This window comes from Epinephelus fuscoguttatus, linkage group LG19, assembly GCF_011397635.1.
Source record: "Epinephelus fuscoguttatus linkage group LG19, E.fuscoguttatus.final_Chr_v1".
Taxonomy (NCBI): domain Eukaryota; kingdom Metazoa; phylum Chordata; class Actinopteri; order Perciformes; family Serranidae; genus Epinephelus; species Epinephelus fuscoguttatus.
Window position 1 is genome coordinate 27,151,003 of NC_064770.1, and position 125,389 is coordinate 27,276,391.

Sequence of the window (125,389 nt, forward strand, 5' to 3'; positions counted from 1 at the left end):
AGAAAATGATCACCAAGGGCCCAAAGTAAGAATGAAACCAAGGTAAAAGTCATACAAACTATAATATAAAGATGAGCATTAAAATACGATTTTTAAAGATGGCACGTGTTTAGGTTAAAGTCATATTAAGTCAGATTTTGAGCATATTTGAACATTAAGGTAAGGTAAGACTTTAATGTCCCAGAGGGGCAATTTGGGACATAGACAGTAGCCATAAGTAAAACAAAACCGACAGCACAATACATAACACACAGAATCCAGTATCGCACCCTGTCAGGGAGAAATCATGGACAATTAGTGGTCACCAATGGTTAAGATAAGCAATAGCAGACGGGACAAAGGACAATGTGTAATGCTTAGTGCTACATTTAGGCAGGCAAAACCTCCGGCCTGATGGAAGCATGTGAAACTCAACATGGTGAGACTGAGCTTTAGATTCATGAACATATTTCTAAAATGTTCCAGTTTTATCAGGAAATCAATATTGAGTGTAAAGTGCATTGTAGGTTGTTCCACGAGTCCGGAGCACAGAACCTAAAAGCATCATAGATTATAATTTCACTGTACACATCATCTTTCACTGTGAATAAAAATCCAACATGCTGCATATACAGTACACATGCACTGCACACACTCATACAGCCTATATTTATCCACTCAGTATTTATTTCTTTGCAATATTTGTACTTTTATGTAGACATTTTATTTTATTCTATTGTTGGTCATTGCTAATGTTAATTCATATTTATGTTATATTTATATAAACACATATTCTTTCTCATACTTGTGAACATAATTGTCTTGTCTATTCTTTTCCTTTATTTTCCAGCTTTGTTTGGAGCTGTTATGTCTGTTTCTGTGTAAGTACATCGAGGGCAATGCAAAACAAATACATAAAAACTGAGTCAAGTTCCTTGTATGTGTACACAAACTTGGGCGAAAGAGTCGATTGTTATTTTAAAGCTGTTGCTCTGAATCACACTTTCAGTAAAAGGCTGATGATTTGACCTTACATAATAGTGCGTCCATGCCGAAATAGTGTCTGTTGAAGTCATTACCTCATCAGTTCTGAATCATTACTGTGACGTTGTTGTGAAGTGCTCTTGTCTCTTGTTTTGGGGAAACTTTAAGCTGCTTTTTTATGTTGAGAGAGACTTAAACTGGGGCAGAAGTGCAAGGTTACACTAATCTAAGCAAAAAGAGATGAAGCAAGGTTGATTTTTCCAGATCACTCAAAGCTAGAGACTATTTTAAAATGGAAATCATCTCTATGGGTGTGAGCGTAGGTGTAGATTCTCAGACATCCTCCTCAGTATTTGGAACATATGCGTTTGTCCCCACAAAAAACAAAAAGTAGTAGACTTTAACAAAACTTTTACAAAAAGACATTAACACCATAAATTGATGCAGAAAAAAGGCACACATTGGTGCATAAATTCACCAGATTGCAGCAAATTAAGTGTTTAATGCAATTGTTTCTGTTAGTTGACCGCCAACCCCCTCTTTCATATGTTTCCTCATTCAAAGTTGAAACGAAACCTACGCCCTTGGGCATGAGTCAACAGATGTAGTTCAAAGTGTAAATTTAAGTGCACCAGTTAGCATGACCTTAACGTCCGAGTCATAGCAGGGGAAAGCCGTCTCCCCTGCGTTTTACTGACAAATATTTATAAATCATCAATGATGCATCAGTAGTGACAGAAATCACCCACTTGTAGTGAACATCACATGCATTACTGTCTTTGCAACTTTAGATTTGGGTTCAACTGTTGTATTATGAGAGGTGTTTGTGTCCGAGCTTGGTTTGATCTGCACCTGTCAAGCAAAGGACCCCCTCCACCCACCCCCCACCTCCCACCTATACACACTCCCCTTCCCCACAGAGAGACAGTAACACGAGCTTCAGAGAGGGGCTATTAGAGGCTTTATGACTTCCCCTTCTTCCCCTGAAGCCTTTGGGTGTGTGTGTGTGTGTCTGAGCGGCAAAGTCCCGCACAGACAACCACGCCCCTGTGTGAGAGCGGACGTCACACATTCCACACACACATACACACTTATGTGTCTCCTAGCAACACATACACTCAGGCTTAGTGAAATGACTATGCCAGTAAGACACATGACCGCGACACATCGTTTATCTTCGGATGGGATAATGTTTTGTTTATGGACCTCAGTTTCTATGTTGTCTTCAGAGGGGATTTACAACTTACAGAACAGCCGGAGTTGAATGAAGTATAATAACTTTTTGATTGTTAGTTTGCAAGGATTACATGTGGCGAGAGTGAACTTGGCTATGATGGAGTGGAGCAGAGCTTCATAAATTTCCAACTCTTCCTCCTTGTCTTTTTTCTCTTTATGTCTATATGTGTGTCTGTATCACTGCATGACCACTGACTATCTGTTCATATCATGTAAAAGGTCAATGTGAGACTCAATAGTTGAAAAGTCTTCAGACAGAGTTAAGTGGGTCGCCTGTGATAAATTCGTCTCTGGTTAAAAAAAAAAAAAGTTTCCATCTCCATTCTGTGGTCTAAACCTCGATGCGTGTCATGCGCACTCCTCTCTTATTTTGCCTCACAGAGGTGACAATTAGTATCACCGCACGCAACACCAGTACTGTAATGACTGAGATACAGTTCTGAAAGAAAGATGCTCTCAGATGATACTCATCACAAGAAATCCAGAGACAACTTTCAGTTCCGACCAATACCAGATCTTTCAGCCTGGGCGAAATATGATCCAAATAAACTCGGTATGAAAGGAGGCCATATCTTGCTATTTTTCCACCGATGCCAGTTTATTGAGGGCAAACTCTGGTGCGCAATGTTCTGCAATCATTCCTGCTGGCAGTGCGGGTAGTGGTATTTGGAAAATGGTGCTGAAAGGGAGTTCTGTGCTTCTTGTTGCCCCGAGGCCATACTCTCGTCTTTATGGTTCTATAAAACATCATCAGCTCTATGGAAAGTGTAGTGATATGTCACAGAAGGAGAATGAGAGTAGAACGGACACTGGACTGTTTGCCATTGTCATTTGACAAGTACAACACAAAATGGCCATTATTGTTAGTTGCTACAGTGACAACACATGGCAGCAGGGCTGTAAAGTGTGTGACACTCACTTCTTTAAGAACTCATTTTTGGTCTGTTCTTACCCCTGTTTTTTCTTTTAAAGCTTAATTGGCTTATTTCATCGTAAAACACTTCATTCAAACTCAAGAAAACCAAAATAACACTCACCAACACTCTCATGCTGTTCACACTATAACAGCATGGCCAGCTACATTATCGCTGAGTCGCTCTTGAAGTGTTGCTTAAGCGCTTGTTAATGTACTTTTGTTGTCACAGGCTAGTGTGTGTCTGCTACTTGCCACAAAGCGCCCCATTTGAACATCATCTAAAGTTTGTAGGCCAATTTGGTCAAAAAATATCAGTGCTTTTAATCAATGTCTGAGTCCAATGTCAACATCATATTTGACACCCCTTTGCATCCCCGTGTGCACCGCAATGCACATAAAGCTAGCATAGCATCAGCTAACTAAAATAAATAACACAGTAGAACAGCTAGAAACAAAAATATAGACCCTTTTACTGTTGGTAAACAGTATGATGTTTGGGTGGGCAGGGCTTAGCTGGAGGCAAAACAATTCTCCACAGACGTTAGCTAGCACTAATTAACAAGTTCTCTTGGCATGTTTTATGCTTGGCATGTAGCAGCAGAGCACCAAGCAGAGTGAATGTGTGATTAACTTCACCATTTGTCAATTCATGTATAATGTTTCTTTGACCAACAGGTCTCTCCTTTTAGTGTAGAGCATCAGGCTGACTTAATGAATGCACCATGTCAGGTCACTCACTCTCCGGGACTGTGAGTTTTACGTGAAAAAGTAAACACTGACCAACAGGGCCGGACTGGCCGACCCGTATGCTCTCACTCAGTGGTTGGATGATGTCACAGGAAGCTTTGTGGCTGATTACTATGCCAATTTTGCAAAGGAGGAAGACACTAAAACGGTTTCCTCCAGTTTGTTTTGCTATCAAAGCTAATGTTAGCTAATGCGCTAAAAAGTTAGCGTTACAGAGAAATCCAATATTCCTCCTAATACCTCCCCAATTTCTGATTATGTGGACATGATAACCCTTAATACACACGTTATTCATCCCTACAACGGGAAATACCTTTTCCCTAACCTGATATGAAGTGTGCACTGCAGCTTTTTTGATGATCGCTTCCGTCCAGTCCTTTCATCTTATCACATTTAACCACAGTTGCCTTTGTTTTTGTTGACAGGCAGTGGCAGCTGGTATGTGATAAAATTTAGGTTTTGAGCCATGACTCCTTCTATTCTGGCTCCCAGTAACACAACAAGACGACATTTTAAGACTCCTATGTAGCCTACAGCCCTGTGAGTCGTATTTTGCCTCCAGCTAATAAAACTATGTCATCATGAAGTTGGCCCTAAAAGGGTCCGTATAATTTGGTTGATGCTTCACCCCGTCATTCGAGTGTTGAACACAGTTGAGGCCAGCTCAACTTTGATTTGTAGCGTGTTGCGCCTGTCTGTAGTGACAGACGACAGTTTGTAGTTTCATGCCACCAACTTCCATTGAAAATGACTTGTTTTGCTCATAGTGTGAACAGCATTAATTAGTCTTATTAGTCATCTAGTTAGTTAGTGACTGATCCAGCACTCACCAACTCTGGTTTGGTCGAAACAAACCCTTAATTCACAGAGTTAAATGCAGATTACAATAATCTGGAAAGTGGACTTTTTTGTCCATCTGCCACTGTGGCTGGTGGATTCCAAAATCTACCAGCCACTGAACAGATTACCACTGCTTTTGTGGCTGGTGAGTGAAGCAAATCTAGCAGCCACTTGCATATTTTACCAGCATTTGGGGGCTGGTGCTAATTTCTAGCTGCTGTTTATCCTTTAGTCTCTGCCTGTCTGCTGTACTCTGAGGAGCAGCTCTCGCTCGTTTGATGTTTCAACATACATGCAATAAATTGCAGCAAAAGAAACAGGAAAATATTTTAACGGATTTCTAATTTTCAACTTGCCACAAGTCTGTTTGTTTATACAGTAGTTAGCCTGCTACAATGGTTTCAATGGCACACATACAATGAAAATGGCTGCCGATGTAACCATCCAGAGTCAGTCTGACTCTCATTCTATGTCCGTGTGACATGTAAGCATGGTTGTAAATGTTCCCACCCTGTGTGTGTGCCTGTGTTTCAACTGATGTGCCCATTTTCAAAAGATAAGGGGCAGGTGTATCCATAGCAATATGTGTGTAGTTGTGTGTACAGTATGCATCTGTGAAATACACAAGTCATTCATTGCAACACTGTGAACTGTAGATCGTGAACCACAGGGGGTGAATTTGTGAAGTCATGGTTGAATTGTGTCATCGTTAGTTAATGGTTCATTGAGAAATATGCTCCATAGTATGTTCTGCTCTGGTGAGGTCAAAGAACAGACCTGCAGTGTATGTCTGTGTGTGTGTGTGTGTGTGTGTGTGTGTCTGTATGTACTAATGCATACGTGTTTCGAAACATGTATGTACTGTGCCTGTATTTCAGTACATATGTATGTCTGTACTGTGTACATGTGGAGATGTGTGTGCGTCAGTGGGTCACACAGGACATTTGACTGAGTGACCATCATAGACAGTGAGTCAGTCAACAGTAAGCGACTCTAATCTGGGCCACTGGGTTTGGGCCTAAAAAAAAAGAAAAATCAACTTCCATTTGGTTGTCATGGTGAGTCAGATCCAATTATGCAACAAGCAGTGGAAAATGGTTTGGAGAGAGAAAGAAATGCGGGAGAATGAGAGAAAAGGCTGCAATCTGTGCCAGCTGATCTGTGAGGTATCAACATTAAACTTATTTAACCAGACACTATTGGCTATAAGAATGCATTTTATTAACAGCAAAGGCTTCTTTAGGGAGAGGGAGAGCTGCAGCCACACATTCACACGGAAAAGTTTGCTCCTGATCACTGCAAAGCCCCGCAAATACCTCGCCCAAGGACACTTTGACAAAAAGTTCTTACAGGCAAGCAGAGCGGGACATGTTCATGTCTTCAACCCCTGCAATTTTTTACAAATTTAAATCACTACCCAACACAATCCAGTCCACTTACACCACATGCAGATAATAGGATAAGTCCAAATATTGACCTACTTTTTGAATCTAGCTAAAAAATAGAAAACAAAAACTACAGGCTTTCTGCCTATTGGACAAAGATACTTTCTCTTTAGTGGTATGTATGTGTGTATATAATATTTACTAAGCGTGGATTGTCTCATTTTATACCAGTATTTGTATTTATTTTTTTAGGCAACTCAATAGAAGACATACAAAGTCTTGACATCACCTCCGAGCTAGCCTCTGTTCCACTAGCTTCCCCAACTTGTAGCGTGTTCCCAGGGTTTGCTTTCCATATTCTACAATGAAACAGTATTACAGCACTTGCTATAAGAAGTTTAAACCTTTGTGAAGTTAAAAGATGATTCATTTGTTAGCATACGAAACAACTGCAGGTCATAAAAATTTGCCAGTGTGGCAATGTCCATACTTAGTTATCTATCACTGCTACTTTCCATAGATGTGTTCCAAATTTTTGCCTGTAATCTTCTGTCTAAAAACATCTACACCATTAAGTTTTCTCTGTCCAGCTGTTATTACAGACCTGGCTGAATTAGTCACGACCCGTCTCCTTGCCCATGGACTTGCCTCTTTTGTTGAGCTGTGATGTTTAACCCATGATGGTGCTGGGCTCATGGGCAATGGTGTTCATTAGAGGCAGCTAAAAACAGTTGTTTTAAACAATAATACAATCCTTATCTAGACATACAGAGTATACTGCATGACAAACTGTTGAGAAAGGCAATGTTCTACAGTTGGGTTTTATGCTATTTGTGTAATGATAGATCTGATCTGGTAGCCTGGCTACCCGAAGAAAATATTGGCATTGGACGTTTCTACAAACCATTAATACGTCACATTTCATATGTATCATATCCATGCTCCTAAAGTGACATATTGTATAATAAGTAGTGTATAAGCTTTGTCAGTGGGAGGAAGCAGCGATGGTAGATGGCTTGTCATCTGTGTGAGTTGCCTGCTGAGCTGCAGATCACTACAGATTACGGTTTAAGACCAACAAAACCGGCTTCCCACCCAACGTGGATGTTTTGTGGCCGTTCCCTGCTGTGTTTCCAGCGGCTTTTCATCCATCAAATGTTGTTTCTCAGCATCCCATTGCTGTATTTCTACCAGGAACAGTGCTATGAAAAACGGTTGTTTTTTTACCGAGACACTGCTGTATTTCCCACCTGGCACCTGGACAGTGCTACCAAAATCAGGTATTTCAAGCCAAACACATTATCTTTTCCCAAACATAACCAAGTGGGTTGTGTCCTAAACCTAACCACACGTTAACCACAGTGTTGAAACGTAAAGAAATGTTTCAAACCATCTGTTGCATCATATCCAGTGGTGTGGTGGTAGGTAATGAGGTCAGTGTGCTACTTGTTAGATGGTGCATGCTTTTCATTTACATCAGAAAACAACATAAAATACCTAAAGGCTGCTGTGTGGTGGGATGAACTACCAACATGGTAAAAAAAAACAACGCTCCATATCTAAGCTGCCAAACCAAAAAACTGAGCTTTTAAGCAATTAGATGTAGGCATCAACGAGACAGTGTGGGACCACCATGGGATCCTGACACTCTCTATACGTGCAGTAAGCATATTGCTAATTTGGCCAGGCGAATCATAGAGGCTGAAGCTAACGAAGCTGTGTAAAGCCTGGTTTTGATCTTGGTTAGGTAATTGATGATCATACCTGGTGATTCGATGAAATAGTTGTAAGTATCAAAGAATTTTTACTTGTGGACATTCAGTGAGTTTGTCAATGTAATGTTTCCTCTCTTGTAGACATACAGTGCTAGAATAATCCTGAAATCTTATGTTTTCAGATAGCTACAGGCATTTTGTTAGCGTTTCAGCCTTCTGTTGCAGATTGTGGCGCCGGCTTTTTTCCCCTCCAGTGGCATGGTTTCAGGGTGTGACTCACTGTGCTCTCTCTCTGTCCTGGTGTGCCCTGGAGCTTTGATTTTTTTCTTTTTGTTTGCTGTGGTTTACCCTGCACCAGCTGGCACCAGGGAGGGAAGCACTACTGTTTGGGGTATCCTCAGGTTTTGGGATTTTGAATACTTCTGGATCAGAACCGAGAAGCTCGGTTTCACTTTGTTTCTCTACAGGAAGACTCAACAGATGGGTTTCTCAGACTAGATAGTAGCTACATTTATTTTATGGATGTTTAGCTTACTGTAAGACATAATGACGCAATGCATTTTGGGGGATTTGGTAATCTCCGGTTTTACTTCTGCAACTGTATATAAATAGTTTCTGAGTATCTTGAGCAGGGGTATTGATGCTGGTAGCAGTATTGTGTAGGGTTTCTGGAGAGGACTGAACCAGATGGCCTCCCGACTCAACCTGTCAATCCTTCATCCCTCTCCTCCTCCTCCTCCTCCTCAGCTCCACCCTGAATTAACAGCCTCGGGCACTTTCCCCCTCATTCCCGGCCTCTTTTTCCCCCCATCCACCCTTGACCCACTCCTGGGACATTTGAGGTCATAACTCTTCTACATCATCCATGCTGGACCATGTCACTGGAAACCAGTCCAGAACTCGGTCATTAAGTCCAGCACATCTAAACCGAGCTCAAACCGGCCAGCAAGGAGGCTCCGAAAGGATCCACTTGACTCTGACTGGTCTTCTTTTATTTTCTCTTTCCTATGCTGTCTCTCTCTCTCTCCCCTACCTCTCTGGTATTTATGTGTTGGCAGTTGCCGTGGCGACAAGACACACAAACACTGTGGCGGTAGACAGGAAGTGCTGCGGAACCACAATGGCGTCACTGCGGCTCTTGCGCTTGCTCTCCCCTCTTTCTCTCTCTGTGTCTGCCCCAGCCAGCGTGCATGCTATTATCCTTAGCAAGCTATATGGAGACCACACTGCTCTCTCCTTCTCTCTGTTCTCTCTCATTTCCCTCATTATTATTAGCATTGCTTTTTCAGCTGTGTGTCTCTCGCTCGCTTCAACTTTGTACCACATTAGCTGGAAAATCTCTGTCTGATTTGTGGTGTCTGGAATGCCTAGTTGATGTGCTGAAAAGCTGTTGGGCACCGGCCGCTTTTAATGTTCGACCTGTCTGCAGGGCGTTCACTGTCGAGAAGCTGCTCCCCTGCTTCAAAACTGGGTCAAGAATGTGTGCGTACTGTATGTTTTGAGAGGCTTCGAAGGGCGAAAAACACCAGCGTCAGTTGGTTTTATGATGAATAAATATGTATGAGGGAGTGAGGTGATATGCATACTGTATGTGTACTTTGTATAGGGTCGGGTGAGTCAACAGGTGAACGAGTAAGAGGCAGATATAGCGAGGGCCGTGCCACAGAGAGAATAAAAGGAATGTGTGTGGTCCTATTGCACACTCTTACATCAGACTGACATTAGTGTACAGTGCACATCCCTCCTGTTCTCCCCTCTCTGTCTTTTTTACACATCCCAGCTCTAAATATACTCCTCTGGAAAAACCCCTTGAGAAGATACCGCCCTCTCCCACTCTATGCTAAAAATATCCAGCCAAGACCACCTTTACAACCCCCTCCTCACTCGCTTTTCTTTCTGTCCTCACTCCCTTCATTCGCTGGACTGCTGCCCCTCTCACTTGTCCATGTCCAGCTCTCAACGCCACTTCATTATCTTGCACGACTCCTAAATCTTCCACATGATGCGACTCCTTAACTTTTGTTTTTTCCTGCTACTTCAACTCCCTTCTCTGCACACACCTCCTCCCTGTATCGCTCCCCTCTCTGATAGCGGCATCTCCTTCCAGTCCCTCAAGGCTGCTTGGCATTTCTGCTGACATAGACATCCATCCATCCATCCATCCATCCATCCATCCATCCATCCTTCCATCATGCCAGCCAATCAGACATCCAGCCAACCAGTCTGTTGACTAACCAGCTGACCACCCAGCCGGCCAGCTGGCCAGATGAAGCGTGGTCCAGCTATCAGGGTCTTGGCTGGTGGTGAAACCCGGTGAACAGATGAGTTCTCAGGACACAAACACAGAGGAAACAGAGGTGGATTTTTGTGAAGTCGGCTCACAGCATGGCTGCGAGTGAGTGAGTGAGGGAGCAAATCAAGAAGAGAGATGGAAAGATTAAAAACACATGTGCCAGAGTATCATCACAGCTCCTTCTATTTACAGGGTTCCTACAGTTGGTTACTTTAATAAAAATAACTGTCATATTTGCTGAAACTGTCACTATGTTTACGCAGCACTAAATGAGACAGATAATCTGTGGAAAAAAATCATATTCCTCTGTCCCCTTGAATTGCTTCTCAAGGCCTTGCTGCACATGAATGAAAGCAACCAATCAGAGGCGAGGAGTCTCTAAAGCAGCTGTCAGTCATATCAGTCACAGCTGATTAAATATGAATCATCGCTCTGTCACTGCATTGCCTTTTACTCACCTCCGATGTTCTCAGAAACATATTTCAGTGGACTGTTTAGCTGTAAAATGAGAAAGCAGGTCTGGCTCGTGCTTTGTACTTCAGGCGACTGTTTTCAACATGGTGGCTGGTTTACAAACTTTCTCATTTGACTTGTATAATTGTTGTTTTGTAGACACACAGTACTTCTGCTTCCATGTTTTGTCTTAATTTTGTTTCTGGGTGAAAAAGATCAACACACGGGTTGGATTGTGGATGTTGGATGATAAATATATAGAGAATTAATAACATGAGAATAAAAATTTTTTAAAACTCTTTAATTTGGTTCTTCAAGTAGGTACATTACTAATAGGCACATCAACTGTGGAGATATGCAAAAAATTGTGTTTCCTGAATGACCTTCATTTCAAAATATATTCCTGTAGTTTCACATGCATGAAATGTCCTGACATGACCACTCTGCCCACCAATTTATTTGAACAGTATATGGTAATTACAGGATTTGCGGTTTAGGGTCAAGCTGCAGATCTTGTGTCGACAACTTGGGTCGGGTTGCCGAATGAATTGGTCGTGTGTGGGTGGTGAGTTGGTTGCAGATTTACACATGGCTGTGCCGGATCAGAAGTGAGCCTTCCAAATCAGACCCATGTATGACGCTGATTGGAGATGGGATTGGAGGCATGGCAGAGACAAGGGCAGGACAGAACCAGGAAATATCTGGTGTTTGTTGGTGGGTTTTCTCGCTGATTTTGTGTTTCTTACTCTGCACGTGGGTTTCCATTGTTCGTTTGATAAACTTTTTTTTTTTGCATAAAATACATCGAGCTTTGAATGTATTGCCTTGTAGCAGGTTCAGCAATGCTGCTAAATCTTGGTTTAATTGCCAGTTTTCATTGAATTTGCAATTCTCCATTTTATGAATGGTACAGCAGAGCTATCAGACAGTGGGTTCTCTGCTTTGAGCATCCCGTCCAGAAACAAAATGGTGTTGATTTTGCCATCCTGATGCAGTGACGTTAATGCAGAGGCATTCAGTCAATTAGTTTTTAAAAAATTATTAACAATTATTTTAATATTTCAGGAGGCAAAGTCACAAAAACCCCACATCTTAGCATTTTTAAGACCTTTGAAATATTGATTTAAGGCATTTTAACACCAATTAAGGCCTTATTTTTAGATTTATGAATTCAATGCCTTTTAACACTTCTTAAGGATCTGTATTTATGAGCTTTCTGTGTTGGTGTGAGAATAAAGATTGAAACAGCAACCGCAGTAATAACTGTGAATTAAATGGTGGTAGCAAAGATGCTAATGGCACTGCGGCTGTAAAAAGAGAATCACAAAGAAGAAGTGTTTGTCAGTAAAAAATAATTTAGAATGAAATGTAGTTGTGCAACTGACGAGTGGTTACATTCGACTTTTTGCGTTTGAGGAAGTGATTAAAAGTAGTACACTGTACACGTAAGACAGCAATTTTCTTTGTTTGTGGTGGTCAACGAGAGAGGAAGCCTATCTGTGGCCATATGGTGTTTCTGTTCCTCTGTTCAACCGCTGACATCATGTGGAGTGACACACGGCCGGGTGACTTCCTCCATCTCATTAATCACTTGTGTGTTAACAGGCGCACACACTCTCCCCAATTCCTGTACCCTTTACAGCTCCACACCACATTCCGCCCTCCCTCGTTAGCTTCCCGGCTCCAACATCAGCCTCCAACGCTCTTTCCCAGCTGGCCTGCCCACTTAGCAGTGACCTTTCACCCTTCCTCATTCTCCCCTCCCCATAAAACCTCCAACCTCTGTGCCACTGCTTTCTCCACCTGCTGCTCACCTGCTGTGTGGGGGATGATCCCAGATGAAGGAGGATCTGTCTTTAAACACGCCTAGGGGGGGAAAAAAACAGACTGATTTTTATCAAGAAAGGCATCTTGTTTTTTATCTGGAGCTTTGTTCAGAGTTGCAGTGTGTACTTTGGCTCTCCTGCACGTGTTGTTCAACTCCAAGTGAAAAAAAGAAGGAAAAAAAAAATGAAACAACCCACAGCCGTTAGAGGACAGGTGATACTTTTAGTGTGTTATCTCTACGCAGATAAACCTGACAAGAGGGATCATCAACACTGGCCTCTGATTGGCTGTTTTCAGCTGAACTTTTGAACATTGGAGAGTTAAACAGAGAGACTGAAAGTAGGGTAAAGTTGCACACAAAGAAAGTGAGACATATTTCATTTGTTTCAGATTTTAAAGGAGTCTATGTTATACTGTAGATATTGGCGATTATGTATATTACTGTACTTTATAAATATTACTCTATGCAGTGTTTGCAAATAATAATGCACCTTAATGAAGTCATTATTTACTGTTGCAGTACCAAAGCCATATCTTCCCATAGGAGATAAAGGGGGATTAAGTAGGATGAGGATTGCAGATTGCAACCAGCTGAAACTTCTCCTGGTTAGAATTCCCTCAGTGTTCATTGTTTAAGAGGTTTTTACTAGACGCCAAATTATCCGCAGAGGTCTCCTCCTCCCCAAATCAAACAGACCAGGGGTCTCACTAATAAACATTGCACAAAATTAGGCCTGAAAGAGGTGTAGGCCACTTCCCATGGAATAGTTGTGATCTATAAAAACACTAGATGGGAGAAACTTTAAACCATGCTTAGAAACATTTCAGAGACAGGAAATTGGTGACGCAGATGGTGAGGTGGAAGCCTGATTGTAGGAATTGTCGAATATTTTTTTGGCGCACGCCATTTTTGGCTTTTGTCTGTACTTCAGTTTTTGGTATGGATCCTACACGCTGTTTTTTAAATGAGACCCAGGTGTTTAAGCCAGCAAAAACACTGATTAAAGCAGTTTCACATAACAAATCACATTTCTCCTCACTTGCCACATGCTAATTTGTGCAGGTTTTCACAGGGAGCCAAATTATCCGCAAAGGTCCCTTTCTCTCCAGAACAAACAGACTAGATGATTTAAATCAGCTAAAACGCTGAATAAAGCAGTTTTACAAAAAACAATCAATCAAACAAATCAACGTTTTTCCTACGCTGTTTGGCTTGTCGGTGATGGACGGCTGGCTCCACATGCTAATGTGAGCTCACCTTTTTTCTCTGATATCTCAAGATCCATACATACAGGAGGTTTTCACAGGGAGCCAAGTTATCCGCAAAGGTCTCCTCCTCTTCAAAGCAAAATATCCTGGTAATTTAAACCAGTAAAAACACTAAATAAAGCAGTTTCATGTTACATATCTGTTTTTTTCTGATGCTGCTTAGCTAACTACGGTGGCTGACGCGAAATGTTAAAAAACGAAAATGCAAATGAACCTATCTGGAGCTAGTGTTAGGTTTGTCTGTGCTGGGCTACTGTAGAAACATGGTGGTGAACATGGTGATCTCCATAAATAATTATACAGCAGTAATATGTGTAACAAAGTCAAATGTACATTTGTAATATCAGGTATTATAATTACACAAAATTAGTTTCAGTTGCTATTACCTGACATGCTTAGGCCTCCATAGTCAATATGTGGAACATTTGCTACTTTGGGGGTACCTCACCTATGAAGGCGTGTCTCCCGCCTCTACCTCTCCTTTTTTTACTCCATGGGAGAGGTGAACGACATTGCTCTCGTAGTAACGTCGGTGTTTTAGCGCTGTTAAGCTATGTTTACAAGTTCATTTTTCAGCCTAAACGTATTGTGTAATATGTAACATGGCCGCCCTTTTGCTGTTGTACTCCATGGGAGAGGGGCTTGAGTTATATGGTCGTAACTGGTGGATTTTGCCTCTTGCTGTCAGCTGTCAGGAATAAACTGAGATCGCCTCCAAAGATATCCACGGTCTGGGCCTCTTCATATCAACACAACACAGACAATACTAGAATGGTTACACCTATACAGATGTAAACTGCTCATTCTAAGGTAAGGAGACACAGCAGTTCGTAATTTCAGGTGATTTTACGCCAGAGAAAACATACTTATCATATTATATTCCATTTCTGCCAGTATATCCCTAAACCCTACACACTGGAGCTTTAAAGCTCACGAAATGGAACTGACTGCAGAAGACAAGAAAAAAAAGATGGAAAGAGAAAGAGTCATAAAGCCGCTGAGTGGAAGTTAGTAGTCAGCTCTGTGAAGTGGAGCAGTGAGAATGTGCAGTATATCAACTTTTATGATTCTGTAAAAAAAAAAAAACACCCCAGATCCATCTCAGCAGGGAGATTAAGGGGTCCGCACGGTGGTCTATTTTCTGCCACTCTGTCAGGGTCAACAGAAGCCAAGACACATAGTCAGCGTGGGATGAGCCATGGTCTGTAACTGTGAGTAAATCACGGCCTACCCACACATAAATCTGCAGACTCCTCAGTGTAAATAAAGTTAGTCATCCCCACCACCTAAAGGACTTCTCCACTGAAACTACAGGTCATGGGAAAATAAACCCGTCAGTCATAAGGGACAGAAATGACGAACATAAGAACAATCAAATTATTTATTTTCTCAAAACATTATGTGACCAGCTCTGTCGTCAAAAAAAAAAAACTTTCCGCTTTCTTCTGTTTGTCACCAAAAAAGACTCAATGTTGTGCTCAACCAGGTGGCCTTCCTAAATGTGTAGGCGTCAGACAATAAATGGGTGGTTTAGCAAGTTAAGCCAAGGTGTGCACAAACTGGGTGTGTCTGTGTGTGTGTTTCCGCTCCCCCCACCCATGTGAAGGGTGCTCTTGGGAGAGGGTATGTGCCCGCACTCGTGCCCCTCTGGTGCTTCGGCTTCCCTCCATTTTGGCGTGTGCACGCCCCTGTCCCAGCTCTTTGTCTTTGCTCCTTTCATCTTTCTTACTTGCAACTTTACTTTTTGTTTCTTGATTTTGTCGGGGTGAGCACCAAACGCCCAACTCGTTCCCCCTCTCTTTTCTTTTTTCTGCCCTCGCGCTCTCCCTCTCCGTGCATGTTGGTGTAGCTGTCCTTATTTGGCTTCCCTTTGAGTGAGTGGGAGTGTGAGTATGAATGTGACTGTGTGTGTGTGTTTCCTCCTGACTGTGAGTCACTGCTTGTCTGACTCACGAGCGCTAACAAAAACACACAGTTGCCATGGGGACACACTCACCCCCCCCCTCCCCTCCTTCCTCTCCCATCTCTCTCTGTCTCCCCCTCCCTGTCAATCTCTGGTTTCTCTCTTCTTGTGGGCACCGCTGCATCCCAGGCAGCCCTGGCACTGTTACAAGGGTGGCACTCTAACTTGGGTGGGATGGTGGTGGTGGTGGCGAGGTGGAAAAACACAGAAAAAAAAAAAACCCAGAATAAATGGAAAGGTGAAAACTAAAAAAAAAAATTGTTGATACTGAAAACTTAAATTAAAGTCCAGAAAGCTGCAGGGGGACACAAACCCAGGGTGCGAGACAAGCAATCATCTATCATCAGTAGTAAGTAGAAATGCCTGCATTGGCTGCGACAGGCTAAACAGAAAGTGCCCACCTGTGGCTCTATTCTCTGCTTCTGTTCTGCTTTTTACTGCTCTGAAATCGCAGACTGCTTTGAACTGGGCCTGTCCTTTGATGTGCTGGCGTCACCACTCGGCCTTGCCATAACCTCCAGGGAGCTTGATAATGTGCCCACGTGTGGCATTACATTTCCACAAAGATCAGGTAGGGCACTGGATGTACCCACAGCCTCGAGCTGCTGGGGTTTGGCTTAGCCTACTTCCTGGATGTTAAATGCTGGCTGTGCACCACCTAGTGGGCATACAGTAGGTTTTTGTTTCTTCATAACTGACAGATAATGTTGCACTGGTCCATTTTTGGATTATAGTGTCATAATGACAATAATGGTTTGACTTACCAACGGATCACTGACATGTCTCAGATGTCTAGTTGTTAACGGTTCCACCCAAAAGATATCTCTAAACTTTCTACACTTCTCATATTAATTTCATTTTAATAACTGTTTAAGGCCCAAAGAGGCAAAACTACCTAACATTTCTTTTTAAATACAGCTAAGATTAGAGAGAAGTACAAAACACAAAAGTAGATCTGTGTTGCAGAACCCCTCAGTGTTCAATCATTCAATAATTTTTTTAAATATATATTTTCATGGAAAAGTAGATGAAGAACTGTGTTTGATGGTCGTCATAAGTGTGACCAATGGCTTAATGTGTTGTATCTACCATTTACTGACCAAATTAACATAATCTCCTATGCAGCCATCAAAACACTTACATATCCCAGCTCAGTTATTAAAACATCTAAAACTCTGTCACAGGCAGTCCTGAGCATTGCCACTAGAATCATCATCATATCCTAGGGTTACTACTTTACATATCAAAAACCCTTACCCTTACATACATGCTTTGTCAGTGGCCTTTTACATTCACATATGATGTGCTAAGTACTCATCTCCGTCTGCTGTTGATGTTCCAGGACACGCAACCAATACCGTGACATCAACAGAAGCATGTGGATAGGTTTAAAAAAAAAACACATCTTGGTTTGGCATTTGGGAAGGGAACACTCAGCTCCTTGGTGAAAGTCCAGGGTTTGTTGGACACATCCAGCCCCCCCCACCCCCTCCTTTGCACCCCATATGGGCTTTACTGCTCTTGATATTATGTCATTATCAGCAGCATTTCAACCTGACCACACCCTGCAGTGTATCATACCGCCATGATAGGTACCGTTCGGCCAACCAGTGGCATATCATAATAACGCTAAAGGTTATGTCATTGTCATTGCATAAGTTCAGCATTAGAATTCAACAGCCTGGCTGGCAAATAGCCTGTCTCCCCTCATAGCCTATATCTGACCCATTTCTGTCACAATCACTGAAGACAGCATCTTTGTATTTTTAGACAACTGTAAGGTCGTATGCCTTGTCTGGGCCGTCACCTAGATCCCACATATCCAAAACTTTACTCAAAGTGAACCTAAAGAAAGAAGAGTTAAAGGTTAGGTAGAACAAGAACTATGTATGTGTGTAAGTACGTGTACATTTAGATGCACAGTTTTATCCCACTGGTCACTATTGTTGCCATCAACATGTTCAATAATTCTGTGACCCCACTGAACAGAGTTGAGTAACAAATGCACATGTCAATACTTGACACTTTAAAGATAATGTGTACAAACATTTCTGCCATATCCTTATGTTAACAGACTTTACCATCCTTTTGTTTTGGAGCTTTGATGCAGCCATCCTCGCCTGGTGCAACCAGGAAGTAAACAGCTCTGGTCATGTGACAATTTACAGTAAACACGTGACACTGCACATAGTTCATTCATATATTTGCTGGAAATATGTTGATAAATCATTCGGTAATATTTTTAGAGCCTTATATCTGAAAACTTTTTTCATGGTCATGGGATTAAATGGGTTAAGGATCATGCTATCATGTGTTGTGATCATCATTATTGTACCTGGCATATTTTTTTCTGTAAAAAAAAAAAGGTCATTAAATCTGTCTTTATTCCACTGATTTAATGCTCCACTCAGCAAGCGCGCTTAGTGACCCAAATTACATCCACATAACATGTCACCAACAGGTGCACGCTGAGTCGAGCTAACATGCTAAATACTAAAAAGCTCACGATGGATCCACCAGCTGTCATTTCTACGTTCACTTTTACCTTCAGTGAGGTGTGTGAGGCCTTTCTGCTGTTTGTGAACACTTTGAGGAGTGCAGAGTCTGAATGGACTGGTTACACTGGGACTGAGAGACTAGGCGGACTGGTTATATCATACTCTGAGAATGAACGAGCGGAGAAGTTGAACCCGGAGCATACATAATATGACACACACAGTGAACTCACTGTACAAATGAGGATGTCAACAACCACTGCGTTGCCTAGCAATGTAGTTTTGTGCGCGCACGATGTGGTGTGCAAAAACTGTGCAGTTTCTCTTTTGACGTAAAATGTGTGTTTGTGGCTTCAGTTGCTGTGCAGTTTAAACTGTTGATAACTCTCTGTGTTGGCTGCCTTGGTGATGATTTATTCTGCTGTTGATTCTGTAAGAAGTGGCAGGTTATTTAACGTTAGTCCAACAGTGCTCAGTGCACTCACCCTAGTGTACATACATGTTTTTTCCTGTCGTCCCTTTTTGTGTCATTCTCTGAGTTTTGTCTCTTAAATCCATAATCCGTTAAGTGCACAGGCTGCCGTCTATAGAGGTAGAATCCATCCATCCATTTTCATCTGCTCTTCTGAGGCCAGGTTGTGGTGGCAGCAGGCCAAGCAAAGCACCCCAGACGTCCCTCTCCCCAGCAATGCTTTCCAGCTCCTCCTGGGGGACCCCAAGGCGTTCCCAGGCCAGATGAGATATGTAATCCCTCCAGCGTGCTCTGAGAATTGCCACCTTAATGTGGTGGAGGGGTTTGCGTGTCCCTTTTAACGTGGGAGCTGTGTTGTCCTGGGCTTATAGCCCCTGGTAGAGTCTCCCGAGGCAAAGCGGTTCCAGGGGTCAGAGTAAGAGCGATTCAAGAAGACCTTGATGAAACGGACCACTCGGACTTTGAGCACTTTGCCCAATAAGGGACGCTGGGGCCTCCTTGTCGAGCCAGACCTGAGGGGGAGCTCGCCAGCTAGTATCTGGTGGCCAGGCCTTGCGCAATGGGGCCGGGTCAGGTTCAGCCCAAATACATAGCACACATATAGTACTCTTTCTACACTGTAATGGTTAAAACTAGCTTCACCTCAATCAGCTACACCAGTAAAATGCTGCTTACACATTAATGCATCATTAACTCTATTATACATTAGTAAAGGGACAATTTTCCTGCCTGACCACTTATTTTAATTTTAGTAATTTATGTATATTTAGCTGATAAAATTCCTGGACTTCAACTCAGACAGGATTCAAAGTTTTAAATGAGGGACTTCTACTTGTAATGGAGTATTTTAACATTGTTCTACCTGTACTTTGGTAAACAGACACTTCTTTCACCACTGTTTTGTCGAAGACCAAATACACAAAGACTGGATAAAGATGCAGACAAAAAACACCCACACCCAAGTGCTGAACACCTCAACCCTGACGCACATGAAAACCTCCGTCACCCCCACCACACAGACAGACATGTTCACACGAATACACTTTTGACCTCTGTTTAACCTCTGCGTGGCCTGAAAGCTCACAGCAGCTGGCTGGTGGTGAATTGTGAGAACAGGCTGAAAGTGAAACTGTACGCCGGCATAATCCTCAGCAAGAGAGATGGAGAGAGCGCGGGGGCTGAGAGGGAAAGAAAGAGTGGAAACAGCAGCGAATGAGAGACATTGTAATAACAGAGAGACCAATAAAAAAGGAGGAATGTGAGAGGGCGAAATAGTTTCGGTTTGCACAGAGAGGTTCAAAACAAAGTTGTGGAAAACAAAATGTTAAGCATTCAAGAGACGACAGAGACAATTTAAAATATTCCAAAACGCCATTGTCACACTTTATTGAAAAAAATGCAACCTGCCATATATACTGTATGCTTTACTGTATATACATCAGCCATGGTAACATAGAGTTTTTGCTGTGACTGTTAGAACAAACAGAGTGAGCCCTACTCCACACACAGACGGATGTACGAGGATGAATCTAGACACTACCGTTAGAGTAGTGTGTGTGCTCTGTAAAGGGTGTGAATGGATACAAAACAAAGACAACATGTCCACATAGATGACTCTCCACTTGTTGTAATGCATTGTGTCAACACTGCGTGGATTGCGGCATGTATACCTTCTCCAGTCCACACATACACAGATCATGCTCCAAATGTGTGTAAGACAGCTGTCCCTGTGTGTGTGTAGTAATCCTCTGTACGCTCCATGGCTCCCACAGTCTCTTTCACTAGATCCTTCAGAGCATCTCTGACCTCACTGTGTAGCTTCTCCTGCTCTCTCTCCGCCCCACGACCTGCTCACACTCATGTTGCACTTCTGAGCCTCTTTCCTCACCCTGTTCTTATTTAAGGAATAATATGACTTTCCTGGGAAATACTCTTGCTTTCTGTTGGAAAGTTAGACAAGAAGATCTGTAATGCTCTTATGTCTGCATGTTCAATATGAAGCTAACGCAAGCAGCCAGTTAGCTTAGCTTAGCACAAAGAGTAGAAACAGGGGAAACAGCTAGCCTGGCACCCCGTAAGTTCACTAATTAGCCTGTTATGTCTTGTTTGTCTACAAGTATAAAAACTACAATATGCAGTTTTGTACCAGACTGTTTCTTGGCCTTGAGCTGTTGCCAGGCAACCAGTGAATACTCCAGGAAGTTATGGCTCCTAACTAAGGCCTTGTGTAAACGTATGCAAATATTTGTGTCTACTTTTTTTTTTTGCCTCATCTCCACGCAATCAGAGTTGTAGGTCTCTGAAAGGTTTTCTAAAAGTTCAGTTACTGTTTATCTGTGTGGGCGTGTAAAACAGAACGTGTGGTAAATGATCTCCTTAATTTGTGCATGCCCAACCCAGTCTCACTTAAAGTCAGACACTAACAAAAAAACAAAACAAAACTGTCCTTTAATGTTGGCAAGATAAATGGCCAGTCGCCATTTTGGTTTAACAGTGCTCAGGGGGAAATGAGCAGGACGAGAATGGAAATAAGATGGCGAAAGTGCGAGTAGGGCAGGCGAGAGGGGTGGTGGATGGGTCCAACAAACACTGACGTTCACCTGGGAGAGTGGTGTTTGCGTCCCCTGAGATTATAAAGCCAAACCCATTATTTTTTCCTAAAGGAAAAAAGCGTCAATTTGCATTGTTGCACTGACATAGTGCGTTTATTTTGAAAGAGACTGTATGTAAATGTTAAATTTTCTGGGAAAATGGAAGTGTATTTTGAAAGAAGACAATGCATGTAACTGGCAGAACTTGACAGTGTCCCAGAATGTCAACAACCATCGCACCCAGGATACCTTGCATGTAATATGTGGACATGGAAAGTCCATGACCAAATGTCAATATGTAAAGAGGTCAGAGTGAGACTGTATTGGCATGCCTACTTTGCAGACCAACAGAGTTGTCAGCTGCACCCAGGACCCCAGGAACCCTCGGGATTTTTTTCAAGTGGCCCCTTGCAGTATTGCAGCGAAAAAAATACCCTGCAACATCTGTCAAACTATTGACGAGACACCTCAAACTGCACACAAGGTCAATTATGACTTTATATGATGCGTTTTTGAGCCATGGAGATTTTATATATGAAAACTCAAGCTAGTAAATGTGATTTAAAATCCATGACATCATCACAATGTGAAGTCTCTAAGTTGAGCAGGACCTTGTGGGTGGAGCGACTGGAGAAACACTACATGCTGAAGTAAACCTGGAAGCTTTAACACTTCTTGGCGTATTTCCTTTAGAACAAATAGGCGCCATCTTGGGGTCCTGTATTCTGTTATCTTTAAATATATGGCTGCATCCAATGGTTTTGCTCCAGCTCAGCACCTGCAGTTTAGAGTCCTCCAGAAACAACAGTTTTGGATCAGACTTGGTTGAACAAGCAGATAGTGGGACACTTTCTGGAGCGGGATTTCAGCATGTCCAGAGCATCACTCGTATCAGAATTATCTTATAAAACAGAGGGGAAAATATAAGCTTTCAAAAATATCTGTATATGTGTAAACAAGGCCTGAGAAACAGTCCGACACAACCCCCATTAAAAAAGCCAGGATAAACATTTAGTCTGTTTAGTTTAAGTGTCAAGAGGAGCCTGTATTTGTGGTGTCAGGTTGCCCTCTGCTGCACACATCAAGCACCCTCTAATGATTCACTCATTCATCATGCCCTGAGAAAACCTTCCTTTCTAAGACGTTCCAGTTTCCATTGTTTACTTTATCAATAAATTTAATGTTAGTGGTGCTTCCCTTGGTTATGCACGTCCACTGGAGCACTTTGGGAAAAGAGGTTAGTGGTGATACATTAGTAAGACTGAGTGCTAATATAACAAGTAAAGCCGAGCTGATCTGACGACCAGTTAATTAACTCTATGTAAAAATACAAATACATGTAGGAGATGTTACACAAAGCCATCCTTTTCTTTGTCAGTGATTGTGATCAAACATCTGCGTGGGCTCGAGGTGGAGGGTCTCAACTCTTTCACAGTGATCTTCTGCCAACTTTGGGCCAAAACTCCCACAATGTCCACAATCATTAATGTCACAGTGTCCATAAAACTCTTTAAAATGCAGTCCGTGATGATGGGATGCTGTTTTTTTAATAGGTGTTTATACTTTTTAAATATAAAAATAACTATCTCCCTTATTTGAGTCTCTATGAGCGGGGATAATGGGGTGATCAAAGTGGAGAAAAGGTGATGAGGATTTAGGCAAATTTGTGAAAACTTGATTGCAAGACTCCCATCTAATAGAAGTACACGTATCTGGAGCTTTTCAAAATGCTCTTCCTTCTGAACAGTGTGATTGTAGCAAAGTATACACAGTTTTTGCAGTCAGCACTTTGTTTTGAAGAGGGTAACATAGCTGGTAAAGAGTCTCCATAGTGGCTTAAAAGAGAATCCGTCGTACAACCTTTTCCTTTCGTCACATTGAATTCCAGGAACAAAATATCTTCGGTTGTATGAGGGAGCGAGCTGCAGAGAGCTCAGATCTGTGGTGTTTACAGAGTCCACGGAGGGGAAAGTCTCAGAAGTTGCTGAACAGCTCGTATTTCTTCATCCAGTCCATCTGCGGCGCCTTCTTCTTTTCTTTGGCGTGGACCTTCATCTTCTCTTCTGCTGCCGTAGCGCTCAGACTCAGGCCCATCTCGGCAAAAGGGTCCATCCGGCCACCGTCATCATCCGCCAGCTAGACGGGGGTATTATTGAAGGTGGAGAGACAGACAGTGAGTTTCATGTGAGGGACAAATGACCGAACACAGCACCATACCTGAACCTACACCCACCTGTGTGCTGTTGCCCTGGCTGCTGAGGTCGGAGTGTGTGGACCTGATGGACTGTGTGGTGGAGCTGCCGTTGATCTGAGGGTTGGGGGAGCCGTTGGATATGGACGGACCATCGTAGTCTGTGGAAACAAACAATGCGCACAGAGGGCATCGGGTGAAGAACAGAAAAGCACAGAGATTGTTGTTTTACACTCCAGTACAGACTTGATAATCTTTAGGCCTGGGCAATGTATCGTTATTGTCCTATGAGTATGGATATTGCCTTCAATTTTGGATAGCGTAATATCAAACCTACCAGACTGTTCAATTATTTGATGATGACGATACCCAACAATATCATTGCAATATCAATATTGAGGTATCTTTATGCATAGTTCATATTCAAAGGGACAGGATCTCAGTCAACAAGTTGTAGTCTTAAGAGTTTTGTCGTATTATATTTTAACATCTGACAATGTTTCATGAGTTGAGAACGACACTTTTCTCTGACTTTGCGCAGTGAGCATAAACACATTTTGGTAACGATTAAAAGAGCGCTGCAGGAGTGAGTCCTAAAACGCGGATATGAGGTAGCATTTTAGCACGCGGTTCCCTCATCTCATAGTCAATAGGTTAGATGCCTGAGATAAGGTCTGTGGTTAGCACAAGCCTAAGAGACTGTTATGTTTTGTTCTACGACAAAATATGTCAGTAAATACCCCACTCAAGAAGCTTTAACGTGTCTTAAGCAAGTTGTTGTAACAAATTAGCTCTTTACTTCTGGCCATTGCATTCAGGCTTCAGAAATCATAGAAGTGATGTTCATTTGTGAAGATTATCTTGCTCAACAAAACTTGTAAGCATCATACACTTTTGTTTGCCAAAGATTTTATTCTTTGCAAATATCCAAAATCCAATGGAAAAATCCCAGTGACTTTTTGACAAGGGGACCACGGACGATGCTAACTTCTGGGTCGGCCAACAAACAAATGTCATCCCTGCAGTACTCTATTTCACAGGTGTGTAACTTCCTAACCATTTCCTTGTAAGTTTTCTACAAAGGATGATGTAATTTGATAAACAAATATAGGAAAACTGAGACAGTGTTCAAGTGGTTTAATTTCAATTAATTGTAACCTTTAATATTTTACTCAATGCACAGCAGGTCAGCTGAGAATGTAACAAAGTGAAATTTGTGGGGAATAAGAAGTAAGTTAATAAGAAGAAAACATTTTCAGAAATAACTGAATGATGAATAATTGGGTTTTAATGTACCCTTTCTTTCAAAGAAATTTATTTGTAAATCAACAACTGCTTATAAATGCAACACAATTAACTACACTGTAAAATAAGTGAGACAGCAGAACTTCCTCTCTTTTAGTACCAAATTAAGTTGTTCTTTCCAGAAAATGTTCTAAACGAAATGATCGACCTTTACAATAAAGTGTTAAAATGTTCTGTGTAATTTCCCAGAGCCCAAGGTGAAGTCTTCAAATTGTATTAAAGATAAAGAAAAGCATAACATTCTCACATTTAAGACGCTTGAAACCAACAAATATTTGGTCTTTTTGCTTAGAAAATTCCTAAAACGATTGTTGAGTTATCAAATAGTTGCCAATAATTTTCTGTCAATTGACTAAACCTTTAATTGACTTATCGTTGCAGCTCTAGTTGACAGCCTGATACTCTGCAGTAAAATATCTGCTATCACTTTCTAATAGGCCAACACATGACGACAACATATGTGATGCTGTTGCATCCTGGAAGTTCAGAGTTATACGCCACACTTACAGTAACATTTAATCATGCAGCCCTACCTCTGATATGGCTGACTGTGGGGATGATCCCCCTCCTCTTGAAGTGTTCGTCTGTCTCTGGATCGACCACCAACAGCCAGGTCTCATCTCCACCTTTCTTTATGAAGGCCACCACCTCTGCATGCCGCATGCCCTCGATGTTCACACCATTTACCTGGAAACACAGAGACAAAAGGAAAGAGGTTTTTGGCAGGAAGGAAGGAGATGTGGTTTGTGCGTTGGCTGTTATAACTCTTGGTGGTCCATCACCACTGACTGTGAGAGCTTCTAGGTGATTTCACATGCCTTGGACGTCCACAGATCTTGGTAAACACGGCTAACAAGAGACTGAAAGCTAGACTTTATTTATCCTTGTCAAGTAGCAATTTCTGTCTCATCGCTAGGATATACAACTTTCATAGTCATGTGTATGTTGGTAGGTGTGTGGCTAGAATTAACAGCTGGTTTTTCGAGGGAGAGCAGATGGATGGCTTGTGGCGCTCCAGTCCCAAATGTTTTCTCTAAAGCCCCAAATCTTTAAAGTTTTTTAAAATACCATCAACTTTGTGTCATTGGCATAATAATATGTGTCCATGTTGTTTATTGATGTTTATGCTATTTCCAGAAGAGATTTAATATAACCAAGTAAATGTTCTTCTTTTGGCCTTACATGTAATTCACAGTATTGAAGACTTGCATTGTTGTTGATTTGCATCAGCTCAGATTATTATGGGATGGATTTAAATGTAGCAGATTTGATTCAGTCTGTGAACTCTACTCCAGCACAGTAACAAAAATAGCTCTCAAGATTAGTAATGCTGTTTACACCAAATCCCTACCTGTGTTATGTAACTTAAAAAATAGTAACAACAGACAAATTTAGCCTCTTTAAAGTGGCGGGAGTGGAAATTAGTCATCCTCAACATTTTTTGTGTTGTGGTTTCAGAGAGATAACAACAGTTGGAGAACAATTAGATACAGATGATCAGAACAAAGAAAATCACTACATAATATCCTAAAAATAGCAAACACCTCCAAATTTCCCTCCTGCATTTGAAAATGGCTCATCCATTTAAAAAATAGGTGACAAACAGCCTGTGATGTCTTCAGAAGAATAAATGCAATTTCTACAATAAATCTCCACATTCAGTCAGTCGACCATTTACAGTCATTGCATGTGCATAAATTTCGACTCCTGTGTAGTAACAACAGCAACATTTAACAAAGGTAACGGCACCTAATTTGGCTCCATAACAACTCACAAGGTTCACTGATAAAACAACTGTCTTATACTAAACATGTTTTCCAAACAAATACAACGTGCTAACGTTATTAGCATGAGCCTATGGCATTTTACATTGTATAAATTAGCCTAGCGACAAGCAGAGATTTCCTCTGCTCATATGAAGCCAGGATAAATCACACACAAGACTTAAAATGCTATTTTGTGGAGGCTTTATTGTCTTCACAATTTATTGTTTCTTATCTGTGAAATAAAAGTAAGTAAAAGCTTTGTTTACACTGAGGGAAATGGTTTCAGCTTACAAAAATAGACAGGAGGTCTGAGTCTTCCTCTGCCTTACAAGCCATTTCCAAATTAAGAACTTTGTCAGTCTCAGCAGCAGTGTTCCACCAGTAATGTTTTAGGGCATAAGTCTAATACAGATTCTTTTGTACCAAAGCTGCTGATTGATTTAAATTATTCATATTTTGCACAATGTTCAATATCTTTAAAATATGACCAAATTGTTTTTTGGAGACCTGTATTCTGGTCAGGGTGGAAAGCCTTCTCAGGAAGCATTTTACATTAAGAAAACTAATCACCGTTTAACTTATTCCTGAAAACTGACCTTAGCCTTCACTATTAGATGAGTAAAGTCATCCGGTGGGCCTGCTTGGACCCTTTGGCAGGCCGGTTCTGGCCCATGGGCCATATGTTTGACAAACCACTTTTTTTCTTTGGCAACTATCACGTTTTTTCCCAAATGATGTACAGATTTTAAGACATTCTGTTATCTCAAATGGTTTGAATAATAGCGCATATAGCTTCCGTAAATGGGATCATGTCTCCAGAGCCCCCTGGGTTTGGGCTGAGAACCAAATGTTTGCATTGTTTGGCTCTGCTCCTGCTTTGTTTAGTGTCCCAAAACAGTTGAATACATGTACAATACCAAAACATGTGGGCATGGTTGACCAGTACTGAGCTACGTTCTCTCCAGCAAGGGTCCCAGTTAATTGGGATTTCTGCGTGGGAGTTAAAAACAGATTTGTCCAACACAAATCTCTTTAGTTAAGTGGACTGTCTGAGTTAAATGCAGCACCTGAATGAATCCTCCTATCACTATTTTTTTTCATCATTGACACACTCTACACGACACTGAGAGCCTGTGTTACTTCATTTGTCCAGTAGGTGGAGCCGTGGGACAGCATACTGCTTACACACAGCTCAGTGTGACTTTCAGAGCATCTGCACCACAATGTTATTAAAACTCTTGTTATGAGTTCGGAATTCTTGCAACAGTGGATCAGGAAAGCATTTCGGACAGCTATTTATGCAGCTGATTTACCACAATAAAAGAAGACTCCTCTAAATACTTTCTGAAATGGGTTGCAACAATCAGGAAACAGCTCAGCAGAGATAAATAATGGATATGTGTGCATGTGACTGACCATCTATGTCACAATATTTCCCTAGCAAAACAAAATAGGCTGTAACTGCTCGCTCTTATCTTGATGCCGTGTGCATTTGGAGCCCTGTTTTGTCTAGACCTTGGCTTCTCTCGCACCACGCCAAGTTAGTGTTGGTACACAATCAATTATTGATGGCTCTCCTGGGCCCTGGCTATAGTGCAGGTTTCAGGTGTCCGAGTCCTGAGGGGGAATTTGTTTAAAATTCACCGTTTATGACAGGATGGGATGTACTGAAACAAAGGGAAATAAACTCTCAACATTTGCTTTTGCTTTATGGGCAAGGAAAATAGGGTGATATAAATGTATATAACAGGGCTGTAGGCAAATAAGTGCAATGAGACTGACTTTATGAGTCTTTCAGGGAAGAGGAGGAAACAGAGAGAGTGGAAGGTAGACAACACAAAGAATGAGTGGAATCAACAGATGGAAAATGTGAGCAGCTCCTCTCCTCTCCTCCTCTCTTTCATATCAAACATCTATCTTTCCTTCCCAGGACTCATGACAGACAGACAGATATATAAAACAGACGTCCTCAGTCAGCCGCGGACGCAGACAGACAGTTTGATGAAGAAAGAACAAGCATCTTTGTATTCAGCCAAACAACAGGTGTTGTGTCATGTTTCACAGCCCGTCATTAACAGTCCATCCCACACAAGACAATACACTGTGCTCTCTGCACACCGGGCTAATTAATACATGCTGTAGGAACAGTGCAGACGCGTATTTCTCATGGGACTATTCCCCAGGGAACATCTTGATACTCGTCTGTGTGTGTGTGTGTGTGTGTGTGTGTTTAAGTGTACTGTATGTCTCATCAAAGTCATGGAGAACCCAGCCACCTGAAGTCCACCGGCACGTCTTCAATGTGCTTTGTGTGTGTGTGCGTGTGCAGGAGCAGCTACACACTAACCTTGGATCGATCTAAACAAACAGTGTCAAGTGCATCCATGTATATGACGCGTGTGTATGTTTTAACCCTTCGTTCTCCAGCTGAGCTTTGCAAAGAGAGACAAACTATGAGAGAGAGGTGATTTGAAAGAAGCTGTTATACAGTGGATAATGCATGATTCAGCGACTGCACGGTCTCTCTGTGGCCTCAGATTAAATCAGAAACTGATTTTGGTGGATTAATTAGTGGGAAGTTAGTGTTCCCACAGCAGCTGTCATGCTGTTCCAATGGAAAGAGCAGCCTAGTCTGAGCATAGGACTCCACTTGTTGATTGAGATGATGAATAGAGGCTCTTGAAAAATAATTCTGATCTTTGTTCATGTCGCCACCCCTAAATTGAATGTCTGTTGATCACTGACTGACTACAGAGAATAAGGGCAAGGTCATCACACACGAGTGAATGCAAGGCGAGTGACTTTTAGCTTTAAGCTTGGTAGCTAACACGGTGAATTGTGATATTGTTGTTGATACATTTTCCATTTTCTTACGTTCCACGCCTGTCTCCCAACTCACGGCAGGCCAGACAGCGTTTTATTGGTTAAACACAGCAACGACCACTGTCTCCTCCACACACTACTTCATTGCTATTGGTTGTGGCTGCAACGGCTGCCCCTTTGCTCAAACTAAAAGGAAGTAAACGGAAGTAAACGGAAAGCTGTTTATGTTTACTCATAAACATAAGCATGTATGACCAAGAGTCTACAGCCACGCTCTGAGAGGCTGTACTTGGGCACAGTGGTGCTTTGAGGTAAATGTGCAAAAGTGAAAATGTGCACTGATTGGCAGGAAGGGATCAGGCTGTGGAAAAAAACAATCTTTTCTTTTTAATAAATTAATAAAAAATAATAAAAAGTGAGCACTTAGCGAGCAGCTTCCTCTCATTCTTGCAGAGAGGGAGCAGCCAGGCTCTGTGCTGGGCTCTCTGTCCTTCCTCTGCTAGGGAAATATACTGGAGAGCCAGTGATCCACCGAGCTGGTGCATATTTTGCTGGAGACAGGTGTGGCTTGTGCTGCCACATAGCCGCTTTGTACCGGGCTTGGCTGTGCTTGGGTTCAGTACTTTATTTATTGATCTCAGATGGGCCGGGTTTCGGCTTCAACTCACATGGATCAGTTGGATTCAGGATGTAATTTTTTCAACCTGTTGAGAACTCTAATAACAATCCATCCAATAGCTGTTGAGATATTTAAGTTGTGAACGAAGCGGTGGATCATAGGGCCGGGCAATATACAGATATTATATCGATATCGTAATATAAGACTAGAAATCTGGTTAGATTTTGGATATCTTAGTGTTGTCTTTTCCTGGTTTTAAAGGCAGCATTACAGTAAAGTAATGCAATTTTCTGACCTTACCAGATTGTTCTATGATTTGCTTCTACCCACATACTCATTATAACCGTATATATACATTACTGATGATTACATATCAAAAATCTCTGTGTAAATATTTCTGAAAGCACCAATAGACAACCCTACAAAATCGTCACAATATTCTCCATATCGCCCATGCCTAGTGGACAGACATTACCATCCTAAGAGCCGCACTGCCAGCACACTTTAACAACTAACTTTCCGATCTGGCTTTATAAGGTTGTCCCCAGTATTGTGTGCCAGTAATGCAACACAGTGAGTCCTGTGCATGATAACAACGTAGAATTAAGTGTGTATTTTTTTGTGATGTGTGTAACAGAGTGTGAACAGATCATCACCCTGGTGTCTAATCAGTGTCGAGCAGATCTGTAGGCTATCATCAATTTAACCCTAAGTGTGTATGTGGGTATACTGGGAAAAATGAGTGTGTAGGTTCTTTGCTGTCACCCTCAAGTTTGTGAGAGGTCCAGACTGAGTACGCACTGCTGAGCACAGGCAGAGCAGAGAGACTGATGAGGCATTCACTGGTGTCACTGCTTCTGCCAACCATCGGCAGAAAGCTGAGCTCTCATCATAGCCTTTACAACGCTAGCCGCCGCTGACACACCTCCAGTGTAATGGGGCGTGGTGAGAGAAACAGACAGCGAGAGACGCAGAGAGAGAGAGAGATCTGTCATGGTTGTTCACCTCGCTAACAGGCTGCTGACAGATAACACAAGCGCTGTCTTGATGCATGGTCAGAGACGGTTGCAATTATCAGCGCCAGGACACACACGCACGCACACACGCACACACAAAGAGCAGCCAACTAACTCAAGAGAGGCTCAGATTTTCTGTCCAAACAAAACTACAACACAGAGATTAAGTTATTAAGCTGACATGACATCACATATTAACCAGAAAACTAGATATCTTGTTAAGTTGACCTTAAAGTGTCACACAGGAAATAAGATAACTGCGAACAGGCCAAAGCTTTATGTAAACAGTTAACATCCTTTCTCACACAGAAAAACATCCATTTTCCGTAACTGCTTATCCTGTTAGGGGTCACGGGGGGCTGGAGCCTATTCCAGCTGACATTGGAATAAATCAATTTATTTACATTTAGTAAGTGAATCAGCAGCGAGGAGTATGGCAAAAAATCCTAAGAAGAGTTTTTTGAGTGGATGCTCCAGATAGAAGAGAAACTTGGCATTCAGAGGAGGGATCAAAATAATAATTATAAAGAGAGTGCTCCTAAGGGTTGTGGGAGAGGCTCGCCTGCAGGCATACTCATAACCATGTGTTGACAGTGTTTATGTAATTACTCCCACTGCCAGAAGGGGGAGACAAACCCTTCACACTCCAGCTTTAAAAAAAAATAATAAAAAAATAAAAAATCAATTGTCAATATACCATAGTTGCTGATTGAGTTTCTGTCAGTTGACTAAATGTCAGCTCTAAGATCTTAATACATCTTAGATCTTTGCTTAGGCAAAATGTGTACATACAAGGCAAATAAAGCTCCTTTAATTGAACAAAATATGTCTTGAAACTCAGTGTGTTTACATGACATTCGAGAAAATCAATTGATTGTGTTCGTCTGACTAAAACTGGACTTGTAAAATACATGTAAGCATGTTAGTCTGACTGAAATCATACCAAATCGAAATATTCACACCCAGATAATGGGATTGGGAGTCAAATTACTCCTGCATGTATACAGTTACTCAGACCCAAGCTGGCCTAGGCACTTTGCACATGCTCCACAATTTCTGCCCCGGGCTTTGAGCCAGAAGTCAAATATCATTAAATGTGTAATAGAAGAGAGAAGAAAAAATAAAGTAAAGCGTACAGCAGGTACAAAATGTACAGAGCTGTAAAGTTGTTCACTGTGGTACCAGTTTGCTGCTACCTAACTGTAGCTCAGTTGTTTGTCGATTGTTTGGTCTGTGACGTAATAGGTCAACTGGAAAAAGGTCCAATACTAACAAGCTGAAAAGGTGCATATCGCCATCTATCGTAGCAGAGTTGGACATACTTCAGTCAATAAATCGATTCCCCTCTTGTGCTTGTATACTGGAACAAGGACAGTAGTCTGATTAAATGATTAACCGTAGCTCTACTAAGCCATTTAGTGACCTGCGACAGGATGTTCCCACACACTCTCATCAGCCATCTAATGTTCCAGTGGAACATCAGTACATCACTATTTTCAGTTGTCACTGAGGTGTGATCAACAACATTTGGCCTCTTACAGACTTTAGTTTTGATCATAGTTATCAGATGACAATGTTGGTTATCTATATTTTTGTCCATTAACTACATATTGTCAACAGTTTAAATAACAATAAACCATTCTGCAATACAGTAACCTTTTGGACTGATTTCCTATCTTCCATTTGGTGAGCTTACTACGATATAAAAATAAAACATGTGACCTTTTGTATATTATCCTTGTGTCTAGAAAAATACAACAGCTGGGACTCAAGATTTAGGTGAAAGAACTGATACCACTCTCTTCCTTACCACTATTTATATTTTAAATATGTAGCAGCCGGTTACTACATACTACATACTACAACTACATACATGTATTTACCATAGAAGAGAGTGGTATTGATCTTCTCATGTAACTCTTGGCAACAGTGGTGTTGTTAGGCCTGTGCGGCCTGAACATCTTATAAACAGCCCTGGATCTTCATATAAAAGCTACATATTATATATATATATATATATATATATATATATATATATATATATTTAAAAAATAAGATCATTGCAAGTTCGTGCGCATATCAGTAATCACTTTGATGTTGCAGCTGGTAAAGGTGGAGGCCATTTTAAATGTTTTATATACTGCTGGGTAGATTAATCTATAATAATCATCATTTATTAGTTGATTAGATTTTGTATTATCAATCTGAGTCTGCAAAGTAACTAATGCAGACAAATAATTATGGTAAAGTAAAAAATTTAAGATTTCTCTTTAAGATGTAGAGGAGGTAAAGTCAGAAGATGCATAAGATGGTACAAGTACAAGTATCCCAAAATTCCATCAATCCATTATCATATGCTTATCCAGGCTGGGTTGTGGGGGTAGCAGGCTAAGCAAAGCACCCAAGATGTCCCTCTCCCCAGCAACACTTTCCAGGTCCTCCTGGGAGACCCCGAGGCATTCTCAGGCCAGAGGAGATATGAAATCCCTCTGGTGCGTTCTGGGTCCTCCCGGGGCCTCCTACCAGAAGGACATGCCCAGAACACCTCCAACAGGAGGCGCCCAGGAGGCATCCTGATCAGATGCCCGAACCACCTCAACTGACCCCTTTTTCAACTGACCCAAAGGAGCAGCGGTTCTACTCCGAGCTCCCTCCGGATTTCCAAGCTCCTCACCCTATCTCTAAGGCTGAGCCCAGCCACCCCACAGAGGAAACTCATTTTGGCTGCTTGTATCCACGATCTCATTCTTTCGGTCACTACCCAGAGCTCATGACCATAGGTGAGAGTTAGGACATAGATGGACCAGTAAATCAAAAGCTTTGCAAAGTTTTCTGTTTCTACTCAATACTTATTAGCCTACTCACAACTACTGTTATCTTTAACATCAAATTCATACTTAATCTGGAAAGAAAAAAAAGTTTTTAAGCGTGAATAAGATGCCAAAGAGCAAAAAAAATCCATCAAAATAGAGCTCGGTCATCAAAATAATTACCCTGGGTAGGATCTCCCTGGAACCCCAAAGAGGTCAGCACTAAGCCCCCAATGTCCTCACATCCTAGAAAAGTCCCTGCTTGGCGAGAAAGCAAACATGCCTATTTCCCAATATATCAGACTACTGCGTTAATGTCTCTGTATTTGATTCTTCTACAAAATATCTTGTGAGTATACTATTTTTGAACAGGTTGGTTGGTCATTGGAGAAGGCAAAACAGGCTCTGCTCTCAATTCTGTTGTTGTGTCAAACAGCTTTCAAGTTTCTACAAGTTCATTTTAGGACATTTTGTTATAGACTGCTATCAAGTGCTGGCTGGAGGGTAAGAAATCAGGCCAAAAAATGTATAGGGGAAATTTTCTGAGACATGCAAAACCACAATGTTCTTTCATAGTTTTGGAAATCCAGAATGACTGCTGTGTAACCTCATTATCAGACCCTACTGGAGGCCTATTTGGCCTGCTCTGCTGCCTGGTATGGACCCTGATGAACAGCCAGTAAGGGGCAAAGGTCATGGGAATGAAGGGTGAATGTTGTGTGTATGATGATTTTTACTGCTAGCATGTTTTCTTCATTTTTAACCAGGGGAAAGTTGACCAAACACCCATGCTCTTTGTCACCCATTTCCTCTTCCGCAGATTTGAATAAGTGACCTTTATCTTTTATGCAACTGCCTCTGAAAAGCATGTGGTTCTGTTTATGACAGAAACATCTTCCATCACAGCTGCTTTCCACGCTTTCTCACCCATACCACACTGTCTGCCTCTATTCCTTTAAGTTTTATAAGAAGAAACAAATATAAACTCCTCCTCCATGTCTCTCCCTGTCAGGCCCTGGGATCAGACTGATTTATAACCGACTCCTCTCCCCTATGACCAGCCTCTCCTCTCCGTTCTGACACACAGTGAAGACTGAGTCCAGGCTTCAAGTCCTGTTATCTTTAGAAGCAGAGGCCTGGCAGCAGACACAAGTGTGACTGCTGCCATCTTAACTACAGCTGCAACAATATATGTAGATGGGGTCACATCTGTATTCAATCAGGTGGGAGAATGTGCATGGCTTAAGTTTTTAGACTCTTATAACAGCAACAAACTAATTAATGAGAAGTCTAGCTACTCTTTGGAACAGTGTAAAAATCTGAGGGATTAAGCAGTGTGTATAGTTGATCCTGGTGGTGGAATATATTAAGAATTGTACACAGATGACTGACTTTTATTTGCACTATTGCTGAGTTTAGTTTGTCCTTCTGTCTTACATACTTCCTTTGTGATTATATAAACACAAATAAATCATGCAAACACAGTGCAGAGACATCTTCTGACTTCTAGTGATGTTCTGAGCAGTCGAGAGCTGCTTCCCTTGGAAAAGCTCTGGTAGGCGGCGCTGTGTGTTGGTGTGTCATGGAGTAAATGCTCAGGAAAAGGTTACCTAAGTTTACATGTAGATTTATTTGGAGGTAATGGATTGGACGGTTGTGTGGAAATGTGGGTACGTGTGCAAAATCAGGCGTGTAGGCACACAGCAACACGTGTATACAGTTCAAACACACCTACAAAGATGCAAAAAAACCAACAAACCACCACGCTTCTCCAAAGTGGCTAGATGAAGGGTTATAAAAGGCCTCAAGAGAGATTTACTCACACCCAATCAATCATATTAGTCGCTGACGTGGACCAGACTAACCCAGAATCATTTATCAGTAATCACCTCATTTGTGTGAGTGCATTTTTCATGATCTTTTCACTCCTCTGCCTGGGTCTGCTCTGTCAACCAAGCACATGTGTGTATGAAAACACTCACATAATGCTCATTTTTTTGTGCTTGACGTTCTACAACTCAAATTCCTTCCAGTTTAACACCACAGCTGTATTGAGCACATACCCCTATCTGCCGCTGAAAATCTCGGGGTGGCATGCCAAAACCAAAAGTCATAACTGAATTTCTGTTATGCTGCTGTAGTACGTAGGCTATAGGCTGATTTACTTTGGTCTCTCAGGATGCTTTCACACCTGCCCTGTTTGGTTTGGTTCAATTGAACTCAAGTTTGTTTGCCCCCTAAGTGCAGTTCGTTTGGGCAGGTGTGAACACAACAATTGCACTCGGGTGTGCACCTAAACAATCCAACTGAGACCTCCTTGAAGAGGTGATCTCGAACTCTGGTGCGGTTCGTTTGTGGTGAGAACGTGTTCCGACCTGGATCTGAACCAACTGCAGTCACATGACACATTGTTTGGGTTAAACATGAGCATGTTACAGTCCTGGAGGATTATTAATGTGCACCTCCTCCTGTACTGCCTTAATATGCACATTCAGCACATCCAATGCACAACCATTCAAACTGTATGGTTTGACTAAAATGAACAATGACAGCAATATAGTCCACGATGAGCAGCGCTAAAATCAACCTGCGTAGTTGTCCCTCCATTGTGACATTAGAAAGTGTCACATTTATCTTGCAAGTGTACTCTTCTTCAACGTGACAACGTTCAATCTGACAGTATCAACAAATAAGTGAACCAGAGACAGGACTTTCTGCAGGATTATTGGATTGGATTGCATTATATTGTCATACCCGAACACTCCATCCACGATTCTCTATCTTACCTCAATCAGCCTGTCTTGCGGTCGGAGCCCGGCGTGGTCTGCAGCGGATCCTGGGTCCAGGGAGCGGATGTACTGTCCGGGCCGGGATCTGTCACTGTGGAGGTTGAAGCCGTAGCCCGTCTCAGACCGCATAAGGTGGCACAGACGTGGAACGAGCTCAGATGGGTCGACTTGGGTCCGTGATTGGGCCTGGGCCTGGGCTTCAGCCTGGGCAAGAGCCTCCTGGAGGAGAATGAGAAACGTGTGAACTTGTCTTTTGTACAAATAAAATATATATAAATAATGCAAACATTCATTAGTTAATGACAAAGACAGTGTGGAGAAGAAACCACAAGAGCCCCACGGTGAGATGTGATCATCCTCAGCTAGGGAGCAGCTAGAAATTGCACCACAACACTGGAATCTACGTTGCTTAAAAGCTTATAACAGAGGTATAAATGGTGCAGCATATGTAGGCAGACTGGGCACAGCATAGTGGCATTCTGCTGTCTGCAGGGCATGTGAACACAGCAGGTGACTAAAACACACAGCTGAGTCACTTTACTCATTTAGAACGACCACCTTTCAAGCCTGTAGGGTGAATGTTTTATACAAGGACTGTGGGTGGACTCAGAGTGTCACTTCAAGGCACTAATATGTTTGGAGCCTGATGCAGATGCTGTTTTTAGAAAAGAACAACAGTGTCTTCTCTTTCGGAGAATGAACTCTTTTGACGTGTGTGCAACCATGATGATATTCTTAAAAAAAGTTTTATTGAGTCTGTCCTGACCTTCTGTGTGATAATATGGTATAGCAACCTCAACCTGTCCAACATAACAACTGGATTAAGCCATTCAGGATTGCTCTGAGTTTGCAGGGGAGTTTGAGTTATCCCTGTCGATCCGGCATTTTGGGGTGCCTGCAGGCAGAACTAAGACATTTAAGGCATCCTTTTTCCAGTCGCCACTGGTCTGCTGAACTCTAAATGATCTGTCTACTGGAGATTAAATTGGTATGAGCTATCATCTGTTGTCTGAACTCTAAAACAGAACTAGTGGGAGGCTCTTTCTAAGAAGATCTTGTAACGTCTGATCTGTACTCTTGTGTTTTGTTATTGTGATGATTTAGTCGTGTGTGTGGGTATCTCTCTGTCTGCACCTAATCTTGCAAACTACTGGACCAATCAGCATAATTTTCTGTGTGCACATTTGTGACTGTATACTCAAGGACCTCTCGTGATTGCAGCGATTCCCAATCGTTTAAAACAGTTTTCATTAGGGATACACCAAAATGAAAATTTGTGGCCGAAGCTGAAGCCGAATAATATTAAACGCTTGGCCGAATACCCAATATTGTTGTTTAGTTTTTCATTAGTTTTTACAGATGAACCCCCTCCAGATTAGTGTTGTCACGGTACCAATATTGGGACCCACTGTATGATACCAATGAAAATATCATGGTTCTGAGTAGTATCACGATACCACAGCGAAAATGAGGCAGATGTGCCTTTTGTCATTTATAAAAAGATAAATCACTTTTCTATAATACATCAATGATATTTCAGTGGAATAAATTACTTACTGACTTATTCATACTTCAAAAGCAGCATCAATAAGTGATTAACATAGGGGGGATCAAAATAAAATAAATAAATGAAATAAAAATCAACCAGCCACCCTCCTCCCCGACAAGTCCCTTCATAAGTAAAGAACTGTCCCTAAAGTGCGGTGAGGTTTGTGGGCCGTGAACGGCTCGTTTCTCCTCTGACACACCACATACTGTGTGCCGCCACGGCTAAGCTGTTCAGGTACTTTTGGGCAGTCATGACAACAAGTTATTCACCTGGAGCCAGACTTCTCCGTCGCCGGTAAGCCGTTATAATGCGCCGCCGTATTTGACAGGAATACGTATTCCTGTCCGTGTCTGTGACCCCCGTTCAACCCACAACCGACGGGATTCGCCGTTTCGTTTCTGCTGCTGGTTGAAATCTGTACTCACACAGCGTGCTGAATGATTTATTTCGCCCGCACAAAACTATTTTTAGTCGCAAATGCGAGTGTGTTGACAGACGGAGTAAAATATCGCCACACTGCCGACATTTTAATCCATCTGTCACAGCACGCTGTTTGATTGCGTTATCAAAACACGGCGCTATTATTTGGCCTTGCTTTTCACTTATTCCACCAAATACCAAATGTGTGTTTTTTTTTCAATATTCGGCCGAATATATTCGGATACCAAATATTTGGTGCATCCCTAGTTTTCATTGACTGTTTTATGCCGTCATTAACTGCTGACTCCACTTAACTGGCTGGTAGGGGGGAGTGAGTCTTCCAGAAATCAGCTCGGCTAAAAACAAGTCTTACCTAGTCTGCTACAGGCCCTATTTTGACCTTTTTCATAGTGATGATGTTGCAGATTTTGTTGATATGGTCATTTTTCCTTGATATTTGTGCTTCTACCATAAGTAAGTAAATAGGCTATGTAGTTAAATGGTTTCTTTTTTGTCTATTTTAATTGTGTTTGTTGTTTCTATTTCCTTCTTCGTCATGGCGCCCGACAGAGATCTGAGAATACTCTCAGAGAGCTCCTAACTTAGGCTAACATTTTTAGTAAGGAGTCCTAGCCTAGGAGTGATTTAGGAAAGTTCTCGGAGCAACTCTGAGCAAGGAAGGGACAGACACTTTTACCTGAGTGAAAAGGTGTGGTCGACCCCGTTGTTAGGTATGATGCATTATTTTAACAAATGTGATTGGTTGTCAGATACACACCCCTTTTGTGAGCCTGCAAGGTGTGGACACCAAGTGGAAATGAAATGAATTGCTGACTGTGAAAGTGTTGTCACTGTTAGCGTCATCACTCTGCTGATGGAAGGTTGAGACAGACTCAAGTCATCACTGCTGCACTGTTGCATTTTTCAAGTTTTTCAAATATCTTATTGCTGTGATCATTTTATATCTGGTGTTACAGCATTATTGCGTTGGGTGGGAAATATGTGCATATCCCTAATGAGATCAACCACAAATATTATCCTTGCACGATTTGATCTGTGGCATTTTCTTAAGTCACTGTCATCCAGTGTGTGGAGAATATTTTTCCGATCTCTCTGGGTTTCTACCATTTTCTCCTTTGATAAAGAAACGGGTCCATGTCATTGGTCCGACAGCCCATTAGTCCGACGGTCCGCGGTGCTGAACGGCTCCTGGCGGGCGTATTTCTGCCTTGATGGTGCGACGCGACCGGCTCTGGGTCAGCTGGGAAAGGCTTGAGGCGGAGCAGGCTCACGGCTTATGAGTTTGTCACTCTCTTTTTCATTTTAACCCACACCATGATCTTTTCCTGACCCTAACCAAGTGGTTTTTGTGCCTAAACCTAACCAGACCTTAACCACAGGGCATCATGATGATTTCGGAACGGACTTCGGAACAATGGGTTTAATATGGTCGGAACAATGGGATGTCAGACCAATGGGCTGCTCCCAAAGAAACTCTGGAACCTCTTACAGTCCTCCTCTCTACTCCTAACAGTTCTCCACCTTAAGAGCTCTTTTAATGGCAGCGAGGCTTTGTGAATAACTTTTATCTTAACAAGGATCTAGTCTTAACTTTAAGGGAATTTCTAAGAAAACGTCACAGTTCTAAGAATTATCTAAGAATTTCATCACTAGACGCAGCTCTTTGTAAATACGGCCCCTGCACTCCACTGAGTGCACTCTTCTTGTTCTGTTTATGTTTTGTTATTGTTATGTTGTTGTGGACTGCTTGGCTTATTTTGCAAACCTAATTTCCCCTAGTGGGATGATAAAGCTGAACTGAACTTAACTAATCATTACTGCATTGTAAAAGAATGCAATTCTACTAAATCCCATTATGTTGTGAATGAGGAATAATAATAATTCATTACTTGTACATCATTGTTATTCTCCTTTTCATGTTTTCATTTTGTGCTGCCATTCAGTCGTAGAGCACTTCTTTCTGGGGTGAAACTGTCCATTTGCAGCATCACTGACAGCTCCAGCAGCGCGGGTGAAGACATTTATAGAACCTGTATAATTGTGCCTGGAGCTCTACAGTGTGATCACACTGATTTGCCACCTACACAGCGGGGAAGTGCACAGCGAGAGGGGTTGATAGCTGGTGGCCAGCTCTGTAACCTCAGCTGATATTAGCTGTGAGGTAACAGACAGGTAGAGTGGGTGTTGGGTGACCAAATATGAGTCTACATACGCTGCACATATTGTGTGCATAGGACAGTTCTGCAACCGCATTACGCAACATGAGAAGTCTATTGTTTCCACTGCATATGTGAGGCTACCATCATGGTCCAGCTTGTGCCTGCTAAAAATACATATGGAGTATGTGGGCAGGGTGAGAGTGAGAGAGGGAGTGTGTAGAGAGGAGAAGATGGTTTCTGATTTATTATGACAGAAAGACAGAGGAGAGCTTAAAAAGCTTTAAAAACTGTTTTAACTCATTAATGTCACCAAGCTCTATCTTGCATTCAACAACACTGTACGATTATTCCAAATGCACGTTAGGAATCATGGTTGAGCCTCCATCAGCACGACACTGCATGCAAATCTACCCCTCGACTAAAAAATAACACAGATGGCAACATATAATTTCATTTCAGGCACTGAATTCTTTAGGAATTCTTTAGGGTAGTGGTGATCCAGGCAGCGTGCCCTGAGAGGGAGGGACAGAGAAGGAAAGAGAGAGTAATAAAAACTCTCATGAATCTCTCAAGATCCTCCTTTTCTGGCCGGAGAGAAAGTTCCTGGGTTGGGCAGCATGGGTAGATCATCCAAAGGGGAGAAAAATATATTTAAAATCACACGTATTAACATCCAGGGATCTATGCAAAAGAGACTAAATGGTGGAGAAGGAGGAAGGGAATAAGCAAAGAGGTAGAGAGTGCGTGGGAGGGACAGAAAATTAGATGCAGCGAGAGGATTGAGAAATAGAGTTCAAGAAAAGAAACAGTGGAGTTAAGAGCATGCAGAGCCTGGAGAAAAGGAGCAGACAGATAAACAGATAAACAGAGCGGTATAGAAAAATGAAGATGACAGAAGTTTCCAGTTAGCGACCGTGGGGAGGAAAAGAGTTTGCAGTGGAACTCCTCTAACATAAACAGTGAGAGTAGCACAGCTGGGAGTCATTATGTGGGGGAGACGCAAGTGTCTGCCAATCTAACCTCGGACTGCCTCTCAATGCCTGTCCGCACCCCACTAATCACCCCCTGGGGCCTATGCCATCTCTTAAAGTCTCAGTCTTTGACGCTTGTGTGTGTTTTGGACACTTTTGATTTGGTCTTTTTGTGCCGTGGGTTTGATCCATACAAGCTTAACTGTGTATGCTTGTGTCAGTGATGGAGGGTGGCAACTCGACTGTGTGTGTCTGAGTGTCAGCGTGAGGCTACGTTCACATCACAAGTAAATGTGGCCCAGATCAGATTTTTTCAGAGCAGTGTGGACACAGGAATTTGTTTTTTTTTCTAATCAGATCTAGGCCACTTTCATTTGTGGCTCTAAATCTAACACATATATCTGATCATTGGCCATGTGATCGCTGCGGGATCGGTCCTAATGGAATTCATGTGTGTTGCGCAGGCTGTTCTTGTGCACTCTTTGCAAGTTTTCCTACGAGAAGTAATGCTCCAAAATTCGTACATATCCTACTAAATCATAACCCAGTAATTCGTGTATAATCCACGTATGTGGAATAAAGAAGGAACTAGTCTATGTAAGGAGGCATGTTGGGGTAGTGGATGGGTCACAAAACAAAGGACTTTCCCCAGAAGACTGATGTTCAGAACTGTTTGAACTTTGACTGAACTATAAATCATTTTAAAGTACGTCATCACCAGTTTTCTGTTCCTAAACCTAACCTTAATAATTTTACTTTGAGTGCGTAGCTTTATGTTAAGTATGTAATGTCATTCATGGGGTGCAAATTCCAAGGATATTATACAAATTGTTGGTTTTTCCAAGACATCCATGGTTTTTCTATGTCATGCTTCACTGTGCAGACGCAGATCACTCATCATAACTGTCTGAGCTGTCAGACATACAGCTGAAGTTACTGCACTGCTGCTGCCTTAAGCAGGATTCCTACTTGTGCATCAGCTCTATGCAGAACCTACGCTGTAGCCTTTGCACATGGTCTACGCCGTTGCGAGCATTTTTATTTATGCGGTGGTATATCTGTTGCAGTTACACCTCCAAAACACTGGTCAGGGGCGGGTTTCTGTGAGGTGCTTTAAAGTTTAGTTGATTCAAAACACACCAAAAACACACATTAAACATGGCTTAATAGCAACAATTTCAAACACAAGTCCTACTCTAATTCACAGCATTCACAGACAAAGCATTTGTCTCTTTGCAGGACACATTTTCCCCACAAATACAACATGTTAACGTTATTAGCACAAGCCTATGGCATTTTATATTGTATAAATTAGCCTAGCGTCTAACTGACATTTCCTCTCCTCAACTGAAGTCAGGGACAACAGCAACATTTAACAAAGGTAATGTTACGAAATTGGGCTCCATTACAACTCACAAGGTTCACTGACAAAACAACTGTCTTATACTAAACATGTTTTCCAAACAAATACAACATGCTAACGTTATTAGCACGAGCCTATGGCATTTTACATTGTATAAATTAGCCTAGTAGAATAGAGTGATTTCCTCTGCTCATATGAAGCCAGGATAAATCACACACAAGACTTAAAATGCTATTTTGTGGAGGCTTTATTATCTTAATAATTTATTGTTTCTTATCTGTGGAATTAAAGTAAATAAAAGCTTCGTTTCCACTGAGGGAAATGTTTTTCAGCTTACAAAAATAGACAGGAGGTCTGCGTCACTGCCACAAGTAGTTACATTTCTGGGGAGGTGCATGTCAGGCCATGGCGTCGATTTGATGCAGAAGTATAAATCCTGCATTAGGCTGCCTGAGTGGCCACTCAGAGGCTGGCTGCTTTTTGATGGGGACAGCTTGCCTACATGCCGTGACAGCGTTGTCGTAAGGCGCAGATGTTTTAAAGTTTGGAGGAACTGTTCCTCCATGAAACCCTTTACATTGCAGCCCCACCAATCCTGACTCCTCTCCTGGCCACACCCACACCTCCTTCTCCACTCTCACCACTAGCAATAGCTGGGCCATTTCTCCAAAAATATGCGACGCACTCTCCCAAACAGAAACACATGGCTAATTACTGCAGAATTACATCATCATGTCTGTTTATCAATTGTGCAACACACATGTGACGTTACTGGTTGCGTTTCAAGGCAGAGATCTGTCCACACTGATGTCACATATGTATGTCACCTCAAACATGAATACGAAAAATCCAGGCAGAAAGATCGGATCTGGAGAAATAATTAGAAATATGCATAATGCCATGTAATATAGATGTAGCCAAAGAGGGTCAGAGGGCCTGAAGTTACCACACAACCTCTCAAACCAGCGAGGCCATCGTTTGAAATGTGGCCACCATGTTTGTTTGAACTGTGGGTGTTGAAACCTCGTGGTTTTCGTGAAAAATATTTTGATGGGAGGCAGAAGGAGAACTTCGATGTCATGTTTTCCCACTCTGTCAGCAAACTAGCTTGTCAGGAAAGCTGTCGGTTATCAGCATCGGACAAAACATTCCCACTGGGACAAGACGCAGCAGGAACTGATGGGAAAAGTCAGTGTCCACGTTTTGTTCCAGATTCATGAATGTTCACACGGAAAAATTCTGCAATAAATCAGGGTGCGTTTCTATAAGGAAAACAAGATGGAATATTTCACGCCCACAGCTGAACACTATGGAGTTTGATGCAACGCACACACACATACACTGACTGACCTCTGTGTGACTGTGGCACACTGAGAGGATGTGCTGTCAATGGGACAAGTGCCATCATATGAATTCCTTTAGTTTCCTGTCACAATCAGCCTTTGTTTCTGTCAGTCTCTGTGAGTACATGTGTGGGAGAATACAGTGTACACACAAGACTTGTGTTTGACTCTGTGGTTGGGTTACACAATTTTGACTACATTAGAAATTATTTTGGTGTAGTGTATCGCAACAAGAGTTGTCACACAAGGCTGGAAGCTTTTTACAGAGGCAGCAGCTTTGACTTGAATCTACAGTCAGATCATTCACTGTCTGACAATATAAATGTGAGATAAATTCACACACATGATTCACCATTCACTGACCGCCGCCCCCCTTAGTTACTGTTGCTATGCTTATTGAGCTTTCATTTGTCACCAAACACAATTATATCAACTGTGGCTAGCCATATAATTAAACTAATGTCAGCTTCATGCGTTTCTACTGCTGACTTTAACGCTCCCAGCTGCCTTGCTTTAAAATGAGAATTGGAGTACAGTCACACATGAGCAAAATTAACGTTCACCAATGTTCACTTCCATTCGACGCAAGCCAAGGGGCCTTTAACAATTGCTTCCAGTGGCCAAGTAACTTTACATGTTTGCATGTAATGTTCGTGTGGAGTTCAACTCTGGTGAACTTTGACCAGTGAAGTCGCAGCCTCAACCAATAGCAATGAAGTATAAAGTATGAAGTGCTGCCATGTTTAACCAGACAATGCTGTGGGATATTGGCCATAAAAAATGCAAACTGCCCCACATGAGAGATGCTGCCTGGCTGACAGAGAGTTGGGAGACAGGCATGGAATGTAAAGATGGAAAGTGTGCCAGTAACATCTTTTTTTGTGGTATCTATTAGCAAGATAGCTAACATTAGCTGCAAGCTAGCTTTCTGTATGTCACATAAGTGAAAATTAGGTAAATTAAGCACAGTCCAAGCAGCTGCTATTTTTGTATTTTCATACAGTATGTTTCACTCTCAGCGTCACAACAGCACCACTGTAGGCTCCTGTAGTAATACACTAGCTGGACATGATAGTGTTAGATAGTCATTACAGCCCCATGCTCACATATGAAGAAATCCGAAGCTTGACAGATCTGCCGTACATAGAGTGCCGAAGTCACGCCCCTTCCGGTAAAGCTCATGGGACCTTAGAGCGGGAAAAATATGAATGGCAGTGAATGAGGAGAGAAATATTATCTTTTGGTCCCGTTTGAGTTGCGACATGAAATCCAAATATGTCGTTAATGAATTTAAAACATAAATTTTAAGGTCAAGAAAGTCATACTTTGTGGTAAAACTGTTGAGATGTAAGCTTTTGAAAAATACGTAATTAGAAAAACTACACAGGAGGCGGACGCGTATGTGACGTCATAGCCTTTGCTCGCTTCCAGCAGCTTAGGGTGACATCATCAATCATAAATCGGTTAATCATAAAACAGTGGAATTTCAGCAGGGAGACCAAGCTGCAGAAAGCGAGCGAAAGCTATGACGTCACATACGCGACCTCCTCCTGTACTCTTGAGTCTTTCTAATTAAACAGCTTACATCTCAACAGTTTTACCACAAAGTATGACTTTCTTGACCTTAAAATTTATGTTTTAAATTCATTAACAACATATTTAGATTTCATGTCGCAACTCAAATGGGAACAAAAGATAATATTGCTCTCCTCATTCACTGTCATTCATATTTTTTCCGATCTAAGGTCCCATGAGCTCTACCGGAAGGGGCGTGACTTCGGCACTCTATAGTTACAACTGCTAACCTGTGATTGGACGACCACTGTTCAGGGGAGGGATTTAGCAGAATGGTTAACTGAACAGTTCGTTTTCGTAATGGACAATCGGCACCTTGTGTGTGTTTGTGAACTGATCGTAACTAATGAAACAGGCATGTCTTACTGCTTTATACAACATGAAAGGGGCAGCTGAACAACAAATCAAAATACATCTTTCCTTTTACCTGAAGTGCTGTTTATCAGTCTAGATTGTTTTGGTGTGAGTTGCAGAGTGTTGAAGATATCAGCCATAGAGATGTCTGTCTTCTCTCAAATATAATGGAACTATATTGCACTCGGCTTGTGGTGCTCAAAGCACCAAAAAATACATTTGAAAATCTCAACAGCAATGTCTCTTTACAGAAATCATGACCTGGTAACTCAAGATAATCTGCAGAGCTTACTGTGAACAGTTTCATGTAGGAACTATCTCTTTCTACCAAACCACACTGGGCGACCGTATCACCGTGCAGAAGGAAGCATGCATCTACCGCCAGCTCACCTAGCACCACTGAGCGAGCTAACGTTACAGCTCAGCCAAGGAGGACACCATTAATGTTTACATCTCACACTGTCACAAGCCTCTCATCAATGAGTAGATGCACACTTCCTTCTGCGTGGTGATACGGTTGGTAGATGTAGGTCTGTAGACAGAAAATAGTTCCTACATGAAACTGCTCACAACAAGGTCTGAGGATTATCTTGAGTAACCAGGTCATGATTTCTAGAAAGAGACATTGCTGTTGAGTTTTTTTGGCACTTTGAGCACCACAAGCCGAGTGCCATCTAGTTCCATTATATTTAAGAGATGGCTGACATCTCCAACACTCTGCAACTCACACCAAAACAATCTAGACTGATAAACAGCACGACAGGTGAGAGGGAAAAAAAGTATTTTTGATTTGAGGATGAACTGTTCCTTTAACATGGATCTAGTTGTAGTCCCTGCGTTTTAAAGATCTGTCGATGTACCTGAGAAACACAGCAAGCTGTTCTATATGCTGTGTTTTTGTGACCCTCTTATTTACATTTGGGTCATAAACTGCACCTTAAATATGGTGAGATGAAACAGTTCAGGACATGCTTAAGTGTTGTTTTTTGCTGTGTGAAACTGATTTGTCATCAGGCAACCATTAATGTAGGAAATAAAATACTCAATTTGACTTTTTCCCTTTTTGTAAATTATTCACTTAGCAGCAGTAGCAGAGTGTGTGTGTGTGTGTGTTATGGTATCTGTGAATCTTAACGGGGCCAGTCTGAGCTTCATGTGGTGTATGACTGAGAACGAGGACATAAACAGTTTACTTGTTTAATTCGTGCGTCTATCTGTGTGTATATTTCCCTCTGCATGCGACTGCTGGCAGTGGCGTTGGCAGTTGATGAAACTGGATCGCAGCTTGTTGAATAATTGAGCGGCGGCCTACTGCGATGGATGGATCATGACCGCTGTTAACCCTTTCACAGCCAAGGATCACTGGCTCACTGTTGGCCCACAGCACAATGAAGTGTGTTTGGGCACGCATGCATGCGTGCGTGTGTTTATGTGTGCATGTGTGCTGTCAGACGTGTCTTTGAGTTGCTACAAAGGAACTTCAAATCCAGTGTGTGTGTGTATGCATGCATGTAAAGCATTTTGTCAACAATGCTCTCACTTGCATGCTTCCCAAAAGGGGATTATCGTAAACCTAATATCCCCATTGTAATAAATCAGGAGGTCAAGTTTCCTTTGAGCCCTGAGTCAAAAGTATGTAATTTTTCCTGCTGAGTTTGGTTTGCTCAAGACAAATATGAACTTAGAGTGACGGCATGCAACATCGTGGGAACTATTTTCAGTTTAACATGTGTGTCCTGTAAACACACACTCACCATTGTGCTTAAATGACTTATTTATTGACCAAAAACACTAGGTAAAGCAAAAGTACAAGTGTATATAGAGTACGTATTGGAAATCTGACAATGAGTCAAAGGACAGCAGGTTTACTGTAACAAACAAGAAGGCATTGTGTCAAACCGTTTCAGGGGAAAATCCAATCCGCAGTAAACTAAAAAGTGGCATTCATCTGTTTTTGTTCCATGGCCCTGATGTAAAAATTTTTTTAATGACTTTCCATAATTCCACCAGAGCTCTTCCATGACCTAAAAACTGTATCCCAGTTTGTTAATGTTACTTCTCAGCTTGGAAAATTTCTATTGGAGTCGACAGCCTGTTTTCCAGCTGGACTTGCTAGATATTACCATACGCCTACAGTGTTCAAAACAGCTCAAAACACTGACTTTTGCCACAATAAAATGTCAATCAAGTTGACGGATACATTCTAGTGTATCTAGTGTGTTCCTGGAACCATTGTCCAAGTTTGTTTTTCCAGAGCAAGAATTAAAACAATCATAGTATTGTGTTAGATTGAATAACTGTACTTTTATGCTGAGGGTTAACCAGCTCCATCCTGCAATACACAGCTTCATTTCCACATATTCTGTGGATCATTAGTTGGTGAGGAAGCTGATGTTCTGCCTGAGAAGAGCAGTGTTGGCTTCAGTCTTAAGCATGTTTCATGTATGTAGCCATCAAGTGCACATTTAAGACCCTTTTACAGGCTTTTCATTTTAAACAAATAAGCTGGAAACACTGAATGCTAAAGACAAAGGCTGCGTACAAAATTCCATACCAACAGTGTGATTAGACAGTATGTCAGAAACCTTAATATGAAACCAACAGTATAAGAATTACATCATATTTCTGGGGAAACAACAGTATGCAAACAGTGGTCACTATGCCAGCATAAATATCCCACAAAGCAATGTGGTAGACAGCAACGTTTGCAACAAACAATGGCGGTAAGCGACCAAGACAGCTCTGTAATGTCAATACGCTTCAATTTAATATAATATAATTTAATATATTTACCTGCCATGACAACGGCACAATGGCTGGTATTGTTTTCATCTTCTGTGTGTGTGTGTGTGTGTGTGTGTGGTCCCAGAAGCTGTATTGAATATTTTGCAATCATGCAAGACGGAATCACAAAACTTTACAGATGTGCAGTTGAGATCAAAATGAAGGCTGTGTTTGAAGATGGGCTTGGACCAAGCAAAGGGGTCAAGTTGAGGGCCAATGCCCCAGAAATGAGTTACTGTGGCAACCGTGTTGGTGTACAAACAAGCATCATCCCTGCAGCACTCTATGACGGCCGAGTTCATATATGGGTGTGGTCTGAGCAACGGCGCTGGAAGTAAAGCAGGGGTCTCTTGCTGCCTCGATTTACGCCCCTAGCTGACGTCTTCTTTTAAATTATTTTGAAATTGCTGGTAGAGCTGAGGTTGGCATGGGTTACCATGGTTACGCATCTCCAAGTGGCAAGGAGGTTCAAGAGTGATGTGGTAATTACAGCTAATTGCATCCGAAAAGATACATACAGAATGACAGTATACACATTGGAAATGTACAAGGGCGTCAATTTGTGTTGAAATGTAGTGGGGACATGTCCTCAGTGTCTCCAGTGTAAATGACACATGTGGGCATGTTGTGCATAGTATGTGATTTTGGACACAGAGCAAGTTTTCTACCAACTCTCAGGGTTTCAGTGTTACCATTAGCTTATGCTACAGCTATTTAAAACCAAAGTTAATTGTGGGATGAGAAGCCTACATTTGTTCACCTCTGAAAGCTAGTTACTATTGACAGACGTAGCGATAGTAACCAAGGGGGGCAGGCCTTAGTGAAGCGATGGCTGATATAGGCCTGCTTGTAACTTTTATAGCTTGGTTTATCCCATACGTTACACGTTTGTTGATATTATATTTAAATATTTAACACATTTAACACTGCAGGGTTGATAAAAAGGATTCAATCTCTGCATTTAGCTCCACATGTTGATTGAGACGGGGCATTTTCTGGAAGCAGCAGAGCAGCCTGGTGGCTGTCGGCCTTAAGCCAGAGTTCATCTCTGATACCTACAAAATCTAATTAAAAATGGAGCGCTGAATGGAAATGTTGCTGATGAAGAACAAACAACAGCAGCACGTGGGACTTTTGCTGATGTCATGGTTGACAGCCAGTTGTCATGGATACAGCAGTGGAACGAGTCTAGCCAGTTCCATCTGTCAGAGAGAAGAGGTGGAGCTGCAGAGCAGAGGGGTCACTTTTTAAAGTTTTCAAATTAGCTGCAAGAACACATACATGTCTTATCTATAGGTTTGATGGAGATTAAAATCTTCTGATGAGTTTTGTGTGAACTCGCATTGCTGTGTGTCTGCGTGACAGCATGATGCACAGACTTAATAGCTTTCCAAAAGTGTTAGCAGAGCCCATATGAGGATCATTTAAAAGGGCTTCACCAAATTAAGAAAATTGCTGTGTCTCAGACATTCTGGCCATGACAGCTCTACCCTCAAAGTGTTGGTGTGTGCGTGTGTGCGTCTGCAGCTGCTTTGAGTGTTGCTCAATCGGAGAGGAAGAGAACAGATCTCGCCAGTTCTCAGTGGGCGAGAAAGAGAGAGGAGTGGGAAGGGAACAAGAGAGAAAGGAAATGACAGGCAGCTGGAGAGAACCAGAGAGGGATATGGAGCTTGTAAAAATTAAAATCAAGGGAAGGGGACAGGGGGGAAAGAGGGACGGGAGTGAGCAATGAAAGAGAGAAGATAAAGAGAAATAGGGCAGGCAGAGAGGGAGATGATGCACGGCATGTGGAGGACAGGAAGAAGAGGCAGCACTACAGAGAGCACAGAGAACATGAGAACACGAGGACCGGCCAGAGATCACGATAACCAACAGTTTTTCCCACTGGCGTTGTGGTGTGTTGCGTAACAGCTCCATGATACTGAGGCTAGCGGTGTGTGTTTGTGTGTCCAGTGCTGCTCTACCAGGACTGACCTGCTGAGATCTGTTTACAAAGTCTCCTGCTCTGCTGCAGTGTGTGTGTGTGTGTGTGTGTGTGCATGTGTGTACCCTGCTGTTTAAGTGTTTCCTGAGATCATGACTCAAGAGCGAGTGAGAGAAAGAGAGAGGAGCGTTAAGGTGGAATGTGTAAAAATGAGAGTGAAACGAGATTCATCCGAGGAGCAACATGATCAGAATGGAAAATTGATATACTGCATTAGTCATGGAACAGTCAGATCCATTATTGCAACTAGTAGGACTCAACGGCAGAATCAAGGGTTGACGGATATCACAGGTTCAATATACAATGTTGAGCCCCTGCTAATTGACACAAATAAGTGAATTAGTTTGACATCTAGAAAAAAAATGCATGCCAACATTTTCAGAACAAAATATGATATTAAGTTATTTTTTCTCAGACTCCAGCTGCTGCGAGAGGCAGAAAAACATCCTTTCATTTTATAGTTACAGCCTACTAATAAAATAAAACACTCCACGGTATGAACGTCGGTTGCATGAGCCCCAAAACCAGCCACAACTCAGCCCTGAGCAGAGTGACCGTCCTCTATTGAGCAGTCAACAGACTGCAGTGTTCACAGCTCCACCTTGTAGCATCAGATCTGTGTGCTAGGTACCCCAACAGAAGAGGGACAAAAAATGGGGACGGTACAGAACGGTTCCATTGGTACCATCCACAACTTTTAACAGTGGAAACAGGAAAAAGCATAAAAAGTACATAATGATAATAATAATAATAATAGATTATATTTATATAGCGCCTTTCAAGGGACCCAAATCAAAAGTGTACCAAACTGAACTGAACCGTACTGCTTGGTGAAAACGGGGCTAATGAACCTGAAAACCTGGAAATGAGTTAGCATTTTAGCACTCCCAGTTCCCTCATCATGATTTTTTAATGGGTTTTCACACTGAGGCAACTGTCTTTGTGCTAAGCTAAGCTAATCAGCTGTTAGCTCCAGCCCTATGTTTATCATTTAGATATTAAAGTGGTATCAATCTTCTCATCTAACTCTCTGAAAGAAAGCTGAAATGACTGTACTTCCTAAAATGTCAAACTGTTGACCAACAGGTGGGAGAGTAATAGAGTCATGATTTAAGACTCAACATACCGGTCAGATTTGTATCAGTCAGAAGCGCTCATGAAAATGGCATCTTAATAATCACTTGAAATCATGGATGTATAAAAAGAACTAAAATGTCAAAGGCAGGGTGTGTTTATTTTTATGAAAGTTGCTCAGCAACGCATGAAAAACTTTACCTCTGTGTGAAATTACCCTTATCTTCAGCTCTGCTTCTGCAAACTAAGGCCCATAGTGCAGGAACTCTAGAGACTTTCACTGGCTGAGTGGCTAACTAATGTTACCGCTGACGTAAATGGGGATAAAATAATATATTCTTGTGGCTCTTCCAGACTTTTGAAATATAATTGGACTGAATGAATCAAATCCTGATAGCGAAACGGGTCACTTAGCGGGGTTGTGATGCTCAGAAACATGTAGACCTATCCCATCACAGACCTCACTTTCACTATGTAAGTCAATGGAAAACAATCTTTTTGGGTTGCATGACATCACATGATGGACCCAGAAGTCTGGCAACTGTGTCAAATTGACCTCAAAGCTCGGTGCTGTTTCTGGGGGCCCTGTGGAAATACAGTAAAATTAACTCATCAACCAGTGTCTTCCGTCGTCTTAGGGAGAGTCTTTGTGTTTTGTTGCAAACTTCTCGTCTGTCTGCACCGTTCTGTTTATTATGCCGATAACGTCATGCCTTTACTTCACTGCCACAGCCCTCGTGCAGGAATGTGTTGCAGCAGGGATGTTTGTTTCTAAGTAGAGCAGTAGTCCTTAACACTTTGCAGTTTATAAATGTCAGTTCGCTCTAAATAGATAGAAGCAACAGAAAGTTCAAAGAGTGAGAAATCAGCGACAGAAGGAAAAGAAATTCTGCTACTGGGCTAGATCCAGAAAAGAAAAACATTCACTTCCTTGCCTTCATTATGAAAACTGAAAACAGCAAACAAGAGTGCAAAAAAAGCAATTTTTTAGCCTGTAATGCATTGTAATGCTGAAACCTACCAATGAACTGCTTGTTATATTCTTTTAACTGACTTAAAAACCTAGGGCAGACATGTATGTTGATGTTTGTTGTCATCTAACACCTGTTCCAGATGCCTGCAGCTCGACTGTCAGGCCGATTGAAAAGCTGCATCACTGAAGCTTTAAATCTCCTGTGAGTGCAAACATATTGTACTGCGTATCGTAGCTGGGGGCTAACTGTCACTGAGTGTTGAGATCATGAGGGATATGAAGGCCCTCAGTTTGACTTATTGTATAAATAACTAGCACAGAACAAGAGCTGTGACGCTGCCTCCACACAACCCTCCAAATGTATTTTAAAGTGATTACTTTTCTCCCAAACATGTGTGATCTAAAAACAACGAGCCTTGGTGATGCCAAAAATAATATACACTTCACTAAATGTGTCTTTGCCCTTTGAAAAAATTCTAAAAGTCACAACGGCCATTGCACCACTCGCACTCAACACATTAAAATGTCAAAGCTTATTTGTCCCTTGAGGGTTCAAAGGTCTCATACAGAATTTAGCATCACTGCAGGGAAACAAAAAACTGAAACAGACTCACTTTGTCACAGATCCTACACTTATACAATGCAACAAGTTCTCACTCACAACGTGTCAACTTGGTCAGTAGCCCCACACTTTAAACTATGACCCTCTAGGTATCCCTCTCGTATTTTTTTAGATGTGTCAGTTGCATGTCAATTTCTGTGCATTACATGCTACAGTGTCTTTCAAAATCAACCTCTGTCTTCAGAGTAAATGTAGTTCTCGCCACCAAAACTACTTTAGGTTTAGGCAACAAAACTACTTGGTTAAGCTTGGAAAAATGATCTTGGTTTAGATTAAAGCAAATATGTTTGCTACAATAAGGTATTGAGTATGTCACTTGACAACGAAGTCACATCACGAATGCCAGTAACTACATTACGTGGCTGAAAAAAACTCATGTTGACTTTTGGTTTCACACAGATACAAACCTCGGTCTCCTCAGTGAAAGTCTGGTGTCAAAGTCTACCCGGACTCTCTTGCTCTTTCTACTATGTTATTGCCATGGATGGGATTATCATCCATCCATCCATCCATCCATGTGTGATGAAGCCAACAGAACCACATCATCTGCAAAAAGCAGAGCCGCAATTCTGAGGTTTCCAAACTTGACCCTTCCACCCCATGGCTGTGCCTTGAGATCCTGTCCATGTCCATCCATCCATCCATCTGTTCATCCATCCATCCATCCATCCATCCATCCATCCATCCATCCACCCATCCATGATGAAGCCAACAGAACCATATCATCTGCAAAAAGCAGAGCCCCAATTCTGAGGTTTCCAAACCTGACCCTTCCACCCCATGGCTGTGCCTTGAGATCCTGTCCATGTTCATCCATCCATCCATCTGTTCATCCATCCATCCATCCATTCATCCATCCACCCATCCATCCATTCATCCATCCATCCACCCATCCATCCATCTGTTCATCCATCCATCCATCCATCCATCCATCCATCCATCCATCCATCCATCCATCCACCCATCCATTCATCCATCCACCCATCCATCCATCCATCCATCTATCCATTCATTCATCCATCCATCCATCCATGTGTGATGAAGTCAACAGAACCACATCATCTGCAAAAAGCAGAGTCGCAATTCTGAGGTTTCCAAATCTGACCCTTCCTCCCCACAGCTGTGCCTTGAGATCCTGTCCATGAATATCGCAAACAGGATCGGTTACAAGAGAAAACCCTGGTGTTTGACGCAGAGTATGTGGACGCAGCTCTTCCTTTGGTCATACAGGGACCGAATGGCTCGTAGCAGCAACCCCGACACCCTGTAATCTTGTAATATCCCCCACAAGACCCCCAAGGGATGCTTTTGTAAGCCTCCTCTATGTCCACAGAACACATGTTGACTGGATGGGCAAACTCTCATGACCCCTCCAGCAGCCTCGCAAGGATAAAGAGCTGGACCACTGTTCCACAGCCAAGCCGAAGTTTAACAATCACTCAGAGCCTCCTTTCCAGCATCCTGGAGTAAACTTTACAGGGAGGCTGAGCAGTGTGATACCCCTATAATTGGAGCACACCCTCTGGTCTCCTTTTTTGAAAATGGGAACCACCACCACAGTCAGCCACTCCACAGGCATCTGACCTCCATGCAACACTGAAATGGGATGAGATTACATTTGTGTTATTTGAAAGCCCCGCACATCTCTTAAAGATGCCATAAAGTGCCTTGTGCATCAGTAGCAGAAGCAAAGGGCCACTTACTAGGCTGTCGTATCTGACGCCCTGGGAATGAGATCGGGTTGAGCAATGAAATATATAGGAAACCTACTTCCCTCTGTACACGTGCACATGTACTGTGTTTTTAAAAATGGAAGTTGTGTAATGTGAGTTGATGGGAGTCGCTGTTTCAGTTCAATCCAATACGTCTCCATTTTGCTTTTCTTGGCTGTGGCTGTTCTCAGGTCAGCTGTGGTTCAGAACAGGCTGTGTGTGGAATTAGTGAGTGTGGAAAAAAAGTGTTACTAAGGGATCTACACAACATACTGCCTCAAAATGAGTCCACAAAATGAGTCCAAGGTTTGTACAGATCACAAATTTGGGGACAATTCTTGTATTTGCTCCTCATTGTATTGCTTTTTTTTAAACTTCATATAGCTGTTAAAAGATAGAACAGTACATTATAGACTTAGCTGATTGCTGGGGTTTAAACCAAGGGGTTATCTCAGGGTCTGAAATGTGAACCAATGCGAAGTGTCTTAAACCTGCATTCTTTCTAATGGCCAGCAGGGGGCGAAGAAATTCAACTGTATACAAGTCTATGAGAAAACAACCCTACTTCTCATTCTATTTATTAACTCACCAAACATTTTCCCAATGAGTTTATGGTTACAATCGCTAGTTTCAAGTCTTCAACAATACAGCATGATGTTTTGTAAACTTTGGTCCCATTTAGAATAAAGCAGGGTGTGCTTTGCGGCATGGCTACCTTGTGATTAACAAGTTGATACTACAACCGTGTCCTTGGGTTCAGATCCACACCTTGCTCCTCCACAGCTCCACCTTTTCCCTTCTGGCTCTAAAAAGCCAAGGCTTGAGGCTTCAAAACGGTAGTCCATAACCCAGTGTGTGACATCACAGTGGTTATATTCACTTCTTTATACATGGGGCAGCTGTGGCTCAGAGGTAGAGTCGGTCATCCACCAATCGGAAGATCTGCAGTTTGATCCCAGGCTCCTCCAGCTTGGGGAAGATACTGAACCCCAAATTGCTCTTGCTGTTCCACAGGTGTGTGAATGGTTAGTGGGTAGCAGGTGGCACCTTGTACGGTAGCCTCAACCACCAGTGTGAATGTGTATGTGAATGGGTTAATGTGACTCAGTAGTGTAAAAGTGCCTTGAGTGGTCAGAAGACTAGAAGGGCACTATACAAGTGCATTCCATTTATCACACAGGTTATGGTTTAAACCTGAAGCAGCCATACAGTAATTAAGCCCATAATTTAGTTTCTCATCATAAGGCTCTTGCCATGAGTAATTTAGCAGCAAGGCAACACAAGTGCACGTAGATGTCATGCTGATGCAGCCTCTTCGTGAGAGAGAGTGCAGCTTTAGTTTCCATGAGAACCTGCTGTATGAAGTTGATTGAATTTTCATGGGCCTGTGTCATACTACAGTACAACGGCTGGTGGACACTGCAGAAGAGAAAGGATCAAAAGCACTGATGTGGACAAATAATCAGTCCTGAATGATACTCGATGTTATTGTCCAGATCACTTACCTACACCAGAGAGTGGCTCTTCCCTCCATCGATCCATAATGACTGTGTTTACCAGCCTATTATGCAATAACATATCTGTCAGTGTCTGTTTCATTTTAGCAGTCAGAGTATATCATGAGGAGGTTTGAGAAAGAAGGCAAACCAACAGGTGATTTAAACCTCTCTCATACATTTTTTCCATCTGTCTCTCACTATCTTTCTACACTCCATTCTTCCTTAATCTCATATTTACTTTCACCCTGCGTGTCATGGTATCTCGTGTCTTCCCTTTGCCTGAATTCTTTAACCCTTTTACTTTCGGTCTCTCTCTTATCTTTGAGTAATGCACGTTACAACACATTCACATGCACTGAAGCGGCTGAATACAACATTCATGCCTGTTTGCATTTAAATGTCAACTTAAATTGTGTGGGCTGCTGGCGAGGCTGATATATTCAGCAGCTATGTGTGTGTGTGTGTGTGTCACACATGAGGGAGGGAGATTTTAAAGGTGAACGCAACTTTTATTCTTCTCCTCCCATTTGCTGGTTATTTCAGTCTATAATAGATTCGTTTTTCCATCTACTTCTGTTTTTCACATGCGTGGCAGGACAGCAGTTGATGTTGGTGATGTAATGTGTGTGTGTGTGTGGGGGGGTCCACACCCCTGTTATCACTGTGTGGCAGATATCGGTTAGGACGTTAGAGTACGAGAGAGAGAGGGAGAGAGAGAGAGAGCAGTGTGATAGAGGCTGAGAATCTGGATTTCGTTTTCTCAATATTTTTGAAACAAAAATCCAGTATCAGTGAGGGAATAATTTGAAGAAGACACTTTGGACACTGGGAAACTGAGACAGACATTTTTCACATTTTATAGATCAAACATTTATTTAATTAATTGTGAAAATTAGGACTGGGCAATTCACTGATTTCATTTTGAATTACTATTTTGGTTTCCAATGATTATATTAGCAAGATTATCACGATAAAATGATTATTTTGCCACATTCCTTTTGCAATCATGCTCCTGTTTGTCTTGTATTAGAAATCCAGCGAACCCCTTTTACTAACAGCAGTGTACTAAGGGTTGTCAACTTGGCAGCTTTAGTCACTTTTCAGAACCTCTTGGTGACCTATTTCTTAAAAACAACTAGCCATAAATTTAGCGAGCTATTCAGACCATCAGGAAAAATCAAGTAATATATTCGAATATATTAAATTGTAATTAATTCCCATGCATGCTGCTCAGAGTGATTGCGACCCACAGCTCTTGTTGCCAACAGCCCGGGGTCTTTCCCTCTCATTGTGCGCCGTGTTTGCATTATATATTATGTATTTTGTTTATTTATCTTTTTTCAAAAGTTGTTTTCAGTTGGATTATATTTAAAGTTAAAAAAATACTGTTAAAAAGTTTTTTCTAAAGAAAAAAGGTTAAATGCAAAGTTATCGAGTAATTGTGTTGAATAAATGTGATCTCAAACGTGACCAAAACAATCAGGATTTTGATTTTTAACAAAATCGTGCAGCCCAAGTGAAAATAGTCTGCATATAAATCAATAATGAAAATAATCATCAGTTGTAGCTCCATATTAGAGCATCAAGGATTAATCGATTAAATGATAAGATGACAACTACTGAACTGAATGCTGACTAATTTAAGAATACAGCACTGTCGCCTCACAGCAGCAGGGTCCCTGGATTGAACCTGTGGGGGAACCCTTCTGTGTGGAGTTTGCATGTTCTCCACGTGTCAGTGTGGGTTTTCTCCGGGTACTCCAGCTTCCTCCCACAGTCCAAAGACATGCAGGTTAACTGGTGACTCTAAATTGTCCATAGGTGTGAATGTGAGTGTGAATGGTTGTCTGTCTCTATGTGTCAGCCCTGCGATAGTCTGGTGACCTGTCCAGTGTGTACCCTGCCTCTCGCCCAAGGTCAGCTGGGATAGGCTTCACCCCTACTGCAACCCCCGACAGGATATGCGATTACGGAAAATGATTAAATGAATGAAAGCATGAGTGAATAATTCGAGTTGTTTAATCGGTTTAAGTAAAAAAAATTTTCTGATTATTAATATTACAAATTAAACTTTAGGTAGCCTACTAGAATAATATAGTGAATTGCTTTTTAAGTTCACTAGATTAATTTTGCTGCTACAAAAAAATGGCTGAAGTGAGATGACCAGACTGAAAACTTTATTGTATTAGATAAAATAAATGTCGACAAAGTTTGCCTTTGGGGACATGATTTATAGTTGAAAAAAAGGTGAAAAATCACAATGTATTTTATCACAATGCTGAGCATATTGCAACATGTTTAAGATTGCAGTAACATTGTATTGTGACTTAAGTACCGTGATAAAATCGTATCATGAATATGATATTACCACCCCAGTTGCAGCCCTCCTCTATACGTGTGTGTATTTACACCTCTAGGCCCCAGAGTGGTGAAGAGTTACTGTATATGTGACATCATAGAGACACAAACATGTTTAGTTCAGGAGGCCTCATAGATGATGTCAAGCCAAAGATTTACATGGTTCTATCTGTGTGTGTGTGTGTGTGTGTGTGTGTCTGCAAAAGACAGCAGATATAAATCTCTATCGCCCACTTTCCAAAGCATAATGAATCAATTATAGCCGATTCCTGTCTGCTTCTTCTCTCATAGTTTAACGCTCGCTAACCTCACCTCACACACACGAACTGAACCTCCCCCTCTCTTTTGTCAAGTGTTGCTTAAGTATCAATATAATTCCCAGTTGATCCACACAGATACAAAACTCCCATCACTCGACTCCCACAAAAGGAGCAAAAGACGGCTGCAATTAAACTGATCCAAGATGCCGATGAGTGAGCGGGGCCAGTGGGATATCAGAAACAAACGGTGTGTGTGAACACTGCATGGATCGATGTGTGGGAATATATGCTGGCTCACAGCTGTGAGCGCAGCAGCAAGCAGATGCAGACTGAACAGGAGTAAGAATAACAGCTCAGTGACAACAAGGCTGAAGGTTAGGATACATATGATGGCCAAATCTTGAACATGTAACGATAGCAACACACAGGTGCAAAGCTCTCCTTGATGCTTTCAAGGACCTCTCTGTCAATGGAGAATAATGAGGTGTAGAAATATAGAATGCTTGGTCTCTACATTGTTTGTTTCTCTTTCTCTCTCTCATATTTGTTGCCAATGTTGTTGTGTGGGCAACACATTGATCGATCTTCTGCCTGGTTACAGCCGACCTACTCTTCACTGATATTCCCACATCCAACAACTGATAGTTAGAAAATGAGATCAAGAAAATGGAGATAGAGAAGCAGAGTGAGTGTGTGTTTCCAAAACTGACATTATTTAAATCCAAAAGTTCTAGGAACTGACCGAATACAAGTGTTAATAATTTCATAAAGGGATTTTAGAGATCAGTCCCAGGTTTTGCAGATGGTAGGCCTGTTTTCCCATATTCTGACCCAGTAAGTGCTTTACAAAAGTAGTGCAATCTATAAATAATGCTGACGATTTGGGTCAAGCGTCTGCTGCTGTTATAATTTGTGAATAGGAAGAGTTCAGTAAAGAAATGTTACAGCTAAGTTACAAACTGCTCTTTAGCCCAATTAAAAGAGAGATGCAAGTTAACAAAAATGGATTTTTAGTCAACATTTACAATAAGTCACTTATTTCAACATTTTAAGTCTGTATTGGGTACATGTTAGTAGCAGTTTTGTTGCAAAATCATACAAACATACAAAAACATACAAATGTATGCTGGAGACACACAATAAAGTGCTTTAAAAGTAACAAATAAAATCTTAAAATGAATTGTAATCCACTTAAAACTAAAGCAGAGAAGCTAAAATTTTAGTAATGGGATCTCTACTTCTTACTGCTAATAGTCAAGGTGTAGCATTCTGTATAACTATAAAGTGTGAGCTTTGCCAATTAGGCAGGTAATCCCTTCAAATAGAAGCATGTACTGTAGATAAAAATAGAAGGGGACCTAGCACAAAGCCTTGAGGTACTCCACAGTTTAGAGTGGCAATAAACAAAGCCACTTGAGATGCACCAGCTTTGAATGTTATCACTGGGGCCCCTAATTTCCAGGGCTGGTACCTGCAGTTATTCCACAGGCTAGTTAATAACACGTCGGGCAGGAAATCCAAAGTGTGGGATCATTTTGAGAAGGTGAAGGACGAACCCAAGGTGATATGTAAACTCATCTTCATTGGTCAACTACAAATATGACGTATCATCTGAAACATGGAAGTAGCTACATGCCCATTAGCCCACAGCGTCATTAACAGGCGGCTCGCTCAGTGTGTGACGTGCACTTGTAGATAAAATATAGGCCTATATTAATGAAGGGTCATTAGTACGGTTTTGTATTTCTCTGTAATGTAGCACAGTGTTAACAATGTTACTGATACTATTCTTTCTCACACCTTCAACTCAAACCATTGTGTTGCCCCGCCCAAAATATATCATTTAATAGTTAAATTAATATCATAAACATACAGGCGACTAGTCGAATAAGGGCCCTAAATGATGACTGTTGGTCGACTAGGAAAATTTTTAGTCGACCTAGAGATAACATTAGGAATGGGTGCTTGAGAGCAGTGTCTGCAATTCTTACACTGTCTCAGATGAGAAATTGAGATATTAAAATCTACTGAATCAAATGCTGAGCTTAATTCAAGTAAAATGCGGATCAACCATTCACCAGCATCACTCGCAAGGAGAGGATTATTGTCACCTTTAGTAAAGGGGTGTCAGTGCTTTGCTTTGCCAGATTGAAACTTGAGATCATGGATAAGGAGGTGTCCTTCATTACTCCATATCAAATTATGTTATTACTGCATCTTAATCCATGACACAGCGTCAAAGAAATTTCCTGTAAAAGTCAAATAAATATTTTTGCCGTACTAAGTCAAGCTTAGTCTGCACAGAGTCAATGTCTACTGGGTTAACAAGGGCAACGTTTGAATATATTATCAGCTCTGCATAGGGAGATAATACATGGAGACACACAGCTGTGCTCACTCACACACACACCCACATACATTTAATACAATACACTCAATTGTTCATGTCTCTCCAGCACTACCCACCTTACTTATTCCATCCTTTCTGGTCTTTAATTCGCCAGACACACACGCCCTCTTTCCCCCATTGTGACCCTTCCACATCCTACAGGCCATGATTTTACTCCAGGAATTTGGTTTACTCTGTCAGCCACACACACACACACACACACACACACACACACACACAAGAACCGAATCAGACCCCCGCATCTTGATGTAACACAGTTGGTATTTCAAGGAGGGGGGTGGAGGAGGTCTTGAACACCAGCTCCAGATGTTAGAGAAAAGTATTACACACTCACTTAGTCTCTCCAATGTACGCTCACATAAAAATCAAATGTATGTAACCTCATATTTCATCTGACATCCTATATGGAAAGTATTATTCTACAAAAAAAGCTTAAATATTCACCTCAAGTAAATATGAAAACTTTTGTCAGCCGGTGTGCCAGATTAAACAAAAGTTAAACAAATGAAATTCCTTCTGTTCGCCAAAAAGGAACACTTGAAGAGGATTTCTGAGATTGTTTCCAAGCTCCTATATCAACGTCGCCTGTGCTGCTACTGTTCGGCCCTCTAAGTATCGCATTGTACGCAACCTCAAACGCTTTGTCGAAGCAACGGGACACAACCTCACATTTGTCCGCCACTTGCGCTACACATCCGGGTGGCAGGCAGAGATTACGCACCGATGATCACACAGGCTGAAGTGCTGACTACCTCCAGACAGCTCCTGTGCTGTGTGTTGTTATATATGAGCTGACAGGCAACATCTTTTTCCTATTATAGTGAGCGAAATGAGAAACTGAGTCAGTGAACATGGACATAGAGGAGATGTTGGGGAGCTGAACTGAGCCACAAACTAAAGGGACGTTTAGAGAATAATGTGCGAAAAATGAAACGAGAGCAGTTTGCATCGTCATGGCGGTCAACATCTGCAAAGAGACGGAGGAGACAGAGGGCAGAAAATGTTACTCTCACAGGTCCACAAGAGTTACTATCTGTGTTTACTCAATCCTGACCCCATGACCTCAAGGCCTGACCCTTAAAACTGGTGCCCTCTGTTTGTAGTTTTCTCACGCAGCTCTTGTTCACCCCAATGCTACAAAGATGCATGTATAAATGTCTAGAAGTTCTCTGTGTGGCCTCTCTTGTGTATCTTATCTCCATGTTTGACTTATTTAGTCTCTTCTGATGTTTAGATGGAAATCAGTTTGTTAAGTTTTCACCACCTGTGACACACGTGTGTCCTGATGAGCAAATATGAACATAAATTTGCACCCTTGTGTGAGCACACGCACGCGAAGTAAAACACAATATGTTGTGAATCTTCACTCGAAGCTGCATTACATTCTTGTCTCAACCATGCAAAGACGCAGATGCACACACATAGACCACCTCCACAAACACACCCCCCTCCTGTCTCTTTAACTGCTTTAACAGATGTGTGTGTGTGTGTGTGTGTGTGTGTGTGTGTGTGTGTGTGTGTGTGTGTGCGTGTGTGCTCTATAGGGAGCAGATGATCTCTAACGGGCCCCTGCAAATTCAACACATGATGTAGTGAAGTTTATTACGACACAAAGTGCTGTTCACATGTGCTCGCATCTGGGTCGGTCATCTGGACTACTGCAACTCTTTCATACTGACTTGTGTGTGACTGAGCCAAACCATTACATGTTTCAAAGCTCCACAGCTCTTGGAAATAACCTTAATAAAGGTCAAACTCATAATGGACACATCAAAGAGAAACTAAGACACACTGCTCCAGGATTTGCACACGTTTCTGCACAACTTTGGCTCCTCCTCCTTTTCCTTTTTGCCTCTTTTTCTCCGTCTCACACACTTTATATCAGTCCTTTATTTTGCTACATTTTTTGCCATCTTTCCAGTACACTCATCCCAATGCTGACTGTTACCATAGCAACGACTTTCCATGTACTTCCTAACAAGCCCGGTGTTATACCAACCAGGAGTGTAGCAGGACTGGAAAGAACAACAGCAAAAGACCACAGTGTGTTTGTGCGTGTGGTGGAGGCCTCACCACCGACCGAGAGGGAAAAGGGAGAGGGCCAGGGAGAGGAGAACACCAGAAACAATATCACCCCCACAATGCGGCAATTTACATAAACCAGCCAGGAACATTTCGGTCTCCATGAGGCTGTAGAATAAATTCAATCATGACTTTTAATATTGTATATCCAGTGGTGCCCTCAGAAAAATTTCACAGGGGTGGCCAGATGGGGCCGCTGAAAATCTTGGGGTGGCACACCAAAACCAAAAGCCATAACTGAATTATAGGAATTTTATTATGCTGATGTATTATATAGGCTGGTTAAAACTATGTCAATACTGGCACAGTTAACATTTTGAGTGTTATGTAACTATACGTGTCTGGCGATTCACTGTTCTTCAAATATCCTGATTGTTCTTTTCCTTTAAAGACAAATATACAGCTTTAATTTAAAGGAGTTCGTTGATTGTAAAGAACAAAGCATTTACTTGGAACAAGCTAACTCAAGTTTAGATGAGACTCGTGGGCACCCATAGAACCTATTTGCCTTTTAATATCTTGAGGTGAGAGTTCAAAGGACCCCTTTGAAATGGCCAGTTGTTCCTTCACCAAAATGTAGCCTGACTTTATCCCCCCTTCCCAATAAGCTCTGCCCAAATGGTTGGTACTGGGGCTGGGCAATATGGACAAAAATTCATATCTTTGTGTTTTCAGGTTGAATGGCAATACATGATATATATGTCGATATTTTCTACGAAATGGGCTATATGTTCAGTTCATGTGTTTTTCCACAGCAGGGCAGGTAAAATAAGTTTACCTGTTGGAGGTGAGCTGTTTGCAGAGGTGCAGTAAGAGCCTGTTGTCTGCAGCTCTTCATTAACATCTCACTGTGGCTGTTTCTGCTTATACTCTTCCTCCCTGCGTATCATAAACTTGTCTTTATAGATGAAAAGCCGCTAATGCAGTAATAAACACATTTCATTTCCCATAGATTCTTCACAATAAAAGTTCTCTGTTATTTTGTTCTGGAAAAACTTTAACGTGAAGCAGCAAAATAAGGAAATGTTGAGTTTTCAAGCAGCAACTTCACACAACTTCTAATACGGCGGAGCAGACGCAGGAGAGAAACTAAACTCCAAACCACAGAGGTTCAGTTAGAAGCTACAGACGCACTGAGAGCTAAACACACACAGACTTTTAAAGACACCTTTCCTCTTGTTTCCTGCAGACAGAGGTGAGGAGAGTCTCACATCACACACAGCTTGTTTGAGTGAGAGAAGCAGGGTCATTGGGGGTTGGCTGCAGTCGGCGAGACGTCACCTCTACCTGCTTGAGGGCGGGTGGCCGGCTTTTGGACCTGCTCCAGAGAAGGTCCATCTCTGGTGCAGCTCGGCGGGACACGGCACGTCTAAATTAACAATGGAAAAGCTAATTGGCACAGCGTGGCTTGACTCGGCGTGGCCAAAAGTGAGAGTAGAAAAGGCTCTGTACGTGTGCTACTGTGGAAATGTCATTCACCTCACAGACTGATTTAGCGTGACCCTATCTCGATATAAACGGTATTGTCTAAATCTGTATCTTGCTTGAAAATATATCGTATACAGCCCTAGTTGGTACCAATGGATGCCTTAGGTTGTCAAGTTTCAGAAGATACCACTACATTTGCGCCTGCATAAAAAATGAGTGTGCCACCACCTCTTAGATAATAACAGTAATAGTAATAGTCAGATAGTAACTAAACGATTGTGAGAACAGTGAGTTTTCTGTGCATGTGCCTGTGTGTTAAAAAAAAGGTTCCGGTGGGAAAGTGACACCTGACACTTTATCTTGAGCTTTAATGACACACCCACACGACGCACCTAAACACGTGTGTGTCTCTGTGTGTGTGTACAGGGGGAGAAAGACAAGCACAGAGACGGAGCACTGACACCTCAGGTGTGTGCTAGGGTAAGATGATACGTCTCAAAGCCGAGTCGTAATGTTCTAGTCCTTGAAACGTCTCTTCCTTTCTCCCTTTAACAGGCACAGGCAGACTCGAATCATTGTGAGCAGAAGTAGCAAACTGTGGAAAATGATTGAGTGAGAAAGTGAAAAGAAAATTGTTTGAGAGACGAAAGTGACTGGACTGAGCTAATGCCTCAATTTAATACAATTTCCTCTGAACTTGTCACACACAGACGGACTGAGAACAAGATGATATGTGTTTAAAGTGTTTCTCACCCTCTGGGGTTCAGTTCAGGTCTGTTTCATGGAGCCCATTTCATTTTACTTGGCTTTTAGTGTCAGTACACCAAAAATATTTTACTGTGATACACTCTAAAGTCACGTGAATGACATTCCTCATATACACAATTATTTTCAAGGTGAAAGGGGCACTGATTTACATGTTTTTCCAGCAATTCACTCATATTAAATTGACAAAAACTGAACAAAAGGGACGCTGATTGGTGGATAATAATTTTGGTTAGATGAAGAGGGCAGCCACAGCAATATTTGATGTAACTTTAAACTCAGCGGGTTTGGTGAGCAGACTTATTGTTGAGCGTGAGTCAAAAGAAGTTTAAAAAATGAGTGATGTACTCATTGACAGCGGCATTTTCAGGTCCAACCACAACAGCAAAGCAGCTATTGGCTACACAAAAGCCCCGACTCTTACCAGGCTTATATAAGGTTGTGTAATTCACTGCCAGTCGTGGTCAACAGTAATGACCTATCAAGGCCTGAAGATTGGATTTCTAACAGCCTGACATGACTCAGCTGTAATCCCGTTGTGCTGGGGAGCTTTGGTGAAGAAATGAGCGAAATAGAGAAAATTGGTTTCTGTTCATGTTTTATAGTTTATTATATCGAGTTAGAAATGCAGTACGAGACAGAAGGGGGTAAAAAACACATCCTATGCATGTATGTGCACTGCATGTTATATGTGGACTTAAGAATGCACACAAAAAAGAAACCTGGGGGATGAGTGGCCATAAAAGAGAGGAAAAATACAGGCAGTGTCATGTAACCTGGGGAACACACACACAAACACACACAAAATCCCCAGCGGGGAAATTTATTGGGCGAATGTGCAAGTGATTACTGCTGCAGCCAAGGTCCATGTCTACCCATGTTTCTGCTGGGACCATGTATGTGCCTGGAAATGTGCGTGTGTAGTCTGTGTTGTGCCTTAGACTGAACATGTAGCTGCAACGAAAACTATTGTTTGACAGAGAGAGGTGGAGAGGATAAGAAAATAAACTGTAAAGCTTGGAGTTTTGGTGACACGTATTGACTTTTGAGTGCTGCTATGTTCAGAATATCGACTCATTTAACACAGTCCTCATGTTTCCTCTTGGAGTGGTTTTTAAAGTCTGGCACTGACACCCCAACACCCCGTCTACCTTCTTTCATTGAACATACCCTCATACAATGGTTCATATGATATCTAACGGCATTGTCTCCCATGAATAATGTTGCTTACTTAAAGTAAAGTTACACAGGTTAGGTTAACTCTTTCACTGCCAGGCATTTTCAAAAACACATCCACCAGCTTGCCAGGCATTTTCCAGCTTTTTGACTGATTTTTGTAGACCCACCATATATTATGTACTATTAGTATATACACACGCAACCCACCAAATGAAAGAAGAGAGTCTCTACTTTCCAGCAAAAGAAAAACTGTGTGTTTGTAACTTGTTCCAGTTTTGAGTAACTGGCTGTTGAATATAGGTTAGTTTAGCCCAAAAAGTCATTTTGGCACCAAAATCTTGAGAAAAAGAGGCATTTGTATCGGCAGTCATTTTCAGGTGTACACGGTTTCCCCCATGATCACCGGATCCTGAGTCTGGGCTGGCAGCAACACCCTGTCGCTGCTGATCAAAGGACAATGCCACAGATGTGAGCTGCGCCCCTTCAGCCTCCGGCGCACCGGCCTCCGGTGGAGCCTGGCTCGGCTCAGCCTGGCCCGGCCCAGTAGCACTGGCGTTTCGTGGTGTTAACATCTCGACAAGAGTAAGTTGCTTGAGGGCAACCCCAGACCTCAAACGACGCCGCGGCATTGTACCGTTCAAACCGTGATCCAAAATCCGTATCCAAAGTCAGTAAAGTCAGATGCACCTGCTCTTTCCCCTTTTATAACCTCCCAAATGAGTCCGCCCGCCCTCCCCGGCAAAACTAATGTGAAATGTGAAGTAAATGCGGAATAATTACGTTATACTTTCGTATCTCTCTATCCAAATGCATTTTTCTGCACTTTATTTTGAAGACACAAGTCTGATCTTCACAGAGAAGTTGGACAAGACGTTCAGCGTAACGTTGCAATTAAAAAAAGCCTAAGACGAGATATCTGGAGCAAAGTCCTCCCCAACTTGCCTCCTTACGCAGACTTTCGCTCTTTATACTGCTTCCTTTTTCCCTTCCATTAGGGCACTGGTTACATGATTGCAGCCTTTATACACAAAAAACTGTCTCATGATTACCTTGGTTCGATACATACTGTAGTGCATTACTTTCTGTATTATATGTACAGACAGTGCATGAAAACAACCTGTTTTATTTGCGGGAATATATTTGCTTGAAGTTTACGAGCTACTGTTCTCATGACTGTGAGCAGTGTGAACAGGAGGTATAATGCTGCCATGCAGCTGGTTAGCTAGCTGTGGGCTACAACCTGACCCTTGTGTCTTTTTAAGGCCTGTATTTGTTCACATTTTGGCTCGTTGCCAACATTTAAAGTATCAAAAATTAGCTTTTTGCACTTCCTGTTTGCAGTGTACCCATTGCTGTTCAGACAGCTGTCACTGGTTTACTTCGATACTGAAGAAAACATACAAACGCAATGATTCTCAGGCAGGAGCAGAATTTTAAATTCAAAGGTGGGGCGCAGTTAGCACAGCCATTACAATACAAACATTTTAAAGGGACACTACATGAATGCACACAGTGGGGAAGGTATTAACAGAATATAAAACAAACAAATTACTGACATGGGCAAGATTATGTTGGTTAGAGGTTCTGAATGTCGGTTTCAATTAATTTTCGATTAATTGGCCCTACCAAGCAGTATATTTACATCTCTCTCTGCGCCCCACCTTTAACTGAGAATGGAAGTGAAAGCACAACAGCATAAAACATTATGAACTGTGCTGCACAGCAAAGTTAATCCCTTTCTCTGTCGGCCTGGTTGATGAATGTTTACAGACTATTTTATGAGCAGAAAACACTTCACTAAGGCACACACACACCTACAATCTCTGACACACTGGTGCATTCGCAGTGCCAACTACTATCGAACCTTTTTACCTAATCTCTCCTTCACTGTGTGACTCCACTACCCTGCTAACTTTTGTTTCCCCCACTCCTCTGCCCCACTGAGGGGGGGCCCACTTCCTGAAACCCCTTCCAACAAATCTTCAAGGTTGTTATTGGCTGCTCTCGCTCTTGGGTTCCCTCGGTCCAAAAGCTCTCCATCTCTCCCTCCTTCTTTCTCTCCTGCCTTTTCTTGAAAATAAAAAATATGGGGAGAAATGTGCTGCTCTCAGCAGTTTGAACATCTCACAGCAAACTGAGTTGACTTTTATGACTGAAAGAAACAAACACCGAGACAAAGAACTGAGAGCAGCAGTGAATCCACAATATTTTTAAGCTACGATTGTTTACTTGGTGATTAATGGCCTCTGGTGCTGATCAGTCTATTTTCCCCTCTGCTTTTGTTGCGGTGATTACGCTGCCAAAGCTCCTCGCCAGCCACATGGACGAACGACTGCTATACACAAGATGTAATATGCTGCATCAGCTCGCAGTGTCAATACTGAGTCTGCGTTTCTGTGGTGGAACAGCTCCCTTTGAGATGGGACAGGAAACAGAGACATCCAACTTTCTGCAGAGTAACGAGCTACCAATCAAGTGACAGAATGCTCCACAGTTCGTGATCACTCAAGTGTAAATAAATTTGTTTAAAAATCAATGTTCCAACAGCAGCTCCAATTTTTCTGCTTTTGCTCTGTTAATGCCTCTTGGCTCATCCTGCTGAACTTTCTTTCCATCCTTTCACTGGAGTCATTAAATAGAAAGAGAGAAACGAGAGACCTCTAAGCATTTCCTGAGCCTGATGCTGGGCCAATCCGACCCCACCAGGCACTGGGATTTCTCCCCACAGGTCACAAAGCCAGAGCTGAGCAAACACACACACACACATTTAAGATTTAACTGATTGGCCCTGTCACTGCTCTTGTAGAAATAGTGCCTGAGTGCCGCTCACATATGGGCAGGGCAAACCTAAGTGAAAACACATGTTTGTGTAAATGCAGAAAGCAGAGCGGCCTCGTCTCGCTGATAGGGGCCATGTGAAACCAAAGCCCATCTGAGCTTTGTGTTCTAGGGGAGACAAGAGCGGACGGAAACACATCCTGTTTTCCATGTCAACATGGAATAATAAAACGGCGAATTATAAAAAATTAAAACATATCAAATGGAGGTTGAGCAACATGCAACCAACTGTGGCGAGTATGCGTAAATAAACACAGGAAGACGAGATGTGATCGGCCTGAAGGACGACTTTCCCTCTGGAACATCATTTCACAATAAGTGTCTATAATAGAAAGGCATTCAGAAAATCTCCCAGCCAGCCATTTATATTCATATATCTTTTACGATTTCTGTGGATTTCCTGTTCTGCAGAGTCACCGCGTTGTCCATTGCCAGATTCCTAACTTCTGATGGGTCCCACCCTCTGACCTCTGCTGCCCTCTCTGACCTCTAACATGACATCTGGAGTCTAGCCACGTTCTCCCCTCAGGAGACATACGCTCACATACTCACAGAGAAACATACGCCACACATGCATGGAAGGCTGCAAAACAGGATGGAAACTTGCATGACATCTCCTAATCTAATCTGAAACTGGCAATGCAGCGAGAGAACAAGTCGGGTGAAAGCATGTCTGTGGCTGAGGAGAATCTGTTCAAAGGGATGACTCACTATCTGCAATCTGTTTGCTAATGCATTTAGTATTTTTAACTCTTGGGTTTGACAGATCTCTAAGAATGCTTTGTTCGAGCGTCTGAGGAAACTTGTTTTTTTTAAGGCTACAGCTTGTTACTGGTTGCTGTACTGAGGAGGAGGCGTGTCGGTGAGGCCTTATTTTGTTCTTTACACTGATAAAAAAGAATGTCACTGACCTCAATTTGAGAACATGAGAATGTCGCATATTAACAGAATAGGTAGAGAATTTGGGAGGCACACCTGCTCTTTATATTGCTGTGTGGATGAGAAGACAGATTCCACTCACATGATCACGTGCTAAATATGAAGCTACAGCCAGCAGCCAGTGAGCTTATCTGAACACAAAGACTGTAAACAGGGGGAAACAGCTAGCCCGGCTCTGTGCTAAAGTTAAAACAACATTCATTCATTTTCGGTAACTGCTTATCCTGTTGGGGGTCACGGGGGGCTGGAGCCTTTCCCAGCTGACATTGGGCAAGAGGTGGGGTGCACCCTGGACAGGTTGCCAGAATATCACAGGGCTGACACATAAGCCCCTTTTACACTGCCAGATTTTCTGCGAATGTTGGGCCATTTTGCCGGCAAGCTGCGAGCGTTTAGACACACAGAGCCGGATTGGCGAGTTGATCCAAGGTGCCCTATTTTCCACCTGGTAGGGTAGACATATTGGCTGAGCCCCTTTAGTTTAAACAGACCGAGGTGGCCTTCTGCAACGGGAGGGGCTGTTGATGACTTGTGGGAGGAGCTGTTGATGACGCTGCACGTGCGAGCCACTGGCGGTGGATAAACAGGAAACAGCTGATAGCAGGAATTAGCAAGCAGCTAGTAGCAAGAGCGAAACGCAAACCTGACAGACGCTGTAAAGATGAGCAACTGGGGAGACAAGGAATTGCGCGCCCTCCTTGCCCTCGCAAACTAAGAGGCCATTAACCGTCAGATGACGGGGACGGTGAAGAACGGGCCGACTTATGAGAGACTCGCCAAAGGACTGACTAGCCGTGGCTTCCCTCGGAGTTCATCACTGTTTACGTCACACACTGAGCCACACGTTTTGTTACTTGCTCACGCCCCCCATTGCCCCGAAAAAGGCGCATTCTGTGTAAACAAAAGTAGGAAGGCGGCATTTTGCCGCACTCCCCAATTTTGTTTTTATACTGCCAATGCTGAAAAAAGACTGATTGGGCTTTCCTGCAAATTTGCACAATTCCTATCTGAAAAGGGCTACAGAGACAGACAACCATTCACACCTATGGGCAATTTAGAGTCACCAATTAACCTAGTCTGTGTTCCTGATTCAAATTCAGGGTGAGAGGTTTGAGCCTTGGGATGGCAGAGCCCTCCTGTGCAGAGCTCTCCTTGTGTCAGTGATAAAACAACATATTATATCAAAAACCAAAGTGTATTAATCAACATGTTGTGATTTTACAGGGGGTTAGCCTTCATGCTGGACTCCAGGAAGTGACCAAGACATATTCCCACACATAACTCTCTGTAAAACCACAACTTATCTTTTTTCAGTTTGTTTTTTGTACTAACTAAACAAGATAAATGTAGTAATGTTCGTGTTACCGGTGCTAGTAGTTGGCTCATTTCTGTTACCTTTGGACAGAGCCAGGTTTTATGCTATGCTAAGCTAAACCCGCTGCTAACGATAGCTTTGTTTTAACTGTGCAGCCATGAAAATGGTGTTGACCTTTTAATAAATCTCCGCAAGAAAGCAAACGTGCATATTTTCCTGACTGTAAAACAGATTCACTAGCTCTAGCATTTCAAATATGAATATTTTCTCATTTCTTTTGTCGTCTTTTATGTTAAACAGGATGCCTTGACTGCTGACTGAACCAAACAAGCAATTTCAGTATATCAGCTTGGACTTCAGGAAGGTGTCGGACACTTTATAGACCAAATGTTTTATCAATTAATCAAGAAAATAACTAAAATACTTTGTTAGCTGCAGCACTAAGTGATCTCTGATATCCGCATATGTATGTAAAATCTGTAGGCAACAGTACAAGATGTTGGTATCAAAAGCGATCTGGTTTTGGTTTGTAAACCGTGCCCGTAGATGTCCGTGTGGAGAGCAAAAGAGGAGGAATGCTCTGGATTTTTGAACCCATCTGCTGTCATCTGACGACAATTCAGCTTTGTCAGCTTTATTTTAATATATCTGCATTTATAGGCAAATATCTATTTATATATAGCACAGAAGATGAAGTCTTGGCCTGGATATACGCTGGCTCAACCTGAGCTCCTGAAATAGTGGCCATTGCCCCAAGAGACTTACTGTCATCAGACGATAGCTGACGAGTTCTGAGTTCTTAGCTTACCTTCTTCGCAGCCTTTGATGGTGACCTCCTGGTGGGCTTCTGCACCTGGCTGCTCAGCGCCACCGGCTGCTTGGACACCGAGCCGTTCTCCCGCTTCTTGCTGGGGGACGATGGGACCGATGACGGGGAAGGCGAGGGGGAGGCTGGGGGAGAGGAGGAGGAAGGAGGCCCGGTCCCGAGGACGGCCATCTCCTCTGTGGCTGTGAGGCGGAGGCTGCGCAGACTTTCGTGCGTCTCGTGGTCCACCACCAGCAGCCTGGTCTCGTTGTCCACAGCTTTGATGCGCTGTACCACCTGAGGGATTGAACAGGATGGTATTTACAGGTTATTGTGTTTGCACAATGCACAAATTAACTCAGCTACAGCTACAGACTGTCCAATCACATCTAAGAGAAGCGTCTCTGGAAGCATCTAGTCGGTGCTAGAGCGTCTTTCCAAAGTACTTAACACATTCACACTTTGCTTAGACATGTGGGTGTACAGTGTCTGTCAGGGTGGTGATAGAAATATGTAAACATTGACCAAAATATCAGACTGTATGTACTGTAAAACGGCAATTCATTGTTTAAGGCACTTATTTATCAAGCAAAAAGCCAAACATTTGATGATTCCAGCCTCTCAAAAGTGGAGAGCTGTTGCTTTTCCTTGTCTTAATATAAAGAATTAAATCTCTTTGGTCCTTACTATTCGACAAAACAAGTCAGTTTGTGAAGTGATGGGCTCTGGGAATCGATAATGAGCCCAAACATGCTCTGAATCAGTCCTAATCATATCATTAATCAAAGTATAAACAGTTTTGTAGAAGCATCCCTCAACATATTGAGCTCTCTATCAATTAATATGTTGGCAAACATCACTATGTGACAACACAAGCAACTGGTGCCCCGTCATGCTTTGTGTTAACCTTAATGAAAAGCACCAGTGCAGCAGAACTCTTCTGAGAGCTTCAAACACAGTAATCAGCTTGTTTGTATCTCTGCAGCAACAAGGTTACAGAGACACCACACAGAGGTCGTTGGTGCTCTGTGTTTTAAGCTTGGGAAAATGATTATCTGAGCCTGCTGTCTATCTGACACAGACACAGTCATCCCAGCCTCTTTTCTTTTGCATACCTGCTTTTCAAAGTGTGCAGCTCAGTCAGATGATCATGTGAAAGTGTCACTGTGGAAAATATATTTTTAAAGCAACACGTGTTTTTATGTGGGCAAAGTGTCAGGGGTAAGAAGAAGTTTCAAATTAAGAAAAGCTTCAAATGTTTTGTCCCCACCACACCAGGAGGAGGGTGGTGTGGGTGTCTGGCTGAACCCGTCCCATGCCACACTGTGTCAGGATGCACGCAGCAGCCACTGTGACCTGTTGATACACTCCTGCACAGGCGACTTACACTCGTCCTGTAACACGAAGTAAAACCCACAAATATGAATGCACATCGACTTGCCTGGTGGTGTGTCTCTTTCTCCACGTTAACTCCATTTACTGCCACCACACGGTCCCCGGCGCGCAGCCCCGACGCTTCTGCGGGGGATCCAGGCTCCACTTTGCGGATGTACTGTCCGCTCTTCCCTTTCTCGCCATGCAAGTGAAATCCATACCCGTTCTCCGCTTTTGCCATGATACAAAGCCGCGGTTTCCGCTCGCTGGCCATTTCCCTCCGTCGTTTTAAACCTCCTGCAGTGTCCAGTTAAAGTATAATAATTAAAATGCAAAGATGGGAGTTCAGGAGCGCGGGCGCAGGGTTAAACTTCCACGGAGCCAAAACATATCAGCCCGATACGCAAGCTTTCCCCATATTAAAGAAACACAAAATGTAAACAGCTCCAAATGCACACTGTAAAGAAGAAAAAAAAAATGCAAAAAGGCAGCAAACTTTAAGAAAACGATGCGACCAGTCCCCCAGATCGTGTGTCTTGTGTCCAGCTGAAGCGCACTGCTGCTGGCGACTCCAAATTTGATCCGTCTCAGCGCGCACAGACTTCAGAGCCTCCAATAGAGCATCACTGATGTTACTGCAGACGTGTTCAAGTCGAAATGATCACCAGGCGCTCACCTCTCCCTCCACATTTATCCATAACAACCGGTCGGGGAATATACACGCAGTTGTGCTGTAGTTTGCGCAGGGTTAGCGCCTTGTGCGCAATAGCACCACCTCCCTCTTGCCCCGGCTACCTGTTTGTTTCTGAGAGGAGAGTGAAATATTGGGGGCAGAAACAGAGGATTCAAAGTTATACAATACCGCCCCTGGGTGGCAGGAAATGGTCAGTGAACTGCAGAGGGCAATGCCACAGTATTTCAAAATAAGCAAATTTACAGTACTGTACTGTAATGGGTTTATGATAATTAAACCTATAGGTATATTAAGAGATGCCTGACCACTGAGTTGTCATATGTCACATATATTATATAGTACTGTTGTCTAATAACAAAACATATATATATATATATATATATATATATATATATATATATATATATATATATATATATATATATATATTTGTCAACTGCAACATCCAATTATTCTGGTTCTAATGTTGCTGACATTTGTTGTAATGACACAATATCAATTTATTATTATAACAACATACAAATTTTGCTTTTTAATCTAATGTGTTGTTGCAGTTCCTCACAAGGCTGCTGGAGGGCAGTGACCGCTCATAATTCCAAATTTTTTAACACCCACCAACTCCACTTTAGTGTCAAGGCACAGACACAATATCATACTATCACTTTCTGTTAAAACCTTCAAAATAACAACAACTGAAAGAGAGCTGTATGCCTCTTCACCACAAGTATATAAGTGCATTGGAGTAGATTTAAGAGGGACGCAGGAGCAGTCCCCTCTCAATATTTAGGACGTGAATTTGTTCCCACAACAAAAAAAGAAAAAAGAAAGTAGCAGAAGAGTTTTTTTCTTTTTAGATTTATTTTCTCTTATTTTTTTTTTTCAAAAATAAAGACATTTAGCACAAATTGGTGCATTATAATTTGCCAGAATTCGGGAAACAAGGTGTGACACTCAGAATTTTCTGGCAGCGAACCCCCCAAAAATGTGGTCGCGTCTGGGCTCAGGCCTGCAGTTAGTGAGCAGTACAAAATAACAACAACAATACAGTAAAAATTAAAGATGATGCCATTCTGAGTTATTGTTATCACCATAAGGGGCCTTATGGCCTGTACACATGCTGCATTTTTTTGTGCCTCCAAATCCATTGTTATCAATATAGTGGCACAGAAGGTACGCTTCACACAAGTGTTCCCAAACACATGTTTTTCAGGGCACAACGGCTTCACCCTGAGATAAACAAAGCTCTACTTTTAGAATAAGCAGTACACACTGGATGTAATGTGACAAAGACCAACCAATCACTGCCACCAGATGTCTGTATTTTCTTCCATACACATCTGTCATAAATATGGAGGAGAAGTTGATCCTTATAGTGCAGGGCTACCCCAGGCTTTGCATCTGTTCCATGGACAATATATTAATACACACTGAAAATTCAACACCTGAAAGAATTTCTGGTACGTAGGCTATGATACAATGCTGGTTATGTGTCGCTTAGCAATATTAGGCGCAACCTGCCTCTATATCCTTAAAGGTTTGCACAGAGCAGGCACTAGAGTAGCACTCAGAGCCACACCTTGCATTTTCCAGGTGGGTGAAAGATGCATGTGTCCCTGCTCTTAGCTGTGCTTCATCTGTTTTAACCATAGCTTTCAATACCAACTAGATAACGGATGCCAAATTGGCACCTATTCATTCCAGTGGAGTTGCTCACCTGATGCATAACTGAAAAAATTTCTAGCGTCCGGGTTTACCTTGGTGGTATGTGGCCCGCAGTTGGGAGAAATTTTCCTTGAAGGCTTTCTACCAGAAAAAGATCTCTTGGTTAAGGTTAGGAACAAAATCATGGTTTGGATTAAGATGAATAGGTTTCTGTCAGAAAGGGCTTTCTTGGAGAAAGCCTACAAGGCTATGTAGCCCACTGAATATGTCCAGCAGTGTTTCTCTCGCTGGTCCTGCCCACAAGTTCCCACTTGGCTCATAGACTTTACATTGTGATGATGTCACAGATTTTAAAATCATTTTTCTTGGCTCCAGGAAAGTTTTACAAATATAAAACATTCTTGGTTCAAAAATTCCAAATAAAAAGATTCATAATTGACCTTGTTTGCAGTTCAAAGCGTTCTGTCAAGTTTTACAGATGTGTCTTTTACAATGGTGTTCTCTTGAGAAAATGCTTTTTGGGCTGCAGGAGCCAGCAGTAAGGGATCATGGGTGTGATGTGTGCGACCCTCTGCAGGGGATTTAAGAAGTAGCTGTTAGCAGTTAGAAGCTAACTCAAAGAAGAAGTACAGCTGTCCACAAACTGGGAAAAGAATGAGATTCATGAACTCCTTACCCACCGAGCAGAGGACAAGATCGGCCACCATATATAAGGGATAGAACATGATTATTTCCATGTGTATGCAGTTGTTATTGTTCATAAAGCACAGCAGACACCTATGTTTTATGTCACACTAGAAGCCGATGCTGTTATGTTACATGTCACACCTGTCCCACCTCTTCTGACGCTGCGATGCTGGCATGCTGTCTAAAATCACACACTGGAGCATAAAGAAGGGACTTTGTTATGTGGTATTTGTTCATCAAGAGGGTGGTACTGGCACGGAGACCTCAAGGGGTAGATATATGCTGAATATCCTGATTCTTAAAAAAAAAGTTGCATCAACCTTAATTAAACACTGATTTAATGTTCAGGCGAACATGGTGACCTAAGTGTAGCTAACACGCTAAATGCTAAAACTCTCCAAGTGGATCCATTCACAGAGGAACTTTTACCCTCAGTGAGGTGTGTGGGGACTTTCTGCTGTTTGTGACAATAATCCCTGATGTGACTGAAGAGCCTCATTGAGCTCAACACATTTGAATTTGAGGAGACAGATGGAGAGGCTGAGTGGACTGGTTAGCCTTTATAATGCTTCGAGAATGAATGAGCAGATTGTGAAGGACTTTGAGGTGGGCACGACTGGCAGAATGACATTCAGACGGGGGAGTGGGTCTACAGCAACACACTCATTAAACTTTCCCCAGATGAGCAACAACCACTGTGTTGGCAATATAGTGTTATCTGCTTGTTGGGTGGTGTATAAAAACTTTTTTTGTTTTGTTTTGCGCTGTAATGTGTGTGTTTGTGGCTGCAGCTGCTCTGAAATTTTAAATTGTTTAAATACATGCCCACATTGTCTGTGTTGGTGATTGTTAAGCAGCAGCGACAGTGTGTGGCTGAAATTGTTTTCATCTTGGGAGTCTGTGTGTGTGTGTGTGTCATCATGCCATGGTCCTGGAGGCAAATTTGCATTTCCTAGGATAGTAAAGGCATGACCAGCCCTTATCTGTCTCTGACTGGCTACTACTTGTTGCTTTCGTTGGGTAGGCTTCAGTGAGAGGAGTGGGATTGGTTAGGGTTAGGGTAAGAATGTCGAGGTAAGCCAATCAGAGACAGAGTAATGCGAGATTTATACTTCTGTGTCAAATCGACGCCGTACTCTACGCTGCAGCCTGACGTGCACCCCCCCAGAAATGTAACTGCACATCACGGTGACGCAGACCTCCTGTCTATTTTTGTATGCTGAAACCATTTCCCTCAGTGGAAAATGAAGCTTTTATTTACTTTAATTTCACATATAAGAAACAATAAAGCCTCCACAAAATAGCATTTTAGGTCTTGTGTGTGATTTAACCTGGCTTCATATGAGCAGAGGAAATATCTGTGTGTCGCTAGGCTAATTTATACAATGTAAAATGCCATAGGCTCGTGCTAATAACGTTAGCATGTTGTATTTGTTTGGAAAACATGTTTAGAATAAGACAGTTGTTTTGTCAGTGAACCTTGTGAGTTGTTATGGAGCCGAATTTCGTAACGTTACCTTTGATGTTGCTGTTGTCCCTGGCTTCAAATGAGTAGAGGAAAAGTCCACTAGCAACCAGGCTAATTTATACAATGTAAAATGCCATAGGCTTGTGCTAATTATGTTAGCATGTTGTATTTGTGAGGAAAATGTGTCCAGATAAAGACAAGTGTTTGTCTGTGAATGCTGCGAGTTATAGTGAAGTCCATTTGTGTTCTTGTGTTTGAAATGGTCTCTATTAAGCCATGTTTAATGTGTGTTTAATGTGTGTTTTGAATCAACTAAACTTTACAGCATGTCACAGAAACCCCTCTGTCGACTAGTGTTTTGGAACATTTTCCTCCACTGTGTAGATATAGTGACTGCAAATATCACGAAAAGTCAACTGTAGCTTCAGATACGGTGTCTATAAATATGAAAGAACAGCTTTACTGTAATCAAAACTAAACATCCAATCTCAGTTTATTCCCATTATGCTATCCTACACATCTTCCTGTCCTCAGCTATGGCTCCGCTGGCGTCTGTTCCTCTATAAGCCCCTCAGGGGAGCACATACAAGAAAATCAGTGTTTGTCTACTCTGGAGTACTGCTCACTTTTTCTTTTACACGGACGGCCACTCACTGATAGATGGTCTATAATCTTGATGACCATTCCGTTTAATGCATCAGGTTCCAGTCAATGAGGCCGGAAAGGATCATTATCCTAATCCTGGTGGGAGTGAATTCAATTTCAGCAGACACAACACAATGACAGCAACAGTGTTTTATATTATTATTGTTTCTGCGTGGAGGTTTGCTTTATTTCTAGATTGGTCTTCCTGGGGAATAAACACATTTTTTTTATGTCTGCTGCTGAAAATGTGACAAACCCTGTTAATTTCTTTTTTGTTTTGTTTTTAAAAAATCATGAGTCCCTAAATGAACAACCAGCAGTGGAGCTACAAAGATTAGTCGAATAGAATATTAAGTAGACATAATTTTAACATTGTTTTATCGTGTTGAGTCATTTTTTAACATCTTTTGCTTTCAGCTTCTCAAATGTGAGTATTTAGAGATTCTGTTTGTCTTCTTTGGTAACTTAATATCTTTAAGTCAGACAAGATAAGACCTCACTTTGGACTCTGGGAAACTGGAAACAGACATTTTCAATGTTTTCTGACAGTCTCTAGACTAATCAGTTATTTGAGAAAAATGGCAGTTTAATTGACCCTTAAGTCCCAGCCAGGCGCAGACTGGCCAATCATAACGTAGCATCAGGCCGGCTCAGACCAGGGTCCGACATCAACACAGCTGTGCTCCATTGACTCTAATGCAGTCGTTTCAGATTTCCTTCCTTTTCAGGCTGGTTTTGTGGATGTGGAGCTAAATGTTGTGCCTGGGGCACGTCGTGTATTAATGATACTCGTTACCTGGAGAGGTTGGAAAAAGATATACGTTTCTTCCCTGTTCCAAAACCAAAATCAAACCCTGAAAAGTGTAGGGTTAGCTAGCCAGCTACTGAAGATATAGCCTACTGAATGTATACACATGCTGCTTTTGCTTTTTAATGATTATAACAGTGAATAAAGACCGACCCGGCTGTACAGGAACCAGTGAAGGGAAACTTTGCTGATGTTCAACCAGCTGTGTGTCATCACAGTGTGCGCAGATGAGTGTTGTTTGACTTCCCCCGGAGATCTCTGCCCAGCAGCACAGGAGTGAAGCCAAACACTGTTCATCTGCACACACTGCGACGCCACACGGCTGGTTCAATATCAGCAAAGTTTCCCTTTATATTCATTGTCTTGTGTGGCGATCAGCAGTGATGTGGTGGTTCACTTTTACACTGTGATCTGTAGCCTATAGTTGGGCTTTAGCTTCTAACTATCTTTGTCTTTTTAACCTGTTGCTGCTGCTGAGTCAGTTTGACATCCTGGATATATCCTTCAAACACAGACTGTAGACCCCTCTGTCTGCTTCTCTATGGAATCACTCTTTCAGTTTTCCAACAATATGATAATATTTCTTCAGGGAGTGCAGTTAGTTACAGTGTGGGCTCTATGCTTACTGCGACAGCATGTTGGACCATCACAAAGGGGCGGGGCTTAGAGAAAGGTCAGTTGATAATGAAAATAACTGTAAGTTGCAGCCCTATAACCAGAAGACTAAACTCAGTGGCCTGATACATTTGTTTGAGCTGTTCATTGTTTTGCTCTGTGTATTTTAATGAGAATCAAGGGGGATTAAAAGTGGCAGCCCAACATCCTGAGCACAGTGTTTATATCAATTACGAGACGTACATGAAATTATACAAGCCGGCAAAATGATAAAAGATGAAACGTCAATTATAGTGAGGGTCACATTAATCTTGTTTGCTGAGCCTTGATTGTGATGAAAGAGCTCTTCATTTCCAGTTGCATTCTCCTGCTGACACAAAGAGAATCATCATCCTCTCTTTTTGATATCACATCAGCGTCTCTCCTCAAACTGGTCTGTGGTGGAATGGCGGGAGATGAAGGGGGAGCTAGTGTGTGTGTGTGTGTGTGTGTGTGTGTGTGTGTGTGTGTGTGTGTGTGTGTGATTGACAGCTCCTGGAGGTGAAAGGGGAGGTTAGTGAAGCGAATGCCTGCAAATGTAAAGAAAAGCAGATGGGGATTGTAAGATGGTGTCCTTTTTCTGTTAAAGGTAATGGATGGGTTTGTCAGTCATTTGTCAGCATCTCACTACCACACACACACACACACACACACACACACACACACACACATTTTAAGCATCTCGAGGTATGTGGCTCAGTTGCCCTGTGTTTAGATTAAAGGAGACAGGGGCTGCCATCAGGGGATAATCCCTGGAGGAAAGTCCAAGTTTAGTCTACACCTAAATGGCTCCATGAGTCAACAAACACACAGGACACACACAACGTCCACAACAGACAACATCATGAAGGAGCTCTGGTGTTTTTAGGCATGTGACAACAGATGTTTGCTAATTTTAGCAGGTTCCCCCGACACAGATTTAACGGACACGGGCTACATCCAATGGCCATGTAGCACGTACGTTCTGCGCCTGCGTGAGAGAGAGCGGAGTGACAGAGTGGTACATCAGCCGAGGTGTTACCTATCTGTGCAGCCGAGCACTGCAGCACCTCCACTGGCTATTACATTCAGACGGTCAGGCTCTACTTCACTCAGCTGCCTGATAAACCCGCTGCTTCTTCCCACATTAACCTGAATAACAAACCAGGGCTTGGTGCTCCAGTTGGATCCAAACAGAGAGCCAGAGGGCTCTCTTAGCGAAGGCTAACTGGTTGTGCTTCCCTCCGGTCATGCTCCCAGCTAGCTCCGGTTTGTTATACAGGTTAAAGAGGGAAGAAGCAGCGGGTCTGTTGGGCAGCTGAGTGAAGTGGAGCATGAGGAGGAATCACCGGTTAGCCCCAGTTTCACTACAGGCAGATTCACTCGCGACAGGGGTGAGGAAATAAAACCTTAACAGCCAATCAGAGTGATCTCTTTCACCGACTAGCTCCGCCACTGATTCAACATGCTCAATTGGCCGAAAAGCTGCAGACGGCGAAGGCCCGACGGTGCGGGACACACCGCAAAAACTAGGCTGACAGACGCTCACTGACGGCCCAACTTTGGTTGATGGTGTGTCAGGGCCTTAAAAGCCACTGCCATGGACCATAGTGCGTCTTGCCATACACTGCCACCCAATGGCCAGGTGTTGTAAGTGCAACACAAATCTCTAAAAACCAAGATGGCCGACGAAACGCAAGAAGTGTTGTGCAGCTCAGGAATTTATCACCAGTCCTACTATAATAGGAGACCCTTGCAGGTAAATACGATTTGTAAACATTAAATAACATGTAAGAAGTAATGCAGTTGTTAAAATGTTCAAGTATTGATTTTATGTTGGGAGGAAATTACAGTTAATCATCTGTCCATTAAACTGGACATCACTTATTTATATTTTTTTCTGCAGTGAGTTTTTGGGCTGTAGATAAATTGATATATGTTATTGGACTGTAACTTGCAGAAAACGTTTATTGAAAACAAAATATAGTTTAACAGGGGAGGTGTGTGGGGGGCTGAGGAGTCAAGAGGAAGGAGCTGAATGAGGGAGGGGGAGGTGTAGAAAGAGAGAGAGAGACGCTGAGGAGTCAGAGGCACGGTTCAACACTTTTGCACAGGCGTTGAACAGTATTGGATTTTATCAGAATAAATACAAAATATACACTGTACACCGTCGCACACCATCCACCCAAATGGGCATGTAAAAAAAACCTCCTTGAAAAATGCATGTTTAAAAAATTCACTTCAGATTTTTGTTTCTCCATGCCTAAAGAGGAATAAAAACACTCTGGAAAAAAATCATGACTGAGGTAGTCATAATTCATGCGTGAAAGGGCTAAATATTTCATGACAGCACCAACAGTCTACCCTGCAATATTGTTGCACTATCAATATTGAGGTATTTGGTCAACAAAAATTGTGATGATGTGTTGATTTTCTCTGTATCGCCCAACCCTAGCACAGACTCAGTGAGACCTAATCTCTCTCAGTCATCACTTATGACCCACTAGAGGTTTTTGGCAGTGCATCTTTCTGTAGAGACTCTATGCTCTGCCTGTGTTTTCTGAGTTTCTTCTCATTTTCTATGCTTGGTATGTTTATGGATGTGTAGCCCCACAGTGCTCAGGTGAGGCTGGGACTTCATAAAAAGCGACCAGGTGCCAGACTGTAAGCACCAGGCATCCAAGAGTGTATTGCCGGAAAAAATGTCATCACTCTGCGGGCCACGGCACATCCTGATGGCTGTCAGCGACACATTGACCAGAGTTGTTTGTGTCAGTGTGTTGGATCTGTATTATTGTCAAATTGTCCAAATGATCTTCCACAAAATGATTTCTAAGCTTTTGTGCTTTTATATGAGCACGATTTGGTTCGAAGGAAAAGCATAAACACACTCTGCCAAATGGTTTTGAGCTGGTTTAATTGCTACTGACACACTGATGCACCCCCTGCTGTGCTTCTTCTCCCACTGTGGCGTATTCAGTTTTACAGAGAGTCACCCAAATATCAAATAGGTGTGAAAGAAACCTGTGTTAGGAAAATGCTATTTTGGTGTCATAGTCCAAAGTCTCTAGTTTGTTGTTATATCAATCTTGTGAATGAAATTTTCTCCAGATGGTTTCCTAAAAAATATTTTGACCTTTTCTGTCTAATTCCTTCTAAAGCAGACATGGAGATAGGGAGAGTGGTCAGGTGATGATGGAAACAAAGAAAGCATGGACATCTTGGTTTTTAGTATGTTGCGACTGATTGGCAGCATGCATGCATCTTGGGTTTGGTTTACTGGAGCAACAACCGCTCATACATTATTGAAATTGGCAGAGGCATCCTGCCTCTCCCCCTGGTAGAGGGAGGAATAGACTCTGTGGGGTTGGAGAAGGGCAAAGCTCTCAGCTTTAATTAGCCACACAGGGCAACCCACTCCTCCTTCTCTCACTTTTGATCCCCTCCATGTTCCTCTCTCCTCTATGTGCCGACATTTGCAGCCAAAACGCTGCAAACTGTAAGAGAAGGTGTTCTTGGGTTTATTTGATTTTTAGAAGCTGCACACAGATTCAGGTCGGGCTGTGTTGTAATTGGTTTGTTGTTTTGCTGCAGTGCAACACAGATGAAGAATAAGCTGCTTGAATGGGTTAGTAGTGAAAACTGACGTCAGTATTGTTTTGTAGTATATGTTTCAGCATCAGTGTCTGGTTGGTCTCCGGTTCAGGTGCAGCAAATTACAAAATCAAATAACATTTATGTGTCTATACTCTACTATATTTTAGTATCCTCTATGCTTTTACAGTTATCACTTCATTATACTGAGTCTCACTGAATTGGTGTAAAAGTGTGTGTTTAAGATTGTAGCAACAAACCCCCTTTTTTTTAAATTTATTTTTTCAATTTCTATAGCAACTTTTTAAGCATAAAGTCTAAAGTCTATAAGGCCTTATTTAAACACACTTGTGCTTTACACACTCTGCTGAGCAGTGTGTGTACCATATTTACCATCTTCATGTGGCGTGTCAGCAGGCTGAAATGAGCTAATTAGCACTAAACACAAAAACAGCTGAGGCTGATGTGAATGTCTTTAGTTTAATAGCACTCGGTGTGTCCTCCTCAAGCTCGGGTCCTCTACCAGAGGCCTGGGAGTTCTGCGCAGTATCTTAGCTGTTCCTAGGACTGCACTCTTCTGGACAGAGACCTGAGATGTTGTTCCTGGAATCTGCTGGAGCCACTCTCCCAGTTCGGGGGTCACAGCTCACAGTAACTAGCTCTGTTTTTCAAGCTTCTCATGTTCCTTCTTCTGCTGTTTGTCGATCAACACAATGTCTGGTTGGTTAGCAATCACCAGTTTGTCAGTCTGGATCTGGAAGTCCCACAAGATCTTAGCTCAGTCATCCTCAACCACCTTAGCAGGTGTCTTCCACTCTGACCTTGGAACCTCCAGTCCATACTCAGTGCAGATGTTCCTGTGCACTATACCAGCCACTTGGTTATGGCGTCCCTTGTATGCTCTTCCTGCCTGCATCTTACACCCTGCTATTATGTGCCGAACTGTCTCAGGAGGCATCTTTGCACAGCCTGCACCTGGGGTCCTGTCCGGTGTGGCAGATCCCTGCTTCTATTGATCTTGTACTGCGTGCCTGTTCTTGTGCTGCCATGATACTACTGCTACTCACTCAATCAGGCAAGTGAGTTGCTAGATTTACTTGCCCGATGTGGCATTTTGCTTACCCCATGCAATCAGGGAATCCTTAGTGTTGAGCCCTACTTTGAGATCACAGCATGAGCTTCTGAAAACAGTTATTTCCCCCCTCTATTTAAAAACACAAATTGTCTGCACGACCTTCATTTTACAAAATATCTCCGTCTACACTAGAGCGCAAAAATGACTCCAAACTCTCTGGCACTGCAGTCTCCCCTCGTCTCAAAGGTAGCAAAGTGCGCAGGCTCGATATAAGGATGAACAAGTTCTCTCAAAGACACGAGTGATGCTCTGGACATGTGAAAGTTTCCTTCCTCCCCTTATCGATAACATTCCGACTCTCCAAATCGTCCCACCATCTGCTGGTTCAGCACTGGTTCACACTGTGTTATTCAGACATCAGTAACTCTTTCACCTCCACCAAAACAAATGCCTAAATTCCTTTCTGCTCTGTCACTACCTCGCCTGACATGTAGTTTATGTCCTGAGGCAAAACACTCGCCCTCCTCCACATCTTAATGCCTTGTCGACAAACACATCTTGTGTGTCCATGAAGCATGTGTGGTCAGTCGCCTGTCTTTCCGGAAAGCTCTAAATTATTGATGATATAATATGTCCCACACTCGATATCATCTTCCACTTAGAATGAATCAGAGTGAGTTCCTGGAAGTGATGCTGAACCCAGAGTATGAGCGTGGCACTACATGAACATGAAAACCTAATAAAAGCTTCTCAAACTAATTGAATCAGTGTTCATGAATGTGATACATCCTAAATGAAGAAAATTCATGAGGTATTGAGAATCTTTTTAAAACTCATATCCTCATGCTGCCTTTATGTTTCAGAGTCAGGATCAGAATCAGAAATACTTTATCGATCCACTGAGGGGAAATTGTGATTTGTTACAGTCGCTCTGATGTAAAGAATGGAGAATTATAAGAAGTAAGAATAAGACTATGAAATAGAGGTATGTAAATATAAAGCAAATAAAATAAAACAAAATAAAATAGGAATGAATATGTACAGTTATGTGCATGATAAAGTCGTATACTGACAATTATTGCACATTCCGATAATTGCACCTAAAAGACAATTGTGAATTACAATTGCAGAAGGTGAATTCCAATTTGTCCTTTATCGCTTGGTTTGTTTATTTACTGCTTGCCCTCTTTGGAAATAATTTTAATAATTTTTCTTGTTTCACAGTAGGGAAGACAAACTAAACATCCCTGACCTCATAAAACACAATGGATACCTCGGCTGCATCAATTACTAGAATGTCCAATACTGTCTTTTTTATGAAAATAAACTTGATTCACGCTGCATCATAACTCATACATTTAAGATTTCTTTTTAACCTGGTGTGATGAATGATAGTTATAAGAGAAAATGATACAATAAGTGTGTGTGAGTGAGTGTATGGGCGTGTGTGCCTAGTGGTTACATCAAGTCAAAAGGCAAAGAGTTTGATGGAAGCCAGATGTGGTTTGTGCAGAAATTGACTCACAAGGTTAATTTTGCTTTCTAGCGTTTATTCCGGGTACATTATGGATTAAAATAGACTGCATCTTAAAAAATAGCAGGGCTATTGAGAAGTGAGGTATGTCAAAGAAGATGATGACACTTGCATGTTGTTTGGTGAAATCATACTCACTATATAGTCCACCATATAGTGAGTTCACCTTGTCCGAATATATAGTGGTAATGATTATACCCTACATTGCACTGTGAAAAGTAGTGTACAACCTATGTCACTCACCAAGCAGTATATCCCATCATGCATTACCAGTTTTTCTTTGCCATGCAATAAATGATCAGTTTATTGTGTAGTCGTCGGTTCACAAAGAGATAAAAATAAATCAGCAACTGGTTGTCTTCAGTGCTTAACAGTTACTGTACAGAGTAGGCCTAATAATGCTAGCTAATGTTAGCAAGCTGGGTCACTACTGGCTCTAATTTGTGCTGTAATGGCGTAATGCGCAATGTTAGAAATTGAATTCACAAGTTATTACATGACTGACTGGTAAACATTAATATGGGGAAAATATGCTCAGTATAATTTTATGTTTTTATCACAAATATGTATGTCAGTGTCTGTTATGTATGGTTCACCAGCCGACGTTGATATGAAATGTCTTAATCACACGATTCTTGGTCTGAATCGGGGCTTATGTGATAAAATGGAAAAGGATTATTATGAGAATGTGACTGCAAGATTAACAAACTGCAGTACAGGTACGTAAGTGCCATAATGTGAGAATTGTATCTGCTAGCATCAAGATGTTTGTTATACTGCTTCTAGCAGACTGTTTGTTCAGTGTTGTCTCGTCCTCTGTGTTCGGAAGCTGCTGTGTGCTGTGAGGTGCTGTGTTTCATGTCTCCCAAACAAGTTCAGTTCAGGTCTTCATCCTCTGAGTCTCTCCTCTTGTAAAACTGGAAAATACTGTTTGAAAACAGCATAAATCTCACTTATAAATCTCACTTTTGTGTCTTTTATTTTCAAGTCTGGACTTGGCTTATTGTTGCCCCTTGCAGCCGTTGGGAGAAAACACCCACTGTGGCATGGTTATAGCTCAAAGGTATAGTAACAGTTAGCAGCTAACTTGCTGTTTTTTTGTCCCCTTTTGTGTCCTAAAAGTTTGGTTGACTCAACAGCCGAAAACTATTCTCCTCCACTTGGGCTCTCCAGTAAGTCCTCATATCCTTTTATAGGCTACTGCATTCAGAGGCTTTGTAAAGCACTGTTGGAGAATAACATTGGGGATGTGGTCTTGCCCAAAGCACCAAATGTACCAGCACCACCACATATGAGACACCACCTCCCATGAGCTTTGGTTGGACAGCTAATGAGGATGTTAATGTGATCTTCAGACACAAAGTGTGGCAGAATGTTGTCCAGTTGAGTTAAAGTAATTGTATGTAACACTTGGCGGCACCGTGGTGCAGTGGTTAGCATTGTCGCCTCACAGCAAGAGGGCTCCTGGTTTGAACCCAGGTTGAGGGCTTCAAACCTCGCCCAGTGTCAGCTGGGATAGGCTTCAGCCCCCCACGACCCCCAACAGGATGCGCAGTTATGGAAAATACAGATACAGAAAGCTTTATTTATCCCCGAAGGGCAATTCAGTTTCTACAGTCCACCATCTAGACATACAACCATTCACACAACAATAATACATGGCAGGAGTAGCATGATATGGCATGGGTTCAAGTACAATTAATATAAGGCAGACAGCAGAATAAATAGTAATGATAAGAGAGTAAAAAAAAGAGAGAATAAAATAAGATAAAAAAAAAAATAACAGCCCAGAATTGACGGTTGACTGAATGAATCACTTTATGACCCAAGAAAATAGCACCATAACTAAAATTTGATTTCACAGTACATGTTAGCATGCAATGTTTGTATTAATCTCAAAGAGGCTAATGGTCATTAGTGCTGGACAAGTAGATTTTCCAACCTCTTTGTGGTGCAAGTTCTAAAGTCAAATGATCACCAAAGTCAGGTTATTATTATAATATGTGAAATAAGTTTTACACCAAGCCATCCAGTTCTTGCTGGAGAGGCAGGACACACGCTTGACAGGTCACCAGACTATCACAGGGCTGACACATAGAGACAGACAACCATTCACACTCACATTCACACCTACAGTCAATTTAGAGTCACCAACCTAACCTGAATGTCTTTGGACTGTGGGAGGAAGCTGGAATACCCAGAGAAGACCTGCACTGACACAGGGAGAACATACAAACTCCACACAGAAGCTGACTATTTAACCACCTGGGATTAAAGTTGTGAATACAAAATGAACACATCATCACCTTTTCAGTTGTTGATATGGAAAACGTGTTAGCAAATAGTTGCATATTTACACAACCAGCAGTTAGTTTATGCAGGTTCAGATGACAAAAAGGGAGCACTGATTTTTAAGACAAATTGTGCAATCTGTTTTTGCATGTGGGGTGCAGTTAGTATACAACATAACCTCATATAGTACGTGAGAACAGCCTGCTACATACAGTAAATACAGTATACATATATATATATTTAACAGGATTTGATTAAGTGAGACTTATAATACAGCATAAAAACCAAATTATCTTCTCCTCCTCTCCAGCTATTTCCTGTTTTTCACTGCTCTTTCAATCTGCCTTCACATCCTTCCTCACTCCTGTACACACTCTACTTCTATCATATATTGTACTTTTTTCCCTCGGCCCTTATTTGATGTGTGTTTACTGACAACCTGTTCTGTGGCTGGGTGTGGAGGTAAAAACACACTCGGTGCCTTCTCCAGCTTTTGGTTACCTTGGTATTTGTGGTCATGCTGCTTTTGTTCCATCGACCTCAATGTCAAATGGAAGAACATGTATTATCTTTAAGCAGAGAAAATAGACATTACACTAAAGCTGTTTTTGTTTCTCGGGTGATTTTGAGAACAATCGGCTAAATACTTGATCATAAGGAAATACACATTAATGGTTTGTGTCTCAATATAATAATAAATGTAGTACACACACACACACACACACACACACACACACACACATGCAAGCACTTGTTCTACATTTTCCTAATCAACTCCCATTGTTACATGAGTAAGAGATTAGTCTAATCAACCAACAAACCTCAGAGGTGTTTTTATATCTGGGCAGAAATGGTATTGATTTGTAACTCCCATTAGCTTAAAAGAGTGAGTCAATTATCTGCAGCATAAATCTGCAATAACTCCCACACACCATATATAACTGCTAATGCTCTGGGCAGTTTTTGACTTTGGTTTGTACAGTAGAAGGTCTGAAGCTCTCCAGTTCAGAGACAACACAGTATGCATATTTTATCCTCACATAATCCCAAAAGAGTGAGCTGCTCCAGTTATTTCTGGCCACATTAGTGGTGTGGCTCTGTGGGAGAGTTTTTTGACAGACCACCAGGACCTGCAAGGTGAGGGTCACAGAGACAGAGGAAGGCATCGCTTTGATAGACTTACTAGCTTGTCTGTGTAGGCTAGGTCAGTAAACATTGGAAAATTAGTAAAACTCTAATTCAAACAAGAATAAAACTTGTTAATCTCTAAAACTCTAATACAATGATCATGAAAGAAACAAACTAAAGATCTGTAGCAAGCTGGCCTACTGCCATTATATGACGCATCCTTGATTCAGATCTGAGCTTCAAGTCCCACATTAACAAGGTGGCAAAAACATAATTTTTCCACCTCTGAAACAACGCTAAGGTACGACCATGTCTAAATGAAAAAGATGCAGAGAAACTGATTCATGCCTTTAGTTCAAGCTGACTCGACTTCTGTAAAGCGCTTTTTACTGGCCTTCCAAAAAATTACCACTGAGAGACTTCAGCTCATTGACAAAACTCTGCAGCTCGGCTATTAACCAGAACCAAGAGGAGAGGGCACATCAGGCTAGTCTGAGCTGCTCTGCACTGACTTCCTGTTACATTTAGAATTGATTTTAAGCTCCTCCTCCTTGTATACAAAGCCTTACATGTTAACGATTTGCCTCCAAGAGCACTGCGATCATCTGCTGCTGGTTTATTGGAGGTTCCCAGCAACAGCCAGAAGAAGATCGGGGATGCAGCCTTTGTCACTTACGCCCCGAAGATATGGAACACACTACCTATAGATATCAGGGAGGCTAAAGACGTATCTGTTCACTTTAGCCTTTAACTAGCTCTGACTTCCTGATACAGGTCCGAGACTCTTTCCATTTACGCTTCACGCTGCTGCAATTCTTTTAAAATCTTACTTGATTTTATGATTTATAGTTTTACAACTCTATTATTTTATAAATCATTGTTTCATGTCCATTATGTCTATTTTCATGTGAAGCACCCAGTGCTTATACTGCCCTTCTTGTAAAGCACTTTGTGCTGCATTTCTTGTATGAAAGGTGCTGTAGAAATAAAGTCAAAATTAGGTACTCTTCAATTTCTTTTAAATTCTCCTTCAAATTCTAGTGAGGGCACAGTCAAAACTTAGCAAGAATGAATATTCATAATGGCCATCCAGGTGGTCAAAAAGTCAGCTATATGCAGGTTTGAGAGGTTACCACGTTAACGTCTTTTGTTGAATTTGAAATATATCTGTTGTTCTGCATTATATACAAGCATGGGCAGCCCTTTGAGAATGTTTTATTAGGCTAGCCATTTTCTCTTTTATCTTATTACTCATAGTTTTAATCTGAATGCTTTTCATGTGCTGTATTCTGTGTCCTCTGAAGTTTAAATGTTGGTGTTTAAAATAAGGTATTTCTGGTGTACGCAGAACAGCTCATTTGTGTTATATGTTTTTATTTAACTTGAGAAAGAGGACTGTGGATTTTGTCTCCTGTCTTTTACAGTGTAGTTTCATTTGCAAAGGATCACTTCACAACCAGCATGGGGATTGATAAAGATTGCAGTGACCAATAACTCTTTCAACGTTAAGATAGACTTCAGAACAATCCAAATCTCTCCTTTAAACAGTTTGCACTCCACACTGTGTTTTGATATGGTTGCATTTATTAAAGAAACAATAAAATGGTTGCTGGATCATTAATCTGAGAAAAACAAAACAATTCAGATTCAAGATTCAATAGCCCGCCACCATTAACAACAAATAAAAAGTCAGCTCACAGGAAAACTTTTAACTGCCTCCCTTCATTTTGCTGGCATCAGATCATCAGATTTTTACGTGTATATTTATTTTTGTGGCAAGCCATTGTTCTAAAGTTCTAGCACATAATACACCCAAGTCTGTTCCAATGACCTGCCCTGGGGAAGGAAAGATAGTACTTCTTCATGTTTACTGCTTTTGCATTGAAACTACTTTAACTTACAGACAATTCCAAAAAATGAAACTAAAGTGGTTTATGTTGAGAGACATTAACATTCAAGCGTAAAGCTGCCACTGTTCTGTCCAGACTGGAAATAACAATAAAGTGCATTAGTCTGACAAATAAACCTGCTATAATATTGATAAATCACAGTGACATTCAACATTAACTGTCTGTTCATGGGATGGAGGTACAAATAGAAGAGCTTTGTTTCATGCAGGCTCATGTCAGCAGCCTTACATTGTAATGTGTAGCATTGCAACCCAATTGCCAGAAAAAAATGTTGGCATTTTACATTTCACAAATGACACATATGTTAGAAAGTACGTTATTATATAGAGGATACGTTGAAACATTTCTAACAACACTGTGGTTAATGTTTGGTTATGTTTAGGCACAAAAACTTGATTATGGTTAGGAAAAGGTCAGGTTTTGGCCTAAAATACCCATGTTTAGTAGCACACAAGGTGCAGAAAAAGCAGCAACAAGCTTTTGTAAAACATTGATGTTCTGCAGCACAAGAGCGGCTAGAAAAGCGGCAGGGGGTCACTGAAAACACCCATGTTCAGTGGCACAAAAGCCACCGGAAAAGCGGGGATGGGTTGCTTAAAAAACACCCACATTTGCTGCATTCACGCAGCTGCTGAAAAAGCGGTGATGAGTTGCCAATAAAACACCCACATTTGACGACATCAGATCAGATGGAAAAGCAGCAAAGGGTCAGTAAAAAAGAATCACGTTTGGCGGCACAAAAGCAGATGGAAAAGGGGCAAAGGATCTCTAAATACACCCCATTTGGCGACACAAAGGGTGCTGAAAAAGCAGCACAGGTCGCTAATAAATACCCATGTTCAGTGGCACAAAAGCCACTGGAAAAGCAGTGATGGATTGCTTAAGAAACACCCACATTTGTTGCATACACACAACTGCCAAAAAAGCAGTGATGGGTTACTATAAAACACCATATTTGGTAGCACAAAAGCCTCAGGAAGAGCAGTGATGGGTGGCTAAAAAAACACCCATGTTTGATGACACAAGAGTCGCTGGAAAACCGGCATTGGCCACTGAAAACACCACATTCAGCGGCACAAAAGCCACTAAAAACATTTACGTTTGATGGCACAAGAGCTGGAAAAGTGGTGAAGCGTCACTAAAAAACAAACCCATAATTGGTGACACAAAAGCTGCTAGAGAAGTGGTCATGGTTTACTAAATAACACCATATTTGGTGGCACAAAAGTAGCTGGAAAAGCAGCCATGGGTTGCTAATAAACACCTATATTCTGTGGCACTAGAGCCGCAAGAAAAGCAGCAAAGGGGTGCTAAGAACAATCCATTCTGCGGCATAAAAGCTGCTGGAAAAGCAGCAACCAGTAATTAAAAATACCCATATTTGGTGGCTTCATACCCCTGGAAAGGCAGCGGCATGTTGCTAAAAACCCATGTTTGGTTGCACAAATGCTGCTGGAAAAGTAGGGATGGGTTGCAGAAATACCCATGTTTGGCTGCCCAAAAGCTCCTGGAAACACTGGTTGCTGCAGCTTGGCAGCCAGCTGGTCTTGGTGCTGTGCCATCCACTGTCCCTGCAACTTCCCGATAACAGAGTCAGCTGATAGACTGTGTCACACTGAGACGTTGATATGTTACATGTGAAACCTACAAATGTAACATATCCATGGTTTGGAGAAAAGTACAATACCAACACTTTCTTCTAGTGACTGGACTTAGCATTAATGCAGCATGCAAAACAGACTTGTTAACGTTAGACTTTTTGTTATGTCATGGAACACAAGACTCCATATTTACAAAAACCTATTATTTTAAAATTCACAGTGTTTCTAATAGGCTACACATAACAAATGCCTCCTGTAAGGTATCCATGTTTCCACAGGTCCATCTTACTGAGTAGTTCCTTTAAATAAGCTCAAACCTGACCATAAACATTGTTAACATGAAGTTACAAGTATGGAGATGCAACAGTGTTGTCTAACGACATCCTAAATGTTGGCATCAAATGTCAAAGCTAATGGTGCAGCAGCTAAACAATGACTTTACTTCAACATGGCACCCACTGCAGCAGATGTTGTTTTAGAAATGTGAGAGAGAAGAGATAGATCCACAACACTGGGCTGAGCCACTAAGAAGCATTTTTCACAGCTTTGTAACATCAAAGTCAAAATGTTACAAAAAGCCAAAACTAATTAGCCCATAGAAATACAACTGTCATGACCATCAACAATATTTCAACAAGCTTTACAGTTGACCAACAGAAAGGGGCTCACTCACTCTAGTGAAAACAGCACAAATAAATACTGTACATTTTCAAATTAAAGAGAGAACCCCGACGCACCATGAAGGCTTAGTGATAAAATGTTGAGCAGTGTGAAATTACCTGTGCTAAAATGACTTATAAATTTAGCAGAACATACATTTCCAGTTTTAGTATCTCTTTTTTTAAAGTAAGGAAAAAGCACTGATTTGCTTTTGAAGTTAGATAAGAAGATCACTGACACTCTCATGTCTGTCAGTTAAATGGGCGTTAAAGCGTTTTTAGCTTAGATAATGTCACGTATTATACAGTATATTTTATATGTGAGCTAGACTCATATTTGACTGGATATATTTATGTACATACATTTCTATTTCTTTGACACCTTTAGCATGTAACAAGGGATAAATGGATAATCAACTTAGGGAGGCAAAAATAGAGCCTTGGAGAATATCTTTTCATTGAATTGTGTTATTAATATATGGCTACTGCCAGTGACCCGGTTAGCTTAGCTTAGCATAAAGACTGGAAACAGGGAAACAGCTAGCTTGCCTCTGTCCTGAAGTTTAAAAAATGTGTGTACAAGCAGCTAATATTAAGCTAAGCTAACCCGCTGCTGGCTGTAGCTTTATAGACTATTTAACAGACAGCTATGAGAGTGGTATCATTCTAACAGAGCAACACTTTCTCACTTCAACCTCGTCACATATTGATGTTTGGTCATGGACTTTCCATGTCAAGATATGACGTGAAAGATACCATGGGTTAGATGTTGACGTTCTGGGACTTCATGTCAAGTTCTGCCTGTTACATGCATTGTCTTCTTTCAAAATACACTTCCGTTTTCACAGGAAATTTACTGTTTACATACAGTCTCTTTAAAAATAAATGCACTACATCAGTACAACAACACAAATTGGTGTTTTTTTTTTTCATTGAACAACTGCACAAATGCACATGGTTAGGTTTAGGCAAAAAGAACAGGGTTTGGCTTTATAATCTTACGGGACCCAAGTACCGCTCTCACCGGGTGGAAATCTGTGTTTGTTGGACCCATCCACCACCTCTCCCACCTGCCCTACACACACTTTCACCATTGTAACTTTTGTTCTTGTCCCGCCACGTTTCCCCCTGACGCAGCTTAGCACTGTTAAACTACCAGCTGGCCACGGATCATGCTAACGTAAAAGGACGGCTTTTTTCATCAGTGTCTGACGCCACAAGTCAATGCCCAAGCGCTGGATTTTGACGATATTGGAGTGAGCCCAGGTTGGAAAGTCTGTAGCTGTTAGACCACCACTCACCCCAACGCAAGTCAGACTTTTTGCCCCCTTAACTTTTGTTTCAACGTTTCAATGCCACAGGTCACCACTAGCCAAAAATGGCGACTGGTGGTAGCATGCTGACATGAAAGGACGGCTTTTTTTTCCAGTGTCTGACAGCGTAAGTCAATGCCCAAGCGCCAGTTTTTAACGACTTCGGATTAAGACCAGGTTGAACAGAAATACTGTCCTCACTTATTAATTAATTCTAGTCATTCGGTGTGAAGCTAGCTTGTACGATATTTATTGTGCAATCCTGTACTGTATCCTTGAATCCCACTGTCAACACTTTCCTGCATGGATGTGTGTTAGTGCTGTGAAATGTACATTTTACTGAATTTATCAAGATAAAAGAGAAGTGTTGAGTTTGAATTAATAGCAAGAAGTATCATCAACAAATGAAACAGATCAGAAAACAAGGTTTCTTATTAGAATATGATCAACTATAAGTCTGCTTGAAAATAAAAGTCTAGTTTTCTCTGTAGTTGAAGTAAATCACTTTGAGAATTTACAGCACTTTAAAGTGTCATAACTGTATTGTACAGTTTCATCCTGACATAAACTAATGCTTTGTACAATGCAGCCAACCTAGATACAGTACAAAGAAGAACAAATATGCTGAGATTTGTGATGATATGGTGTCTGTCGTTTTCTCTCCTACTTTGTTCCTCTGGTCCTCTCCACAAATGTTCCAGTCAGAGTGGGAGGTTCAGTAATAAAGACAGTAAATACCACTCAAGAAAAGGTCCAGGGGTCCCATGTTGTATCGTCCATTTACATGGTGGGTCTGCTTGAAAATTCATATTGATCCCTGGCCGTTCAACTCTGTCTTCAAAGTTAAAGGCTCACTGTCAAAGTCTCCAATAACCTCCATCTGGACAGGCTGCTGAAACAGTATCACAGAGACAAATTAGGGATGCAGTAAAGACACAATGACAAACTTTGACATAAGCTGTTGCTTTTGTTGTTAATGAAGGAAGTCCTAAAAATGTATTGTTGAGAGTTATAACCTGGAGTTTAGTTCTCTCTGGGCTTCATCTCTGGGGGTCACATTTTCACACAGAGGAGAGGAAGACAATGCACAAGCTGATTTTTGCCAAGTAGGACATGCGCCTGGATCAACATTCCACATTATATCACACCAACATTGCAATCAACCAATCACAGCCCTCTGACATTATCAGTGTGCTGCTCCTGTGCTTCTTTCAAAATTCCTTTGTGCTTCTTGAGAGCTGAGCTAGTTTTCCAAATTGAAATAAGTACAAATAAACAAATCCTTGGTAACATTGAACATAACCTTATAAGCTACTGCAGGGTTAGCGAGCTTCCTAATTAGGTTGGCTGTGCTAACGAGTAAACTTGCCGATAGCCAGTTAGCTTGCTAACTATAGGCTACTGGCGTCTGATGCTCAAAAAAGTTGAAAATATTTTAATTTTTCAGCGTCTACGCGCTTCTAAAAAGAAGCGTCTAACAAGAAGCGTCTACAAAAAGACACCGGAAAAATGCCTGTCTAAAATGACGCTTGAACGCCGGTCAGACGCGCCATATCATAGGAAAACAATGGTTTTACTGGCGTTGCGTTTCTAGCGTTTCATCTTGGTGTGATCGCTCCCTAAGGATAATGTTATTCTAAAGTTGCAAAGACCCGCAAAGGACACATTTTCCCTCCTTTTTAATAACACATTCAATACTATTTTTTTTTTTGCAAGATCACAGTGCTTATGTTGATCCAGGACCATTACTGCCATGTTGACCCTGGATAATTTGTTTGTTAATCCAGAACCATCATCATCATCTTTATCCTGCATAATTAGTTTGATCCAGGGACATCATTGCCACCATCATTGTCATGTAAATCCTAGATAGAATTGCTGATGTTGATCCAGGACCACCACTGCTATGTTGATGTCGACATAAACAAATTATCCAGAATCAGCGTGATGATGATGGTCCTAGATAAACCTAACCAAATTTATCCAGGCTCAACAAAAAGGAGGGGAAATGTCTTATGGACAGAAATTTGCAACCGAAAAATGCTATTATACCTACTTTTGTTAGTGAACAATATTCTAGCCTATTGGCAAACTTAGCATAGCATGCCTACTTAGCAAGCTAGCTTGCTAATATTCTTGTCTGTTGGCACGTTTACTCATAGCCAACACATAGCCAACCTAGTTAGCAAGCTAACTCGCTAACCCCGCAGTAGCTGACAGGGTTTTTATTCAGTGTTACTGAGGATTTACAAATTTTGAAAGAAGCACAGGAGCAGCATGCTGATGATGTCAGAGGGCTGTGATTGGTTGACTGCAATATTGGTCCAGGAATGCGAAATCCCGTCATGCATAGGGAGACTGAGCACTTTGACAGTGGAGACTGTTGATGGCAGCTGTGCATGTGTACACTGCAGATCTGGTTTGTGTATAGTCCAAGAGTATAAATACAACCGTGACTGTGGCAATAAAGAAGAATATTTGCCTTTATTTAGAATATGGATGTCAGTTTTGGTTATTACTGCTTTCGATAGCCTAACACCCATAAACTGGCAACCAACTAGCTTACTTTTATGTTAAAAAATAACAACAAAAACGCAAAATGAAGTAAAATATGAGAGGCCTTTAGAGTCCAACACTCCATATATTCAGTGAGCTTTAGTGCCACATTTCAAAGTGTTATCCATTTAGATGTGGTGAAATTTGAATGTTTTGTGATGTCTTGCCTTTCATTTATTTTCTGTTGGTTTTGCTGACAGAAAGCTGGCTAGCCAAGGTAACATGGGGAAACACAGTGGCCATAGCCCAACCTCAAGTCTACTACTAGTTAGCTAATGTTAGCCTTATCCACTCTGCACCCGCACACCACCAGGGTCTGGTGGGAGCTAGCTAATGGTGCCGCTCATTTGGTGATTACTGCTAATAATGCCACCCTGGGGATGGCATGGTGTTGCTGTGGTACATAGTGGCCACCCTCTGATCTCCCTCCTAGGTAGCCACACCAAGAAAGCAACTTCATTCTCAGCCACAAAACCCCTTTAGCATGTTAGCACTGATTAATGATAAACTGTTAACATCCCTAGTTCAGAAATCACATGGATTACAGGAATACTTTTTGCAGAATACCTGAATGCTCTGTGGTTTTCCATTCTGCGCTGGGTTTCTGGGTGAGACAACAGGATTGTGGTTTTCCTTGGGTGAAGTCTGTCTACGTCCCACCTGGCCTGTTGTGCCAACACCATTTGGTTTGTGGAAGCAGAGCACCTTCTGGAAGCTCTGCTTGAAGTTGTCAGAGAGGAACCCGTAGAGGACTGGGTTGGCGCAGGAGTTGACGTAGGTGAGGATGACCAGGAAGAAGTAGACTGCAGCGGTGGTGTTGTTCTCAGGGATGGTATGAAACAGGTTGACGATGTTGGTAGTGTAGAAGGGCATCCAACAAAGCACAAACACCAACACGATGATCACCACCATGCGTGTCACCTTACGCTCCGACTTGCGTCGCTTAGTCAGGCCTGCACGTGCACCTGCTGACCTCACCTGAAAGTGAGATGGTTGAAAAGGTTTTATGAGACTATAAGAGTAAAGCCATACAAAAAAAGTATTTGGGCACCAATAAAAAGCTAGACGCTGATTCTGTTTCATTACCTTGATGACAATGAGCAGGTAGCAGAGGCAGATGACAAATAGAGGACCAAAGAAGCCCAGGATGGATGTGTAGAGGATGAAGACAATAGACCACAATTCCCGTGGCTCAGGCCAGGTTATGTTGCAGGTGTTGAACTCCTCCTGTACATGTGAGTAGATCGTGACCGGCAGCACAATCAGAAAGGACACGACCCACACCATGCAATTAAAAACCTTGGCCACCTGTGGCTTCCGCCATTTGGCGCTGCGAATAGGATGAACCACAGCCAGGTAGCGATCGATGCTCATCACCGTCAGGCAAAAGGTGGAGGAGAACTGGCTCATGGAATCTGCGGTCATGCACACCTTGCAGAAGAAGTCCCCATATGGCCAGTAGGAAAGTGCACTGTTGGTGCCAAGGAAGGGAATTCCCAGGATGTAGAGTTCATCCGCCAACGCTAAATTGAGGATGTACATGTTGGTTACAGTCTTCATCTTGGTGTAGCGAACCACCACATAGATGACCAGCGGGTTTCCCAGAAGACCCACAATGAAGACGATGGTGTAGACGACTGCAGTGACTGTGCTGAAGGGCATTGGTGCAGCAACCTCTGAGGTATTGTTATAGGTGTGGTCCCCGGGGTAGGGCTGGGAGGAAGACATGCTGCCATTCTCAGATGTCAGCGTCCAGTTGTAGTAGCCGTCCATGTTGAAGGTGGGAGTGCTGGTGTCTGTTTGGATTACAGTTGGAGATGGCTCATGTGAGAAAAGAAAGACACATTTGCAGATACTGAAAGGAAACTTTGCCAATTTTAAACCAGCTCTGTGTCTTCGCAGTGTGTGCAGTGAGCAGATGAACAGTGTTTGGTTTTACCCTGTGCTCCCCTTCCCTGACAAATGTCTGCCAGGTGATCTGAAAAATATCATCAAAGTCTGCCGGCAAATGAACAGGGAGTTCTGGGCAGCACGGGGGGAAGCCAGACACCACTGTCCATGTCGGGATGACAAAGACCCGGTTGAAAATCGCCACAGTTTACCTTTAACAACAAGCCATGCTAAAAAAAACCCATAATGGTAGCTGAGTATTTTGATTGTTCTAAGACTGAATTTCTGCTCAGAGACTTCATGCTATATCTACCTTTTCCACCTCACAACACATGGGCAGGAGGCTTTCTGGGCAAGATGCCCATATTTGCCAGGAGAGAAGAAGCATTTCCCACTGAATTGTCTGGGCCAGTGGCCAACGTGCCATTTCTCTTAATGGGGGTTGCACTTTAGAAGAAGATGATATTAGTGAAGCAGGTTTCAAGTACTTTCACTGCCGCTGGATTAGATGTCCATGATGGAGGGACAGAAACAAAAACCTGCAGCCAGGTGGCAACCAGCCGACAGCCTTACGAGCTACAGTACCACAATGATAAATATATATTAACAGTGTTAAAGTGAGTGTTTGGACCAAACCTATTCAGCAAAAGTTATTGATTTTGTAAAATACAGCACTGCAATATATTCTACCATTGCACAAATGTAATTATATGCACAGTGAGATGAAAGTTGGATCACAGTAGATAATAATTCTTGTCTCCCGAACTGGAAACATGAGTGATGGACTTCAGTTTCCATCTCACTGTGCATTAAGATTCAACAGGAGATTAAGTACACAGAAACTTAAACGACTGAGAGGATGGATGTTTGCTGTGATTTTGCTCTTGTGCACTCATGCAGTCATACAGCTTGAGATAACAGCAAATTGTAACTCAAGCTGAAAAAAGCATTTAGCTCTGGTCGACATGTCTTTGCCTTGAATTCCTCTGAATTTGCATCTCTGCTGTTCACATCTCCCCGTTTGTTACTTTTCTTACTTTGCCGTGCACTCTGATCAGTGGTGGAGAAAGTATTCAGATCTTTTACATGAGCAAAAATAGTAATACCACAGAGTAAAAATATGCTGTTTCACATAAAATTAAATCAAATTAAATTAAATTAAATCTGAATTTAGATTAAAATAAATAAAAATAAAAAAAATCCTGCCTTTCAAATCTTACTTAAGTGAGAGTACAAAAGTATATACTCAAAGTACCAAATGTAAAAATACTTATTAAGCAGAATGGTCCATACTGTATATACTGAATTATTATTATTGATGCTTTATGTGTACATCACTTTAATTTTGCAGCTAAAGATGGAGCTTATTGTAATTACTTCATGAACAGAGGGGCTGCTTCATCTATGACAATTTATCTTAATTTATTAGTTGATTTTTACCTTGAATTAATAATCTGAATGTGCAAATGAGCTATATCTAAAGTAAAAATTACAATATTTTGCTCTGAAATGTGGTGGAGTATAATGTAGCATACAATGGAAATACTCAAGTAAAGCACTAAAAATTGTATTTAAAGGTATATTTGAGTAAACCTAATTAGTTACATTCCACCAGTGATTATAATGAAACTGAATGTTGATAGATTTATGACACTTAATAAGGACATCTTAATATTTTTTCATGTAAACTGTAAAACAATGAATCGTCTATTAATTGATGAGTAATCATTTTATGCATTCTGCACTTAAGTCTATAATAAAATAAAAAATAAAAATAAAATATCAAAAATATCATGTTTTGTATGGGGATCTCAATGTTGACAGTATATTATAGACATGAATGTTTTTTAAACATTAATAAATAGCCTAAAATTAAAGCAAGTGGCCAACTGGCACCCTGATAATTAAATCCATGCAGCCATTGAGAGGGTGCATCTCCATATTTGTCCCCACCTGGTGCCTTGTGGGTGACCTAAAATAATAATAACCTTATAACAGTCACTTGTCAGACGTTGCAACCTGAGGCTGTGAAAATGTGTTGCACAAATAAATGGTGTGACGTGAAGATTCACTGAACCGCGCTTCAAAACACAGGAGTGACGCGCAGCCCGCAGCATGATGTTGAGAAAACAAACACTTGAAGCCTGTGTACCCTTCAGGCTGCGTGGGGCTTGACATTTTTGTCTACTAAACTATAATAGCTGTAGCCCACAGTCATGAGATGCCTGCTGGCACATTAGATCTAAATTAGACGAATAAACCTTTAAGCGCAGACACACGTTTGTTAGGACATAAATGACGAAAATAAAAATATTTCATGAATTCAAATGTCATTTAATTTCACACACTTATTGTTTTCTTTAAAATGCCGTGACATTAAAAGAGAGATTCATCCTACCTGTGCGCTCCTGTGCGCCTTTATGCTCTCCACTATCCGGTGCCGTGATGCGCGTCTCCCACGGAATTCATGCGGTTTTGGAAACGTGCGGTGATTCTGAGGTCAAAATCAACTCTCGCTTTTTTCTTTCACTTGACTTTTCATCTTGAGGCATTTTCTCTGTGTCAGAAGTCCTCTCCCAGAGGCGCAAAACCCAACATTATCTCCAGGGTTTTGCTTATAGGTCAGGTCTGAGGGAAACTGTGTGTGCGTGGAGGATGCGTCCCAAAGCTGATGAAGAGTCTCTCACAGGTAGCGCCTCGACGCACCCCCGGTATATATGTGGACAACGTCACCCCGCCTTTGGATGTTAAAGTCCCACCCATGGGTGTTAATCACCTCACAGCACAAAACCAGTCGTTGCTCCAAAAGCACACAGTGTAGCTCCTCTTTTCTTTTCCTCCCCTGCAGAGCTTCCAGTCAATCATAAAGTGATAGCCTACTAACTTTTTCCGACTGTGTTTGTGAGACAAAGAGAGGGATGGAGCAGTGCCCAGGTGCAAACTGGGGAATAAATCACCTTGATGGTGCCTGAGGCATCTGAGACAGAGGGAGAGAAATTAGCTTGAAATGGAAAAACAGTAGAGGGAGGATGAGATTGCGCGTTGAGGGAGAGATTTGATGGTAATTGTCCGGGAAAGCTGCTACTTTTAAGCCATTAGCTTCATGTTGTTGTCATCAGATCACTGCAGCGTTAAGAACAGGCCGCAACACACATGAAACTCACACATACAGAAGAAATGAGCCACTCATCAGGGATTAGGTACAGAGAGGTGTGTGTGCAGTCATGCGCTGAAATGTGTGTGTGTGTCTGTGTGCATGTTTACAGTACTCAAATCATGCGTTTTCCGTCAGTCCGAAGCATCAAAGGGGGTTAAGAAGGGACAATGGGAAGTTGATGACGTCTTATACTTTGTGAGCCCTGTCGGACTGGTCCTAACCGGGCCAAACGTGCAGATGTATGAGACTTTTGAGTATATAAGTAAACACTGTCTCACAGCTGTGTATAGAGGCTTGCCCTGTGGGGACAGCCATGTGGAGTGACACTGCCAGGAAAATGATAAGGCTCATTTACATTGTGTTTTCTCGATGCCAGCTCCCATTTTCAAGGTTAAAACGACAAGAGTCCTAAAATTTCAGGTGTCCAAACTGTATAATGGTTACCTTGTTCACTGAAGAGATCAACAAAAACTGTTGGCATTACGGAAAGCGTACCAAATGCACTGTAAAGATGTTAAACTGGACAAAAGGGGACAGTAACTAAGCATAAAAGAGAGTTAATTCCCTCATCAACCACTCACGACACCAGCTAAGATTCATTGTTCCTCTGCCAGCTAGTCTTGTGTGCATTATAGCTTCCCAGCCTTCTGTTTGCTTGACCTTCCTGTTTTGGACCTTATTGCCTGACCTCTGGATGTGGATTGCCTTTCCTGCCCCTTGTTGGTTTTGTTTGCCTGTTCTGGACTTCCACTCTGGTTTTGACCCTTGCCTGCCTTTGCACCTTATTTTTGGCTGGACCCCAGAGGTGAGGCCAGCCCAATATACGCAAAAATCCACCCATGAGTTAGTGAGTGAGCGAGTGATGAAGTTACGCCATTGGTCCGACTGAGTGATGACATGAGTGTTTCAAAATAAATAGGTGTGACAGGCTCTGTGTCAGGCTCGGTGTCTGTGATGAGTGTGGCATGATACCATGGTGGTATTACTGTAGCACGCTAGAGTAGCTAACTAGCTACCTGCTACATGAGTAAAACGTAACAACTTAATGCGTCATTCTCACACTCTGGTCACGGTGTAGGAAAGCACATTGCTATCATCAGATAAGTAGCAAATTTGTTGGCTTACAACCTGGATTCACTCCAAAGTCGTCGCTTGGGCAGTGACTTGTGGCATCAGACACTGACGAAAAAAGCTGTCCTTTAACATCGGCATACTATGCGACTGTTAAGCATTATAGTTTAACAGCCTCCCGCAGTGTCAGAGGGAACCGCAGTGGGACAAGAACAAGAGTTAAGGTGGTGAAAGTTCATGTAGGGTGGGAGTGGTAGTGGATGGGTCCAACAAACACTGACTTTCAGCGGTAAGAATCTAAAACCAAACCCTGTTCTGTTTTCTTAAACCTAACTATGTGCTTTCGCTGCCTAAACCAAACCACGTGCGTTAGTCATTGGAGGAAAACAAAAGTCAATTTGCATTGTTGTACTGACGTAGTGTGTTTATTCTGAAAGACATTGTAAGAAAACGGTAAGGTTCCTGTGAAAACAAGAGTGCATTTTGAAAGACAATGCATGTAACAGGCAGAATTTGACACGGCGTCAACCAACGCTCCCAGGGTACCTTGCACGTCATATGTTTTACAGAATGACTAGACTCACTGTATTTCAGACACTTTCTTTGGTATATTTGCTTTACTGTCTTTATACATGCAAACACAAGTTTGATTGCTTGCCTTGTCTCTGGGGGTGGGTCTTACAAATGAAAACGTCTTTGATTGGCACAGCTTGGACCAATTATTCAAGAGAAATCATTAAAAACAACTACCAAGAATAACGATGTCCAGACTGCAGTGAATGCTCACTGTATTCCAGACGTGTTGTTTTCAGATCACGGTATCCCAGACAGCAGGAATCTCTTATCCTATAAAAGCATTTATTTTCTATTGAATGTCTGACACAAGCCTTAAATTTATTTAAACATTATTGACTATACCATGTTACAATGTCAGAGCAGGTACCCTCACCACTATGAGAATAAGGTGGGGAAAAAAGAGATTGAAATTGAAGTGAACATAACGTTAAAATATCACAAATTTCTCCTCTTGGTAATTAACACCAATAGGATGTTTTAGAAATTGTTGCTATCAGCAGAGTTTGGCTCTGATAGTGACTGATGGCTGCACAGCTTCCACCAGTCACACAGGGACGTATATCACAGACCGGTCCAGCCATATAGGTTTTGACCTAGTCTTATTCATAAATGAATCATTGAACTGCACTAGCTCTGCACACATCAAAGTCTGTTTACAAGTCTTGGATTGTACCCCTGCATATGTAGAAACAGTTGCAGAAAGACTTTTGTGTCTCCAGAGAGACACCCTCTTTGTACCGTGAGGTTGCTGCCAGCTTCACTGTGTGCATACTGACTTTTGCCAAGTAGTAATGCAGTTCTCTAAGCAGGGTTTAGAGGCATATGTTGTATTAAGTGGTACTGAATTAATTAACTGGATTGTTTGAACAACAGGATGCATTGATTTCATTGATTACTTGTAATGTGAACTGTAAAAACACACACAAGGTTGCTCTGCTGCTTTGCAATGCCTCTGACACAATTTATTTTAATAATTTTTAAACAGACTGTACTCATTTTTCTTCTCACTATGTATTTTTTATCTGTTGGAGGGTTACTGAGCCATGCGTAGTGAGTGTCAGTGTAGTGGCTTTAGTTTATCAGGCGGCTGTGGGCGTGCTGCAGTAGACATGTTGTAAGACTTGAATTACAGAAAAGTGATTGCCGATCACTTACGGTAATTCTACATGAAAAATATATTGTATATTGTACTGAGCTTGAGACCAAGAGGGTAACCACCAACATCATGCCTCTCAAACCCCAGGATAAGTTCCAGCGGTCTGCAGTGTTTGTGCGGGAGGGAGAAAAAGAAGTAGCAAGCTTCTTGCCTCATGATTCAAGCCTGCTACATGGAGCCACAACTTGGAAATGTGCGCTGACTTGGACCAGCATCTCATAGTTCCACCCATGAGTGCAGCAGCCAACTTATGACCAGACCTGGTCCTCTGGTCATGTCAGTGTGCTTTCCTCATGGAAATAACTGTCCCTTGGGAGAGATACCATGGAGGAGGCCTTTGAATGCAAGAGTTAAAGTTAAAGTCCCACTGATTGTCACACATTGAATGAGTGTGTGAAATTTGTTCTCCACATTTGACCCATCCCTTGAGGGAGCGGTGAGCAGCAGCGGTGCCACGCTCGGGAATCATGCGGTGATGTAACCCCCCTGATGCTGAGTACCAAGCAGGGAGGCAATGGGTCCCATTTTTATAGTCTTTGGTGTGACCCGGCCGATCGAACCCCTGACCTCCCAGTCTCAGGGCAGACACTCTACCGCTAGGCCACTGAGCTGGCAAAAGATTGTGTCACGCTAACCTCCTAAGTGAAGTGGTGACTAGAGGCTGGCAAGCTGAGATGCAACCGATCAAGGTGGGTTGCAGAGGCTTCCACGCTTGATCCACCATGAGTTTCACCGCCTTTGATTTATCTCCCTTCTCCATGCACCTTGAAGGAAGGTGAAGTTGCTCCAGACACCCTCAACCTGCTTCTACAGTAGACTGTAGTGCAGGCCCAGTGCTCTGTATCATCAAATCAGAGTACTTGCTACTTTATGCAATAAAAACAGAAGGACTGTCCTGATTGTAAACTGAATGTTTCAAAAAGTGTTAAAATGCAGTCCAAGCTGAAAAGTCCGAGGCACTCCGGGGTAATATTAAAAATCCTTTCTTAAGCACAGGGATATCAACGCGTTTCGACTCAACGAGTCTTCATCAGGATATGAGCTAGTCAAATTACAACCAGGTGTTTAAATCACATTAGGAATGTGTGAAAAGCTCATGTGACTGGATCATGTGACAAATTAATTAGCCTATGCTGAGAACAGAAAGTTTGTATAAATGACAATTGTATGACTGTGTGTGAATCACAGCAATCGTCAGAATAATGAATACAAATACAAAATTTATACACGTGTGACTGTCAGATTTCAACAACAATGAATAACAAGACATTGATGCAGAAATGTATAAATAACAACATCAAAGAGTCCTGTGACCAGCCGTTCAGCATACGACCAAAAGTAGAGACAGGCAGGAGTAGCACAACAGCAAAGTTTAAAACATCATAAAAGGGTTGTCAAGTAGAGTGTACATAAAAACTATTAGAAGACAGCCAGCACACAACATGTGCAAAGGGTCCATTGGTACGTACAAAAAACACAAAGTATACTCAGTGCCAAAAAGGCTGTCTACAATAAGCAGAAGGGCAGGGAGGCTAAATTTAGAGAGACAGTCCTACTGCATATCCAAAAAAATGAAAATATTTAAACAGAATATTTTATAACAAAGACTAGCAGTGACTAAATGATCCATGTGACCCTGCAAATAAACAAATAATTCATGTCACTTTAAAGGAGCAATAAGCAAAATTCATCATTTCTAGATTGAAGGAATTAAAAAATTGCTATGTGAACATCTGGAGTAGGCTATAGCATGACCTCACACAGCCGCTCTCTGTGTTGATCTCCAGCCCATTGTTTACAAGCCGGCTACGCGTTCATGTACGTTCCTGTAATAAATGCAATATGTTTGCTGAAATGGAGGCGAGACTCAGTGACTAGAAGAGCTGGTAGAAGCGCTCCATAGCTGCAAGCTACTCCAGTAGCCGTAGTAGCTCTAATGCTAACTCTGGGAGCTAACGCTAACGTCTGCGTGAGCCGGAGCCATGAGCCGCGGGCTCACGGAGAAGAGTAGGAATGTTAGCGTGGCAGCCGACTAGTGCTAACGCTAACAGGAAAGCAGGAAAATAACTAAACACAGCAGAGACTGAGAGTGAGTGAAAGACATTGCTAACTGCTAAACTAAGTTGGTTGTTTAGGTTTTATTTTCTCGCCCCTGTGGTGAGTGAATCTGCCTGTAGTGAAACCGGGGCTAACTGGTGCTTCCTCCTCAGGCTCCACTTCACTCAGTTGCCAGCACAGCCAGTTAGCCTCCGCTAGCTTCCCAGCTAACGTTAGCCCTGGCTCTCCGTTTGGATCCAACCGGAGCACCAAGCCCTGGTTTGTTATTCAGGTTATTGTGGGAAGAAGCAGCGGGTATATCGGGCAGCTGAGTGAAGTGGAGCCCGCGGAAGAAACACCAGGACCGTCTGGTCCGTGGAGATGCTGCGGTGCTCGGCTGCACAGACGAGGTGAGTGGGGTAGGGGGTGGAGAGCAGAGGTAGAGGGAGGAGTGGCTCATGACATACTTTGTTTTGGTCTACAGACAGTGCACAACAGCAAACCTAGCGGTGAAACGATTTCGCTTATTGCCCCTTTAAATGTATTGAGTAGTCCATATAGTTTAACATAAAGACCTGTAACAGAAAACAATTATTACAAGCAATATTACAAGAAGGGAGAAAAGTCTATCTCTTCTTTGAGACCAGGATGAGTAGTGGCCTTCTATGTGTAAATCCAAAAAGTCTCATGCTGTAGGAGGTGCTTAAGTCTGTCCCCTCCTCTCAGGCTATGGGGGACTGCCTCAGTGGCCATGTATTTTAAAGTATCAGGACTGGTGTGACCAGCAGTTTTGTGTTGTTGGGCCATAGGGTAGTTTGGGTTTTGAGTTCATATGGTGTATTTGTGTTCAGCCAGTCTTTCTTTGAGCTTTCTTTTTGTGCGGTCGACATAGAAGCAGCCACATTCACACTCCAGTCGATAGACAACATATGTTGTGTTACAATTAGCAAAACTGCGGCAATGAAATGTCTTTTGACTGGAAACATCAAAGAAGGCATTCTCTCTTTTCATATTTGGCAGTGTTTGCATGCCCCACATCTAAAAGTGCCTTTAGGTTGGGGGAACCAGGACTTGGGTTTGAGGAGACAGAAAGGTGACTTCTAACCAAGGAATCCTTCAGAGTAGGGGCCCTTCTAAAGCCGAAGCCAGGAGGCTCACTGAAGGCAGAGCGGAGGGTGCCGTTGCTCAGCAGAATGTCCGAATTTTTGTTAACAATATTTTTAATTTGGTACGCCATGATGCTGTATTGAAGGGAGCGGAAGATCTTAGGAGGCTGCTGTTTTGTTTCAGGTCTTTTGTTTAAAAGAGCATTTCTGCTCAATGTTTTAGCTCTAGTCAGAGCGTTGTTAAGAGTCTTTTTTATAGCCCCTCTGTTCAAAACGGAGGTGCATATCAGCAGCCTGATGCTGGAAATCATCATCATTGTCACACAATCTCCTCATTCATTTCATTCCCTGTCTTTGAAGAGCACCTGAGCGGTTTGTTGATGGTTTTGACCCAGTGCAGCACTCACTTTTTTCTTTTTTACTTGCTACTTTATATTACACATTTTGGAAAAAAGAGGTTGTCCTTTGCATTAATTTGACATGGTTTCATTGTTTTAAATTCATTTCCACCATGTCTGCCAGTTATTACAAGGTTTCTAAGAGAATTATATTGAAAATAATATGAATATGAATTATTTTTTCTCTTACCAGTCCTGTGCTTCTCCTTGCTCTGTCTGTCTCTTGCTCAGATGATGAAGCAGTTTGCATGCACCTCCTGCCATTCAAACTTCCTCTCTACGGGCACATGCACTGAGATCATATCAGAGTGGTGTCGGTCACCGACTTCGTCTGGCCGATAACAAAAAGCTGGCGGGGGGATCAATCGGAGAACTCTCTCAAGGTAACAGAAGTGCGACTTATGTGTTTGTGGCCAAAAGAGCTCTCAACTGAGCGGAAATCAATACTCCACCTCTGATCACCAAGATGAGACAGAACGCTGTGTGTGTGTTTGTGTTTGTGTGGGAAGAGAAGGGTTGATTGGAGGACAAAGAACATAATGAATCAGATGATGTCCAGAAAGGCGACTCCGTGGCTGACGCTGTGTGTTGAGGTCAGAAGATGAAATGGTTGAAATATATTCATGGACAGAATATATGAACAATCAGTCGATGTCTGTGCCTGTTGTTGTATGTTCAATCTACAGAGTTTGAGAGTTGGCTATTTGGAAAAAAGAACACTTTGTTGAAACAGTACCCATGATTCAGTCAGTTTTTTAAAGCAGTTATCATAATAATCCATTTAACATCCTTTAATGCAGTCTTAATTACATTTTGTAGGCAATGGGCTGTCTGGTGTGGAAGGGAAAATAGCTGTCTTTATGGAGCCAACCAACAAGGCTACTTATTTGTTTAATGTCGTTTACTTTCTGCTTCCATTGTTAATTAAGAAAGTAATGATTAAGTGGCATCAGGAGAGTCATGTAGGCTCGTTTTTGTAGGCAGATAGTGTCGTATTTATCTGCACACTGACTCCAGATGGAGCTGTTGACTGCTGTGGACTCCACATGCAGGGAGGCAGCATTCCTTTGCTGCTAGTGCCATCAGCATGCTACAAGCTAACTGACATGTATTTCTTTGCCTGCAAAAAGCCTGCGTGTAAAGGATTATTTCTGTGGATATATCAGTTTTGACCACAGTTACAAAATAACGTACCAGAGCGAAAATTTGAGAATCCACTCTGGCTTGTCAACAGTACACGACCATATGTGGGGCTCGAGTGTTTGTTTCTGCAGGCTATAATATGTTTTTCTCCAATGTGATTCCACTGTTATTCCCATCACCATCTAGACTGTCACCACGGGCTACTAGTGACTATTTTTGGTCACTGTGGGTGGGTGGGATGGTGATTAAGTGGTAACTCAATCATGGATGCTCCTTTTGTGGGCACCCTTTGGCTACGTATTGTCAGGTTAGCCAACATGAGCTGCGACTGAGCCCCGTTAATCGTATGTGGAAGAGTTACATGTAGTGGGATTTGACTGTTGATAATGACAGGATTTTTCATTTCTTTAAGCTCAAACACATCCGGGGCCGTTGAAAGGAAAGGAAGCCCTAAATGTGCAAATAAAGAGCCACCAAGATCCTAGTGGTTATTACATTTTCACTTTTACAAAAATCACATACCTATATATGGTTAAAAAAATACGACTAAAAAGAAAGATTGCATTGTTTCCCCTTTGCCTCTGGGATTTATTATCTTGGGATCATCGCTGTGATGCTGTAGAGGAAGATCAGCCCAGTCACCAGATGTTTCTGAGGTGACTTAATGTATGCTTTGTCCATGGGACGTGGAGGGAATGGTGGATGGCGTGTCACCTTACAGAGACTCCTGCCAATCTGCAGACCACTGTTAGAGACCGACAAAGAACAAAACTGGTTGTTGTTTAGTGACTGATTGATGTGATTCCAGTAGGTTTTATTTTTTAGCACCAAACATGAGTGTTTTTTAGGGACCTTCACTGTGTTTCCTGCAACTTTTTAGCCCCCAGATGTGGTGTTTTTACCGACCTGTCCCTGTTTTACAGTGAGGATAGTATCACGTACAACAGGTGTTTATTCACAAAGGCATCACTGCATATTCTGCCGGGATAGTGGCACTAAAAGCGTTTGTGTTTTGCAGGAATGTCTAAATATCTTCCCTTGAATCGTTTCTCTTGTCGGATACACTGTGAAATTGGTGGAAAATATTTCTCAAAAAAAAAAAACCCTTGAGAGGTTTGATATAAAACGACGGAGAAAATGAAACAGCTCAATTGAAGTGACATGAGTAATTGAGGTTCTGACATTGCTCAGGTTCCTTTTTTCAAAGTGCAGCAATTCAAGTATCTGGGTTGATGAAAGGAAATGCTGTCCGCGAGCAGTTACACTTCCTAAAGCATATTTAGAGTAGAGTTTTATGGATTTATTTGAAAAGATTTGCTTTTAAACAGGATGCCTACTACATGGTCAACTGTGTTATGTCACATCTAATTGGTGACATGCCCCCAGACTGAGTTTTTATGCCAAAACATGATCTTTTCCTAACCGTAACCAAGTGGGTTTTGTGCCTAAACCTAATCACATAGGCCTATTAACAACAGCACTGTTGAAACATCAAGTGTCACTGTCAGTGACGTAATAACATGCAAATGTAACATATGCGTTGTTTGCGGGAAAGTACAATCTTAAAGGGAAATTTCGGTTTATTTCAACTCGTCTATCGTCCTAAATGTGTTTCAAGTGACTAGTGACATAAAATTAATAGTTAGCGTGTTAGCCGTTAGCCTAGATACAGCCAGGGCGCATAGTAGCGTCAGACCTGAAGTGAAGTGAACGGGCAACCTTCAAGTGCAAAGTTAGTCCACTAAACAAGCTTTTTTTTCCCACAAAGACCGCCTCATATCGTTAGGATAAATGTCAGAGAACATATAGAAAATGACATGTAAACGTGCCGTCTTACCTTACCGGTGTGCTGCCATGTTTGTTTACCATTTAGCTCTGCTTTCCAAAGCGCGGCCTTATGCGCCCTATGCGCCCCGGCTGTATCTAGGCTAACGGCTAACATGCTAACTATTATTTTTATCTTATGTGTTTGAGGAAATACACTTTATATGAATTTCAGCTCTGTAAGCCCTTTTCCTTTTCTATTAGAGAGCCAATATTTCTTTGTTTTCCCTTATTAAATCCATAAAAAAATGGACTTGATAGAGCAGTTTGGACATGTATTATTATTCTCCAGGAAACTGTCACTCAGTCATCAAAGCCTCTTTTTAAGAGGCTATACAAATCTTCAGATTGAAGGCGTTTGAGTGTACATCCATGTTTCTTTTTTCATAATGCTGATAAATTGCAGTTTTTAATGTTCCTGCTAACAAAGCCCCTTTGTACTTCCCCCTGAGGGATAGTTCAGAGTAGTTAATTAGTAAAGACCAAAAGGCTACACTTTATAACTAAATTAAACCGGTTTGACAATCATGATTATAACTTGCCAGGACTGGGTGGATGAGGGGAAGATTTTCCATAAAAAGACATATCATTAAGCATTAAGGCAACATTAGGCTTTAGGCGGAAGTGACAGTGTCAGCCTGCATTTAACCCCCCTGTCTGCAGGGAGGGAGGATCTGCACAGAGTGGAAGCTCAGAATAACCGCTCCAGACATCCGGTGTGTGGATGCGAGAAAAAAAGACTTCAAGTAATTTGCAGACAGAAAATATAGCAGCACTCGTGTGTCAGTGTACACAAACCTTTGTCCCCAAAGGTGAGGAGGAAGCTAGAGGAGAAAATAATGACTGTCCTTCAATCTGTCAGAAGACGTTGTTGCCCCTAAGGTTTGTCTGATTAAAATCTGGGATACCAGGTGGATCGGAAAATAGGTTAAGTTCTGGAGAGTTAGGGTGCTTTCAGACCTAGCGTTCATTTGCTTTGGTCTGAATCAGGGACTATTTGTGTTACAAAGCAGCATAATTGCCTAGAGTTGGTTCGTGTACTCACGGCAGCATTTACAAGCGGACCAGATAAAAAGCCTTGCGAGAGAAAGCTGTTTCTGATTGGACAGAATTTCCATGTGGGAAAAATCCAGGAAGTAAACCAAACGTTGAAGAAGAGTACAATTGCAAGATAAATGTGACACTTTCTAATGTCACAATGGAGGGACAACTACGCAGGTTGATTTTAGCGCTGCTCATCGTGGACAATATTGCTGTCATTGTTCATTTTAGTCAAACCATACAGTTTGAAAACGAGGCGCGGCTCCAACTAGAAAACAATGTTTTGATGCATTGGATGTGCTGTATGTGCAAATTAAGGCAGCACAGGAGGAGGTGCACATTAATAATCCTCCAGGACTGTAACGAAGGTTACAATATTGTAACCCTAGTTATATTAGCACAGGCGGAGCCCTCTACTGGACTACAAAGCTGCTTATATACCCCTCAAAGAAGGTGGGTAAGGTACGCACATGCAAATTTTTCAGTGGGCCATCGTGTGCACGCGATTGGAGGAGATTATACCCATAGAGTCCAGTAGAGGGCGAAGCCTGTGTGAGATATAACGTGCTCATGTTTAACCCAAACAATGTGTCATGTGACTGCAGTTAGTTCATTTATAACCAGACCGAGACCACCTCTTCAAGAAAGGTCCCATATTTGGTGGCACCCGAGTACGATTGCTGTGTTCACACCTGCCCAAAACATCGCCCTTAGGTGGCAAACAAACTTGAGTTTGATTGAACCGAACCAAACAGGGCAGGTGTGAAGGCACCCATAGAATTTACCATTTGCTAACAGAGACTGTACAGGAACAGGAATGTCTACATTTCTTTCCTTGAATCATTTCTCTTGTCAGATACACTGTGAAATTGGTGGAAAATATTTCTGTGGAGAAGCACAAGTGACAAATGAAAGAATAACTTCAAAACTTAAAAAAAAAACTCGGCAGGTTTAATATAAAATGGCTGAGAAAATGAAACAACTCAATTGAAGTGACATGAGTAATTGAGGTTCTGACACTGCTCAGGTTCCCTTTTTCAGCAATTCAAGTGTCTGTGTTGATGAAAGGAAATGCTGTCCCCGAGCAGTAACACTTTATAAAGAGTGAGCTCTGAGGATTATTTGAGAAGATTTGCTCTTAAATAAGATGCCTCCCATTTGGTCAGCTGTGTTTTGTCACATCTAATTAGTGACATGATCTTTACAGACATAATAAAAAACTCACTGAAAGCTTCAGTTTAGATCAATTAATCTTTTTTAAACGAACAGACATGTGTTGACATATGAACTAATTCTGGGGTTATTGCCTGTGCAGAAGCAGTAATAGATCACAACACAACCCACTGAGAATGTGACAAGGAATATGTCATGCAGGAACTCATGTGCATAACACACACACACACACACACACACACACACACACACACACACACACACACACACACTATTAGTATCATTAGATCAGAGCTAACAAAAATGGATTTTGTTGCTCTTTTTAACCTTTTAAAAAACTTTTTATCAGTGGTCCCCTGCCAACACTGTCCCGCGGGGCAGAACGCTTCAGCAGGCTCCTCTTCCTCAATTCATGGCTCCAGGCTGCCTGTAGCACTTATGGATTCACTTTTATCGACAATTTTAACTTATTTTGGAACCGGTCCTGTTCTTACAGGGCTGACGGGCTTCACCCTAGGAGGCTGGGCAGCTGCCTGTTAGTGGCTAACATTCAGCACGCTGTTGAGTGTGCCCCATGTGACTGACGTACATTAAAAGCACACTCCCCCCTGCTTTTCCTCTCTGGTTCATCCCCAGCCCACTCCCACATCCACATCCATCCCAGTCAGAATCGAAATAGATTTAATAGACCAGCTTCACCATGGATCAATAGCAACCCCAAAAACTTAGTTCCTATCACACCTGCTCCACACTCACCACATTGTGATGATGAGCGCACGTTCGGTGCAAACATTAACCTGGCCGTGCTGAACGTGCGCTCTCTTTTAAATAAAACTTTTATCATAAATGACCTGATTTTAGATAACAAGTTGGACAGTATTCTTTTAACAGAGACATGGCTTGGCACTGACGCACCTGTTGTTCTCACCGAGGCCTGCCCACCAAATTTTTGAACTGCTTCAGTCACCAGAAATTCACTGCACTCTACTCTACTAAGTTTCTTTTAACAGCTACTCATCATGCATCATTTGTATCACAGTCTACACACCACCCCACCATTCCACCTCTTTTATCACCACTGATTTCTCAGAACTATTAACAATCATACACACCACCTATAACAGAATTTTAATAACTGGTGATTTTAATTTACATGTTGATAATACCTCGGATCCAATGTCCAGAGAATTTTTAAACCTTTTAACCTGCATGGATTTTAAACAGCACGTCACAGCCGACTCACAACAGAGGACACACCCTGGACCTGGTCATAACCTATGGCCTGTCCACTGGTGTGTCCTCTGTTGTTGACCTGGCTGTGTCTGACCACTACTGTGTGTACTTTAACATCACCAGTTTTAGCCATCAGGAGGCCCCAGTGAGAACGGTGAGGAAACGCTACCTAACCTCTGAAGTGGCTGCAAATTTTATCCAGATTTTACAGAGCACTCCTGCTGAAATTTTACCTGCACCATGTGATTTTATTGTGGACAATTTTAACAGTAAATTAAAGTTAAACACTTGACTCAGTGGCTCCACTTTTAATCAAAACAATAAAAACAAAACCTACACCCCGTGGAGAAATGATAATATCAAAAGACTGAAAAGAAAATGCAGGAGTGCAGACAAGAGGTGGAGAAAAACCAAATTGACAGTTCATTTTGAAATATTACGTGAACAACTCAAATCCTACAATAATACAGTCAAACAGGCAAGAATATCCCACTTTTCAAAACTCATTTCCGATCATAAAAACAACCCCAAATTTTTTTTCTTAACCTTCGATCTTTTAACCAGCACCAGTTTTAATAAACCATCCAACATATCAACAGACACCCTCTGCGAAGACTTTGCGGACCACTTCAGAAGTAAAATCGATGATATCAGATCCAGTCTTTTATCCCAACGGAATGTAATTTTTAACACACTTGGATCATTGCTTTTACCTGAGGAAACACTGGAGAGTTTTGCCCTGGTTGATGCAAGGACACTTGGTCGAGTTTTCTCCCAGGTAAACCCAATAACCTGCCTTTTAGATCCGATTCCCACATCACTTTTAAAAACATTTTATGGATTCTTTGAGGAACAGATTTTAAACATAGTAAATTACTCTCTTCAGACGGGTGTCTTCCCCACTGCCTTCAAAACGGCGGTGGTGAAGCCCCTTCTGAAGAAGAGTAATTTAGATCCCAACATTTTTAATAACTACCGACCTGTATCCAACTTACCGTTTTTAAGTAAGATTTTCGAAAAACTGGTTTTTAACCAAGTAAATGATTTTTTAAAAAGAAACAATATTTTAGAGAAATATCAGTCTGGTTTTAGGATGAACCACAGTACCGAGACCGCCCTTTGAAAGATTTTAAATGATATCAGGTTTAATGTTGATTCACAAAAACTCAGTCTTGGTACTACTGGATCTAAGTGTCGCCTTTGATACAGTAGATCACCACATTTTATTAAACAGACTCAGAAACCTGGTGGGCCTCTCTGGTACTATTTTTAACTGGTTCAGCTCTTATCTCACAAATCATTGTTTCTTTGTAAGTATGGATACATGTTCCTTCAGAACGCATGAAATTAGGTGTGGGGTGCCCCAAGGGTCAATTTTAGGTCCACGTCTTTTTAATCTATACATGCTTCCCCTTGAGGACGTCATCAGGAGGCACGGCATCAGCTTCCACAGTTACGCAGATGACACACAGTTGTACATCGCCGTGTCTCCTGATGACACAGGGCCAATCGATGCCCTTTTTAACTGCATTTTAGATATCAGGTCATGGATGGCAGCGAATTTCCTGCAGCTCAACCAGGACAAAACAGAAGTTTTAGTCATTGGTCCTGAAGGTCAGAGAGAGAAACTTTTACCAAAACTACAAGATTTTAAACCCTCACAATGTGTAAAGAACCTGGGCGTCATTTTTGACTCTGAGCTTAGTTTTATTCCACACATCAAAAATGTAACAAAGATGGTTTTAATCATCTGAAGAATATAGCCAGAGTCTGTCCATTTCTCTCTCAGGCTAACACGGAGGTGCTGATGTATGCTTTTATCTCTTGTCGTTTAGATTACTGTAATGCCCTGCTCTCTGGTCTTCCCAAAAAGATCATCTCTAACCTGCAGTTACTCCAAAACTCAGCCGTACAAGTGCTGACGAGGACCAGAGGGCGGGAGCACATTTCGCCAATTTTAAAATCATTGCATTGGCTCCCCGTGTGTTTCAGGATCGATTTCAAGGTTCTTTTATTAGTTTTTAAATGTCTTAACGATCTTGGGCCATCTTATTTATCTGATCTGCTTTTATCATATCAACCCTCGCGGATCCTGAGGTCCTCCGGCACCGGCCTTTTAACTATTCCAAAAGTCAAAACAAAAACCCACGGGAAGGCTGCATTCAGCCATTATGGCCCTCACTTATGGAACAGCCTGCCGGAGAGCATCAGGACTGCAGAGACTGTTGATGTTTTTAAAAGGAGGCTTAAGACTGACCTTTTTAATTTGGCTTTTAACTGATTTTTTTTTTTACTCTTTTAATTCTTCTATTATATGTTATTTTTACTTTTTAATGCTTTTAAATGATTTATTTTTAAATCTTTATGCATTTTATAATTATTTAATTTCTAAATCTTCATTTATTTATTTATCTATTATTATTAATGTTATTTTAATCTTTAAATCTTTAATTCTTTCTAAATCCTTACATTTTTATGCATTTTATCATTATTTCATCTCATACTTGGTGTATCTTATCATATTGCCTTTTAGTCTTTTAGTCTTTTAGTTTTTAGCTCCAGTGTTTCCTCATGGGGGGCCTCCACACTGGGAGGTGTGTCCGGTCTGCCCACAGGGACGTCGTCCTGGAGATCCCTCAGGCCCAGAGGACTGGGAGGCTCTGCACCATGTGTGGAGTCCACCCTGGTCTGTCTAGGTCGGGGTGGTCTCTGTGGTGGTGTTCCCTGTGGCTGTAGGCTGTGACGCCTCTCAGTGTGGATGGCTCCCCATAGGTGGTTCTTTCCTCACCTGGGGCCTATTGCACAAAACTAGGATAAGGGATTAAGCCGGGATATCTTGGTTATCCTGGCTCAACTTATCCGTGATCTGGTTGCACAAAAGCAGGATAGTGGAAAGTGGGATATGTTATGACATAAGTTAGCATGGAGATTTATTCTGTGGAGCTAGTGCCAGGATCTATTTAATCTCATCCCTTATCTCAGTCAGCAGTCACCACAAACGGAAACCAATAGTTATTCCACTGCCCGCTGCACATTGTTATCACATTCAACCAGACCCACTGTCATTATTTAAACATTTGTGATCATTAATTGCAATCATTTTAGATAAATGATGATTTTAGATGATTTTGCAATTATTAGATAATTTACAGTTTCCCACAGACTATATATAAAATACACATTCCATATAAATATAAATACACATCAAAGAGTAACATGATGTTCCTTTATTGAATAAGGATAAATCAAAGCAAGTAAGCTCCTTTCAAAACTGAAGTCACACAGTGACTCTATAAGATAGAAAGCATGGAATCAAAGCATATTATACAACACAAGAATAAATACACATTCAAAGGTCTGTATATGATACACCCCGCATGTCTGTACACTGAAATAAATGCAGGACAAATCCATACACAACAAATGAACAGACAAATGAATGGATTCAGTAGCCTCCCTGCAAGCTTGTATACACACAGTATACAGCACAAACAACATAAGAGGCCAAATCAATTTAAATTGAATAAAAAACAAAACAAATTCCTCCGCCACTGCAGGCCATATTTAACTGAAATTCCCAGCATGCGTCTCTGCCACTGCAGGACGTATTTAACTTAAATTTAAAGCATGCATGTTAACTAAAATAATTTAACACATATTGGTCCCTGACCAGCCGACCACTGTCGTCATCAGGGAGGATGGCAGGATTGTCCCAGTCCATGTGTGATGGCACTCTGGGGGCCCTCTCCTTCCTCAGGCAGGCCACAGTGATGTCACATGCCCTCAAAGGGCTGACCCTTAAGTGGTTAAGACAGTGAAAGCGTGCCTTTAGGAGGCCAAAGGTCATTTCGATCCTGGCCCTTGTCCTGGCATGGGCATGATTATAGGCCTGCTGTGCTTCCTGAAGGTCTGTGTATGGTGTGAGGAGAAAAGGCTGGCAGGCGTACCCCCTGTCCCCCAGCAACACACCAGAGAATTCACCTGTCAATACAAAATCTAATCATCACAACCTCATAAATAGAGTGACATTCTTGACACAGCCATGATGTAAAAAGTGGTTATTAAGAGAGGTTGTGTGGCTCACTTTGTGATAGACACTGATAGATTCAACAGGTCCGAAAGACTCGGGAGTCATGGACCGAGCCGGGCCACTTTGCCACGACACTGCTGATCAGATGGTCAGCATTGCAGACCATCTGAAATTATAAGAGACAGTCTGATGGAGTTACATTTACACAATTACACTCACATCTGCAGTCAATTTCACTTACAATTTTGTGTGTGTGTGTGTGTGTGTTTATGTGGGGTTGGGAGGGGAGGGTTTTCAATATGTATGTAGTATTTTTGTTTGTTTTTATTCTGTAAAGCACTTTGTGCTGAATTTTTAATGTATGAATAGTGCTATACAAATAAAGTTTGATTTGATTTGATATTATTAGATCCACCAGCTGGGCCATGCTCTTTGTACCTAGATAACTGGGTTATCATGATTCGATTGTTGCTGGTTGGAAATGCGCCTGGATTTTTCAGGTCTGGAAGCTAGCCTGTGATTCATGATGGGCTGCTGTCAGAGCAGAAAATCCTTCATTCAAACCTGCAAAAGTAGAAACTTATTCACACATATGTTGAACACCAAGACATTTCAAGGTTAACCCCGTCCATGCACTAGTTTTCACAGAATATGACTGTTCTTCTTTTACAGGGTTGTTATAATGATGGTTTCTGAAAGAGATTGTGTAGGTTGCAGTGGTGTAATGTAACAAAGTAATAACACTTTGTCCTTTGTTGATTTTCTGTCAAATTTCACTTTTACTCCACTAAATTTCCTAAATGAATTGTATATTTTATGTTTACGTTACTTCATTACTGTTGGTTTGAAGACAGATATTCGTACATCCAACTGTCTGGGATGCAGGCATGATGGAAAATATCACTTCAGAATCAGAATCAGAGATACTTTATTGATCCCCAAGGGAAAATTCTGATTCATTACAGCTGTTTCGATGTATGGGGAATAATAAGAAGTAAGAATAAGACTATGAAATATAAGTATGTAAATATGAAGAAATAAATTGAATTAAATTAAATTGAATTGAATTGAATTGAATTAAATCAAAATAAAATAAAATAAAAATGCAATGTGCATTAAAATAGAATTAAAATGTGCATTACGCTACTGTCTTTAACACCAGTACTTAAAGGAGCTATATATAAGAAATCTAAAGCAAATAGTCATAAAATCCTCCTAATATGTCACAGAGACTAAGGAATAATGTTCATATAACATACTGATCTCACCGACAACAATAGCACAGCCAGAATATTTGCATCTAAAAAAATTTTTTGCAGTATGCAAATCATGTTTATGTTTTGAATTTGTGTTTTGGCCTGTTGCACCACCCACTGCCCTCTACCAGTCACGCAGTCAGTAGAGTCTCAGCATCAGTTACAGTTATGACTGAGCAACAGCAGCACGGCAAGCAGCATTAGCAGTGTCCCAGTACATAGCATTAGCAGCCGGCTTCTGAGCTGTATCCCGGCAGCAGCGTTAGCAGCAGAGAAGCCGGTCTTGCTCGAACGGACGGACATGACTTGCGGCAGTATTTTGAATTTGAGTGCAGTAACCGTTTTAGCCACGTTCTTACATACAGCGCCTTTAAGATATAAGAAATTAAAATATTCAAATAAATAAAAAACATATATATCATCCCTGTGTTGAGGATACTTGAGGTATCTTATGAAAGCCAGTTTACCAGTTGTTATCTGGTAAGGGAACTAAGTAAAAGTATTTAAAAGGTTAAAAACTTTTACTCAAGTATGGCTCTTGGGTTCTTCATCCACCACTGTAAGGTTGTTAAGAAATATTTTTTCTCTTGAATAGCAGCTCAGAAACCGAGGCCTTCACTATCTGGACAGTAAACTACATTATAATAGACTTTACATGCACAGTGTACAGTGCCAACATACACACATTTTTCAAATGTAAGATGCATTAGTTTTTTCCCCCTGACTCTCTTGAAGTAGCTTATTGCCAATCCATCAGCAGTACGTGGTGTGTAGTAATGTAGCGGTGATTCATTTTCACGACGTCCTCCTCTGATTGCTGCACAGTTGAATCAAAGGCCACTAATCAGAAGAGAAGTTTCATACAAGATAATGACCACAAAAAGGGAAACAGAGGAGGTGTGAATGTGAGTGACTCATCCGCTGTCACGCTTACAACTATTATCCAGTGTGTTCACCTCAGTGGATCCCAGCATGAGGCTGGACAGGGATGTTGAAATACTGCCCAGATTTGTGGGCCATGTGTCATTAAATGCATATGAAAACTGATGCTCTCCTGCGGCTACTTTCAGATATAATATCTGAGACACAGCTAACTTTAACAAAATGTGATTGGAGATGCCTTTATGATACATTTTGGCACTGAGCTGTGGTATTTAAAAACCCACACTGATGAGCCTGATGGGCTGCTGTAACTGAAGGTCACGTTTTGTAATTTTAAAAGACCATAATTACAGCACCCAGCCCATTTTTGCTGGAACCTGAGGCGCGATGCATCCTGTCACTGATTGCCTAAAGGGCGTCCGCATTATTTTTGGAGCGTGAGGATGAAATGCTCATGAAAGCTTTGTTTTTCTTGGTAACAGAAACGTGAGGTGACTTTTAAAATGAGTCAGAGGCTACTGGGTAATGAGGAGCATTAAGTTAAATATCTATACACCTACACCTGATGTATAGTAATGTCATTTGTTTGTTGCTGCTAACTTAAATAATTTAAATCATTCAGGTCTCCTCTTAATGTTTTTTAGAATAAGTAATTTGGTATAAATCAAGTGAGGAATGTTACTTATAATGTCCTTGAAACAATTGGAAATAGCCTCAGTTCCAGCTTTCCTTTTAGCTCAGTGAGCACACTGCGTTATTGAAGTAAATGTGCTAAACTATAGGGTATTAAAAAACTTTTGTTGTTTGTGAATTTCAACAATCAAGGACAACTCAGAAGTAAAGAGTTTATTCAAATACATTAAACTTGATTTGCCTTTAAATATTAAAAAATAAATTAAGTCCCCCTGTATAGCAAGTTTAGCGATTTCAAAATTGGCGATCCCTAGTTAATTCATACATTTTCTTATTTTACAGTGTCATAATTAATAATAATAATAATAATAATAATAATAATAATTAAGTTAATTTGTAATTCTTTTTTAATTGAATTAAATGATCATTATAACACACATACATGTTACTGAAAGCAAATTAGCACATATTTTTTTTTATCTTATATCTTTTTTTTAAATATTTTATCTGTTTGTTTGCATTTTGGTAAAAAAAAACAAACATTTATTAAATGTTTATGAATGTATTTGTAAACAACTATTCATGTGGAGACTGATATATAAACAGATACAAATGACAATAATATGGAAACAATACATTCACTCAGGAAAAAAAATATGCTCTGTTTTTCAAAATGAATGAAATTGTTATCTCTGAATTATGATAAAGTTTCCATGCAAAGAAAATTCTACTCTTCTTTTTTTTTTTTTTTACTTTTTTTTTTTTTTTTTTTAAATTAACAAAATAATATTCTGGGTAATTTAGAAAAACAAGAATTTACGAGCAGATTTTTTTCTTTTCATGAATTTTTTTTTCTCAGAATTCTGAGATAATTATCGTTAATTAGGAAACCGGGTTCTTTTTTGCTGTCATGTGAATGTTAACATGTTCCTGTAAAATATAGTAAAACACAGTTCTTAAAAATTAAAACTCATTAGTTTGAGGTCCACACAGTTTATATATATATTTGCGTTTGACCATGTTGTTGAGCTAGTTTGCTGTCTGTGTCACATAGCTGTCTGTTTGTCACTCACTCTACAACAGGAAACAACACTTCATAATAAAAGCTCTGTGCTGGAAATTCACTGTATGTAAAAATAAAGCGGTTTTTTTTGTTGTTGTTGTTTTTTAATAAACTGGACATATTTGCAAGTCACTTGCGGTCCATTCGGGATGGGCCTGCAACCCACCAGTTGGGAACCAATGATATAAAATATGTTTTTACAGGAGAAGTTATAATGGCTGACAAATACTGTACATTAAAACACTGCCTAAGGCAACATTAAAGTGTTTCAAATCCTTCATTAGATGTTTAATATAAATGCTAAATCGGGGACTCAAAGTTAACTGCTACCAAGGAAAGTTATGGTTTTTCATTCAGTTTCAAATGCACTTATTAACGAAGCCCCAAATTTTGTACTGATATTAGTTTGATATGACTGTAACTGTGTTCCCACCTGTTTTACATTTTACACAGACACCACTGTGCATTGACAAGTGAGAAGATCCTTTTCTATTGTGGATGTTAGCTAAGACATTGTGACATGGCACTTGATCTTTGGACTAAACCAGTTAGTTTATTGTATTTTTTTTTACCTGAACTCCTCTTACACATTTGTCCCTTGTGTAATCCAAATCAAAGCAGACCCTGCTGCCTGCACTTTGCTGCTGTCTCTGACAGATATAGACTATAGACTTAAACCTGCTCTGTCTTTCTGACAGGCTGACATGAGAAGAAAAGCAGAATTTCCATGCTCCAGTTGCTCCAGTTGCTCCATTTGACCCGACTTCACTCACACAGATTGGTGTGCCAGGTAGCACAATAGCTGTAGGATTACAAGTGAG

The 125,389-nt window shown here is 41.7% G+C and overlaps 2 protein-coding genes across 3 annotated transcripts; both read right to left on the reverse strand.

Moving 5' to 3' along the window:
* Positions 1-19,926: 19,926 nt before the first annotated feature.
* LOC125879706 (Na(+)/H(+) exchange regulatory cofactor NHE-RF2) lies at positions 19,927-75,425 on the reverse strand. The gene is made up of 6 exons (XM_049561713.1): positions 74,708-75,425; positions 73,270-73,563; positions 36,482-36,703; positions 25,195-25,348; positions 23,399-23,517; positions 19,927-23,301 (listed from the first exon to the last, which is right to left on the reverse strand). The coding sequence occupies exons 1-6, from the start codon at positions 74,912-74,914 to the stop codon at positions 23,140-23,142; spliced, it is 1,158 nt and encodes a 385-aa protein (XP_049417670.1). The 5' UTR covers positions 74,915-75,425; the 3' UTR covers positions 19,927-23,139.
* Positions 75,426-92,426: 17,001 nt separating this feature from the next.
* On the reverse strand, positions 92,427-103,462 carry LOC125878936 (somatostatin receptor type 5-like). Of its 2 annotated transcripts, none has more exons than XM_049560465.1 (4): positions 103,188-103,462; positions 99,986-100,695; positions 99,467-99,877; positions 92,427-97,232 (listed from the first exon to the last, which is right to left on the reverse strand). In XM_049560465.1, exons 2-4 carry the CDS (start codon positions 100,670-100,672, stop codon positions 97,149-97,151), a joined length of 1,182 nt encoding a protein of 393 aa, XP_049416422.1. In that variant the 5' UTR covers positions 100,673-100,695; positions 103,188-103,462; the 3' UTR covers positions 92,427-97,148. The 2 variants fall into 2 exon arrangements, with proteins under 2 accessions (XP_049416422.1, XP_049416421.1); XM_049560464.1 differs by having other exon boundaries at positions 92,427-97,235.
* Between the last annotated feature and the right edge of the window lie 21,927 nt (positions 103,463-125,389).

Excerpts from the sequence above, each read along its gene's own strand:
- LOC125879706 (XM_049561713.1), bottom strand. The coding sequence starts at position 74,914 with ATGGCCAGCGAGCGGAAACCGCGGCTTTGTATCATGGCAAAAGCGGAG. Across the intron at positions 73,564-74,707 it reads AGAAAGAGACACACCACCAG|GTGGTACAGCGCATCAAAGC; the intron begins GCAAGTCGATGT and ends TCAATCCCTCAG. Across the intron at positions 36,704-73,269 it reads CATCAAAGGCTGCGAAGAAG|GAGGCTCTTGCCCAGGCTGA; the intron begins GTAAGCTAAGAA and ends ATTCTCCTCCAG.
- LOC125878936 (XM_049560464.1), bottom strand. The coding sequence starts at position 100,672 with ATGGACGGCTACTACAACTGGACGCTGACATCTGAGAATGGCAGCATG. Across the intron at positions 99,878-99,985 it reads ACCTGCTCATTGTCATCAAG|GTGAGGTCAGCAGGTGCACG; the intron begins GTAATGAAACAG and ends TCTCACTTTCAG. Across the intron at positions 97,236-99,466 it reads GAAAACCACAGAGCATTCAG|CAGCCTGTCCAGATGGAGGT; the intron begins GTATTCTGCAAA and ends ATACTGTTTCAG.